We start from the raw sequence: 144179 nt of genomic DNA on the forward strand, positions 1-144179 counted from the left end.
TTTATCTTTATAATGTCCTGAACATTTTTCCTCATAATAATATTCTCAAATGTATCTTTTGTTTTCTGCAAAGTACAGAAGGCAAGTCTCCTGTTTAGACTTAAGTTTGCTGTTCTTCCCAATGCAGGACCTCCAATAGCAGTCAAACTCTGTCCTCATGCCACCCTATGGAGATGTGTGCCCCAGACGAATACTTCCAGGTACTGAACCATGCGGAGCAGACCTTTAAGAGGATGGAGAACTATCTGAGGCACAAGCAGCTGTGTGACGTGGTGCTAGGGGCAGGTGACCGCAAGATTCCAGCTCACAGGTGAAAAAAATAAAATAAAATTAATTTTAAAAAGGTTCATAAATATACTGCACAGAATCATGATAGTTCCCCCTTTTTTCTACTGTGCTGTCTAATACTGACCCTATAAAAACACTTATTTCATATTTTCATTGTACTCCTCAATTTCATATTGCATGTCGCCAAAAGGTATTACCCCAAAAAGTATTGCATCTTATCAAAATTCAACAAGACAAGTAAGACAAGACAAGCCAACACTGTGTCGCGTGGATCTTTTAATTTTACAGTTTTAGACTATAAATAACCCAGATTCAAGGCATTGGTGATGGCTGTATAACAAGGCTTGGACAGATATCAAAAGAATCACAATGCCTTGCAGGGATAAAAAAAAAAAAAAAAAAGTCATGGAACACTGGTCTATTTCTAGCTATAAAATTAGTTTATTCTGAGAGAAGCATATACTGGCAAAATAACTTTTCAGCAGTTGTCCATTTTTTGGCGTTTTCAAATTTTGCAAGGATGTTTAATTTATCCCATGGCCATGTCAAATCTCTAGAATGCTATTATCTTGAAATTTGGTACACATCTGTTTTTTTCTTTTTTTATTAATTTTTTATATCTCTCATCTTCTTTGACAATTGATATTGAGCAAAAGAATGCTGTGGCCTCAATTTGAAACACCATTAACAAGCACAATATTGTACACAGCATGTACAGCTTTACCTTTACAACCACTACTCATCTCTATTCATCATGTGTACAAACTATCCATCCGAGGTGGCATTCCCTTTCCACAATGCTAATGGGATGCTTTGTTCTTTTATAGTTAAAATGGCCATTCGACTGTGCTTGTGCTTTTGATTTTTACATGAAAGCACTCCACCCCACTGCCCCACAACCCTCTCCTCCTGGTTTATTTTCTCTTCTGGGGTTTCAAGCATGGTTGTGTTCTCTTGTTAACTACTTTATGTGAGGCAGGACTGAAATACCTCAAGCTGAGTTGAAAATAGATTCTGTCAGTCAGACGCCGACCTTTTACCCTTAGGTGTGAAAATAAATATTTTATTGTCATACCATTTCACTACAATATACAGCTTCAAATGTGAAAAATAGTCTCAAATTCTTGTTCATGAATGACATAGAGAAAATGTCTAGAAAAAAGAAAATCGAAATTGAGTTGTTTTGTAACACCCAAGGGAAAAGAGCTGTTTAGGTAGAAAACAAAGCAGATTGGAAATCAGTCTACTTATTATAACTCTTAGCACATGTACTGTACTGAAGGATTCATTTTGTGCCTTTCCCTGCTGAACCAGCATTTTCTATTGCATTCTGAAGCTGTGGAGTAGGGTCCTGGATGGTATGAAATGGAAATCTCTAGATGTTATATTGGGTGCCTATGAAAGTACTAGGGCATTGGAGTCAGTACAGTTGTTCTTTGAGTTCAGCGGGGCCTGTGGAACTAACACTACGTTGTCCCATGTTCATTTTTATGCTAAAATAAGATTGTTTGGTCAAAACATACCGTCCTCAAGATTATATTTTGAAAGCTACCCTTTACAGCAGCTCTGGATAAAGTACCAGATGCAATTCAAACAACAACTGTGAAAGATAACAGCTGTTATTGGGCATTTTAAACAGTGCTGTTAATATAATTGCGCACAGTTATATCCCTTACACACTTAAATAAACCTCACACACTCTTGCAGCAAAATGGAGGTTGATAAAGTATAAGTGTCATCTGTAAGCTCAGTTTGAGACAATTTTTTTTTTTTTTTTAAGCAGATCACCTTTTTTCAAGATCACACTATTTTATCTGCTCATAATATAACTCACTTGTACAGTATAATATGTAAAAAGTATTTCTAGATTGCATGCCAGCATGATACTCCTAGAATATGCCTAGATTTAAAGATCAATATAGCTAGTCTGATAAGCAGGGATCCAAGTTTTCCGCAAAAAAAAAAAAAAAATTAATTCTCTGAAAAAAAAAAACAAATCTGCATATGAGCATCTGATGAACTTTCATGTCAAACTTTTCATATCGGGATGATTTGGAATAAAAGATCCGTTTGGAATTCTTGCATGTTGGATTAAGATTTGGTGCACTTTGAAACATGTCAGACTGATTTTGAACAAATGTTCAGATTCCGTTCGGGATTTGTGCTTTCTGCACCGTGTTTTAATTCTTTAACGAATGGAATAAAGCAAAGGCAGAATACTCCATACATGAGAGGAACAGGTACATGTAATTCTACTTTTATTCACAATCTCATCTCATTCACTTACTCCAACAGTTTATCCTTCATTTTGATTGTCCTTTCACTACAACAGACCCCTCGATACAAAAGGCTTGGACCCCAACAGGTTCGTTATAGCGAGGGTCTACTCTGGGTGTGTGTGTGTGTGTGTGTGTGTGTGTGTGTGTGTGTGTGTGTATATATGTATAAAATGGGTTGTGAGATATCTGCGTCCTGATTGGCTGATAGGCATTCTAGTACAACCAACAAGTAAAAACAAACCAGCAACTAAGACTTTTTACAAACAAATACTATTGTGCCAAGCTTTTAAGAATGTTTAAAAAAATAATTTTGAATTGACTGCCGTTTTTTCTCCAAAAAAACAATAATAATACAATGTCAGACTATCTCCATGTAAATCTGTACTTGTTGACGCCAATGTCCACACATTCCTGGAGGATTAGACCACAACAGTTCGGTAACGGAACCGACAACAATAATTAAAAAAAAAGGTAATGAAAATAATGAACCCGTGAGCACTACAAGACACCTCTCTCTCAGTACTACTGAAATTAATACAACTGAAGCCAATAAAGAAGAGCGAAATACTAAAAAAGTAACCACTCGGGCTGTGTCAGTTTTTAAAGCACAAACTAAAAATAATATGGACTGGAAAGCTACATCTAAGACTAAAATAAACAGTTTTAAGAAGTTTCTTTACGGCCTCGTGCCTTACTACAACCCTGGGTGTGCAGTTATTCTGGCTCAACCAACACCCTATCGTGTCTTGTTGGTTACTTATAATCCAGAGCTGGCAATAGAATATGAAACTAGTCATGTGATTGGTCGAGCAAGGTTCCAGCTGTCTGTATATTGGATGGATACAGACATTGGAGCCTTGTCACATGTTTTAAATCACTGCGCTGCTTCACAGAATTTAATGTTTCGGTAGCCATCTTGCTTACAGTTATATATGTACACAGTAACTATGAAACTGATTGACCAATTACCTGTAAAAAATCCCAAAAGTAGTAAGTAGAGTGGTGATTTGGATGAAGAACGATTACATGAACTGAAAGATAGCAAAACAGAAAAAAAATACAAAAGAAAAAAAAATTGCTCTCTTTAACTTACTCACCCTGACTTTTGTCACTTAAATAATGTATTTTTAGCGGTTTGGAAACCCTAAAGAGAAACACAAAAAGACACTTAAGCACATTATCCACCCATCTCTGACACAGACCATGAACAAATTATTGAAATCCGAGACGTCGTTGAATTTATTTTTATTCCACACGCCTTTTCTGCTTTGTGTGTCTGCACTAAGTGACAGGCAAAAAAATAACTCAGCGCCATCTCAACTCTGCCCCCTGGTGTATCTTTTCAATGCCAATGTGTACAACATCAAAAATATAGATGTACTTTCTTTTGCATGTTTCAATTAAATTAATTCACTCAGCTTAATGTAGTGTGTAGTTCAAAGTTAATAATGGGACTACTTTATTGGCAAAAGGATATTTAATAAAAAAAAAAAAAGATAATAATAATTTTTGCCCTAAAAATGATTTCCCATTATTTTCTTTTCAGATCCACTGTTTTATAAATCCACCTGGATTATAAATGCAATAAGGCCCTTCAAGGTGTCCGTATACATCAACTATACAGACTTTTCGGGGGTTGGAGGCGTTTGTATATTCGATATATAGAGACACCCTGTTGGGCCTTATTGCATACATATGTTCATGTTAGTTCAACTCAGAGTTAGTATTCGTCCTGCGGGTGACACGCAGTTCTTTGGCAGTTGTAAGACACTGAAATGATCCAAACACTGTATACTAATACATACCATTGTAGAAGCGCTAAACATAAATTGTATGAAACGAAACATAAACAAGATGAGGCCGAAACAACAGAGCCATCAAAAACACTAAAAAAAAAACACTCTACAGCCTTGCTGCATGAAGTGAAAAACAACACATTACCATCGACGTGAAATTCGTCCTTGCCAAACTCATTGACCCGATCTTTAGGGGTGATTTTTATTATTTTCAGCATCTTTGAACAGCTCTGAATATTGAAGTAAACTGAACTTGAATACCGGAAGCAGTTTTATTAGACAGGTTTGTTTATGTAAATTTAAACCAAAGTTGCCTGTGCTAATGTTTATATGTGATGAGTGTATCGATTTGGTTATTATCAAACAAACAAAAAAAGCCTTGTCTGTTTTAGGCCCCTCCCCAAGTGTAAAACAACAAAAAAAAATCTGACATCATAGAAAATCTGCATTTTTTTTCTGTGCTATAATATAAATTCCACATTTTTCCATGTTACTCCGCAGCAAACTGATTCCTATAAGACACTATTGAAATGGAGATGTAAGGAAACAGCTTCCTGATATGAACTCGGATTTACAGTACACCATCTGCTGGACCACTTCATTGCAGAAGATACCATCTCTTGGTAATCAGCAGGAATTGAACATTACTCTGGATATCTAGCAAACCTAGACCAAGTGGGGTACATACCCATGTACCAGAGTGATGACGCAAACCATTTCATGTGCTGGATTTTTAAGGTTATGTTCTGCAGCAGACAGAGTAACAGTACGCCTCTAAACTAGCTTGTTCAATTTCTGTATGATCAATCAGTGTCTAAAATATGCAGAGATATTTCAGATTCCATTGGATTAAGGTTAAATCTCATCAACTCTATATAGTATACCTATATAACCTGAGCATTGCAAGTTAGCATTATAAAGATCATTTATATAACATAAACACAGAGCATCATGATCTGCATTTGGTGTGGTAATTATAAAATGCATTCAGAATTTTTACAATAGACTCCATAAGACTGCATTATGTTCCCTAATAAGGTCCAGTATTTCCCTTGCTCACTAAATGTGTACAGTTGACAATAGGATGGCAATAAAGGATGTCTTCAATTGAAATTCAGTAAAATGACAAATGTAATGACAAAGAATGACATTTGAGAACTATGGTAGTTAAAAAAAGGGAGCATAGGAAAGGCAGATTATGGCTGTTTACTCATTTCTGATAATTTAGATCGTGCTCATAAACTGAATTACATTGTGTCTGTTCATTGTTAACTTTAGTTAGGAAGTTTAAATAGCTGGTTGCCAAAATATCAAGTAAAACGAACTATCTACTGCTTATCCAATTTGCCAGTTCCCTGTATTACATCCGTCTGGTTGCCAGATGGGAAACTAACTAATAAGACATGTAATGAGAACTGAAACATTAGATAGCAGCGGTACTTGGCCAGTAGGATTCTGTTTGTTGAAGGGACTCCATGTGATTTGCAAAACACTGTTCTAACTAAAGCAGCAGAGAATATCTCTTATAGTAAAATACAGGACAAGAGTCAATAAAAGCATTATACAAGGCAGAGCAAAAGCTTAGTGACAAGTCACCAGGAATCAAACAGATAGCTCCTTGTTGGTACCTTCAAGATCCAAAAATGTTTACATTGGTAACTCGGTGAATCTACTGTGTAAGGCTTTAAAATGTCTAGCACCACTATCTGTGTAAATATTGAAATCCAGTCTTTAGCAGGTGATCAACTGGGGTCCAATCTGGTATACTTGAACTCTCCAATGCTGTTGAGACTTATTTCTTATAGACCTGTACTACTGGGAGCTTAACAATGACTGTATTCCATGCAATTCTGCAACATTACCTTAGTGTGCTACTGAACTGTCTATTTTTTAGATCTAACTTTGGCAAATCTAAACACAGCCTTTGTGTAAATCGTTATCACGGGGCCCTCTATGGCAGTTTATAGAAATGTAAACACAAAACACTAACAACACTGTCATGCACTATTCTGATTTTCAGAACCTTGATACAGTAAGGGCCCTATATTAATAATTTATACTGGCAATATTTTAATCTGCCAATGTGAAGATCATTTCACTATCTTGCACCTGCTGAAATCTTTATGGACACATGTTTTGTTTGTATTTGTTAGTTTGTATTACAGAATTGCAATTCAAGAACCTTAAAGGGGAAGTAGCGGAGTTTCGAAACATCCCCACTTCTTTGTGCAACTGTTTCAATAAAGTACCTGTAATTTTTTTCTTTTCATTGTTAACATCCTGACAACTTTTTTACACTTTATAACTTTAAAGTCTGTTTCAAATCTCTTTTCAGTCAATGACTGCTCTAGTGCACTATTAGTGTAAGGATTATTGCCCACATTGTCAAACTGGTAACACAGCAATAATGAAATAAAGAAAGCCAGAGCACTCTGAAGCCTGTGCCATTAGCCACCTGCTTTTTTACACACTGCAGACTCACCATGCAGCCACCTAGAGGTGCAGCACTGAGGACAACACAGCCCTGGGCAGCTTACAGGCAAGCCCCCAGGCCCCCAGAGACCATAGGGGTGCTGGTGTGTGGTGAACTGAGGACACCCTGGCTGACCTAAGCCCTCCCCCAAGTGGTGATTGGCAAATTGTGCGCCGCCCCCTGGGAACTCCCATCCACGGTCAGCAGCAGAATAGCCTGGACTTGAACCGGTGATGTCCATGCTATAGGGTGCATCCTGCATTCCAAGCAGAGTGCCTTTACTGGATGCACCACTCGGGAGCCCCTATGGTTTTTTTTTTTTTTTTTTTTTCGCTCTTCCTGTAGTGAGGACAGATCTCAAACCCCACTGAACTAGAGCGGCCAGAATGGTCTCTCTCTTTATTTGGAAAAGAAAACACAGAAAATATGTGTGCACTGAAAAATATATATTTTTACAGCTTTTGCACAATGGTAACATTGTATGGAAAAATATTCCCTACTTTAAAATCTCAGATCGGCAAAACGTACAGCTTTGAAAAGGATCCTTTCTGTAAAATAATTCTATTATTTACTATATGTGCAGGAGTGCTACTGGACCATTGAAATGGTTTCTCAAACAAAGAATGCTTTCTTCAATATACTGACACTTCAGGGGATAATAGGATGAAAAAAAAATACAAATTATTAGTGGAAAGTTGTTTCGTCTAGGCTCAGTAATTTATTTATTTATTTTTTTTTACCCCTTGTTATTTCCCAGGTTGGTTCTTTCCTCAGTTTCTGACTACTTTGCTGCCATGTTTACCAATGATGTGCAGGAGGCAAAACAAGAAGAAATTAAGATGGAAGGCGTGGATGCAAACACACTGTGGGCTCTGGTGCAGTATGCGTACACAGGTAATGAGATCCAGAAAGGTGCCGAGGGAGTGTTTTGTACCTGAGGCAACTCTGCAAGTGGCAGTGTCCCCATTGACTTCCTATAAGTGTCTGTGAGAAAACAGTAGCTCTCATTAAATCTACAAGATAGTCAACTCTAGAGTATTTAGTATCCTATCTTTACAAACAGGGTTAGCCTAAAGGCTTTCTGCAACGTGTTTTAGAGACTCATGGCCGAGTTAATGCTACTCTGCATTTGTACTCTAAATTTGTAATGATGGGTAAAAGTAACTTGTGGGTCCAGGCTGTTGATCCTTCCTTCCACATTTGTTTTTCAATTAGACTTATCCAGCTAAGTAAGACTTTTTTTGTTTGCTTGTTTATTATTACGCATTTGAAAACATCTTGGTATAATGGATGTTGATGTGTGTAATCATTAAATTATAAATGCTATTTCATAGATTTTGTATTCTGTTCTCCATCACAAGTTTTAGTGCACACATTTTCTGCATTTTCTTATCCCAGTAAAGAGAGGCAGAGGTAGAGATCGAGGAAAGCAAGAAATCGAGCTCATCAAGGAAGTGAGTAGGAGGCCCAGGGGGGCGATAGAGAACTGGGAGAAGCAGATGACAGGGAGAGTGAAATTCAGTGGCATGAAATTAAAAAGTAGTGACCGAGAGGGCAGAGGGAATTGAGAATGGTCTCTTTAGGATGGTCTATTACCAACCAAACAGCATTACCTATTATTAAGCATTTGAAAAAATCTTGGTACAATGGAAATTGCTGAATATATATATCTATATATATATATATATATATATATTATAATATATATATATATATATATATATATATATATATATATATATATATATATTTATAGTAATGACCTTATTTTGTATAATATATACAAATAATTCCAAGGAAAACAGTACTTAGAATGAAGCATCCTGGGGCGTAGCTTTATTTGAAAACAAAACAAATGCATCATTGGTGTAAACAAAAACAAAAGAAAAGCCTAAATCCTTTTTTCAGTCCAACTAGACAGTTAAGGTGTCCCTCATTAAACAAGGACAGGCTACTCTTGTTTACCCCGATTTACACACACACGTAACTTGTTTTTCCTTACTTTCGTTTCTTTGTGCACAACCAACTCCACTCAGGCTCTTAGCAACTCGCCCTCACATCCCCCCTCCCCCTACCTTCTCAACCTCACCACTCTTAACTCCCAGACAATTACATGATTAAACAATTAACCTACATTGGAGATAATCCTGACATCAATATCTTTCCCAGGGTCTTAATGCCTCCCCATACCCTTTCTGATATAATAACTTTTCCAACCAAACATAAAATTTATTCTTTTTAAACCCAAGTTTGAACCTTTTTTAATCAACCTGTGATAACCACTTTGCATTAATTTCTCTAATTTTATTTTTAAACATATTACATTATCCCCACATGTTGTTTACCATCCAGTTGGTTTATGTTGTCTTTTCACGCTTTATTAATTGTGTTTGTTTTATTTTAAACATCTCCTCCAAGATTCATACAATGGTTACCCAGATGGAGTGTGCATTCTTTACACCCACAGGCCCACAGCTGCCCAAGTTTGATCTGGAATGTACACTCCCTCACTATATATATATATATATATATATATATATATATATATATATATATATATATATATATATATATATATATATATATATATATATATACAAAAAAATATATATATATGCATGGCCCTGGGGGAGGATATGCAATTAGGGGACTCCTTCAACTTTCTCTCACGGTAGTCTGGAGCTTTTTCTTCAGCCTCTCAGGTTACGTCTGGAGCTTTAAAGACCATCCAAGCCCAGAACCCTCCAACTGCAGGGTGAGCAATCGTTCCTCCTGCACTGCCTTCTTCAGCTCTCCCAGGTTGTGGAGGCCTGCTGCCGGTTCCTGGCGAAGCAGCTCCACCCCTCCAACTGCTTGGGAATATGTTCCTTTGCTCATGCACAGGGCTGCACAGACCTGCACAAAGTGGCTCATAATTATACAATGGTAGGTGTCCATTAGAGGGGGGCGATTCACTCGCTATAATTGAAATCCAATTGAGTGATTGATGCAGTAAATAAGGAAAAGCCATTAAGCACATTTTTTTCTTAATGGATAGGAAAAGTATAGGATGCTGCAATCATCCTGTCCACAAATTATTCACTTATAATTTATAAGCTGTTAGAAAACTAATCAGTGAATGATCTGTGGTATACTGACCCCGTAATCATAATTGAAGATTTAAATACACATGCCTTTCCCTTGGTGAAGCTGCAAACTCACCAGCTTATCACCAGCAGGACAAATATCTATAGGAAGTCTCTTGTTGCTTGAACTCATGCATTGTTAGGTTTTTGTACCCTTTTCATACCCTTGGTACATACTGTAAGTCTCCTATTTTTGACATTATGAAGATCCACCAATTGAATCTTTTTAACTTGCCTTTTTGAGCATTTGGCAAATCACCTTCTATGAATACAATTCTGCATACAATATATGATGTATTATGTGTTCATATAAAAAAAAACTGTTTTATATTGCACAGATTTTCATGTAGTGAAGACAAATGTATGAGGCTAGAGACCTGTGGGTGACAAACACTGCATACTGAGTGCTGCAGTTAATGAGTTTAAAACAAGTCTAAACCCAGCGAGCTGCACTAAGGAGTTGTTCACAGGATAATCCTTAAATTGTAAATGCTATTTCATAAATGTTATTGTTTCGTAGTTGTGTTCTCCTTCAATATAATTTCAAATGCAGTTTCCACTATTAATTAGTCATACCATATGGAGAGCCATATTTTCAAAGCATTACCTCCAGTGTTTAGTTAACTTATATTTTTTGGACAGAGAAAAAATCATCTAAATGTTTGAAAATGAGAAACTAACACTGCTTAAGAAAACTTGAATTATATTACTTAGTGTTTAAGAGAACATGGATTATATTACTTAGTCAATTGGTTCTAGTTTTGTAAAATTAACAGACATTTGACCTCTTTCAAAAAATAAAGTTAATTAAGCACTGGAGGAAAAGGTTTGAAAATATGGCCTGGAGATTCCTAATTCTTTTCTTTTGTTTGATGTTGTTTGGTTCCAGTAGGGATTTAACATTCATTTGGACAATAATGGAGAATTCACAGAGGCATCCCCAGTATTCTCAGCAGGGCTTTCCGTAGAAAATACCTTGAAAAGACACTTTATTGTTATTATATGAAATTAAACTGTAATCCAGAAGTAATTAATGTTTGTTTTGGTGCCATAATATATAATAATAGCTCAATTGCAGCATATACATTTATAAATGCTATACTGATTACATTGATCATTAATTATATTAAATCATAATTCAAAAAGTCTTAAGGAATTCAATAGATCATTACAATTAACAAAGCTAAGAATACTGCCTATGCTAAGCTCAACTGAATAATCTTTTTAACCACATCACCCCAAGGAAACTTAGCTGTTAAATCTGTGTTCTCTAAGTGTCTTTGTTGCTTATGCAATTTTTTTTTTTTTTTTCATTTTGCTGCCCAATAGTATTGATACAACTGGGTTAAAGTACCGTGAAAGTCATTTTTTCTGTGTCAATGTACTGAAAAATATTTTGTGGTGTCCAATCCAAGTCTACACTGCTTGAGCAGCTAGTTTGCTGAATACAACAGATGTCCTGGACTTCATATTAATTACAGGTGTTTTAATAAGGCAGAGAAGAGTACTTATTTTTCACAGAGATTACGGCTACAACTAGAAGTTTCTATCAGGCAGACATTGTCCCTCAAGTTATAATTCTATCGCTGACTAATATCAGTAATCACAGTTCTAGTAATAGCTTTTATATGTCAGAACAAAGTCTATTAGAGAGATGTTTTGAAGCGCTTTGAATGGAATTAGTGGAGCTTGCTGTTTTTCATATCTGTAAATTGAGTATTATAGATACAACTAGTGTGCTTTATGTAAAAGATAAGAATCCAGCGGATCTAATAGAATAGTAGCATTTGATTGTTTTTTGTTTCTATAGCTGATATTTTGTGGTTTGCCACAGACAAAACAGCTTTATTGGTTTACGCAAATAGTTGAGATTGCGTCTGATTCACAGGATGCTAAAAGGATTATATGAGAAGGTTATTTTTTATTTACCAAATGAGGAAATTAAATGTAATGTGCTGTTGTTATGACAGTAGCTTGAGCTCACTTTTATGTGTATGTGTTGAATAATAAATGTACATCAAAGGGACTTTATTCAAGCAGCTACAATACATAGCCCATCAAATTTGAGCATGTCCAGAAAATCTTATTCACTGCACTGAGCTCATTCAGGTGTGTGCATCCGTCCTTGTGTCATACGGTTTAGAATTGTATTTCAGGGATCAATTATGATGTTTGAGTATTCATCAACATAACAACAACAAGTTATAGCCACACACATTCAGTGTTGATCCATTTTACTATCCCAGCAGGCATTCTACAATTATGTATGGAAAAATGACACAGCGTAATCAATCACAGGGACAATATGACCATTTACATGGTAACTGATCTATTTTGATCTAACGTCATGTACTCTAGCTAAGAATTCCAAGCCCAAAGCGTGTAGATGGGTTTATGTTGTCTATTAAGCATGCTAACCACTAACATTGTTTTGTAAAAGAAAACAAAAATGATTCTGAGGAATGTATGCATTATTGCAAGAATAGAAAGGCTCACTGCTTGAAAGAACTTACAGATCTAAAACTAAAAATATAGCCTCTTGGGAAACAAGTTGGCGTTGCAGAAAATGAGTTTTCCTCACAGCCGAAGTGAAAGTGGTCCCTCCAGGTGTTTAAGCAGCCAAGGTAATCTGGAGCTTGGGCTTGCCTGTGCTTCTCAATCTTCAATGCCATCAAAACAGTATTGCAGACTTTCAATTCCTTAATACTTTACTAAACAGAAAGACAAATGGCACTTGAAATCCAAATCAGCGTTATGCTGTGTGTACTTTTTTCAAGTTTTTTTTTTTTTTTTTACACACATCCATGTAAACCTAATGTTGACATTTACATTTTGGAATCAAATGTAAGATCAAGGAAGATTTCAGCTGTTTAAAAAAAGAGGTTTACTGTGGCAATATATGGGTTTGGTTGTTAGCTGTTCAAAAGTATTCTGAATTTGTAATATGTTGTCTTTCATAACAATGTAAGTTACATCTGTTGTTTTCATCACAGGCCTTACAGTAATTTTGAACAGCTTGAAAATCTAAAGAAGTTGAGTTGGGTGGTGTCAGACCACATCCTAGTAGACATGGAACACACACTAACTTCGTAAAAGGATAACTAACTGAGATAGACATGGCATGTAAAAATGTACATTACTACTGAGGATAAATAGAGGCTTTCTGTCTCTTGTGTTACCAAGACACATCTTTCACAAATAGAATTCACCACGTTAAAAAACTATAGGTCATGTGTAAATGACTACTGTGTATTATTCACATAATAAAAATAGCTTGAAGGCTTTTGTCAGTATCGTCACACAGTTATGATTATACAAATAAGACAAATGTTTTGATGTATTTTTTTGTTTTTGCAATTAGATATGAAGGCAAAATGAATACAGTTAACTCAAAACTGTACATGCTGAGAATGTCAACGTACAAACAGGTGGTCATTATAATAGATACATTATAAAGCACATGCAGTAATTAGATAGGTGGTGTCCTGCTTGCTTTATCTTAGATTCAACTTATTCATAAACTGTTTAAGTTTGTTATTCATGGACTGTTATAATTGTTTTTGGGTTCTTTATTAACACCCAAGAAATATTTTATGAATACTTAACTTTATTAATTTGGCAAAACATAAAATATACTGTCTTTGTGTACAGTACTTGTAATTATTAAAAAAATAATATAGAAAATAGTTTTAAAATAGTCTACCGTACACGGCTACAAAAACACCAAGTATTAGGAAAGGGGAGACTGCATTTTACAGTACTTGTTATTTTAATATGCCTCTGACTTTTCACTCTCGCTTTCCACAGGAGAATTTCTTGGAAGTGATAAAAAACCAGGAGTTCCTCTTGCTGCCGGCCAGTGAGATTCTGAAATTGCTGGGATCTGACGATATGAACATTCCCAGTGAAGAGACCATTGTGAATGCCCTGCTGAGCTGGGTGCGGCACGAAATTGGAAACAGGCAGGAAGAGCTCAGCAAACTCCTGCCTTTTATCAGACTACCCCTGTTGGCTCCACAGGTAAATTCAAATTGGAGATCTGCTTTTTAGTCCTCCTAAGAAGCAGTGAAGACTTAAATTGGTATTGGTTTCTTTTGACCTAGTGTGCAGTACTAATTCTGAAAGAATTAAGATTAAAACCAAATCATTTTTTTATTTTTCTTGAAGGGAACTATGCTAAATGTATGCTTTCAGAGATGCCTACTCTAAACATTTATCAGCAAGTAAAAGGTTTTTTTTTTTTTTGTTCTTTTTTTTTAATAAATCAGAGTCTGTGGATGGAAATAACTGTGGGTTAAAGAGCAGGGTAAACCATTTAGCTTGGGCGCAGATAAAGAAAACATTCAATCTCTGCACTCTACAAAGTAGTCTAGCGTTAAAGGAAGTTATCTAAATGTAAATTATTGTTTTCATTTACCACAATAACCCCTACACAGGCACATACTCGCTCATATGTCTCCATTTCATTTTGCAGCATAAGTTATGTGTAATGTGGTGTTCCTATAACTTAATAGATTTGTTATTGGATACAAGCATAGAGAGATGCAGTACTTCCAGAAATGAAAAGCATTTCTATGTGAAGCAGGCATTCTGATAAAGATCAGTAAGGAATAGAATTTGTGCATGGTCTTTAGATATTACCATGCATTGATTTTAACCTTTTTTAATTCTTGTTTTTGAGGTCTTTTCATCTCCCTGGGTGGATTTGACTCTTATTTTATGACAAAAACACACATACTGTAGGTGGAAATCATGAATAAGAGTTTGAAGAAGGGTTGGTCATTAACCGTTGTGGCTAGCAAATTGAGAAATGTCAAGAATATAAATGTTATATCTACATTCCAAACAGAGTAGCAACAGACTGACCCTGGTATCCAGTTGATTGTTGAGAATGTCAGTGACAAAGTAAAACAGTGTGATTGGATGAGAAGGACAGAGAAAATGTGTGAGAAGAAATAAGGCAAAGTTGCCAGGGTACTAAAATTTCCAATGGAGAATATCTAGAAAACCTTAAGAGCTCTGTGTTACACACAGAAGCGGGAATTGTACAGTATATTGGGTACTAAATTAAACCTGTATCAGAAGTTCAGTTCACAGAGAGGCAAAAGGGTGTCAAGGATAGGGGCAGTCCCCAAAGGAATAGTATTTTAGTATGAATTTTACATTGCTGTAGGACTCTGTAGCTTTAAATGGGTTTAAAACAGCATCTAAGTGAAGATACTGTGGTTTACAATCCTTTCAGAATCAGCCCTTTTTCTTTCACAATGATTATACTGAAGTTGAAAGAACAATCCTACAGAGCCACAAGGCATTGTTCAGACTTACAGGTCTTTTTTGAATAATCCTTTGTTTTGGATTAAAATTGTAAATTGGATTACCCTATGGTCTTGAGTAAGACACTGACTGTCACAGAGCAAATTGATTTACCGGCAGCCCTGAGAGACTGTGAACGTGTGGTTGGTAGTACACAGGTGTAGTTGGTGCAGTGCAGTAATAACACACACAGATAGTTAAAGTTCAATAAAACAGCTCCTTTGTTCGGCTGGGTTGCGTGTCAACAACACTTAACTAATAAGCACAGGCGCTACACAGCCATGTGTATCACTCCTTGCAAAACAAGGGTTTAACAGTCCCAAAAACAATAAGACACTCACACAACACAGACACGGTCACTTCTCCCGATAGTGAGTGCTCTTGTACAGGTGTGGAATAAGCGGTGCAGTGCAGGCCGGGTTTAGTGCTGGCTCATAGCGACAGCTCCCTGCTAATGTTTAGCTGCCTAACAAAGACAAATGACAAACAGTTAGCACATCAAACAAACTAAACAAGAAACACTCACGATGGTCAAATCTCGTAACCACTTCAAAGGAACAGATCGCAGGGGCCACTTCCCCTAAATACCCTCTGTCATGCCCTCTCTCGATGGCGCGGCCAATCACGTCTCCTCCAATCTGTGCCTAAGGCACTGACTTCTGGTATCGTGGCCCCACCCCCTTCCTGGATGGTCGGTTTCTGACTGACCCTGGAATGAACTGCCAAACCATCCATTATGGGGCACGCCGGTTATATAGAGTCCTCACAGGTCGGGAGGGAGTTTGTTGACTAGGATTCATTTGCTCTCTGTCACAGACACCATTGATTTTTTATTAAGGATGTGATCTCTTTCTGTGTGACCCAGAAAACATCCATGTTGCCTTCAGTCTCACAGTGGTTACATTCACTCACACATGCCCACACAAACACAAAGATTTTGTTAGATTTATATTAAGATAAGATGTAATGATAGGCAGACAGCCGAATATGTATTGTAAGTGTAATTTTTTATGATTTGTGTATTCTGAAATCCTAAATATTGTCCCCTAGAAGAAATACATGATGCCTTAAATTTTGGACTTTGTCTGCAATGTTATATGCTGCTTTATTTTTTTATATACTTATGACTCGCACTTTTTGTTTTGTATATATATATATATATTTTGTTTTGTTTTGTATATATATTATACACACACATACTGTTAAGTTTAATGGGAAATACAGTAATCATTTTAATTTGGATTATTTTATTGTCTTCATTTAAAGCTCTTCATTTGTCATACCTATTGTTTGATGATAAAGGATAGGAATGCATTTTTTCTGTTTTAGTTTCTGGCAGACATGGAGAACAACAGCCTATTCAGGGATGACATTGAGTGTCATAAACTCATCATGGAGGCCATGAAATATCATCTGCTACCGGAGCGCAGGCCCATGCTGCAGAGCCTCAGGACTAAGCCCAGGAAATCGACCGTGGGGGTGATGTTTGCAGTTGGAGGCATGGATGCAACTAAAGGTAGCTAATCATTTTATAAAACCAGCACAAAATGTTGCATGAATAAAAAGATTGCTTCTCATTGTATTTACTTTGCATATTATCATCATCATCATCATGTCATTTCTTCAAGGCAAATAAAATGAGGTGGAAATGTTATAGTTAAAGAGCCTTCCCTTTTCCATTATGAATAGTGTAAAAAAAAGTAAGATTTAATATTTTGAAGAGGGTTGATTTTATCTAATTAAAACCTTGAATAGTGCATAGCCTTGGGCTGTCCTCAGTTTTGTTTTGGAAGAGTTACTGTATTTTTTCTGCACACCTGAACTGACATTAAATGTTACAGTAACAGAATGAATGGTTGGATCAGAAATGAGGCAGGATTTTAATTTTGCTACTGAGTCGTTATGTGTTCCTGATACACTTGTAGGTGCTACAACGATTGAAAAGTATGACCTTCGCTCTAATACATGGACTCATGCGGCAAACATGAATGGGCGACGGCTGCAGTTTGGAGTGGCAGTGTTGGAAGAAAAGCTGTATGTTGTTGGTGGGCGAGATGGACTGAAAACACTCAACACAGTGGCGTGCTACAATCCGAAGACCAAAACCTGGAGTGTGATGCCACCTATGTCGACACACAGACATGGACTTGGTATGCGAGGTCTAAATTATTAAACAGTAAGATGACACAAGATATTGTTCCTAATCATGTTATGATATAGCAAATATGACTAATGGACTGATAAATTCCAGTGCAGTAATTTTCATTGAAGCCTAAAAAAACTGAATTGTAATGGTATAGCATAGATTATTTCTGCCTTTTATATCTGGAAATGTATGCTAGAGTTTGTACTAGTATTATTCAAGTGGGCTATATAGATGACATGTACATTAGACTTTAATTAAGGTTTGCATATCATTATGTTTATTTTTGTAGTTACTTTCAGTTGATATTTAGCTATTTTTATCACAAAAGACCAGCCCATTGGCCCATTAGGTGAGCAGTGTTTCATTTTCAGGTGTTGCTGTGTTGGGGGCTCCCATGTATGCTGTAGGAGGGCATGATGGCTGGAGTTACCTGAACACAGTGGAGAGGTGGGACCCACAGGCTTGCCAGTGGAGTTTTGTGGCCAGCATGTCTACACCAAGAAGTACTGTTGGGGTGGCCGTGCTTAATGCAAAGTAAGTTATAATGAAGAGGATGTGTTTACACCATGGTTCAGGTGAAAGACAAGGAGTTTCACACGCACAGCTATTTATTTGGCTGTCAAGGTTTTGATAGAAAAGAGATCTGTTGCATCTGAGAACATGTTTTTTTTTTAATTAAATTTATCATGTAGCAATTTCCTTTTTCTACCAAACAGTACAAACACCTTGACTCTAAAACCAATTCAATTGCTTTGCTTCTTCTTTTCAGAAAATTGAAACTGATCCCAAAGCAAATGAATTTCTTGGACCAATTTAATTTAGTAATTTTTTTTTTATTTCATTTTAGTGATCCCAAGAGTAAGGAAAACTATATCAGTGTATCTATATCAAGTAGAAATGTTAAAATCAGCTCATATAGAACTTCATTTTAATTCATGGAAAAGCATATGAGCTGTGAATGGCAAATCTTCAATTAAGATTCTCTTTTCATTTTAGGGTGTACGCTGTTGGTGGTCGCGATGGGAGCTCTTGTCTCAAGTCTGTGGAGTGTTTTGATCCCCACACAAACAAATGGACCCCCTGTGCACAGATGGTAAATAGGAGAGGGGGCGTGGGAGTAGCCACCTGGAATGGATTTCTTTATGCTATTGGTGGTCATGATGCACCAGCTTCCAGCTTGACATCAAGGGTTTCAGACTGTGTGGAGAGGTACGGTAGTATCTACAACCAGTCATACAGTAACTTGCACCTGATGAATTCAGACTCTAATTACTTGTTCTTACTGGTAAGGAATTTGAATCCGCTATTTAAAAATTGTATTCAATTGGACAAATCTGCTTTTAATTATGTAGAAGTGTTGTCATTTGTGCTTGAATAAATTTCTGTCCAAGAATTATCTGACCAAAAAGTGGCAAAGTAGAATAAAGGGATTAGCCATCTAACAATGTGATAGCTACAAAAAAATTACATTTTTTGAAAGTATGAAATGAGGAAATCATACCTACTTTGATTCTAATGTAAATTATCTGCTCAATGGTTAATCTTTTCCGTCTAATAATAATAATAATAATAATAATAATAATAATAATAATAATAATAATAATAATAAAGTAAACATTTATTTTGCTTTTATTCTTTTACAGATATGACCCCAAAACTGACACGTGGACAGCAGTAGCCCCTATGAGCATTGGCAGAGATGCAGTGGGAGTGTGCCTGTTGGGTGATCGACTGTACGCGGTTGGTGGATATGATGGACAAGTATATCTAAATGCTGTTGAAGCCTATGATCCTCAGACCAATGAGTGGACAAAGGTTGGACCCTAGCTTTTATTCTCAATTTCTTCTATGTCTTTTCAGTTTAAATGGACAGTACTGTATGTCCATGATGCTACTTCATTGCATTTAGCTGGAAATGCCATGGTAGTTAATTGAAGAGGTGGATGGAAAGTTTAAATTGTAATAATTCAGTGTATTGTGCATCAGTTATGGGTGTATAAACTATTGTACATTTTAGATGAATATACCAGTACTGCAAATAAAAAGGTGCTGCTGTCCTTATAGAAGTTTTCAAAAAAGTACAAAATAAATTATTAAAAATACATGCAGTTAAATTGTAAAACTGCATTAAATTGTAAAAACTAAAAGTTGTTTTATTTATCGGGTATTGTTTTTTGGTTTATTTCGTACTTTTAAAAGCCGCAAAAAGGAATATGACGCCATAATTTAAATTGAACTGACATAAACTGGCTTAATCTTAAACTGCGAAGTAGCGAAGTTCTAATGCTAGTGAAAATAAGGCAGATAAATATGCTATTGGTAAATCTCTTATTGAACATTTTTACATGCAACCTCTTAAATAAATAAACACTTTCTATTATAAATCAATGTTAATATACAGTAATACTTATCCCTGATATACCTGTGACAAGGTAGCCGAGGGTTGATGTCCCCAGACCAGATAGCTGACAGAAACAACACACAGGCAGGTACTCGGGTGAAAGGCTTGTTCTTACTCCGTTTTTATTAACAAAAATACAAAAAGTATTTTAAGAAAAAAAAACAACACTGATAGAGCAAAATAAAAGATCTAGCAAAAACAGATCTCGAACACAAAACACAAATCTGACACATAAGCCAATACTGTGCAGGTTAGCCCAGCACGAATAGCAATTGCTTACTGTTCTTTTTACTTTCGGTTTCATTTTTTATTTAGATTTTCTCTGCTCACTCCCGTTCTCTCCCCTTAAATACCCCCATGAACAGGAAAGCTGCTGTGTTTTATTCATGTGACCATATCCGGATTAACAGTAAATGAATCAGTCCGGAGATGGTCACGTTCTGCACGAGTTTAGAGGACGGGCGTTTAACTCTATCCAAGCTGCCACACAAAACCATATATTTTTAAATCATACTAATACATTGTGTTTTTAGCTAAACGCGGATAAATCAGAATACGTTCGCTCATTGTACAATAAACAAACAATACATTTCCTTTTAAATAATAAACCCAATACATTTTAGTTACACGCAGGCCTTTTCTACCCTGCCACGTTACCCTTTTGATTTAAAAGTTACCTTCACATTGGAGCTAATGATTACAGTCTAATTTTGGTTCAATAGAACAATGACTTAGCTGTACTATTCTCAAAGAATTTACTTAATTTATTTGTGCAATGGCATTGGGTTCAGCGGACCATAAGCAGGTTTTACTAATGAGAGTGAAATACTATTTAATGTTGTACAATATAGTAAGTGTCAATACAGTTTCATGTATTATATAAATGTGTTCTTTTGCAGGTTGCACCGTTGTGCCAGGGAAGGGCTGGCGCCTGTGTTGTTGCAGTAAAAAACTGTACAACATAGTTTTGTTATATAATGTCCTGTTGGCTACATTTAACTTCAGTGTAATTTATTTTTGTTTTTCCCCAAAAGAACTAAGACATTTTCAGAAAAAAAAAGATGTTAATAAGAACAACCAGTGTATTACCAAGGAATGCATTTTAAATCTGTTAAAATTTAAAACTATTGCACATAAATAATATGTAATTAGTGTACTGTATCTTATCCTATCATAAAAGTATCCTCATATACGTAGTGTATATGTATATAGTATATATATATATAATATATATATATATATATATATATTATATATGTGTGTGTGTGTTTGTTTGTGTGCGTGTGTGTGTGTGTCTTTATACAATATCGTAATTATTAAGTTAGGAATCCTATACAGCTGAAAAGCTCAGTATAGTTCATATTTATGGCATGTTTATTTTGTTTGTTGATGGACACAATGCAAGATACGGTTTACAAAGCTATAGAGTGATCAAAGCCGTTGGTGCACAGTAAATGTAGAATATGATGAGAGTTTTAATTTATTCGGGTTTTGAATACATTTTACCAGTTACTCTGCTGTTTCAAGTCGCCCATAAAGGAAGTAAGCTGTCATTGGCTGTTATTTTTTTTTTCAGCAATAGAAAAAAAAAAAAATCTATCAGTTATTTTTCTGTTGACAGGATACACATTACTGTTTGAAGTGGTTGAAACATTTACATTTTCATGAGGCTGACTTTAATATAAATGTGATAGATGTACAAAGGATTTCATTTTTAGCGGCACTGAAAGTGCTGTATCTTATTGATCTGAAGAGCACATCTAACTGCAATCAATACATGGATCAAGGCAAATAGAGGTCATGTTCTCGCTACACTTTCGAAGTAACATTCGTGGGAAGCCTTTTTTTCCTTTATTTGCACTTTTTGTTTAATTGCACAAAAATGTTGGTTGAACCAAAATATTGTTATAATTGTTATATTACTGTTAAAAGCTTTTCATAAAATACTTTATGATGTGTCTTAAATGAGGATTTACCAAACAGATGTGCAGTAGAGGGTCTAAAAAATATAGCAAATATAGTAGCTGTCTATATAGTTTATTTCGTTTTCCATTGTTCTTTTGTGTGTCTTTGACTGGTAACTTCAATGCTGAATTACATTATAATATTTAAACATTTAATTACAACACACATGTCATAGTTTCTTTAAAAGGGTATTATATTATATTTGACCAAGTGAATACATATTTTGTGAATGAAGATGTTCTGGTGACCTTATCTTACTCATAAGTAATGTTTATCCTTACTCAAAGTAAAGCATATGTAGTGATATATTATATAGTTAAGATTCCTTGTAAAAAAAAACAAAATAAACAGCAGTAACAAGAATACAATAAAATTGCACAGTACCATAGAGTATAAACTGAGCTTACTCTGAAATAGATAAATAAATATGCACTCAAAAGTAAAGGAAATTATATAGGTGTTATATCTGAAGTACTGTACACACTGTGTATTTCTGTCTTTAAAATATATTTTCTGTAACTTCAAAGATTGTGTCCTTTTGTATGGAGTCATATGTGCAACCTCGTGAAGAGGCATTTTACACTACATTTTAAATATTGCTTTGTGCCTTGATCTTTGTTTTGATGTTGATTTTAAAGGTACATGTATTCTGTTTTTTTTTTTTCCTCCTGTATTTGCATTTGTTTGTTTCCCAAAGACAATAGGATAAAATAATGTTTTTCATTCAATGTATTTACTCATGGAATGTTAATAACAATATCAAAATAAATCACACTCATGCAAGACAGGTCACTATATATTTTCTATTGGTTATTTTAGATGAGAGAGTAGACTATAACTGAGTGTAGTAAGTTAACATTACTAAGGAAAAGCACATTTGCAGAGGTGAAAACAGAATGATTTTATACCTGAATAATATGCATTTTTTCCCAAAGCTCAACTGTACACCTGTAAGGAGGTCTAGGAAAAATAATTCCACTAAACACAATTGACCACTTGACAAATATTTTTTGATATGAATTATTTCCTTATGTCACTGAAGCTATATAATTAGGTTCTAGCTGGTTTCTCTAAGTTAATCAGTGCAGTAAACAGAAAGATACATCAATGTTATTAATGTCTTATTTCCATGCCATATCCTGGGAGACGTGCCCATTGTAGCTTGAGGCAGCTTTCAAATAACGATCACATACGTACACCTGGATAATTCTCAAGTGGCTTTCCATATGAAGAAATACAACAAGAGAGTCAGAGAGACTCTGGGATTGTTAAAATGAACAAACAATAAAGATTTAAAGCTGCTGTCTCTGTAGACCTGCACTGAGTAGGACTTGGCGTTGTTTTGGTAGTCACTGCTGAAAACCCCCCTGGGTTAAAGTTACATCAAATAACATTATCTTTTTTTACCTTTTGTTAGCTAGAGATAGATGTCTACAGCGACACAGGCAACTAGAACTGAAAAGCAGCTCCTAGACTCAGGTTCATGAACCTTAACACAGATAATATAAAAAGAAGAAAAAAAACAGTAACCACTTAGAATGATAGTATAATTTTCATAAAGAAAATGTAAGGAGACGCTAAAAAGAAACTTCGAAAATGTAATTTAACTTGCTTTGGTTATTTGCCTATCTGACAAGGCCTCTTTGTTGTTGTCAGCTAAAACTTTAATGGTTCTGGATTTACAAACAGATTTTCAATTCAACAGCATAAAGGTTATTGTTTTTTGTTCTTTTTTTCTATTGGATTATGTTTATTTTTATAGAAAGCACCGTAAATGTCACACTTTTTTCTTTTTATCTTCAAATAGTCCATTTTGTTTTAGAGGTGATGGGGAGATTGACAGTACAATTGACTTGCCAAACTGAGACTTATCTCTCACTACTAACCAATAAGCAATGACACAATAACAGATTCAGGTAGTAAAGTATGAATATAAAGGGAATTGGTAACTGAATGTTCTTCGGTTGCCTTCCACTGAACTGTCAAACAAGATGTGAGGAGTAGGCTAGTCTACAATTTAAAAGGAGTTACAGAAACAAGTGTGTACTGCTGTTTCGTGTGAATTACTTAAAAACTGTCTTACACCTGTTTATACAGTAAGTTCTTGATTTTTTTTTGTGTCACATTAAAAAAAAAAACATTTGCACTGTCCATGTTTGTTGCATGTGTCTTATTTGTATTTATTTTTTTTTACCTTCATTGCATAATGTTCAAAACTTTATATTGTAATAAAATAAAATAAACTATTACAAAGGTGTGAATGATTATTTGGGGTTTTATTCAGAGGGTTTTAAATGAATACTGGTGTTTGACCTCTAATTAAGATCTGTAATCTGTACATGACAACAAACAAAAACTTTGAAAACAAATATATCCTATATTTTAGTCTAATTATAAGCATTTGCGGTGATGATCCTGCCCTAACAGTCCCCTTTTTTATTAAGTTGATATTTGCTAAATAATTTATTCAATGCAGTCCAAAGAACAAAAGTAGGAAGGCTGCAAATAGAATATCTCCCTTTGATGGCTTAAACATTGTTAATATAGTTTACTCTGTCTATTTGTTTTGTTTTGGAGCAGCTTATTGCACATTATTCATGCTATGGTCATTAAAGCCGCACACAGGCCTCTGTCTCAGGAACTAAAACAGAATGATATTTTTGGACAAGGTTAATCAAATGTATTTCAATGCTTTAAAAAAAAAAAAAAAAAACTTGACGTCAATCATATGAAATCCTCTTTAGGAAACTAGCTGCATTAAAATGCATCTTCTGTGTTCACATACTAGTGCAATTGTATAAATATATAATTTGTTACCACTCATGTGGGTATAATTGTTGTGTTACAAAAATTTTGACTAGATTTTTTTTTAATTATTTATTGTGATATACTGTGTATCATTTAAAAACCACACTGTTTACAAAATGCTAATCACAAATATTTAAATATTTTAAGATGGAAGTTAACTTTGATCATTTCTTTTCCTTAGACATAGACCAGGTTGTAGGTTTCTAAGCTCTGTATGGTTATTCTCTTGTTAGAGCCATTGCACGCGGGGTGTGTGTTTTTTTTTTTTTTTTAATGTGACACAAAAAAAATCAAGAACTTACTGTATAAGCAGGTGTAAAACAGTTTTTTAAGTAATTCACATGAAACAGCAGTACAAATGTCACACTTGTTTCTGTAACTCCTTTTAAATTGTAGACTAGCCTACTCCTCACAGTTCAGTGGAAGTCAACTGAAGAAAATGATGTACTGGGTTGTCACTACAGAACATTCAGTTACCAATTCCTTTTATTTTCATACTTTACTACCGTGGGATTAGGCAGCTGAATCTGTTATTGTGACGTTGCTGTATTGGTTAATAGTGAGAGGTAAGTCTCAGTTTGGCAAATAACTTGTACTGTCAGTCTCCTCATCACTTCTAAACCAAAATGGGCTCTTTGAAGATAAAAAGAAAGAAAGTGTGATGACAGAGTCCAGAGGCTGCCTGCTTAGAGCTGATCCAGCCCAACATGGCACCAAAGGTTGTCACCTTCTAGAAACTAATGGGCCTGATGGCAGCAGCTTCCCAAATCCTTCCCCTGGAGCTTCTCCACATGCAACCTCTCCAGGCCTTCAGGCCTTGTTCAATTGCAAGATTTTTCAACCTGAAGTGGAATAACACAGCCTGCTTACTGTGTCTCATCACTGTATGAAAACTATCTCATGGTGGAAACACCCAGCTTATCTGCGCTGCACCATGAGGAGACAGGTCATTACTAAAGACGCATCCATCCTGGGCTTGGGCGCTGTATGGAACAGCCGTGGAGTGTGGGGAGTATGGAAACCTCCATTGGAGGGTCTCCACATCAATCCTTTGAAACTGTGGGCAGTTCACCCGGCCCTGCAGAATTTTTCTGGGTGGCTACAAAGGAGACAACATTGCATAGTGTTGCCCACGAGCTTGGTGTCCACAAAAACCAAAACCACAAAAATGAACTGATGAGAGCCTGATTCTCAGCATTGGTCCAGTTCCTGGACAGCCAGCCTTGGGAGCTGCCCGTCTGTTGCAACCTGCATGGGCACCGTGTGGCATTCTGACCCAGCGAGCCTGCAGCTGTGGGTCTGGCCACTGAGTGCCTGCAACTAAGCCAGCTCGGTCTGTCGGATGAGGTTATTGCAACCCTCCAGAATATCCCATCACTTGCTCCATGGCAGCCATGCTGCATTTTTGCAGGACCTTTTTAACAAGGGGAAATCTCCCTCTACTCTTAAAGTCTTCACACAGCGGATGCAATGCGATTTGTCCTGCGGTAAAATGGTACTTTCGCTGCGACACTACTTTTCACACCAGTGGTGACAGGCGCATGATGTGAGAGGTGTGATAGGCAACTCTCCTCTGGTTGTATCATCTGCTGGAAAAAATCACACATGTATTGTGAGGGTCTGGAGGCTGGACCCCAGACCTTCAATAGTGTTTGGATCCTTTTCAGAAATGAGCCACATGAAATCCGGTGTAAAACAAATATATCCAGACGGAAGACCTTTCTAACTGTTCACAACAGAATAATCTGAGCACAATAATAATAATAATAATAATAATAATAATAATAATAATAATAATAATAATCCCTATGACTTGTACAGTAGATAAACAGGGAGTTCAGTAGTTGTAAACTACACGTGTGCACTCAGTCTTACACTCTCTCTTTCTGTGTACTCGCTCTAGCACACATACATATATGTGGAGTTTATGTTGACTTAGAAATATCTTCCTCTAGACAATGTGGGAAAGCTATAAAAAAGGCCAACAAGATGCTCAGATATATTGTGAAAAGTGTTGAATTTAAATCAATGGAAGTAATGTTAAAACTGTATAATGCATTAGTAAGACCTCATCTAGAATATTGTGTTCAGTTCTGGTCACCTCGCTACAAAAAGGATATTGCTGTTCTAGAAAGAGTGCAAAGAAGAGCAACCAGAATTATTCTGGGTTTAAAAGGCATATCATATGCAGACAGGCTAAAATAATTGACTCTATTTAGCCTTGAACAAAGAAGTCTACGCAGCGACCTAATTCAAGCATTCAAAATTCTAAAAGGTATTGACGATGTCGACCCAAAGGACTTTTTCGACCTGAAAATAGAAACAAGGACCAGGGTTCACAAATGGAGATTAGACAAAGGGGCATTCAGAACAGAAAATAGCAGGCACTTTTTTACACAGAGAATTGTAAGGGTCTGGAACCAACTCCCCAGTAATGTTGTTGAAGCTGACACCCTGAGATCCTTCAGTAAGCTGCTTGATGAGATTCTGGGATCAATAAGCTATTAACAACCAAACAAGCAAGATGAGCTGAATGGCCTCCTCTCGTTTATAAACTTTCTTATGTTCTTATGGGCAGAGACAGCACCACCTATCCTTAAAGGTACAGGAACTATTACAGTATGATGGTCCTGTTATACAGCTAAACGAATCACACACACCAGCTATAACCATTTCCCTGGAAATGGACTGCTAAATGTTCATGCTATATAAGTAATACATTACTGTAACTATATTACTTTTGTTAATAATGAGGTAATAGAATGGGAGTAATAATATAATAACACCACTGAGTTTGCCTCCTTACCTTTTTAACTCTGACATGCTAGACTGCTCTAATTTCGGTGCCTGAGCACTGATGATACAATCTCTCTTCTGGGATGTCTCACGACAATAATAAGCCATGGGGCAATTAAATCAGTCTTTCTGAGCCTTGTCCTTCAATAAGGCAAGGCACTAGGAACAAAAAATGAGTATCCGTACATGCCAATTTTGCTTGCTTACAGTGGTGGCCACATTTATTGCATTACCCCATTATTTCTGTTTATTGCTTTATTTATCAACATATAGACTTTTTGTTTTGTTTTGTTATTGTTGATGTGATATTCATGGTTAGATTAAATTGTAACACTTGTATATAGATATGATTTTCATAATGCAAAATGATTGAGTCAGGCAATATACAGTACAGTAAGTTTATGTTAAACACATTTATACTACAAACATTTTAAAAACCTAATTGATTACCAGACATATAATTAAAAAGTAAACAATAGTCACAACAACTGTTTCGCAGGATAAGATAAGAGAAGAAATACATAACGAGTTATATGTAATGATTACAGCACTATAACACGCTACTTTGTATTAAGTAATACAGTATATATTTATATACACAGGCCATTATATTACTTTTTTTTGAGGAAACATGTAATGAATAAAACTTTTTTTTCAGTAACGTGTCCGGCTCTGGCTATTTGAGTTGCCATGTTAAAACAGACTCTCTGCCCAGAGTTCACTTCTTGGCAGGACAGTTTTTGAAGGGAGCTTGGAGTTTGTGTTTTCCTAGGAAGGACCTTGTCCCTCGTTGGCGGTTGAATGTGATGCTTGTACTAACGAAACCACCATTCGAACCCCTGCATTCAGCAGAGCTGAAATATTTAACTTTCAAGAAGGATTTTCAACTGGCAATCACCGCCACAAAGCATGTAGATGAAATGCAAGTATTTTCCATTGTTAAAATATGCCTAGTCTTCATGGAGAGCTTGCTATATATATATATATATATATATATATATATATATATATATATATATATATATATATATATATATATATACACAGTACTGTGCAAAAGTTTTAGGCAGGTGTGAAAAAATGCTGTAAAGTAAGAATGCTTTAAAAAATAGACATGTTAATAGTTTATATTTATCAATTAACAAAATGCAAAGTGAGTGAACAGAAGAAAAATCTACATCAAATTAATATGTGGTGTGACCACCCTTTGCCTTCAAAACAGCATCAATTCTTCTAGGTACACTTGCACACAGTTTTTGAAGGAACTCAGCATGTAGGTTGGCCAAAACATCTTGGAGAACTAACCACAGTTCTCTGTGGATTTAGGCAGCCTCAGTTGCTTCTCTCTCTTCATGTAATCCCAGACAGACTCGATGATGTTGAGATCAGGGCTCTGTGGGGGCCATACCATCACTTCCAGGACTCCTTGTTCTTCTTTAAGCTGAAGATAGTTCTTAATGACTTTCCGTGTATGTTTGGGGTTGTTGTCATGCTGCAGAATAAATTTGGGGCCAATCAGATGCCTCCCTGATGATATTGCATGATGGATAAGTATCTGCCTGTACTTCTCAGCATTGAGGAGACCATTAATTCTGACCAAATCCCCAACTCCATTTGCAGAAATGCAGCCCCAAACTTGCAAGGAACCTCCACCATGCTTCATTGTTGCCTGCAGACACTCATTTGTGTACCGTTCTCCAGCCCTTCAAACAAACTGCCTTCTGCTACAGCCAAATATTTCTAATTTTGACACTTATCAGTCCAGACCACCTGCTGCCATTTTTCTGCACCTCAGTTCCTGTGTTTTCGTGCATAGTTGAGTCGCTTGGCCTTGTTTCCATGTCGGATTGGTCATCGTATGGCTTTTTGGCCGCAAGTCTGCCATGAAGGCCACTTCTGACCAGACTTCTCCGGACAGTAGATGGGTGTACCAGTGTCCCATTGTTTTCTGCCAATTCTGAGCTGATGGTATTGCTGGACATCTTCCGATTGCGAAGGGAAGTAAGCATGATGTGTCTTTCATCTGCTGCAATAAGTTTCCTTGGCCAACCACTGCGTCTACGATCCTTTGTGCTTCTTCAAAAGAGCTTGGACAGCACATCTGGAAACCCCTGTCTGCCTTGAATTTTCTACCTGAGTTTGGCTGTTCCTCATCCAGTTTTATTGCTCCTACACAGCTGTTTCTGTTTCAGTTAATGATTGTGTTTCAACCTACATATTGAATTGATGATCATTAGCACCTGTTTGGTATAATTGTTTAATACACCTGACTATATGTCTACAAAATCCCTGACTTTGTGCAAGTGTACCTAGAAGAATTGATGCTGTTTTGAAGGCAAAGTGGTCACACCAAATATGGATTTGATGTAGATTTTTCTTCTGTTAACTCACTTTGCATTTTGTTAATTGATAAATATAATCTATTAACATGTCTATTTTTTAAAGCATTCTTACTTTACAGCATTTTTTCACACCTGCCTAAAACTTTTGCACACTACTGTATATATATATATATATATATATACACACACACACACACACACACACATATATATATATATATACACAGTGTCGAGAAAAAGTTTGTGAACCCCAATGATAATTATGGAAAATCTATAGTTTTGCTGTGATAGCCTTCTTGAATCAAAGCCAGTCTTTTCTTAAATATCCAATATGGTTTATATTAACCAGTTTCATGTCTTTTGAAACAAAATGCTGTGTAAATTAGACAAACATTGAGTAATTAAGATTCAGGGTATGTGAAAACATAAGTGAACCCTTGGTTTTATCAGCTCTATTAAGGGGATAATTACAATCAGGTGTTTAAATAATTAGGTAGATCTTCAGGGGTGAGTTTGGGAGGCCCCACCCTATATAAAGATTAGAAACTTTGTGAGTTTGGTCTTCACCATACAGGTGTATGGAAACAGTCATGCAACGATCAAAAGAAATCTCTGAGGACCTCAGAAAAACGTTATTGATGCTCCTCAGTCTAGAAAGGGTTACAAAACCATTTCTAAGGATTTGGAGCATTGCCAATCCACTGTCAGAAAGTTCAAGACCACAGTCACTCTACCCAAGAGTGGTCACCCTACCAAAATCTCTCCAAGAACAAATCAGAAAATCATCAATGAAGTCACAAAGAGTAACACTCAGACTAACATTCAAAGATCTGCAGGCCACTCTCGCCTTGGTAATGTGAGTGTTCATGACTCAACTATCAGAAAAAGACTGAACAAGAATGGTGTTCATGGAAGGATAGCTAGGAGGAAACCACTGCTCTCTAAAAAGAATATTGCTGCCCTTCTGAAATTCGCCAAAGAGCACATAGATGATCCATAAGACTTCTGGAACAATGTTCTCTGGACAGACGAGTCAAAGCTAGAACTTTTTGGCCTCAATGAGAAAAGTTATGTTTGGTGAAAACCAAACTCTGCGTTCGAACAGAAGAACCTCATCCCAACCGTCAAGCATGGTGGTGGGAGTGTGATGGTTTGGGGCTGCTTTGCTACCTCAGGACCTGGACGGCTTACCATCATTGACACAACCATGACTTCTGCATTGTATCAGAAAATTCTAGAGGAGAACGTCAGGCCATCCGTCCATGAGCTGAAGCTGAACTGAAAGTGGGTCATGCAGCAAGACAATGATCCTAAACATACAAGCAGATCTGTAAAAGAATGTCTGCAGAAGAAATTATGTGTTTTAGAATGGCCTAGTCAGTCTGGACCTAAACCCCATCGAAATGTTGTGGCAGGACCTGAAGAGAGCTGTCCATGCAAGGAAGCCCTCAAATGTCATTGAGCTGAAGTAGTTCTGTAAGGAGGAATGGGCCAGAATTCCTCAAAACCAATGTGAGAGACTGATTAACAGTTACAGGAAACGCTTAGTTGAAGTAATTGCTGCTCAAGGGGGTGCCACCAGTTACTGAATCTAAAGATTCACATACTTTTCCACACATGGATATTGAATGTTGAATCATCTGTGGATAAATAAATGTTGAAAAAGTATCATGTTTCTGTGTCATTTGTTTAATCATGTTATCTTTATCTATTATTAGGACTTAGATTAAGATCTAATAACATTTTAGGTTTGAAATATGTGAAATATGTGAAAACCCTAAGAGGGTCACAAACTCGGCCTTTATATATATATATATATATATATATATATATATATATATATATATATATATATATATATATTAGCTCAAAGAGTCAGCTGCCAAACGTTTCAATATGTTGTAAATATCTTTCTCAAGGGAGCTTGTGTTTGAATTAAACCATTGGAGGTATTTATAGAATTTTGAAGGCATTACAACTACTTGTTATTGTTTATATTCAAATCCATGATTTATTCTTACATGATGTAATGGTGTTCTATATATTGTGACTTTAAATCTGTATTAATTCTAATTAACATTATTTTATATAAACTTCTATTTATATTCTCATGCAATGCCAGCTCTGAGGATCAGCCTTGATTTAACCTCCCCAGTGCCTCAGCATGCACAACTTTTAAATTAATTTTGTTTATTTATTTATTTTAAATGTTATATATTTACTGGAGTTAATTAGGTCATTCTTTTCTGTTGAGTCCCGCTGGCATAATCTTGTTCAGTCTATTTATCCATTTACTTTCTTTTAATCTTCTATTGTCTAATTTTAACTGTTCTAATACTACAAGTTTTACATTATTTATGTCGTGTCCTGGACTGGTGAAGTGCTGTACTAATGGTTCATTCATTATTTTTTTATTTATTTTTAATTTATGAAAGGTGGTTCTGAATTATTTTATATAAAGTTGTTCCAGTCTATCAAACATATTTAATTTTATTTCATCATATTTTTCACAGGCTATTCCACAAACAACATTGCTATTTTTACAGTAGGTATTAGTTTTTATTGGATATGTGGTGTTCTTGTGTTTAATTATATTTTTTACTTTTGTCCATGTATTTACACACTTTTCATCTACTAGTGCAAGTATTTGTAGAACCTGTTCTGTCAATTATTCTTTTATGTTTACGGTGAACTAAAATTTTACCTTTCCTGTTTTTTATTAGTAATTGTTCTTCCCATTTCCCCATGTATGTACTGACAAAATTCATTCCTAATTTAGATCATATTGCTGTACCATCGTTTTGCTTGTAATTCTTATCAACAAATGTAAAATAACTGTTTTCTAAAACTACGTTGATCATGTTCAGCACCTCTGCTATTGGTATTGATTTATCTAGTCTATTATTTCGTGCTTTTTGACAAGCTTCTAAAGTTTCTTTATGAGGGATTTTACATCCCTGCAAAACAAAATTGTATTTTCTGGAAGGTTGTGCTTTAGTGATTCAAGTCTTTTTATATTAGCTATATAGATTTAAAAAAAAAAAAAAAAAAAAAACACCTAAAGACCCTTTTTGGATTCCTAGGAAACATCACCAACATCTAACTGCAGTAGTTTATTTTGTGCTTGCTTAATTAGTACTATAAAACTACAATTCCCAGAATGCAAAGACGACTACATTTTGACGATTGCCTTCTGTTAGCCGAGTTGATTGGATGCTTCAGCAAGGTCGCTATGGGTGACGCGGACGCTGTGAAGCGATGCATATTGGGATTTAAACAATCCCTTGGCTGAAGCTGATGTGCGTCTTTTAAAATAAACAGCAGCAAATCGTAATTATGAAGGTAAGAAAATATTGTATATATACGTTACATTTTTCCTGTAACATTTAGAAATTTATATCGCGATTGTTGTCTCTTCCTCATAAATATATGACACAGTTGTTGGTTCTACCTTTGTCACCGATCGAATTTATTTTACAGTAATGTTTTATTGTGTATTTCTCAATTATTTATTGTATGTAATTAAAACATAAGAAATATTGTAATGTGGGATATCTCCTTACACACTTACATACATTGCGTTTACAGCTTCAGTAAACTGTTCTGTTTGCATTACGTTGCTGTAAATCTGTCGGTTCACACCATGACAACACAGATCAAGTAAACTACAGTACCGTGCAGATACAAAACAAGCTAAGAGTATAGACAAATTAAATTGTGTTGTGTTGTAAAATATCCTTTTTTAGTTTATTTGCTAGGAAATGTAAGTAAATAGGGCTGGTTCTGAGTTTAGTTTTTAGACGAATTGTAAAAGATACGGTCATGTATTCTAGATCTAAATCAGCTAAAAGGACCACGGACAATGTAAAGAAGAAAATAAGTAAACCACAAAGAAAATGTTATGTTTTTTTTATTATTATTTATGTCCAAAAGGCAAGTGACCGTCACCACAGTGACCATGTATATCGAGTTTATTATTTATTTACCCCCCACAGCGAGTGTTCACTCTCACAGAAAAGGCTTGGCAAGGGTCTACCTTGCAGTACCGATGGCAAAAAACTTTGGGAAATTATCTTGCTGTCACCGGGTAAGCTAAATGTGGAACTTTCCACCTCGCAGTTCCTTGATATAACTTGCTGTAGTATACAGTGGCTTGCGAAAGTATTGACCCCCTTGGCATTTTTCCTATTTTGTTGCCTTACAACCTGGAATTAAAATTGATTTTTATTTGGATTTCATGTAATGGACATACACAAAATAGTCCAAATTAATTGGTGAAGTGAAATGAAAAAAATAACTTGTTTCAAAAAATTCTAAAAAATAAATAATGGAAAAGTGGTGCGTGCATATGTATTCACCCCCTTTGCTATTAAGCCTCTAAATGCAACCAATTACCCTCAGAAGTCACATAATTAGTTAAATAAAGTCCACCTGTGTTCAATCTAAGTGTCACATGATCTCAGTATATATACACCTGTTCTGAAAGGCCCCAGAGTCTGCAACACCACTAAGCAAGGGGCACCACCAAGACCAAGGAGTCAACAGGTCAGGGGCAAAGTTGTGGAGAAGTACAGATTAGGGTTGGGTTATAAAAAAAATATCAGAGTCTTTGAACATCCCACGGAGCACCATTAAAGCCATTATTAAAAAATGGAAAGAATATGGCACCACAACAAACCTGGCAAGAGAGGGCCGCCCACCAAAACTCACGGACCAGGCAAGGAGGGCATTAATCAGAGAGGCAACAAAGAGACCAAAGATAACCCTGAAGGAGCTGCAGAGCTCCACAGCGGAGATTGTAGTATCTGTCCATAGGACCACTTTAAGCCGTACACTCCACAGAGCTGGGCTTTACGGAAGAGTGGCCAGAAAAAAGCCATTGCTTAAAGAAAAAAATAAGCAAACACGTTTGGTGTTCGCCAAAAGGCATGTGGGAGACTCCCCAAACATATGGAAGAAGGTACTCTGGTCAGATGAGACTAAAATTGAGCTTTTTGGCCACCACAGAAAACGCTATGTGTGGCGCAAACCCAACACCTCTCATCACCCCGAGAACACCATCCTCACAGTGAAGCATGGTGGTGGCAGCATCATGCTGTGGGGATGTTTTTCTCAGCAGGGACTGGGAAACTGGTCAGAATTGAAGGAATGATGGATGGTGCTAAATACAGGGAAATTCTTGAGGGAAACCTGTTTCAGTCTTCCAGAGATTTGAGACTGGGACGGAGGTTCACCTTCCAGCAGGACAATGACCCTAAGCATACTGCTAAAGCAACGCTCGTGTGGTTTAAGGGGAAACATTTAAATGTCTTGGAACGGCCTAGTCAAAGCCCAGACCTCAATCCAATTGAGAATCTGTGCTATGACTTAAAGATTGCTGTACACCAGCGGAACCCATCCAACTTGAAGGAGCTGGAGCAGTTTTGCCTTGAAGAATGGGCAAAAATCCCAGTGGCTAGATGTGCCAAGCTTATAGATACATACCCCAAGGAACTTGCAGCTGTAATTGCTGCAAAAGGTGGCTCTACAAAGTATTGACTTTGGGGGTGTGAATACTTATGCACGCTCAAGTTTTCTGTTTTTTTTTTGTCTTATTTCTTGTTTGTTTCACAATAAAAAATATTTTGCATCTTCAAAGTGGTAGGCATGTTGTGTAAATCAAATGATACAAACCCCCAAAAAATCCATTTTAATTCCAGGTTGCAAGGTAACAAAATAGGAAAAATGCCAAGGGGGGGGTCAATACTTTCGCAAGCCACTGTAGTCATGTGTATTGTGATTATTTTTACACGATTTAAAATAATGCGGATGTAGTGCCTTTTTTGTCATTCCAATCGCAAAGCTGAAAGATAAATTCAATTGCTTTATAGTATATACAAATCACAGCTGCTCCCAACAGAGCACCACATGCTTACTCTATGCAGACTTTCTTGATAAAATGTTATATAAAAATGATACCACAATAATACTAAGAATGGATACATCAGTTTACATTAAAACATGTACATAAATAGATCCTGGTCTTTCAAAGATACCAAGCATTGGATGGTCAAAAAGATTGAACTAAGCTCTTAGAAAATGTATGACAGCTGTTTGTTTTTGACAGACCTGACTGTACAGTAAAGATATTTGATCGTCATGGGCAAAAGAAAGATGAAATTAACCTGCCTGGGTAAGTAAGCTGTACATCTAGACATTCCAGTAAATTTAAATGGTAATACAATAAGAAAAAAAAATATCTTAACATTGTCTGTAACCAAATGTATAATGTACCGTGTTCTGGTAGCAGATCTACAAATATAGTGATTGGCCATATTTTAGTATGTTCTGTTCAATAGGTGCTTTTCTGTTCAATTTGCAAAATGATCTAATTTTGTATTCTAAAGCAACCGGTGTTGTTTTCATATTGCTTTAAAACTGATTCTAAAGTATACACTATGTTTTTGTAACACTTTTTGATAAAATAAAATGTACTTGTAATGCTTTAGTAACTGTGTTGCAATGGACTGGGATAAAGACGGAGATACACTGGCAGTGATAGCTGACAAATCAAGTTCCATCTATTTGTGGGATGCCAACACACACAAACCCAGTCAGCTGGACAGTGGAATGAGGTAAGACATGGGGCATTCTGAAATGGCTTGAGTGTTATGAGTGGAATAAACCTTTACTATGGATATAACCTTTTCTTGCAGGGATCAGATGTCCTTTCTCCTGTGGTCAAAAGTTGGATCTCTGCTGGCAGTAGGCACCGCTAAAGGGAATCTTCTTATATATAACCAGCAGACTTCACGCAAGATTCCAATTCTTGGTAAAAAAAAAAAAAAAAAAAAAAGGAAATCTTATTTTCAGTCATATTCCTCAATGCCCAGATAATAGTCACATGTTATTTTTTAAGTACCAAGTGGAATGTTATATATTTTACACATAGCGGCAAGACTACATTTGTAAACACAATGACTAAGGGGGCATGTCTATTGGTGTGTCTGTAATATGCTTCAATATGTTTTTAGCTACCTTAAGAAAATGGCTTTATATTTGAATCTAACTCAAACTCTACTAGTTGTGTAAATGTTAGCATGTCAAACTAGTTGATGCCTGTAAGATATCTGAGCTACTTAAAAAGTCTATAAATACTATGGCAATAAACTCTTTGAAATTCAGTAAATCATCTATATACTGTACTATTCATGAACTTCATTCTTGGAATTTAATTGACATACTTTGTGTAAATGTATGTATTCATTGTTCAGCAAATTAACCATTAATGTGTCTAAGCAGGGTGAATTAGGGCTGTTCAATGAGCAAAATAACCATGTAATTGATTTGTTTTATTATTACATTTTTCTACAGTGGTTTTCATTGTGCTGTTCAGGGTTTCAAATCTAATGATGGACATCCACAACTGTAACGTGCAGACTGCCTCAACCATGTGCTTTTCAAGCCCTGCTTACAGGCTTTTTCTTTTGTAGGAAAGCACACAAAGAGGATTACCTGTGGCTGCTGGAGCACTCAAAACCTGCTGGCTCTTGGGAGTGAAGATAAGATGGTCACTGTTAGCAACCATGAAGGGGACACCATGAGACAGGTGAATAAACCGGGGCAGAACTGAACAAGAAAAATGGGATATGTGTTAAAAAATGAAGTTGGTAACAATTCTTTTTAATCCATATTTAAAAAAATGCTAATAATCTGAATAGTACCCTGACTTTTATTTTAAGAACAAATATTTTCCAGTTATCAATTAATTTATGAAGCTCTATTTTTAAACTGTATCACTGCCATTTATACTCCACTGCTATGTTTAACTTATAGACAACAGTCCGTGCTGAGCCCAGTGAGATCCAGTTCTCAGTAATGAAGACAGATGAGAGAGCGGCCTCGGGAGAAAGCACAGTGAGTTTCAGTGAATCCTTATCAATATAACATGATGTTAGAAATACGCTGCGCTCTCAAATATTAACTTATCAGTGAAGTTGATCTACATGTTTTGAAACAGGTACACAGTATATCTCAAATAGCTGAACTTCAGATATAACAGTTAAGCAACTTTGAACACTTGCTTTGCAGGTCAGTGTGGTGGTTGGAAAGAAGACCTTGTTTCTGTTTAACCTTAATGACCCAGATAACCCAATTGAGCTGGCCTTCCAGCAGCGCTATGGCAACATTATAGCCTACAGATGGTAAGACCCCCACAAATATATTCTGTATTCTACATACAAATGCAGGTGTAGCAAACAAAAGTAATATAGTTTAACATGAGGTGTTGTAGTAGCTAATCCTTCACATTTACCTAGTGGTTCTCAATATTCCCCCCGACGAGAAGCCCCCCCCCCCCCCCCCCCCCCCCCAGAAAAAAAAAAAGTATTTAAAATATATATGTGACATGTCGTTTTGTAGATGACCCCCCCCCATTCTATGGTAGCATAACCCCCCCCCCCCCCCCCCCAAAAAAACAACATGTTTAGAGTCTGAAAAACACTGGTACAAGCAAAACATCATACTCTATACCTAACTGTGCAAAAATATCTCCGACTTTTGAAAAACCAGTGCCTGTGTGGCTGAATGAAAAAACTGCTGAACATGATTCTGTTACTTAACAGAAGTGAATTACAAAACATACTGCCAAAGAACACCCTTCTCCAAGCACAACTAATGGAAAAATGGCTGACTGAAAAAACTGCTGAACATGATTCTGTTACTTAACAGAAGTGAATTACAAAACATACTGCCAAAGAACGATTCTCCAAGCACGAAAATGGTGATTAAAGCGTCACTGTCACTGCTTTCTCACTTTCTGAAATTCAAACAAATTTAGCTCGACAATCTAAACAAATATGACGACGGGGATCTAAACTGTATTAAGCAGCAGTCAGCAAGACTTTGATAACTATGTGGTATGAACTTCAAAAACATATTCTGTTGTTTATTTATTTACTTATGCTGTATCAGTTATATTTAAACAAAATACTATCCAACCTTGCCTCACCTTTTTCCAACCAACCTTTTTCTTGACTGATTCATATATTAAATATGTACTGCAGACTCAGCCATAGTGATAAATTAAATGCCCCTCAGGAAGACTGTTGTTACCTCCAGGGTGCAATGCCCTCAGCCTGCGGTTCAGGCATTGTAGCCCCCTGTCAGTAACAGTATTCGGGGCAATCATTTTCTACTATAGCCCTCCTCACCTGTCAATAATACATATATTGTTGGTTTGATTTGCTGTATTGCTTTTTATTTAACAGGTATGGGGATGGCTACATTATGATTGGGTTCTCCCAGGGCTACTTTGTAGTCATTTCAACACATATCCGTGAGATTGGTCAAGAGCTCTTCCAGGCCCATAATCATAAAGACAGTCTGACCAGCATCGCCATTTCACAGTCCCTCAACAAAGCTGCGTCTTGTGGTGATAACTGGTAAAAGCAACTAATATAAGATGGTGGTTAACAGAGAAATAAATCTTTATGGGAATTCACTGTAAAAGGCACTCCTTGTCCACTGTAGTAATGAAGGACAGTGCTGTGAGCTTACCCAGTGCAAGAAAATGTCTTCCATGGAAACATTTAAAATAGCATTTTTACTTGCAGATTTTAGTATATATTTATGTGTGTTTATTTGTGTCCAAAACATGGGTTTTGAAAAAAAGGAAATTGTTGAAAAAAAAAAAGTTTTTTTTTGAGACAAGAGAATCAATTGTAGATGTGTATTTTGAAAAAGATTATTATTTATTCCTATTATTTCTCTTAATCTGTTCTGCATGAAGATATGAGACTAGGTTTTTCCTTCCATGTTTGTGATACAGATAAAACAAGCATTTGCTCCTTCTTGTAGACCCTGCCTTTAGTTTCCCTTTTAATTTATTGAAATTTCTGCTTTTAAAATCATTTCCCTGCTTGAAATGTTAATATCTTCTAGCATCAAAATCCACGATCTATCAGAGCTGAAGGAAATGTATGCTATAATTAACCTGGATGATGAAACCAAGGGTAGGTAACCTTTATGTTTACTTTTTAAATTAACCTCACAGTCCCAGTTTGTTCAACCATTTCTCCAATAGAATGCATTTCAAGAGTATATATAATTTATTGTGGTGAAACCTATATATATATTGGCAGGTCTAGACCACCTTTCCTGGACAGATGATGGACAGTTGCTTGCTATTTCGTCACAGAGGGGGACACTTCACGTTTTCTTGACAAAACTTCCCATTCTTGGAGACACTTGCGGGACACGGCTTGCTGTTCTTACCTCTTTACTGGAAGTCACTGTAGCCAACCATGTGGAAGGGGTAGGAGATGTATTGATTCCTGTTACATGTGTAACGACTTACCTTTTTGTGTCATAGACCCTCTTCATCAATACCTCTCGACAGACAGGTTAGTCTACAGTTTGTCCACAGATTGCAATTGCCCACAGGTAATTAGATATCCATGATTTCATGTTACCAGTTTGTGACACTGAACTTTAATAATATGCTGCATTATAAGCACCATGCCTAGTCAGTGTGGAAGAAGTTTTAATAACAGCGCAGCACAAACTCAACAGTATTTAATTTTAATCAGGAATCTATTTCAGGCCACTCTTTTGGTAATTTGAATGTGCCCAGTACATTAAACAGTCAGATCTTCCACTGCTGTTTGTTTGATTACACCACACATTTACAGCACTTTTTCTGTTTGAGTGAAGGCACATGGAAACAATTTTTTTTTTTCTCTCTAACACTGGATTAGGGAAACAAATGTGCAGTGCATTCACAAATTATGATATTATGTATAGAGGTGTACACTATATATCAAATGTGATGGGAAACCAATTCATGATACGTTTGTGAATGTTTCACATTGTCGTCTCTGTCTCTCAATAGGAACGTCCCATCACAGTTTCAGTTGAGGTGGAACCTAATTTTATTGCAGTGGGTCCCTACCATATCACTGTGGGGATGAACAACAGGGCATGGTTTTATGCTCTTGGTGAAAATGGTATGTACAAATTAAAGCTGATAAAAGTTTCTTATTTTAATTCATCAACAATTTACTCAAAGCCTCCACTAGTGTTTTCTATTATTGTAACAACCTTGACTTGCATAAAGAAGGAAAAACGTTGAGTGAAATAGCTCGCATCATTCAATTTTCAAGGTGTGGTATCCGAAGCATAATCAACAAATACAGAGAAACATCATCTGTAATTGACAAACCCAGGACTGGAAGACCCAAAAAGCTGTCTAACAAGGATGAGCAATACGTGAAGATAATATCCTTAAGGAATAGAAAGAAGACAAGCGTTGCATTGACACAGAACTGGCAGAAGGCACAGGTGTCCTTATCCTTCAAATCAACAGTACGACGGTCACTCTTGAAATCAGGGATTAAAGGATGTGTTGCAGTAAGAATACCATGTTAAGAAAGGGGAACAAGACTAAAAGGCTAAAATATGCACAAAAACACAGAAATTGGACTATGGGACAGTAGTCAAAGGTGCTTTGGACTGCTGATGGATGGACAATGATAGAAGAAAAATGTATATATTTTTTAATTTTGCCGAATTAGCTGGCATGCTGATTCCTTACCAGCAGACAACTAAATACTAAAATGTGTTCCATCTGCAGGTGTGGAAAAACTTAAAGATATGGAATACCTTGGGACAGTAGCCAGCATGCATATCAATTCAGATTACGCTGCTGCACTCTTCGAGGGAAAAGTGCAACTGCATATGGTGAGAATATACAGTATTGCATTTTGTCAAATCAGCCTTGTAAACACACATATATAACATATCGGGGACTATTGTAATTATTTAAACAGATGCATAATGCTGCCTACATTTACTAAAATGTACAGGGACATTTTGCTCTTTGAATGGTGGCTGTTATCCAGTAGCCGTGCCAGCTCATATATAGCTAAATAACTTCTAGTTTTTCGAAAATTGTCTGTTTTATTTCCCTTCTATTCATGTTTATACTAAATGACTAATTTGTACTAATCACACGTATCATTTTTGGGAACACAGTGCATTCAAATGCACAATAGCTTGGTGGTCTGATGGTGCTTTAAAAAAAATGTACATCTATGTGTAAAATAAAATATAATAATTTTAGTTAGCTTCTAGTTTTCGGTTTTTATTTTCCATCTCTCTCCCTTCCTTTAAACCTTAATTAAAAGTTGTTAAGCCTTAACTGAATACCAGATAGTTTCTAGTGCGTCGCTAATTTAAACAAACACAGTGGAAATTAATAAGCAGAATTTGGCGTTTAGAGCCAAAACAAAATGCAGGTTCAAATAGAATTAGGTGAGATCAATGCACGTCATTTGTTAAATGAGGGTAAAAAGAAACAACCTCCTTTTGTAATTAGTGTTTGATTAAGAAAGTGAATCAGCTCAAGATATGTTTAAAGGGACATCACATGATCAAAAATAAAGCCCGAAAACTAGAAGCCCTAATTATAGTATATTACAAACCAGTCTCCTTCATCGTGAAGCGTTATTGGTTTAGGGCTGGCCATTGTTAACTAGTGTTTCTCAGGTCAGACAATGACTGTGAGTGTGTTTCAGATTGAGAGTGAACATCTGGAGGCACAGGAGGAGCGGGAGACACGCCTCTTCCCGGGGCGAGATGACAAGTGTCGCATCCTCTGCCACGCGTTGACCGCTGACTTCCTTATTTACGGGACAGATGTAAGGGCTTCGTTTTTCTTAATTGTTCATTGTAAATATGTATTATGTCCCTCCTATGTTAAGATTTTTTCATTGTATGGCCATGTGTGGATGCTTTTTGATTTAGAGAACGATGTCAAAACACAATAAAAAGTAAATAAATAATTTGTGTTCTTCCATAGACTGGTTTAATTCACTGTTTTTACATCGAGGACTGGCAGTATATCAATGAATATCGACACACAGTGAGTGTCAGAAAGATCTTTCCAGACCCCAATGGAACCAGACTGGTATTCATTGATGACAAGAGTGATGGCTTTGTGTATTGCCCAGTAAGTAGGATATCAGTATTCTGTGTTTTTATATTAATTATATAATGTATCCAAGATTTAACTTCTACTGTAGCTATCTAGAGTGGCCCTACATTGACAGTGTTACTGTGAATGTTTTATTTTTTTTGTTTTGTTTTTTGGTCCAAGGTATAAATACAGTATATTTTGGTAAGTAAAAATATCTGCTTTATTTGATTTACTGATCAAGTAATTTCATTTCTCAATCATGGCTATCTTATTTTCCTAGGTAAATGATTCCCTGTATGAAGTCCCCAACTTTTCACCTACTATCAAAGGCATTCTGTGGGAAAACTGGCCCATGGACAAGGGTGTATTTATTGCCTATGATGACGATAAAGTTTACACATATGTCTTTCACAAAGACACAATTCAAGGTAGTTAAAATGGTTTTCTTATGTTGTAGATAAGGGTATAAAGTCATGGATTTAAGAAATTAGACATTGTAAATCAATTTTGCTTTACAATAATTTACACTAATGATACTGCAATAGCAAGTGAAGCTTTTATATAGTTTTAGATTTGTACTTACCTTTTTAAAGCTTAGTGAAGTGGACTGGTCTTTTTGGACTTGTAGTCATCAAGCTTTTGGTACTTTTTATTTAGAGGCTAAGTGTCATAACTAGAAGGGAATCCCTTCACTACATTTAAGGAAAATAAGAAACTGTTCAACTTCTATCACATTGAATTCTTTAAATTACAGGTTCCAAAGTGATCCTCGCTGGAGGCACCAAGCTGCCTTACTCCCATAAGCCACTGCTGCTGTTTAATGGAGAGCTGACCTGCCAGACTCTGAGTGGCAAAACCAACAACATCATTCTCAGCACTCACTCCTTCATGAACAGCATGAAAGACAACGTTAGCACTGACAAGACCCTTATGCTGACACAAACACTGATGCTTAAAAGGTAACTCTGCTTAGAGTGCATGTAACTGGATGGCATGTGTGGGTGACGTGGAACAGGAACCAACACAGAATAAACAAAGAGGTGGAGTTTGGTGAAGCTGAGCGATTGGTTTCGCTCAGCATTTAATAATGAAACAGACAGAAAATAAAAGGTTGTAAAGACAAACAAGACACAGGACACGGCACTGGCAGCCAAAACAAAGAGACAAACAAAACGAACTATACAGACAAACACGGTGAGCTACTATCATAATTGCTATTACCTCCGTCTTCAACCCCGTTCTCCACTCACCGAACACACAACCCCGAGTGAGTGAAAACATGCTACTTTTATGCAGCTGTACCAAGAGTAGATTGCTAATCAATCATTCAGTTGGAGTCGCGGTACAACTGCACGTGAATTAATAAAGTGCAATTCCCAATGCTCACATATTACATTTTACCTGCACGTGAAGTGCTGTGCAATCCTTGTGCCTAAATACAAATATACATTTTAAACAACTTGTGTTCCACAGACCCATTTATATCCTGTGTACCAATGACTATACACCAACATTAACACACAACACGCAACATATAACGCTGAAATACATACAGAGGCGGGCAACATTGCAACAGTGCACTACACAGTAGTTAACATGGGAGCTTTACCCAAATATGCATTACTCTGAAAGTTAAAATTCAGTGTTGCTAGGGGTTGGCCCTCTTGGTAAAAGCACTGCCAGCAGGAATGCAAGGTAAATTATGCAATTGTAGTACAAATCTTATTCACAATGAGTTGGCAGTCTTGGCTGGGAATCCACAGGGAGCATTTTCTTGATAGTTGATGAAAATCATTAGGGGTCTAGTTTTCCTCACTGTGCACCAGGAGCCTGATGAAGCCAGGCAGAGACTAGCCAGACCTCCCCTTCAGGGTTCAGGATCTTGGCAACATGTGTTGCTTATGTCCGGTGGGGGTAAAGAATCGATTGGCTAGATCAGTGGTACTCAACTCTGGCCCTCGAGATCCAGTCCAGTCCAAGTTTTTACTCCAAGTAGGTTCTAGTCTAGTTCATTGAAGCTTCTAAGAGGCAATTAACTAATTTAGGACCTGCTTGGAATAAAGACCATGACTGGAATGGATCTCGAGGGCGAGAGTTGAGTAGCACTGGGCTAGATGATCATCAGTTATCCTTATCATTAAGTGTGTTCAGTGGTGAGGGAACATTCAGACTAAGCATTTAAAGTTTGGTTTAAAAGGGGAGTATAATGTAATTTTATTAAAAATGAATAGAAAATAATAATAATTCAGATTTACTTTTTATCGCAACATCTGCTGAAATTGTACTTTTTTTTTTTTTTCTGCAGGTTCACTGAAGCCTGGGAGCTGTGCAAAGTTCTGAATGACAATTCAGCCTGGACTGAATTGGGCAGAGCCTGTCTCCATCACATGGAAGTGGAGTTTGCCATCAGAGTGTACCGCATGGTTGGAAATGTGGGGATGGTCATGTCATTGGAGCAAATTAAAGTACAGTAAAAACTAATTTTCTACATAGAAATAGGTTGTCATTGTACTAGCCATTGCATGAAAAAACAAGTATGTAATAAGTATATTCTCCACTACAACTGTGTATAACTAGATGTGCAGTCATATGCTGCCACTATATCCTGGATAATAAAAGATATAACAGCCATGTGCATTCATAAAGTCTTCCAAATAATCTGTGTGATGCTGCTGGGTTAAATAATGAACAGACTAAACAGTAAATGGCAGTGTTTCCCATGTGTTGCAATATATGCTGCTTACTACCAAGCTGGAGTAAATTTCTCTTTGGAAAGAGTTCAAATTACTTTCTTAAAACAAGCAAAATTATTCATAACATTATCTTCTCATGTATTCAAAGTCCTGATGATTCTACTAGATGTCAGGTTTAACCCTTCTGGCATTTTATCACTTTTTCCAACAACTGTTTTCTTTTCAGGGAATCGAAGATCAGAACCTTCTGGCAGGACATCTCGCCATGTTCACAAATGATTTTAATCAGGCCCAGGACCTGTACCTGTCATCTAGCTGCCCCATAGCTGCACTGGAGGTACTATTTATTTCTATCTACAGAAACAAAGAGCAACACATACAGATACATGGTCTCTTGTGAAGCCCTGTAATACATTATATGCAGTGCAAAGTGCACAATAAAACTTTATGGTACAGTGCACGGGTTGATTTGGACTAATGGCTAACTGTGTAAATAACCAGACTTCCACTGTCACTTTGATTAATAATATTGCTTTACCTGAATAAGCCTTGTTACCTTGCTGAGTCAGAAGCAAAAATCATATCAAATGGCATCTCTCTTTACTACGTTCCTGACCTATATTACCTACCTAACAATTAAAAGCATTAGGGAACGCCCCTTGACTCTCTCTTGTCATATGTATTATGTATTGCTGCAAATTAGTTTAAAAATATCCATTCCATCATTCTTCAGCTTTGGGGCTACTACACAAGTCATTTCATAAATCTGTCTTCTTAATGATGGATTTAAGTGTGTACATGTTTATAAAAGTCCCCTCTCAACCACATCATGTTTTGAAAAATACATTTTCAACAATACTGTATGTAGTACACATGGGTAGCAGCGTAAACTGTGTTTTTATTTTATTTATTTAACTGTACCTTTGTGGTGATGCTAGCACTCTAATTGGTTATGTTGTTGCAGATGAGGAGAGACTTGCAGCATTGGGACAGTGCACTACAGCTGGCTAAACGACTGGCTCCCAAACAGATCCCATTCATATCCAAGGAGTACGCTGTTCAGCTGGAATTCACGTATGTAGATAGTCTCTGTAGCATTTAAAGAACCATCTATTATATCAAGCACATTTCAGTTTGATGAGATATAACTTACCGTATTTGGGATTGTAAGCTACGTCACTCAGATTGACTAGTGTACAAATAACATTGATAAATAGTGTAGCAAAGTTTGCAATAGTATAGCTCATGCAATAACTCATTGCTAAATAATGTATTTTCAGTGGGGACTATGTAAATGCCTTGGCTCACTATGAAAAAGGAATGACTAGTGACAATAAGGTAAGGCGTGTGTGTGTCTGTGTGTGTGTGTGTGTGTGTACACTTATTCCTTTTATCTACCAGTTGATGGTCATGCCAGTGCCCAAGCTTGTGATATACAGTTCTAATTTCCCATACCTGTATATTACAAATACAGTGCCTGTAGTAAGTATTCATCCTCCTTGGACATTTTTATAGTTTGTTGTGTTACAACCTGAAATCTTAATGCATTTAAATGAGATTTTTTTCCCTTTGATTTACACAAGCTACTCAACAGTTTGAAGAGGCAAAATAATTTTTATTGTGAAACAACAGTTAATAAAAAATAAAAAAACTGAAATGTCTTGGTTAGATAAGTATTCACCTCCCTGAGTCAATACCTTTGGCAGCAATTACAGCTCTGAGTCTTTTGGGGTAAGTGTCTACCAGGTTTGCACATCTAGATCATGCAATATTCGCCCAGTCTTCTTGGCAAAATTGTTCAAGCTCTGTCAAGTTGGATGGGGATCGTTGGTGGACAGCAGTCTTCAAGTCTTGCCACAGATTCTCAATCGGATTCAAGTCTGGGCTTTGACTGGGCCACTCTAGGACATTCACTTTCTTGTTTTTAAGCCACTCCAGTGTCGCTTTGGTTGTGTGCTTGGGGTCATTGTCCTGCTGAAAGGTGAATCTCCTTCCTAGTCTTAGGTCTTTTGCAGTCTGAAGCAGGTTTTCCTCAAGGATCTGCCTTTATTTAGCTCCATCCATTTTGCCCTCTATCGGAAAAGCTTCCCAGTCCCTGCCCGATGAAAAGCATCCCCATAGCATGACGCTGCCACCACCATGCTTCACAGTAGGGATGGTGTTACCTGGATGATGTGCTATGTTGGGTTTGCACCAGACATAAAGCTTTGCATTTAGGCCAAATAGTTCAAATTTTGTTTCATCGGACCACAGAATCTTTTGCCACGTCTTTTCAGAGTCTCCCACATGCCTTTTTGCAAATTCCAAGTGGGATTTTACATGGGCTTTTTTCAGAAATGGCTTCCTTCTTGCCACTGTTCCATACAGGCCAGATTTAGAAGTACCTCAGCTATTGTTGACACATGGACAGTTTCTCCCATCTCAGCTATGGAATGCTGTAGGTCTTTTAGAGTTGTCATTGGCCTCTTGGTGGCTTCTCTGACCAATGCCCTTCTTACCCTGCTGCTCAGTTTGGGAGGACGACCTGCTCTAAGCAGATTCTGGGTGGTGCTGTATACCTTCCACTTCTTGATGATCGACTTGACTCTGTGGATATTTAAGGCCTTTGAAATCTTTTTGTACCTCTACCCTGATCTGTGCCTTTCCACAACTTTATCCCGGAGTTGTTTTGAAAACTCCTTGGTCTTCATGGTAGTATCTTTGCTTTGAATGCACTTCCCTACTGTGGGGCCTTACAGAAACAGGTGTATTTAATTTGAAATCATGTGAACCACTTTTATTGCACACAGATGGACTCCATTGAACTTATTGTGTGAATTCTGAAGGCAATTGGTTGTACCTGAGCTTATTTAGGAGTGTCATAGCAAAGGGGGTGAATACTTATCGAATAAGTATTCACCCCCCACCCCCCTCATTTTTTCACACATTGAAAGTGTTGAGTAGTTTGTGTGAATCAAAGGGGGAAAAAAATCCCATTTAAATGCATCAAGATTTCAGATTGTAACACAACAAACTGTGAAAACGTCCAAGGGGGGTAAATTCTTCCTATAGGTACTAATATATATATATATATATATGCACTAGCGCTATACATGTTTGCATGTTCATTGTTCATAAAAGGGTATTAAGGTATGTAATTGGGGTTTGCTTTCTCTTAGTACCAGGAACACGATGAAGCATGTTTAGCTGGAGTGGCTCGGATGTCAATCAGAATGGGAGATATTCGCAGAGGGGTTAATCAGGCCATCAAACACCCCAGCAGACTGCTGAAGAAAGACTGTGGTGCTATTCTGGAGGGCATGAAGGTAACTAAGACACAATGCAAAATAATCACATATTTTGTCAATGGATGTTCTATGCATTTCACGTTTTAGTTTTTCAGGTCAGTACTGATGACACTATTGAAAAACATATGTTAGTCCTGAAGTTAGGAATGTATTATTGTGGATTCATTGTACCTACTGTATAACTGTATTTTTTGCTTTTGTAGCAATTTTCAGAGGCTGCTCAGCTGTATGAGAAGGGGCAGTATTACGACAAAGCTGCATCTGTTTACATCCGCTGTAAAAACTGGTACGATCTTAAACACATGTGCAAAAGACACCTTCTGTTACTGTGAAATAATGAACTATTAATAATAGTTACATTTGGTTAAAAAGTTAATAATGACTAAGGCTTAATAAAACACAACCTATCATTCACACAACATCATTCTCACAAGTCAACAACACATTAAACATCAAAATACCACCATTACAACAGTCACTGAAAGTGTATCTGTTAACAGGTTTATGTGGGATATTGCTGAGTGCAAAATGTATATTTTTCCATAAGTGTTACAGAGTTATATGTTTTTAGTCTCATTGAATGTAGGGGAATGGCAATTAAAGCATTGCGTGGGCTGGTGATGTGATGGTAATGATTTCATGTTTGTTACCTGTTTTTTGTCAGGGCAAAGGTTGGAGAACTTCTCCCTCATGTGACTTCTCCCAAGATTCACCTGCAGTATGCGAAGGCTAAGGAGGCAGATGGAAGGTACTACAGAAGCTGTCATGGTCACTTTTGTATAACAAATAACAGTGCAGCTTAAAAGAACACTGCCTGTAGATCATATGCCATTGGAATAACATAACAATGGTGTGAATTCTCGAATTCTTTTGATAACTTAAAATTGATCATTAGTTCCATGGAATAACATGTTGAATTTCGTATGAGTCACAAGTTGATTAAAAACAGAAAAAAAGTCTGGTGCTCACCAATAAATGTGTTTAAAATATATACCAATGTGTTGAAGCTAAACTCTCACAATTTCTCTTCCCAAACACAGTAGATAAATGGCACTTTCTTTTTAGAAAAAAAAAATGATTTAAGTATCTCAGGACAGTCAGTGACCCATCCCAAATGTTGACAATAAAGGGCAGTCTTCAGTTTGAAAGCAATCTCAGCTTTTTCTTTCAATGCATCATTTTCTGTTTCCACTAGGTGTTTGTGTGCGGTCACACAGAGTTAGTTAACAATTACATGAAGGTTTACAATGGGTGAAAGTCTGACCTTTGTACCCCAGGGCATTTGGTGTCGACATCATCAATGATAAGATGCACTTCTAGTATTTGGCTCCTGATGCTGACAAATACTTTTGCACTTACATTTCTGACATTGTAAATGATCTTTCTAAAGGGAAAGCTAGTACAATAGAACACTTTAGAGAAAGGCCTTTTGATATGTGTAATTCACGTTAAAGCAAAACAGCTTATGCTTCAATTTAGACAATTCTGTTTTCATTTTGTTCTTTTTATTGTTAAATAACAGTGTTTGTATATTGTTCCATTATAAGACAATCTCAGATGCATTTTGTGGATTCAACAGAATATCATTTACCCATCTCTAAAGCAGTAAGCTACTGATAAAAGTTTACAACCTCATAATAATGTACTCTTATATCCCATGGTGAAAGTATCGACAACGGAAGTAAAACTCAATAAAAAAAGTGTAGTGAAATCAGGGTAAGTCAGTGACTTGGTGAATCACAGATAATCATGTTTAATATGATCGTATATGAATTACTTTTTCATATATACTGTATATACATATATTACTATCCCCTTAACCTTTTACAATGTTTGAAATTGTGCTGCATGGTTCTTGTTGCACATGCTGATTAGCTGTGTTTTTAATTTATTGGTAAGTCTGTTAATGTGCTTTTGCTTAAGTTCAGAAGCTCTTCAGTTCTAATAGCCAATCATAATCATACAGTATATAACCTAGGCTATACCAACAAGAGTTCCCCCTGCTCCAATACCACAACAATATAAGAGTCCCATTGTGTATTGCTGGCAATACTGAGTAGGTCTGCACAACTGGCAACTAGAACCAAAGAGCAACTTTTGAAATAAGGTCCTTGAATGCATATCAACCTTTGAGTAATTGCAATCATCATACAAATGTAAAAAAAAAAAAAAAAACATAAAAATGTCATTTAAACCCATTATCTCTTTAATCATGATTTAAAAACAAAAAAAACATAGCGCTAACTTTGTTAATGTTAACATTTTCTATTTATGCCTTACATTTGTATTGATTTAAAAACATTTATTTTTTTACAAAACCTGTAAATGTTTTGGTCAGATACAAAGACGCTGCCATGGCCTATGAGAATGCAAAGGACTGGGACAACGTCATTCGAATTCATCTGGATCATCTGAATAATCCTGAGGAGGCTGTCCGCATTGTTAGGGAAACACAGTCTATTAATGGGGCTAAAATGGTGGCAAGGTAACACCTGAGCAGCTTACAGCTGTCTACCTTTGTAATACAAGTACAGTGCCATATGTAGCATGATAAACTGGATATTTGTAAAGTGTCTGCTAACTTGCCTCGTTATGTGTGTAAAACCCCCAAGTCGATTTAGCTAGACAGTAATAATCATGATAAAGCTTTGCCTAGGATCGACCCCTTGCTTACACAATAGGGGGATGTATTTCAACGGTGACCAGATTAGATAAAATTTGGTAACAGTATCAGACTCCTGGTGGTAAGAAAGATGCATTTGAAGGTTGAGGTTTAATGAGTAATATAAAAACAATCATGATTCTAATTAATGCAAATATGATTTTGGATACCAAATAGTTCACTGTCCTTATAAAATATGTCTCCTTTTGAAATATAGCTCTGAAAATAAAAAATGTAAAATTTTCTTTAGGTTTTTCCTGAACTTAAACGACTATGGCTCAGCAATCCAGTTTTTGGTCATGTCTAAATGTAACGATGAAGGGTTTCAGCTCGCTCAGCAGCACAGCCAGATGGAGGTGTATGCAGACATTATTGGTAAGCCTATTGTGTTTTAATCCTGACTAAAATATAACATATACAGTTCCCTACTGTTACTCCAAGTAGACATGACTTGGCTCAGGCCACTATTTTCTGTAGTTCTGGAATGGCCATCTCTGATACAGTGTGTTGTGCTGCAGGGTTTGACGCCACTGTGGAAGATTACCAGAGTATTGCCTTGTACTTCGAAGGAGAAAAGAAACACCTGCAAGCTGGAAAATTTTTCCTGCTTTGTGGTCAGCATGGACGGGTGAGTAATGAGAAATATTTATTCACGATTTAACTGTCAACATGACAGCTTATCAGGTTACTAGCACTATTTTCACCAGGGTTTGTGTATCACATTAACACTTTGTTTTTTCTTTTATCAGGCATTGAAACACTTTTTGAAATGTCCAAATACAGAAGATAGCCTAGCTATTGAAATGGCTATTGAAACAGTAAGGAGCTTTTATTTTATATCTGTGTATTTCTTAGTGTATTAGATACTAATGATATTGTAATATCTATTGCACACAGAGTTTGAGTTTTTATTGTTTCATAAAATTATCTGATGTATGTGTCCTTTTTATCGATCTGGTCAGTGGTGGATCAAAATACAGCCGCTGTTTCAATAATTCAGATTGGGCCATTGTTATGTTAATCAAGCATCTGTCAATTTTCTAAATTCTGTCTGTAAAAATATAAAACAAAAATCATCTGGAAAGGTTCTAGTTTAATGATTGAAACCAATGCAGTAGTTAGATCCACCATCATTGAATGAAATGTATTTGACCCCCATGAAATGATTATTTACCAGCGATAATATAATAAATATATCGAGAATATATATATATATATATATATATAGATAGATAGATATAGATAGATAGATAGATAGATAGATAGATAGATAGATAGATAGATAATTTTTTTTAAATAAAACAATACATGCAAAACCAATTTCCAAGTATAACAAATTGTTTACTTGGTGTGAATAAATGAAGAATCCTCATCATTATATGTAGTCAAATAAAATAAATAAATCTACATGCTGTTTTATTTTACAGGTTGGGCAAGCCAAGGATGAAGCTCTGACTAATCAGTTGATCGATTACTTGATGGGAGAGAGTGATGGAATGCCTAAGGTATAGTCCAGACCTTTACTTTAATGTGAACGCTAATGAGAACACTCAAGCTTGCTTGTGAAATGTATCAAAATGTGACACTTCTTAAAGTAATTGCAGTTTCCCCAAGAAATTTGTAGCAAGAACAATTCAGTTTTCTTAATACCAGTGAATGAGGTATATGTCATATTTCTATAGGGTTTATAGACAGTTCATCCATATGTTTAAACATTCATCCATAAGATATAAAGTACAAAACAGAAACATAAAATTAGACAACACAGTTGACAGGAATGAAGAAAAGACAAGCAGGCAGATACAAATGCATGTTATGGTAATACTAGTTTTTGCCTGTAGCCAGTTATGCCGTTTGGAATATTATGCAGTCTGAAACATTGAATAGTGAATATAACTGTTTAATTATGCTGTACTACTTTTATAATTCGTTTACTCCCATGTAAATATAAAGTATTAGGGGTGTGCATATTATGTTATTTGAGACCCCCTTTAAGACCCTGGCCATATAGAGACAACATTTAGCTACTTGGTGGCTTTGTATGCCCTTCAAAATCCCAATATCCCAGCCATAGTACTTACTTTTTCTGCATACCCCTAAAAATCACTGCCTGTATTTCTCAGATCTGTATTTAACATACTTGAATGTAGATTTGTCTTTAACCCATGATTTTTCTTTCCATCTTTCCGTAAACGTGATTCTGTTTTGTTTGTTCCTCTTGATGCTTATCATCTACATTTCACTCTGATGTACCCATAGTGTCTCTCTGTGAGTAGCTATACCATATCAATATATGCATTTCTTTCTGTGGCTTTGCATTCTTTTGACAGCATCTGTGTTACTGTAGCAATAATGAGAAGTTATTGCTAAAAGATTTACTGACAGCATTGCCGTTGGCATTTTGATTAGTAAATAAGGATTACAGATCTTCAAGCCCTATAGAACATTTCGTTTTATATTGTAGGCATTTCTTCCCTTGCGTGGCTTGCTTTTTGAGAAAAAATTCCCTTGAAACAGCAGTATTTTTTTTTTCACGGTAAAAAATTGCCGGTCTGAAAATAGGTTGTCAAATTCGATATGTATCATTTTCTCTAGCGTTATTATTATACAACAAATGTTCCACAATGTAAAAAATGCTTTCTTGAAGATATGTAGGCCTATAGTTACACAATTCTTTCAGAATTTAGAATTTTTATGTGGAACTAGAGAATATATTACACAGCAATGGGTACATTTCACGGAAATCGTGAAATCTATGATAACCGTGAAAAAATTATAGCCTGAATGCTAATACAGGTCACACCAAGGTATATTTTAGTCTCTGGAGTAGTTATCACAGTTAAAAAATAATTAAAAAAAAAAAAAAAAAATACTTTAATTTCTGGGACAATTAACAAAGCCAGCTTTTTCTAGCTTATCAGTTCATCAGTTTTCCTTGCATAGGCTGATATAATGGTTCTGTTTATACTGCATACATGTTTTAGCTATGATTTTACAACTAGATTATTACTAGTATGTTCATTTCTTAAATTTATTATTGTATGTTGCTAAAATAAGTGTTTTTTAATCCATTGCTGTCTTTAGGATGCTAAGTATCTGTTCCGGTTGTACATGGCACTGAAGCAGTACAGAGAAGCAGCTAGAACAGCCATCATAATCGCTAGAGAGGAACAGTCTGCAGGTATGCTGGTTAGCAGAGGACTAGGGCTGAGAAAGCCAATACTGTCTGCCTTTGGATGCATAAGTATAGTTAACAAAAAAATAAAGAAAATAGGCCAGCATGGTTAAATGTTACACATTGGCCCGTATACACCTGATTAACATCTTTACAAACAGAGTAGATTAATAAAGTAGATTTTGCTTCTGTATAGATAGATAGATAGATAGATAGATAGATAGATAGATAGATAGATAGATAGATGCACATTGTCAGCTTTAACATACACTTTAGCCTAAAGTGCTGTATTTCAACTTTTTGAATCTCCATTATGATACAACATTTTTTTTTTTCTTTTTTTCTAGGCAACTATCGTAATGCCCATGATGTGTTGTTCAGCATGTATACTGAACTGAAAATGCAGAAGATCAAAATTCCATCTGAGATGGCAACAAACCTAATGATCCTGCACAGCTATATACTGGTCAAGGTAAAATCTTTTAAATTGGATAGTGATTGGCTAGCTTACTGTTTTTTTAATTGCAGTACTGTTTTACAGTGTCTGGTTATTATGCAAATGTTTTGCAGTCCAAATCAAAGGTCACAAGAATATTTAAATTGTGATCAGGTGATTTATAATGAATATTGGATCATTCAATTTAATAAAGTGAAGAAAAAAGTACTCATGCAATACTTTTATTAATGTGTTAATCGTTTTGTTTTCTTAGATCCATGTAAAGCGAGGTGACCATTTGAAAGGGGCACGAATGCTAATTCGAGTTTCCAACAACATTAGCAAGTTCCCTTCTCGTAAGTGTCAGAGCCCTAGAACATTCCACTGCTTCTCTTTGTGATCTTATTGATTTTTCATAAGCAAGATACACATTGGAATGAGCAGCAGTAAGATTATCTGAAACAGTCTCACAAAAGTGATTTTCATGAAACCACAAACCTTTTCAGTTATGAGGAAAACATTCTATACTGGCCAATCTGCAGAGTTGTAGGACCCGAGTCACGTTTTTCGTGACTCGGACTCAGAATCGAGTCACAGCCACAAGACTCGCACAGACTCGAACGAGATATTAACGACGAGTCCTCATACTTTTAACTAGTATTAGGGTTACTAGGAAACTGTGCACAATAAAAACCCACCCAGCAAAACATTATCCAATCACTCGTTAGCCCTGTTGTCTTTGCAGCCAATCATAGTAAGAATAATAAATTGGAAGCGAGTTAGGTTGTAGCGTAAACACACACCCCCACAAATCCAACTGCAACCGTCACAGACCAATTTTTTTTCCTCTTTTGCTCTTTTTGCAAGTTTTATAAGTAATAAATAATGTCAGAACGGAAAAAAGTCTTTATTTGGCTTTTAACGAGCCTTTCTCTTTACTACTTTAAACCATGTTCTAAGTTTTTGACGCACTGTAGAAAAACATTTCTAAAACTACATTCTTAAAAAAATTGTAGTTTGATTTTACTGAGCTCCCTGAATCTCTGGAATATAATTTATTATACAATAGAACATTAGTCACCTTAAAATTTTGAGTGTACTGAAAACAAAAATGAATGAAAAAATAATAATGATATAAGTTATAATCATACTTTTAGAGCTTCTTAATTCATATCAGAAAGTCGCTGTGTGATTAAATATTCTGTGTTTTGCTTCTATATCTCCAGTTCCCAGCACATGCCATCACTGCAACGTCAATGAATTCACCTGGCAAATTCAGTGTAAAACTAGGCACTAAAGTCTCAAATTGAAAACTGCCCACCGTCAAACAGGCAGATATATCAGACTGATATGACAGAAGGACTGATTGATAGCAAAAAGAACGACAGAATAAGTTAATACCACTTCATTTACCAAGTACAGATTATATCATGATCTGCTTTATATCATGATTGCCGTGCAGGCATAATTATTGATATAAAGCGGGTCGTAATATAAACTGGGATCTCTCATTACAAGTGCGAGTAAAAAAGAAAGGAAACTAGCAGTGAATTAAAGAGCAGTGGTTTAATACTGTACATTTAGGCGTTCTTTACATTTAAACAAATGCATATAGTTTACTACAGGACTGTCACAAAGACGGCCTGAGTGGGTGACATCAGACCAGAAACAGGAAATAAACAAAGAGAGAGGTGGAGTTTGGTGGTCTCGCTAAGCATTTAATAAATAAGCAGAACAGAAAATAAAAAGGTTGTTCAAAATACACAGGACACGGCACATTCACCAAAACAAAAGAGACAAACAAAACGGACTATACAGACAAACACGGTGAGCTGATTTAACTATTATTATTATTATTATTATTATTATTATTATTATTATTATTATTATTATTATTTATTATTATTATTATTATTATTATTACCTCCGTCTCCAATCCCGTTCTCCACTCACCGAACACACAACACAAAATACACACGGGCGGGCACTTTGCCACATATACCCCCCCTTGTGCAAAGCACACATGGCCTCAATGGCCACCTCCTCCCTTAAAATCCCCAAAGTCTCGCTCAGAGTCCTGGGCCATAACAGGAACTTTAAGGGGTTGATGGGTGGCAATGTTGCCAGTAGCCAGGCTGCTATTAGGCCATGCTGTCAGCAGACATGCTGACAGTGGGGTGAATCTCTCCTCTCACTGTACCACTGGCAGCGGAAATGCTGCCAATGGTGCGGTTGTCAGCAGACATGCTGACAGCTCCCAGACTGACTCCTTCAGCCGGGGCAAGTCCAGCAGCGGTAAAGCTGCTGGGGTTGGTGGTCTCCAGACCTCTATAAAGGAAACCACCTGCTGCGGGGGAAGTTGGTCTCCTTTATAGCCAGTAACTCCCTCTGGGAGGACTCCAGCCCCCAGAACTCCTGCAGCGAAATTGCTGCGGGGAAGGGTGGTCCCCTGACCTCTCCCCCCTTTTTCGTAGCTGGGAGCTCCCTCTGGTGGGGCTCCGGCCACACTGACCCCTGCAGCCAAGCAGTTCCAGTGACCCCAGTCGATGCGGAGAGGCAGGCATGCTTGGGCGAAGTGAGGCAGGCATGCTTGGGCGAAGCGAGGCAGGGTGTCAGGACAAGCTGGGGTGCGGGCGTTGGCCCTCTTCTTGGCCACTGCGGCCGGGCGGTTCTTCCCCGTGCTTCCCTCAGCAGCCTATGCAAGGGCTGCTGAAGACCGCCAGCATCTGTTCCTGGTCTTTCTGGTGCAGGTTGAGGCAGCTCCTGCTCCTCTCCCCCTGATGGTGATGGAGGCAGAGGCAGCTCCAGCTCCTCTCCTCGTGATGGTGGGGGAAGTGATACCAGCAGGCATTCATCCTCTGCTGGTGGGGGAAGTGATACCAGCAGGCATTTATCCTCTGCTGGTGGGGGAAGTGATACCAGCAGGCATTCATCCTCTGCTGGTGGAAAGGGGCCTAGCAGGCATTCACCCTCTACTGGTGGATGGGGACCCAGCAGGCATTCACCCTCTGCTGGTGGACGTGGCGTAGGCAGAGGCAGCTCCTGCTGCTCTTCTCCTGCCGGTGGAGGTGGCGGAGGCAGAGGCAGCTCCTGCTGCTCTTCTCCTGCCGGTGGAGGTGGCGGAGGCATGTAGTCTCCTGCCGGTGAAGGTGGCGGAGGCAGAGGCAGCGTGTAGCCTCCTGGCGACGGAGGTGGGAGCGGCATGTAGTCTCCTGGCGACGGAGGTGGGAGCGGCGTGTAGCCTACCCTTGTTTCAGGGGACTGGTCGGCTCTCCCTCTCTTGCAGGGGACTGGTGCGGCTCTCACTCTCTTGCAGGGGACTGGTGCGGTTCTCCCTCTCGGGGTGAAACCAGCAGGCATTCTTCCTCTGCTGGTGGTCGTGGAAACAGCAGTCCCTCGGGCTTTGGACTCCCGCAGTCCCCCCGTCTGGGTGCTGGATGCTCACAGTCCCCCCGTCTGGGCACTGGACGCTCACGGTCCCCCCCGTCTGGACGCTGGACACTCACGGTCCCCCCGTTCTTCACCTCTATCCTCCTTCCATCCCATATTTATTTATTTATTTATTTATTTGTAATCCTTTTTTTTTTTTTTTTTTTTTTCCCCTCAAAAACTGCGGTTTCTGCTCTGGTCCACATCTAGGCGGCGCTGGTAATCCCATTTCTGACACCATGTGTCACAAAGACGGCTTGAGTGGGTGACTTCAGACCATAAACAGGAAATAAACAAAGAGAGAGGTGGAGTTTGGTGGAGCTGAGCGATTGGTCTCACTCAGCATTTAATAAATAAACAGAACAGAAAATAAAAAGGTTGTAACAAACAAAAAACACAGGACACGGCACATTCACCAAAACAAGAGAGACAAACAAAATGGACTATACAGACAAACACTGTGAGCTGATTTAACAATTATTCTTATTCTTATTATTACCTCCATCTCCAATCCTGTTCTCCACTCACCGAACACACAACACAAAATACACACAGGGGCGAGCACTTTGCCACAAGGACAAATACATTTTGTATCATTAACTGGAACAAAACAGTTTGTGTCATTATCTAAAAAAGGCATGAAGTGTTGACTGATCAATTAGGCATTGCACTTGGTAGTTGTTTTTCTTTTTTTTCCAAAAAGGGGAAATACGTTAATATAATATGTTTTTGTGTAAAAAAGAAAAGATAAAAAATACATTATCTGAAATCAAATGACCTGAAACACAATCTTGTAAATGCATCATTGTATTAGAGACAATAAAAGTGCATATGCAATGACAGTAAAACACAACGTGTCTGTTTTGCAAAACAAAATAATACTAAATGTACTATTTAAGAACACATTACATAGAGTATATATACAGTTCCTGCAATGTCTAAATGAAATGGCATATTTTACCCAAATTGAAGTCACAGTAGATGCTATAGTCAGAGGTTAAAGTAACTTTAATATCTTACCAGTGTAGTGTTATTTTCAGGTGCACGTTAAAAATGGTGCTCGCGCATACCTAAACAACTTCCACTAAGAAAACAGGGAAGCGCCCATTCAAGTCTGGTACATTATGCTGTTTTCGGTCTTTTACATCTTTTTAAATTTAATTTATCATATTGTTCAGTATTTTACATCTTTTTTTCATGCAATTTATTATATTTTTTCACCATTAAGAAAATAGTATGCAAATATTTATCATATGCAATACATTGGATCTTGTACATTTTTTTTTTTTACTTGTTCAACTTTGCGGTGTACTTCTCGTAAATTGTTTTTGGCACCCATCAGATCGCAATTGATTGCACGTGTACCAAAATCTGACAGTGTTACACTTTTCTGGCACTACACAGTCAAGTTTTGGTACGCGTACCACTTTATAACACTATACCAGCTCTATAGTCCAGAGTCATCAAAGTGAAAAACAACGTCCACAAATTTAAAATTGAACTTGAAGCTTATCTATAAACTTGAGGTACATTCAAACAGTATTCCAATTGCAATTCCAAAAGAAAAGAAGGTGATGACAGACAAGTTGGAAAAGGCATGCAAATAGAATAATCTAGCTAAAAATAAATAAATCAAAATCTTTTTTGTTTTTGTATTTTTATATATTTATTTGTGCTTTTTTCCTGTGGGATGTCAGACAGCGTCCGTTAGGTAAACTGTTCCCCCATTACTACCACTAGTTTAATGAAAATTGATTTCAGTTTGTTTCAGGGACTTGTGACTCGGACTTGGACTCAAATGATAGTAACTCGGACTCAACTACAACTGTGCCATTCTATAACTAGTCTGAAAAGAAACCATTGTAGTCTCAGTACTTAAAGGAATGAGCTATACGTATTAAGAGGAGACAGACCAAAGACAGAGAATAGGAGACATGTCTTTATACATAGAGTGGTTAGTTACGGAATGGGTTACCTAGCCATTAAATTGTATGCTGAATAATGGGATCCTTTTAAGATCTGCCTTTTTGAGATCAACTATCTGCTAGGAAGCACAAGCACTGATGAGCCAAATATTGTTCCTGTTGTTCATAAATATTCATATGTTCTTATTTCTCTTTCCAGATATTGTTCCCATCCTGACTTCCTCAGTTATTGAGTGTCACAGAGCAGGTCTCAAAAACTCTGCATTCAGCTTTGCAGCTATGCTTATGAGGCCTGAATACAGAAATAAAATAGACTTGAAGTACAAAAAAAAGATTGAAGCCATGGTTAGGTGAGAAGAATGAAGCACTTTGACATTTTAAGCCCTGATTTGTTCAAATTGCAGTAAACTAACAATTCATTAACAATTTGTGGTTATTTTGTATTATACAATGCCCTAGTTACTTCTTTCTATAAGGAAGACAGTCAACAGTATCCTCTGATATTCTCTTGATTTCTATGTACATGTATTTTTTCCTTTTGCAGACGTCCCGACACCTCAGAACTGGAGGAAGAAACAAAGCCATGTCCTTATTGTGCCTTTCAGCTGCCAGAGTGTGAGCTGCTCTGTCCAGGCTGCAAGAACAATCTCCCACACTGCATTGCAACTGTGAGTATACTGAAGCGCTGAAACCTTTACAATGGCTCCACTTTTCTATTCCAATTAAGTTTCAGACAGGAGAGTTTTTGAAACACGAGATTTATAACAAAAAAAAAAACCTTATTCACTAAAACATCTTAAAGAGTGATCCTGGGTGACATTTTCTTTTTAAATCTCTGTCCATCCCCTTTATATTTTGTGTTACTGTCACCATTCATGATTAACTACAATGTTTTTGCCCAGCAGGTCGTCTTGACGCTTCCATTAGGGTGTTAGGTCACTGCTTATCAGTATGGTATCTCTCAGTTCTTAAACACAGTAACAGAATTGCTATGGAGCACATTGCTGTTGTAGTAAACTTTATATTCCTCAGGGTCGTCACATGGTTAAAGAGGACTGGACAGTTTGCCCACATTGTGACTTTCCTGCGCTCTACTCAGAATTCAAAATGTGAGTATAGTGCTGATTTTAAATATTTTAAGTGCTTGTACACCTGATTTGTCAGAGGGGACACTAAATAAAAACACAGTAGGGAGTCTGGTTACTCAGACATACAGTACAGACAGAACAGTATCTGAAGCTGGATATCACCTAAGGAGTCTATTGTTTGGTTACACAGACCCTGATTAGCACTAATCTTAGACTGCCTGGTGTTTTATTGGGTAAGGTAGTCTGTAAAACGACCCCTTTATATCGAACCGTAACCGTAAATCCTGCAGTGTTATTTAAAAAAGAATACAGTTGTAAACTGAAGACATCAAAAATAATTACACCTTTGCCATATTCTAATCCATTTGTATTTTTCTACCCAGTTTACTGGAGACTGAGACAGTGTGCCCCATGTGCTCAGAGAGCCTCAGTGCAAATCAGCTGAAGAAAATCACAGATTGTACACCGTATCTGAAACCAGACGAAGTGGATCAGTAATGGGTATTTCCTGTGCATTGTGTGTGAATAGCTGACAGGATATTCTTTTATTATATGTATGGAAGGGTTTGGTAAGGATTTTTTAACTGATGTTTGAATAGGGCTTCTGAGATATTTCATTATTTTCCTAATATTAAAAGAAAACAGATAATCACATTACAGGGTGTACAAAATATATGCCATTTGTTTTAGAGACAAAAAGATTGCTATCTTGTTATTCAATAACTTTTACGTTTTAATTTTTTCACAGGAACTGAAAGTGAATTTGAGGTTAATCTGCTCAAAGGAAGGCTGGAGTCTCTTCTATGACAATCAAAACATTCCATTATTGTAGTCAGGCTACTATTATCTGTAAATAGTATTTCATAATAAAGCATTTTTTTTAGTAGTAAAATATATACTGAATTCTTATTGCTTTTAAAATTAAATGGATCATTCCATGGTAATTTAATGTATGTTCTTATCCTCACTTCTTTTTATAAAAAAAAAAAAAACCCAACGGCTATAAAAGTAACTGCAACATAGAACATCTCCTAAAGGAACACCCTTGTGCTGAAACAGATTTTTTTTTTCCCATTGTAAATTCTGATACAGTACTGTTTTAACCTGATAACTCATTATCAAACTTAAATTCAAATCGTTTATTCAATCTTTTCAAATGTGACTTGAGGCACACTGGTTGGTTTATGCAATCTTTCCAGAACCACCGTCATTTAATATTGCCTCATTTTGTATTCTGATTTCCACGAGTGGACCTCAACACTATAAAATGGCATGGTGTTTCTCTTGCTAAAAAAGGTTGGACATTGTTTGAGCTCTTGAAATAAACCTGTATCAGACACAAGTCACCAAGCAATTTGGTGTGTTCCGTTCTGGTGAGTTGCATCACCATTCTGTTAAATAATTTTGTGCATGTATTCATAATTAATCTAGAGCTGCTGCTGCATTTTTTTAAGATATGTAGGGATGTTGTGTTAATTTAGCTTGACAGTTACTTTATTAACGTTAGTTTGTTACTTTATTATTATAGTTTATTAACATACACTTGCCTATTGCTTTTCCCTTATTCTGTCCATTTCATATGTTGATGCACGTGCATCATGACAAGTAATAAATAAGTATTTATTGATTGATTCATATTGTCCTGTGGTCAACTAGTCTTGGAGAACACGTCGCTTGCTTTGCAAGGGGTGTTCTCTTAGCCGTAGACTGCTGTACTGTTCTGTGGAATATGGACGCTAAGAATGTCAAGTTCTAGTATTGTAGCAGTTTAACATAATATGGAAATCAAGTGCAGTGTTTTTGGGAAGATTTCAAATACAGTAAAATATTAAATAAATTGAAGTCTCGGTTATTAGCCTTTTGGAATTAGGAATGATTTGCTATGAATTGGAATAAATATTTTAATTCCTGCTGGTGTAAGATTATAGGAGAAAATGTGCACTGCTTAGCATTCAGTTGGCCCTTCATCATTGTCCTTTATTTCCTAAAAAGAATGCGCATGTGTCAGGTGGTGAGAGGTGTGAGCGACAGAAGGAAAGTCCGGACAGTATTTTGTTTGCAAAACTGTTTATTTCAAATATAACTCCATCATAAGCTGCATCCACTTTTTACTGCCAAAGTCCTCCCTGTGATCACTGTCTGCCCCACAGCGGATTGGATTTGTTTAGCAAACTCGCAGTTACACGCTTCCTCCAAAATGGCCGACTTCCGGTTGCCACGTACCAGAGTCCCATCTATGTGAAGGCGTACCACCAACCTTACACAGCTTCCTTTCTCATTGGGTGGGAGATTTGCAGCTCAGATTCCTTTTCTCTTGTCATAGCATGGAGTCAATGATTGTCTCTATCACACATTTGTGTACAATGTGAAGGTGTTTTTGGAACAGACACCACATACAGAAATAGCAATCCCTGCACATGCCAAGTCACATGTGCTGCCTGCTAAGCCATACATCACTAGTCAACCAACAATATGCATCAGATCACACAAATGCACAAGCTATGTTTTTACTATGAATTGGTAACTTTGGATTTATTTTTACTAATTATTTAAAAGACAACTGTGATTGCAGAGGCACAATAAATCAGTAACAGTGTACTTGCCTTAAATTACAATTTGTATGCATCTTCCACGTCATAAGTATTTACACAAAACCCCATGTTTTTATATGAAATGTATTTTATTGCAATTCTTTACATATTACTACATTTGTATTAATGTACAAACCGCAGAATATCACAAGTTTGTTTTTTTATATATGTATAGTACAATTCTCCTTCCACCATACCAGCAGAAGAGAATAGTTCAAATAAGCACTCAAATGGCACTGCAGCCAGATAAAAATCCAGGGAATGAAGCACCCTTCTGCAATCTCTGCTCTGTCCCAAGCCCCAGACAGCACAGCTACAAAAAGCATGCTACAGAAAAAAAAAACACAGTCTTCTCATTTTGTTTTCTTTGCTTTCCCCTTCCCTTTTCCAGAATCAGTGGTTTTCTGATCTTTTGTTGACTTGAAAGATTTTGCTTTCTTTTGCTGTCAAGAAACAAGTACATCGGTTTCAAAAGGTTAGTTAAGAGGACCTTTAGATCTACACAGGTTCCACAACAGTAATCATTTTTTATAGTGTTAAGACCTCTTTATAAATCCCTGACACAAGTCCATTAGGATTCCACAGCAACATACAGTTCCTAAAGTAGTTTCGAAAGTAAGGTCCCTAAACGAAAATGTTACTGACACTGTTCGTGGTCAGAGCCTACCAGTAAAACAAAATTAGCAAGAGCAAAACCCTCACCAGAATACCTTTCTTTGACAAAAATAAAGAGGATCTGATAACTACCACTACATACTGCAAAAAACACAAATTCCATACTTTCATTAAAACAATTTGTCACCTTAATCATGGCATCTGTTTCAATGGTGTCTTCAGACTCCTTGTCCTCTGGTTGGGTGTCCTCTGTGCCAAATTCATCTCCGAAGTCCACGGTCGAGCCTGCTCCACGTTTTGCCTTCTTTACAGCCTGCAGCGAGTAGGGGGTTAAGTGTGTCTCCTTGTTGTAGGTACGGGTGAAGGCAGACTTAACCTGGAAAAGGAACACAAGATTCTGTGTTACACAACCAAAGAACCAATAACCTCTAAAACCATTACAAATTCTCAGTTCATACCAGTTTTTGTGCTGGTTACCTTTGGGTCTAGCTTGGAGAAGGAGTCTGGGCGCCCCCCCCAGGTGCTGATCTCCATGATGTTGTCCACGTCCTCCTTCATGAGACAATAGTCGTCCATGAGCTGCACAGCCTCGGGGACCCCCTCCACCCCGTGCTCTGCCATTGGCCTCACCAGAGAGTCCCTCAAGAATGGAAGACACTCCATGTTCACCGCCCTCTTACTAACATGTGTCCTGCAGGGGAGAGAAGGTGACTTAAGTCATGTCCTCCAATATAGAACCTAACAGCTTGATAATCCAGGTCTGCCATTCAAGAAACCTGAATTTACTGGGCACCTAGTTTTCAAAACAGTGAGGAGTCTTTAGCTGCATTAAGCAAGGGTATTAATACTCCTGTCAAGAGCAACCACGATTTAGTTATTGTAAGGAAAGACTTGATAGTACTGTAAAAAATGTTGACTAAGTCGATTTTCTAGGCATTTTTGTGGGGCCCTTAAAAGGGGGAGTGACTAATACACCAGTGCGACATATGCACCGGAGTGTTGAATATTAAACTACTGTACCAGTGCCACAGTGGGAATACTACAACCACTGCTATGGCTCACACAAACTTAACTGTCAGCAAACCAATTTATTTTTTCAGGCTCTACGGCATTCAGGTCATTTGCTGGGTAGAAACACAAAACCACTGTTCTAATTAAAAGTTTTAAGTTCTTATTCTCAATACCCTTTGTCATTTTGAATATTAAATGCATTCAGACTCTTGACTGACCTCCTCTCAAAAACATCATAGCTATACTGCTTCACTTAGTGTTAACACAATAGCTGTCAGTCTCTATGAATTTCCTTATTCCTACCCTCCCAAGCCACTGATTTGTCAACATTCAAACTGAACCAGCCCCTGGGATCCGTACCAAACAGCTATTGGTTAGAAAGCCAAGTAGTAAACTTTGTCTTCTGTTCATTGTAACTCCAATTCTATAATAATGCAGGTGACTGAGACTAGATAAAGTAGGACAGTAAGAAAAAAAAGAAAATGCTACTCAACAGGTTTGAAATAGCGCGTTGTTGAATTTGCTGAAATACAAAAAACAGTACATGACTGGAAACGAAAACAAAGACAAACGTAAAATGGCCAAAGCAAAACGAGCGGATAGAGGAGGAAAGTGTTTATGACTGATGCAGAAAACATTTTGCTTGAATGGAGTACTTCGAATGACTTTAATACATGATGTAACTTGTTCTACGTCAGTGCAACGCAGTGAAAATGATTGTATTTGTACAGCTGGAATGTAATGTAATTGTACTGCACCATATGCAACACTAAAATGTTTTGTTTACTAGTTATTAAATGGTGCACTGTTTAGTTTTTGGTTTTTTTTTTTTGCTTTTTTGACTGATGCAAGCAGCACTGTTTTATACTTTTATTTTAAATTTGAATTAATACAACAAATTTGTAAAAGCCACTGCAGCTGGAACTATTGTCTAAGTGTGGTTTTGGAAAGAAATGTTCAGTAAAGCAAAGATAATATGTTCTTGAACTTGTTTGAGTACTTGATAAGATCAAATAAAATACTGGTAGTTAATACAGTTGCGATGTGGGATGTATAACTTGATTGTATGCTCTGTTAATTATTACTTTTTAAATTTAGGAAAAATTAAATAGGTTTCTAGCAGTTTAACTAAAAACAGAAAAACAACACTGTAAAATTATTAATGAAATAAAATATTACAAACAAGGGTTATTTCAAAATGAACCTGTGTATCTTTATTTATTTATCGTGTTGAGCATGTAGAAAAAAAAAACATTTTAAAAGTATTTTAAACACAAAAAAGGTATTTTCCAAAAATTGAAGTCTCGAAAAGGGGGGAGCGACATTTACGCCAGTGCGACCGATAAAATGATTTTTACAGGACTTATATCATAAACACAGATTACAGACATACATGACATAAGGACAATGTAGGTGGATTTCATTATCTGAAGAACTGCTCACCTCAGACACATGTGCATTGAAAGTTCTTGAATGATGCGGTCATGTTTGCCCGTTGATGAAAACTTTCCTAACCAGCTGGGGAAGGAAGGGAACTGTGCCATGTGTCCTCTCATTAGCTCTCCAGGGAGGACGCAGGCGTAAATTGCCTAAAAACACATTCCATTGACCACCATTGAAGTAGACCTTTTGGAAAACATTCTCAAAATGCAAAGCAGACATGCTAGTTTCTATTAGTAAATGTCATTGTTTTATCATTTAAGTGAACGTAATACCTTATTGGCCTGTGTTTAATAGCACAATGAAAACACTAAAAAATGGTAGCATGGCAGATTCTGGAACAGACTGAGGCTTGTATGTTAATACATTCTGAAAGTTTTATCTGTTGCAAAAGCGAACCTATGCCAAGGGTAAAAGTGTACAGCTTGAAGTGCTGCTGTTACAATTGTGAAGTGACAGCATTCAGCCTATCACTTCTAAACAAGGCTTCATTTCTTACCTGTGTAGGTAACAATGACCACATCTGTTTAGAGCGAATCTGTCTGTCCACTAGATCTCCATCACAAATACTGTCAGCAGTTCTACTCAAGAGCATCAGGTGTTTTTTTACATTGCTGCTAACATAAGAAAAGAAAAAGAAAAAGAACCAATCAAAACCAGGCAGCTTTGAAATACAAAACTGGCAGAATTCCTGACCTTACACTGCCATTTTCCAATTTCTTTTTTATTCTAAATCTAATAATATTTGTAGGACAAACTTGTACAGAGGTGTTACTTAAAAACGCAGCACCTACATAATTGCTATCTCCCTTTCCTTGTGTACCAGTTTATCCTTCCAGGAAATGGCCTTTCTGTTTCAGGATTAACACTCACCCTGCCGCAGCTGGTCTCACATGGATATAGTTTTCTTGGACAAAGAGAGGTGCCAGAGAGCAGTCATGAAAAAAGAGATCTGATTTGTCTATCAGGGACATGTGAGCAGTTTCATCACCAGCAGCAAATACCTTTCGGCACACGTCAAAGGGGCCCTGAAAGACAGATTATAAATAAGTAAAAATGATATCTACTCAACTACAGATTTAATACATGAAAAAAAAAGTTAACTTATCTATGCACCACCTCTAAAATTAATATTTAACAGCTGAGTCATGATTAATTATCAGCTGCAGTAAGAAGCACATTTCCAGTAGTAAAGAGATCTAAAAGTTGTCACTCAATGTCAACATCTTACTGCTGCTAAACGCAATGACCACTTTAGACAGCAAATTCAGACATTAGAGTAGGCCTTTTTTTAAGCCATAACACATTAAAGGTTGAGCATGCTAAAAGATCCCCTTCAAAAGTGCTTACCATCTTAATATCCTTTCTGGCCTTACTGGCATCGCTTTTGGCCTGGTCATAAGAAAGCACTTTATCCCGGGCAGACCACATACTGAGATTGTGAAGCACCTGGAAAACATTTTAAAATATATATATTGTTTAAGAAGTAGGTGTTTATAGAAACAACCAATAAATAAGCCAATGTACTAGCTACAAGGAATGAACCTCACATTGCATACAGTGCTTATCAATGCCCGGGGACAGGTCATGTTGATTTAAGGGTATTTGAGACATTGTTGGTAACACAATTTGAACCTCCTGATAACGTGGACAGTCAGCTGTAAAACTTGTGACACAAAAGCTACCATAAACAAACAAAGAAACTGCAAAACATCAAAACTCCCCATTCACCAGGCTGGCTATGGTTTGGTGTGGAATGTGCACTGAACCTTTCCTTTAGAGGTGTCTCATGTTCAGGGCACTATTGCAGAGGGTACAGTGGGGAATGACATGCATACATAAGCATGTGCCATTATGTAATAGTAACAGGAAGTTAACCACGTCAACAGCACTAACACCTGTTTTCATTCAGAGATGTAAAAAAAAGCTGAAAAGTGGCAGGAATCTGGAATCCACTGCCGTGTTGGATTTTTTGCTTGGGAACCCAAACTGAATGAAGTTAAGATTCAGATTACACGTGAAATTAGAATGTACACCAAATAATAAGTGAACTTTAACTGCTGGTTTCACAAACCCTGAGATGCCAATACTTGAGAGTGAACAAAACAGCACCTGCCAAGCAGAACTAGGTAAATGTTTTGTTTTGGTTTTTTTGACAAGTCAGGATGGTAAAATAGGGTCTGTGAAACACAGTGCCTATAGAGAGTCTACACCCCCTTTCAAAATTTTCACCTTTTGTTGCCTTGTAGCCTGGAATTAAAAAGTTTTTTGTTGTTTTTTTCATTTATCTACACATCCTACCCCACAACTTCCAAGTAAAAAAAATATTCTAGAAATTTGCAGAAAATGAATAAAAAATAAAAACGTAAGGTTGCGGATGCAACCCCGGTTCTCTGAAAGAGAAAATAGCCATCAACTAATGGGTACCGCTGTCAGGTGATAGGATTATGCTGAGCTTAATATAAAAGCTGTCTTTAGGCATCCCTAGCTCTGACGTCAGCGCCCCGCCCCTCGGGTGCTGAATGACTATGCAGAGCGTAGGAATCTCAGCCTCTTTTGCTTCAGACCGCAAGGGCTACTGAAGCGACCTCGCTGCTTGATGGCTATTTTCTCTTTAAGAGAACCGGGGTTGCATCCGCAAACTTACGTTCTCTTTCCATTCGAAAATAGCCATCAACTAATGCTAACTGTGTACCAAGGCAGTTGCGAGGGAGACCATGCGGCAGTAGGACAGGATCGGTCTACATCGTTCGAAAGACATATGTCCTAACACTGTTCTATGAACAGAGGGTCTTTAACAGTTTGATATCGTACCTGGATACTCTTACCACATGGGTAATGGTGGAGAGTGTACTCAAAGAGTACAGCAGTCTAATCCAGACTAACACTAAGTGGTCTCTTCCACTGGTGTAATAGAGTCCAAGACCGAAGCTCCAAAAAGTGGAGCAGAGGAATCCAGCACATTCAGTTTGTAGAACCTCATGAAAGTGTGTGGCGTAGCCCAGCTAGCCGCAGCACATATTTCAGACACTGGGACACCTTGAAAGAGGACCCAGGACGTCGCCTTACCCCTGGTAGAATGCGCCTTCAACTGCCCCAGAGGGGAAAGGCCAGCAGATTCATAAGCCAGAGCAATGGCGTCCACTATCAAATGGGACAGGCTCTGTTTAGACAATGCCTGACCCAGAGTCCTAGAACCATAGCACACAAACAACTGTTTAGTGTGTCTGACACCCCTTGTACGGTCAATATAGCATCTCAATGCCCACACTGGGCAGAGCATGTGCAACCGTTGGTTCTCCACAGAAGAGAAGGGAGGAAGATGGAATGCCATCAACTCCACAGATTGGTTCATGTGGAACGGGGATATTACTTTCAGCAAAAATGCCGAGTTTGGTTGCTTGGAGGCTCTAGACCCCTCTCCAGTGAAGCAAGTGCAAGAAAGGTGCACTGAAAGTGCATGCAGCTCCCTCACCCGTTTTGCTGAAGCAATAGCCAGCAAAAACGCAGTCATTAAGGACATGAGCTTCAGATCCAAAGTGTGGAGTGGCTCAAATGGGGCTTTTGTAAGGGCTTCCAGCACCACATCAAGGTGCCACGAGGAGAGGCTAGATGTCCTGGTGGAATGCAGCCTCCTCACACCCTTAAGAAATTGGGACGCCACAAAATGTTTTTCAGGCGATAACCCATCTATGCGCGTGTGACAAGCAGATATGGCTGCCAGGTACACCTTCAATGTGGAAGGGTATCTACCATCATCTAATAGTCTCTGGAGAAACTGTAAAATAACTGCCATGGGGTAAGTAACTGGGTCCTGGCCCTGGGCCAGAAACCAGTCCTGAAATAACTGCTACTTATATGCATATTGCAACCTGGTAGAGGGAGATCTCGCACTCTGAATAGTGGCAATAACTGCCGATGGCAGCCCTAGAGCTAACAGGCATTCCCGTTTAGGGGCCAGACCCATAGCTGCATCAGCTGGGGGTTTGGGTGCCACAGATCGCTCTTGGCCTGAGAGGAGATCCGCCTACAGGGGGATCTGCCTCGGCTGGTCGTGCTGGAGTTGCACCAGGGTCCTTCGGGGCCACCGATGAGCTACCAGAAGCAATGTAGCTTTCACTACCCTGACCTTCTCTAGGAAGGCAAGGAGCAGTGTTATCGGTGGGAAGGCAAATAGGCATATTCCACCTCCCTGGGGTGGAGACACCATTCTGAGGCCAGGGGACCTCCTCTAGAGAGGAGATCCACGGCGTGGTTGAGTCGGCCCGGTAAGTGGACTACTCGAAGAGAAGCCAGCTGGGGCTGCGACCACAGTAACAGCCGAATCGCCATGCTGTGAAGGCTCAGAGATCTCAGGCCGCCCTGGCGGTTGATATATGCCACGACCATGGTGTTGTCTGACCGCACCAGCACGTGTTTGTTCTGGACCACCGGAAGAAAGTGCTGTAGGGCGAGATCTACTGACCTGAGTTCCAGGACATTGATGTGGGCTGAGGCCCAAGGCCCCGTCCACACTCCACGAGTCCCCACACCATTCCAGAAGGCGCCCCAGCCGTGGCTGGAGTTGTCTGTGGTGATTACTTCCCTCCAGAAGATGGGACCCATGGTTGTCCCCTGACTAAGGCTGGAGGGGATCCTCCACCAGCGCAGGGTTCTCCAGCAGGACTGGGATATCACCAGCCTGTGATGTCTGTCTCGTTGCGGGTGAAGCGCAAACAAGTTGAACCAGGCCTGGAAAGGCCTTTGGTGGAGACGGCCCAAAGGAAGGGCCTGCGAGGCAGCAGCCATCAACCCCAGCATGCGCTGACACAGCAACATGCTTACTGTTTACTCTTACTCTCAACCTGATAAGGGAGAGGCAAGACTCTACTGCGGTAACTGAGTTGTTAATGTGGCCTTCATAGACACCGAGTCTAGCTTGGCGTGAGGCGACACTTTTGCAGGTTCATCCTGAGACCGAGCCTCTGGAGGTGGTCTGTGACCAATGCTGTATATGCCAGACGAGCGCAGACGAGCTAGTCGTCTAGATAATTCATCAGTCGAACGCCCTGAACCCGCAGGGGGGCCAGAATGGCATCCATGCACTTGGAAAAGGTGCAAGGAGCAAGGAACAGGCCGAAGGGAAACCTGCCCTGAAACACAAAGCAAAGGTATTTCCAGTGCCCGGGCCTGATGGGTATGTGAAAGTACGCATCCTTCAGGTCCACGGTGGTAAACCAATCGCCTGGCCAAATGGCCTGGACGACATGGCAGTACGCGAGCATCGTGAAACGTAACACCCGAAGGTGTTTGTTCAGAAGTCTCAGATCCAAGATCCGGAACCCGCCGTCCTTCTTGGGCACTAGGAAGTACTTTGAATAGAACCCCTCTCTGCAAGAGGAGGGATCTACTTTGCAAATGGCACGCTTCAAGAGAAGCGCCAGGATTTCTGTGTTGAGAGCCACATGTTCTAGCTGGTCCTTCACTGCAGATACGATCACCCCCCAAAAGGGGGGTGGTTTTAACTGGAACTAAAGCCTGTAACCAGCCCACATAGTCTTGAGCACCCAACTGTCGTTGCCTAGTCAGGTGTTGAAGGCTGCTGAGGCCCTTCATGGATGCTGAGCCTTAGGCCGCGTGGGGGGCACAGTCGTGGGACCCTTGGGTTGCTAGCGATTGCCACCCCCCCCAGGGCACCAGTTGTTCCCCTTTGCAGGCCGACCGCGCTGCAGGGCAGGTGCTGCCGGGCGTGCCATAGGAGCATGAGCAGGCCTGGGCGTAGGCTGTCGCCCCCACAGGGGGGAAGCCCTAGCAGGCAAGGCAGGCTTCAGTGGAAGCAGCTGGGCATACTGACTTGATGCCTCCCAGGTCTTCAGTCCTCTGAAGCATCTCCTCCACTGTGGGGCCAAATGTATGGCCAGGAGTGATAAGGGCATCCAGGAGAGAGGACATGTCCTGCTCCTGAACTCAAGCCTGGGAAAGCCAGAGTTGCCATCTGGTGACCACCAGCGCCGCAAGGCATCGGCCCTCCGCTCTGGCCGTGAGTTGGGCCAGTCTGGTGACTGCCTCAGAGACCTGGTTCAGCTCTTGTCTGTGAGCCACGGTGACCATATCAGGGAGCTCCTTAATAAGGATGGCCTGATAGACAGAGAGTATGCTCGACACATTGGAAAGCCGGGCAGCTTGGGAGCAAGCGACATACGCCTTCTTGAGGTGCATCTCTGTTGTCCGACACTGTCTGTTAGGACATTGCAGGTCCTTGGCCAGTCCAATGCCCAGTGCCTGTACAAGGGCCGCAATGGCGGAGTCCACCGTGGGGAAGGCTGCCAAGCCGGCACCCTCCACTCCTTGCATGGAAGAAAAAACCTGAGCTCCAGCCACTGTGCTAGGTGCTGACGCTGGGTTGGACCAGGAAGACTGGATCTCCCTGACAAAGTCAGGGAAAGGGGGCAGTGTCCTGTCCTGTCCTGTCCTGTACTGGCTTAACCGAGGAGAACCAGGAGGCCTGGGGCTCCTTGTCTCTGGGCCATTCCACCTGTAGACGTTGAGCCGCTCGCTCAACCAAAGCCTCAAACATTGGCCCTGGAGATACCTCCGGTTCCGAGTTGCAAGAAGGTCACTCCTGCACAAGCTCGTCGTCACCAGACGCCTGCAGAGAGATGATGTCCTCTTCATAGTCTGAGATGGCCTCAGACTCAAGCTCAGGCTCATGCTCAGGCTCAAAAGTCGGCCGGGGAAACTGCGCAGCCGTGGTGCCAGGAGCCGACAACATACTTATCATGAGTGACTGTTGTCCCATCACGACCTCCGTAAAACGATCAATCTGGTCCGTGAGGGCCGAGATCCCGCTAGGCTTTTTGTCCCTAGGGGACCTGGGGCGGGCACGCTTCCACGCAAGAGGTGAACACTCCTTAGGAGGGGAGCACCGAAGCTGCCCCACGCTCCTGGTAGGTGAGCGAGAGCGTCACCCAAGAGACGGGGAGGGTGACCTGGATAGTTGCAGGCGGGCAGGAGATGATGCTGTACCACCTGAAGGGGGAACAGACTCACATTGAGATCCCCTGCTAGAAAGAGATCCCAGCCCCACTGCCCTGTTGGCTCTAGCCTTTAGGACCCGCCTCTGGAACTTCCCGCATCTAGCACAGAATGCTGTGTCGCACAGAGCCAAAGCAGCATGTTCTGGACCCAGGCGTGAAACACAGAATTCATGCGGGTCCTCTGGATGCGAAGGTGTAGTGAGACACACTTGGGGAATAATCCCTCAGAAAACCCTGTGTGCAGCTAGTGTCTGGAGCAGGCTATGGTTTAATAAAGACCGCTGCTGTAGTGTTCCTTCTGGCACACGGCCAACACACATACACCTTGTGTTTTCGTGAAAGATAAACAAATGTTAGTACAAGCAATAAAATATACAGGTAATAACAATAAGCTCTCAAAGTAATAAATAATAATAGTAAGCGAGACAGACTCAGAGTCAGCAAGCTGAAAAGAGTGAGAACGCTCGAATAAGCAACTCAGCCGAGTGCTTAAGGGGCAGTGCCAGCTGGCACACCGAATATGAGAGCTAAAGACGGGAGAAAATTCAACTGAGCCCGGTGAATTGCGGCCTGCGCTCAACAAACATAACTTGGTTTTCAGTGATATAAACCCGGGGAAGGGGCAGCCGCCAGCTTCCCATGCACAATTGAGGCAATGGAGGGTACAAACACTGAATTTTATTTTTTAATAATCAGAGTGTTGCAGAACAACAAATAGATTACGCTCAATCCTGACCAGCAGCTAAAAGAAAAAGAGGCTGGGCTTCCTACGCTCTGCATAGTCATTCAGCACCCAAGGGGCGGGGCGCTGACATCAGAGCTAAGCAGGCCTAAAGGCAGATTTTATATTAAGCTCAGCATAATCCTATCACCTGACGGCGATACCGATTAGTTGATGGCTATTTTCGAATTGAAAAGAGAACTGAAATAGCTTAGTTGGATAAGTGTCCACCCCCCTTGTAACAGCAATCTTAAATGAGCTCATGTGTAACCAATCGCCTTCAAAATCATTCACCAATTAAGTGGCCTCCACCTGTGTTAAATTGTAGTGATTCACATGACTGCAGGATAAATTCAGCAGGTCCTGTAGGTTCCCTCTGCTGGTAGTGCATTTCAAAGCAAAGACTCAACCATGAGCACCAAGGTGCTTTCAAAAGAATTCTGGGAAAAAGTTGTTGAAAGGCACAGATCAGGGGATGGGCATAAATAAAAAAATATATCAAAAGGCCTTGAATATACTCCCTTGGAGCACGGTCAAGATGATTATAAAGAAGTGAAAGGTGTATGGCACCACCAAGACCCTACCTAGATCAGGCCGTTCCTCCAAACTGGATGACCAAGCAAGAAGGAGACTGATCAGAGAGGCTACCAAGAGGGCAATGGCAACTTTGCAACAGCTACAGGCTTTTAATGCCAAGACTGTTCAACGTGTGCATGTGACAACAATATCGCAAGCACTCCACGAATCTGGCCTGTGTGGTAGGGTGCCATGAAGGAAGCCATTACTCAAGAAAGCCCATCTTGAATCCTGTTTGAAGTATGCAAAAAAAAAAAAACACTTGGGAGATTCTGTAGCCATGTGGCAAAATGTTTTGTGGTCTGACAAAACTAAAATGCAACTTTTTGGCCTAAATGCAAAGCGTTCTGTTCAGCGCAAACCCAACATAGCGCATCACCCAAAGAACACCATCCCTATTGTGAAGCATGGTGGTGGCAGCATCATGTTATGGAGATGTTTCTCATCAGCAGGGACTGGGGCACTTGTCAGGATAGCAGGGAAAATGAATGGAGCAAAGTACAGAGAAGTCCTTGAGGAAAACCTGTTGCCCTCTGCTAGAAAGCTGAAACTGGAACGGAAGTTCACCTTTCAGCATGACAACGACCCAAAGCACACAGCCAAATCTACACTGGAGTGGCTAAGGAACAAAAGATAAATGTCCTTGAGTGGCCAGTCAGAGCCCTGACCTAAATCGAATTGAAAATTTGTGGCATGACTTGAAGATTGCTGTCCATCAATGCTCCCCAAGGAACTTGACACAGCTTGAACAATTTTGTAAAAAATATTGGTCAAATATTGCAAAATCTAGGTGTGCAAAGTTGGTAGAGACCTATCCCAACAGATTCACAGCTGTAATTGCTGCCAAAGGAGCTTCCACCAAGTATTAACTCGGGGGGGTGGAGACTTATCCAATTATGATCTTTCAGTTTTGTATTTTTAATATAAAAAACTTTTTTACCTTTAACAGTATGGAGTATGGCAGTGACACAACAAAATGTGAAAAAAAGTTCAAGGGGGTATAGACTTTCTATAGGCACAGTATTTAGTTTTGTTTAAATAAATGCTGTACAGCATGTCTTTTAATGTAATGTTCTTGTTCCTTTGGATCTCAAATGCAACTTGTTTACATCAGAAAGTCACTCCCTTTTAATTGTTAAAGGTCAAATTAGAACTATGTACATTTTCAACTGTTCTTGTTAATTTTTATTTTTGTGGCACCTTCCTTTCCCTCTGTTGTTTGAGCTTTAATAATAATAATAATAATAATAATAAATAATAATAATAATAATAACAAGTTATTATTATTATTATTATTATTATTATTATTATTATTATTATTATTAATAAACATTGAACCTACAAAAGAAGACACACAATGCTTTCAGTGCGGGCACACAAAAGGCAAGAGCTCTTGAACTTGTGTTAATCACTCACTCGTTTGGACCTATTTCCAATGCTAAGCATTTAATATTGTAAGTGATTATTTTAAGCACAAGGTTGACATTTTCTGCTTCATTTTATGTTATCATGTAAGAAAATATAGTGCTATTGTTTATGCTGTGTAAGTGTAATAATAAAAAAAAAAGTTTAAACTTATTAATAATCTGTGTACAGCTTAAAACAAATCTTAACGTTCTGTTAATATAAAAGTTAAAAATGACCTCTTGACTTCTCTTCTATGGGAATCAAATGTCTGGCAACTTCAAAAGATGCTTGTTTAAACATGGGGTATATTTAGGGCTTGTTTTTCAGGTTTTATAATTGTATTTTTCTGTGGTTATTTTTAGCTATTTTTGAGTTTTATGTAAATAATTTTTCAGGGCTTTTGTTTTTGATATACTGTATGAAATTAGTGTTTTCGGTTACTTTCAAAAAAGGTTGAGCATTTTTGGGGTTTTTTTGTGTCAAAATATGTATAGTAACTTGACAGTACACTTAAGTTGTACCGTCTTTCCTTTGCTGTCTTCTACACCGAAATCCCTATGGTCGCGGGCACATTCTTCTGGGGTTTTTGTTACGAGGATTTTTTGTACATTTTGCCAAAATTCTGTTTTAAATCCTCTGTATCTTAACTGTAATACAACTTTAAATCATGCTAACAAGCCTCCATCCTGATTGTAATCTCATTTTAAATCTTGCAAGCGGAGTCACCAGTAGAAATGTAGGAATGTGCTGTCACTCCAGTAGTTGGGGCGGGTTTAAAGTATTTAGAACGAATTAATAATGCATTATTGTTTTTGTAGTAGGTTTTATTTTTTTCCCCCAGAGTTTTTCCAGTGCATTCTGGTGTTTATTGGCTATCCACCGATTATTTTATTTTTTTTGTTGTATTGGGGGTGTTTTATCGGCTTTTATTGGTTAAAAGCAAAAATCAGAAGCCCTAGGTATATTTTATAATTTTCTGGATTACCATTCCATCAACATCAGGTCACAAAGAAAAAGCTGCAGTTACTGCGATGAGTATTTACAATGTCTGCATGTTTTTTGCAGAGAATTTCGCTTTCCAACGTCTTGTATCCTTTCATAACCAGCGGCTCACATAACTGGTACGCATGCGAACCGATAAAAAAATGCAGACTTGGTTATTGTTGTATGAGACGTGAGCATACTGTCAGTACATTTTTAACAGAAAAGCATGGATAATAAAGGCAGACAGTCCTCTCGGCTTGCAGGTGAGCTATACATGCCTAATGTATTGAGTATTCCAGGAGAGTGTCCGTGATCAACCCCGCCCACCCCGCTCGCTCACTCGCTCGCTCCACAAGTGAAACAGAAAAGAAATATACACGTATCTTCATTTATTCACCAGCACTTTCCTCCCATTCCATTATTTTCACCATTTTCTGCAATGTGAACTACAGAACTGCATCATAACCGTTTAATTCACAGTACTGTACTTGTTTTTGGACCAATGAAATAGCAACTCGCCACGACAGCCATCTGCAAGCACCAGTGAGATCGATTTATACAATAATTTAGCGGTGTTATGCTGCTAAAACCCTTTACATCAACTGTCATAAATGTGTTAATAGCTTTAAAAAAAAAAAAAAAAAAAAAAAATCTGAATTTTCTTTTCCCGGATCTGTATTGATCACATCAGTAGCCCCTGAGTAAAAGCGGAAAACCGCCAATTACCAGAGATTTTTCATCTGTTTCATTACAGCACTGTACAGTATTGAATGCCCACTGGAAGGCATTATAAATCACATAGTACAAATCAACCAATCACAGTGCAGTATTTGCCAACATTCTACTGCACAGCAGTTTCACCCATTCCAGTTATTAATACGAGCTTCATTAGCCGTAGTGTATAGGTAAAAAAGCTCAGGTATGTTTTATTAAGCTCATAGTAAAACCAGGAGTGGATCAAACTCTTTTGCAACGGGAGTCTTATTTTATCCCTGCAGTAACTGACCTGTCTGATGTCCTGGTTAGCAGCCAATATGATTTCATTTAGAGCCGGGGGTGGGACCTTCAAACCTTCTTTGAAAGCGACCGACATCATGGCACCCTGGAAAACAGCAGTCACGGCTACAGATACAAAAAGGCACCAAAACTATGCATATGTTAAAATGTATTTGAACACAATCTGTAATCCAAAAGTTGCTTTTTTTTTCTATGCTATGAAGTAAGCCCCACCCACCCGTTGTTCCCTACCTTAATCTGCTCCACTCGTGGCCTCTGGAAACGCAGATCAAAGCAGTAGTTGACCAAGGATCTGATCTTTTGGTGATTCCGATCATTACACATGCAGATAATAGGGATCTTTGTGTTTTTAATAAGACCGATCAGTTCCTAAAAATAGTAGAAAATAAAAGCAGTTAAGCCCCAAAACAAAGTAAATACATCGATTCTTTGTGCTATACAAGGTGAAAAGTTTTAGATCAGATAAGGCTGATGATAAAATACTAACAAAGTGTCGTCAATATCAGCTTACAGCTCCCTGAAAGTCAGTGATGTGTAAACCCAGGAAACAGTTTTCAATTAATAAACCATTCTGTTAAGTCTCATTCGATCTGGAGATCTTCCATTAAGACCATTTTAGTAGGGGGCTTTTGTAGTTTATATAGATTGCGTCTTTCAACCTGACAGTTTTTTGTTTTTGTTTTTTTTGGCCAAATAAGCTGGACTCTCAGTATATATCTCAGTATCATGCATGCATGTGCACAGTTGTTTGGTAGTCATACTGCTACTGAACTATCCTTAAGGTTTATTCACATTGTGACAGTATTTTCAAAAGTTTGTTACCTGAATTCCACCTCTGTCTTCATTGCCTGCCATTCCATCCACCTCATCCATGATCAGCACATGTTTACTACTCACTGTGTGAGAGGTGCCTGGAATGGAAAGCACAGAAATTCAGCTTTGAAACACTGAAGAAGTGAAGATTATCCAATAATAGTCGGAAGTCTTTCTCAAGAAAGGCCCACAATATCAGATTAAAGATGTTATGTTAATGTTTGCTGTACTTCCCAAGTTAATTATTGCTCACTTGTATTTCCCAGACTGTAAAGTACCTGAATAGAAGTTCTTGATGCTGGCGTTATTTAGTGACTCAGCAATCACCTCCTTCAGGCTGTTCTTACTGCGGGTGCAGCTGGCGTTTTGCTCCACATAGCTGAATCCCAGCTCCTAAATCAAAGAGAGACAGAAATTAACCAAACATCTAAATAACCAGTCAAGACTATTTTAAAATGGATTCATTCACTACTGATTTAGAAGCACCACATATCTGTTTTTGGTAACTTAGCGGACAAAAACTGTTTAAAAAAAATATACTGAATCGAATGCAAACAATCATGTTAAGATGACTATCTTTGTTTAATCAGAAACATGAGTGTCAGTTGGAAAAAATTTAGAAGACTTATTACTATTGACTATTATTCCACTCACCTCACAGACCAGCACTGCAGTGGTCGTTTTACCCACACCAGGAGGACCCAACAACAAGGCCGCCTTGAAGGTGGAGCCATCTTCTTTTCCAGCAAATTTACTGAATTTTGCTGTTTTACACAAAAAGAAGAATTAACTGAGGTGTATTAATAAGTGACAGGTTTATTTTATAAATGCAAGCTTATTGCAAATCTTATATTAGGAACTGAATCAAAGAGTATCCACTGTAGTGCTATGGCTGCCATCTTTGGTCCCAAAATAATATTATGGTGGAAATTTGGCCACACATTGTAGGCCAAGACCATCAGAAGTAATTTCAACCAGTATAAATCCATAGTAATCCTGATGTGTATATTTGTTCTATCTAGTGTTGGGGTCAATACCATTTTTTCAATTACTTTTTAAAAACAACTCCCAATTCCAATTCCTTCGAAAGGAATTGTAAGTTATATTTTAGAGACATAGTAATTGTTGTGATTGTTCAACTGCTTTCATTTAAAGCCAATGTAACTGACTATCAGTAACTCATTTACTTGTTTTAACAGAATACTGCTAATTGCAATGTTGCTCAGTGATGTGTTGGTATTGATTAAAAGGGAATGGTAACTGGAATTGGAATTGAAAAACAGGAAATGACCTCAACCCTGGTTCTATCTTTGTTGAGGTGGTTCGGTGTACGGTACCTGCAGGCTTCTTGTCACCGGCAGTGTTGTGGTGCCAGTTGCGGAGCCAGCGTAGGAGCTTGTTGGCACAGCTCTGGTCTCCCTGCTGTCCGATGATGTTCTTCAAGGAGATGGGCTTGTACTTGTCCACCCAGAGCAGGCTCTCCTCTTTGTTTTCACTTGGGGCAGGAGGCTCCACCTTCTCGAGTGAATTCTGCTGGAAGGACAGGCCTTTCTTCGGAGGGGTGGGAGTCTTTCTGTTTGCAGACTCTGCTTGCTTTGGAGGGGTGGTCTTTGCAGGCTTTTCTGGTGTTTTCAACATGGACTTCTTATTCTATTTTCATAAAGAGTATAATATTTAATGACATCGAGAAGAGGACTCTGTGATTTTAGTATTTTCAACTTTTTATTTTTTACTGAATTATCAACATGGACAAATTGGCAGCTAGAAAACAACAAGAAAAACTAACTCACTGGTCCCCACTGGGTTTCGATAATTAGAACATCGCTGAAACATATCTGAGTTCTCAACCAGCACAAATTAGAGTGCTCCCATTGCTGCACCCATTGGGGTAGCGATGGGTAGTGACTGACATTCTGCCCCCTCTGTACTCCCCAAAAGAGAATTCCTGGTCCTTCATGTGCTTCCTGGATGCAGACAGCACACACTGACAATTTTTTTATAAATGAATGTAATGAGTGGCTGCTACAGCATTTAGTGCACAATATGTCCAGGAGAAAGAAGATGTTGTGAATATTTCATGACCAGCACTAATCAATATCATGAGTAGAACAAAAAATACATGGAATCAGATAGTGATAATACCTACAAATGTTCATGTCTTTAATATCTTTTATACACATTTATAATAATAAAACTAGAATAGATCTTACTGCCAGACATGGTGTAGCATCAATAAAGACATTAGTGGCTGGTAGAACAATGCTTGTTTAATTCAGCACCATTAAAAGTTGTCTGCTGAGTTCTGGAGCAGAGGGATCAGAAAGTGATCTTACACATCAGAATGAGAAAAAAATACCATATATAAAATTGCTGGACAATCCATCCATAGGTTTCTAGTATTTGAGTAAGTCAAGTTCATGACTGTGTCCTGTTTATTAAAGAACACCAATTTAGGCCGATAAAAGTATAAAATGTAAAACTAAGATATTTACAACCTGTGTTGTAACTTCGCATACTCCCAATCGACGGGATATTCTTGAATTGATAAAGAACACTGCTTACTTTGGGTACTTCTTTTGATCCAAGTGCTCTTGGACCATCTCTGTTCGAGTAGCTGCGATAAGCCTGTAAGTTCTACCCCTTTTTTTTCGGAGTCTTCTGGACTTTTAGACTAGAAAAAATCAAAACCAGACAAGCGGTTCCCAGGTTATAGAGTTGAATACTTTTGCTTGTTTAAATACCCTCATGTTTTCTACAGTCTTTCATGCTAGTTATCAATAGTATTTGATTGGACTGCAGAAAATATATTTTACCTCTGATTTTTTGGGAGAACTTTTCTCTGTTTTGAGGATGACCACCTCTTCTTTTTTGGGTGAAATGGTCTTCTCTTTCACTGACGTTTCTTTTACCGCTTCCTTTTTCAATGTGCCTTTTTTCTGTTTCATAAGCGCCAGCTTGGAGCTGGCTTTGATGGGTGAGGGTTTCTTGGGAGGGGAGTCCTTTGAACCGACACCTGACAAACAAAATAAAACCAATGTACAAAAAAGATACATTTAATATATTTTCATAAAAAAAAATATTTGCTATACTCTCAGAATGAAGTTGGTACCTTCTTGTTTGACAGTGGCTCTGTCTGGTTTGACTGGACTGTTAACGGGCAGAGATGCAGATGGCTGCTGATCCTCAGAGTCCTTTCTTGCCTGTGTGAGGATAAAATGAGCCCATTACATGTGGCACATGACAGGAGTTGAAGCAGATTGTTATAACATCACCTTATCTTTGTGCAAACTCTGAATACCCTTTGTTGCAGTAGTTCAGCTTTCCAGGCAGTCACCATACTGTACCTTTTTGGATTGTGGGGGCTCATCTAGAATCGCCAGGGTCCTTGCAAACTCTTCATCTTCATGAAGCTGTCTCTCCAGCTAGCATGACAAAACCAAAATAAAAATGCTCAATTCACTTTTTTTAGGTCAAGTTAATAGTCATTATCTAACTGTCTAGACTTTCCAAGATAAAACCTTGGCTCAAAAAACATCCATAAAAAATGTAATCAAATTTGGCTATTGTAAAGGTATAGCTTTCATTGGCACAGGCAGGAACCCATGAAAAAGTTGGTAATCACATTCAATAAGCTGTTTGTAATGCGTCAACATAAAGCCATAATTTAACTGCTCTTATACTGTTTGTTTTATTAATCTGGTTTTTGCAGCAAAGGTAATAAGCTGTCCAGTCGATTTCTGTGACATATTGTTTTCTACACTTACAGTATTACATTTAAAGCCTTTTATCCACATAAAAAAACGGGCTCCAGCTAACCTAAAGCAAAATAAAACAAAATAAAATAAAACCTTTTTTATGTTGCTCAGATAGCCTAGTTACCACAAATATTATTAACATGCGGACTCAGAGCAGCGCTGCGTGGGCCCTTCCTGGTTTAACTGTGTAGCCGGTTTACTGTTGTCAATGCTGACTACAGTGACATCACTCAGTTCACCCATAAAAACACGTTTCAGTTACTACAAGTGAGTAAAATAGGTAAGATTAATAACAATGGTGGTAAATGTCACTTCAAAGAGGTAAGTATTAGACATTATTCACACTTGCGATTGAATGTGGCCCATGGCCGGCCGAGGTTTAGGCCACCGTTTCGATGCACTGCAGGACTAGGGCTGGCCTTTGCTTATATATGATCTAGGGTCGCCTTTTTGTGTCACATGACCAAGTTGGTTATGGAGCTCAGTAGACACTCCCATGCACACGAAAGGTAAATAGAGCCACCCCCATACTCTTGCGCAAAAATATAAAAAGTGACTTCATAATTAACTTTCACCCTCACAATTACCTTTTCTTCCTGTTATTTAGTAACTAAGCGATAAACAGAAAAAACACAGTTTTTATGATCAGTAATGCTGGTGACTTGGCATATTCAGCCACCAATGTTTATTTTGCATGCAACGATATACAGAAGTGTGCGTCTTTACATTAAAATGCTGATCATTTCTTTTAGCTGTTTCTTTTTAAACACTGTGGCAGGGTGCCCCGCCCCTGTGCTGATTTTGTGTTTTATGTTGTATGTGGTGTGTTACTGCTGGTCTATATACATTGTGCATGGGATATAATGTTGGATATGCAGCACGTGTGATGTAAACTGTGTATTTGTATTTAGGCACAGGGAATGCACAATCACTTCACGTGCAGATTAAAATATGTAGTAGTATGTGAGCATGGGGATTGCATAAATTAGTTCACATGCTCGGATTCAAGTGAATGATTAATTAGCAATTGAATCCGACACAGCTGTACCTATAGATACACAAATCACTCACTCGGAGTTGGTGTGTTCGCAGTGGAGAATGGGAGAGCGAGAGAGGAGAAATAAAAATGAAGAGAAATGAAAATAACTATTGCTACTCATGCTGGAAGAACCAGCATGATACTTGTTTGGGGTTCGTCCACTGTCCGTTTGTCTGTCTATTTATTTTGGCCAACATGCCATTTGTTTTGTTCAGTGTTTTGTGTTGTTTTTGGTTTTTTTTTAAACATTTAATAAACCGACGCAAGCAGCATATTCACTGCACACCTGTGTCACTCAGTGCATGGTCTGACATCACCACACGAGCACCCGTGACACACACACATAAAATACTGCTCTCATCCACTAGTATTAAAGATTGTTGATACACCATAAGAAAATAGTTAATGACATTGTTTTACTACATACCATACAATTGCTACTGTGCTGCATTGAAAAAAATAATATTAATAAGAAATATCTGCTACAAATCAAATCCTTCTCAAGAAGTAATTTGACATACTTTAGGCCTGCTTTTCAGTCACATATGTGAACGCGCAAAGGCGCCTTAAACCACAAACGTGAACGGGGTTGCAGACCGAAATATGCACCGGCCCTGATGGTGTCCAAGGCAGCCCAGTAGTGTGAACGAGTTCTATGTCAGAGATACAGATTTCTGTTATGACCTTTTTTATTTTCAGTTTGGTGCTTACCTCTGCATCCTCATCCATCTGAAGCTGGTGGGCAATAGCCTCATCTTCATCAGTGGAGTCATCAGTGCATCCTGTGGGCTACCAGAATACAGCATTTCAGCAGCGTGCTTCTAATGTTGAACAAATAGAACAAATTCTACAAGGGGTCTGCAGAGGAGCCGTTACTCCTACCTGTAATCTGAACAGTGATAGTTTTGAAAGGCCATGTATTTATGACACTCAAAAAGTGACCAGATAGTGTTATAACATGAAGTTGGCAATGATTTTGACCGTTCTAAAGTCCTAATGTGTATTTTTGCCACTGGAAAGTGAGTACGAGTAGTGAATTTTCTACTCATGTATTATTCACTGTGGATTCGTGTTTATACTTACTTTGCACAGCTTCACATCACCTCAAATAAAACAACGAATCACATTGTCTATCAGAATTGTACGGTCCATGCATGCAACTTGGTATTGTGTTTACAATAGAATGTACTTGTCTTTGTTTCTGACTCTGTGTTCCCTTGTCAAGATCCCCTTGTAAATGAGGCATATGTCTCAATGTGTCTGATAAACAATCTTTAAATGTTTAAATGTTAACAGAACCAAAAACCAGACCAGTACAGGCCACATAAAATATGCAGGACACCCCCTTTTCCTTAGAATTTGAGCTTGTAACCACTACCCCCAAACATTCTTTGCTGTTTACAAGGGGGTCCTTGGGGCCAGCATGCTTCATATACAGTGTCTATACGATGCCCTTCATATGGCAAAAACCTCCAAGATTATGGACATTAAAAGTAGGACTTCATGTTCTCATTATTTCAGCATGGATCTACTTACAGCTCTTCTCTTTGTCGTAGCCACTAGCTTTTTATGTGACCTCTGCACACTGCTGCCTCCAAAGTAATCAAACACTGACGTAGGAGTGCATTTCGCTGGAGTCACTGCTTTAGGAGGAGCTGGTTTAGCGGGGGGTTTCACTTCAGCTGCTCTTCCACTGCTGCCTGAACGATTGGAAGCAGACAGGCCATTCGCTTTGCTTTTCTGAGGCTGTTTTAAGGATTCAAAGTTATCTTCTTCATCTAAATAGAAGAAAAACAAACACACGTTTGTCTTGCACCTCAGTTGTTTTAAACAAACAACCTTTCTAGATGATACAAAGAAGGCCACCAGGTTAGTCCCATTGATTACATCATCTGCTAAAAAACAGAGAATGACCTTAACAGCCCCCAATGCATCTCCTAGTGCATTGTTCGAATGGAAACATGGGGCTTCGCAATGTTGAAGGTACCTGTGATTAGGCCACTGTAGTTTAACAGTTGTGTGTCACAATACTGTACTTAACACACGTCTGTGGGCTCCATCTGTCACTATCCACAGACGATCACTGCTTTCTGGTGATGGTTTTCTGCAAACACTGCCATTCCAGGAACACCCAGTACACACACTGGTCAGTGAGGCCACTCCTACCATGCCCCTTGTGAAGTCACAGATGTCCTACTGATTTTCCCTCATTGTTGCCAGGATTGTTTCAGGTAACACATCACATAAATGCGCACACTCTGGGGTTAAGGGGTTTTTCTAATTTTACTTACCTGCTCTATTTTTGACTAGTCAGTGTAGTTAAATACAATTTTAAAGAAATGCATTACATTGTTCCAAGCTGGATCAATACTGGTATCAAGAATAACCATCAGGCTGGTTTCCAGACAGTAATTTTAAACAGGAGGTCAAAGTCAAGTTCCCTTCACAACCTCATTGGTGGTAGCACAGCAACATTACCTGTGTAGTACAATTACCTGCAGATACTACACTAGTACTAAACAGGAACCAAATCTAATCTTAAATGAACTTTGGTCCACGATAAAGTTCATAAATCTTTCAAGTGTTAGATATGACAGTTGAGCTGTCCTCTGAACTTTACTTAGTATATGTATGCGTTGCTTATAGTGATCTATAATGGGGAGCTGCAAAGCTTATATCCGGATTTTAGATAAACACAAGGTAAAGTTGTCATTTTGTGTAGTCACTGAAAATGTATGTTCTGATGTCCGAATGTGTATTCTTGCCAATGGGCAGGGCTAAAATAAGAAGTGCCCTGAAAAGCAAGTATGAGCAGTAAGGTCTGTGCAGGGCACTGTAGGCTACAGTATGTGTGTGACCATGTGCGTCATAAATATAACCATTAATCATTGCCATTTGTTCCAACAGTTTCTGTCCAATAACCTGCTTATTTGTGACATAGTGAACAAATGTTGCACTAGAAGGGTATCCAGGTTACTTTAATGAAAGTCATTAGCCTACCTACATATGGTGTTTGTTGCAGCAGAAACATTTCAGAAAACCATACTCCGATATTTCACGTTTATATAACACCACTCAGGGGTGCAAATCATTTAGAAAATTGGTGCTAAACCGTTTTGAAAGTTTGGCACCATAAAGAGTATCTAAATTATTAAACAGTGTACTAATCAAGCCTTCCCGTGTTGTTTGATAGCACATTCTTCAACCAAGCCACCAGGAGACATGCAAAACATAAACAAAACCATTCGAAAGAGATGTTAAAAGAATGAGTGTTGCTCGCAGTTAAAATCACACTGAATCTGCTCTCTGTTATGTTGTTTTATTTATGACATTAACAGCAGTAATTTAGGTTTACGGCCTTGTACCTTGGGCTTTGCATTACCCTTGATGAGAACAGAAACTTCTTTGTCAACAAGGCAGTGTCTACTGTTAACATAAATGCTTTTGAGCGGGAGATTTTACAGGAATGACAGAAAGAACCTAGGACCTATTTGAAAGTTACAATATATACATATTTTATTCTCTTTTTCCCCTGACAAATGCACACAGCTGAAATTATGGCGCTCATCAAGGGGAAATACTAAGTCTCCTTCTATTCAGGAAATAGTGAGTGCCACAGTTTGTGGACACCATTGAAGTTTAGTTGCATGTTTTTGGCAGCTTCCTAGATGGAATGTTGTCAGGTTGGAAAACAAAAGATTGAGTTAGTCTTATACTGTTTCCACCGTAAGTTTACATTCATTTTAAAATTGCAGTGGAGTCAATATAACCTTCATTATTTAACTTTCACTCCAACAACAGAGTAAGCACAGTTGGCCTGAGCTCAAGCAGGTGTAATAAGTATTACTATCTAGGGGCAGTTTGCTCGCGACTAGATACAAAAATTATCACTGAAAAAAAACATTGTGTTCATGAAATTATCATACTTTTTTTCTTTTACTATCAACACTATTAGTCGAATAGGAAATAAAATAGATTTTATGGACTTCAGTGGTTACTTAGACACTAAGTAAAGGTAAGAGCAAAGCACATGAGCTATTCAGAGCTCTTATTTTAACTCCACATGGCTGTGAAAGTTGTTAAGAAAATAAGTGCTAGTATTCGTGCCTCACATTTATTTTGGGTAATATTACAGTAACTACCAAAAAAAAGTAGGGTAATATTAGTATTTCACGTGTTCTCACTTTAAAAGGTTGGCAGAATTACAAATGAGCTGAGCTTGTCACTCTGTTGGTATGCCCTAGGACTAAGCTGGTACTTTTACTTAGACATGTCAAAAAGACAAACTTTTTGATTAATGCCTGCTTTTGTGTAATCAGACTGTGTTTTTTTTGTTTGTTTTGTTTTGTTTTTTTTAATAAAGTTTGACCTTAATTCTGATTGAGCGTTTTGAACTTAAGGATATTTTTTAGCACTACCACCACCTATTAATATTCAATAGAAAAAAAAGAAAGTCAAGTCATTTTTGAGCCATGCACCACTGCTTGAAACAAAACACACAAACTCAGACTTTCACTAAGACCTGCTTCACCCACCCCCACTTCTTGCACGTAGCTCAAATGTGGAGCCGCAAACTCTGAGAGTAGACAGGCCCCTTCTGCTATGGTTAGTGCAGCAGAGGGAGCCTCTTGTAGTTGTTCTGCTCTTTTACTCAACTGGGAAAGCAAACCAAACAGCTAGAAGCCTTCACAAATGTATAATCTATGGGGATTGTCCCACCTGTTTCTGATACATCCACCACAGGGTATTTTTTTGCTGGGTGTGCAGGTTTGGATGAAGACTTGGATTCCTTGGGGGATTCCTTGGGGGATTCCTTGGAGGGTTTCCTGTGCTTCTTTACTGGCACCTCTTCTTCAGAAACTGCAATGACCAAGTACATGAACAAATTAACCACTAAAGCTGGGTGCTGGTGGCTTAATTGAAACATAGACATTTTTAAGATAAATCCAACCACTCAATCTCCAGCCCAATGGCACTGACACGGCAGCATAGTCAAAAAGGATATGGTGCTCTGTGGAACTTGAAGAGATAGGCCCTCAATTCTTTTTAGTAAAATTTACCCCTTAAGACTTCCACAGATTCATTCACAGTATATCTTTTCAAAAACATTTAGTTTGCAACATATTTTGTCTCATAACTTTTGAATGGTGCATGATTGAGAAATTATCTGATATTTGGTGTTCACAAAACACAGAAAAGCAGATGACTGTCTACCTACTATGCTATGATCCATCCAATCTGCTCTTGTAACTTGCACTGACTTTGGGATCAGAAGAAAACATTTTTGATAGAACAATGTTTTTTAAACAAAACCTGGGCTTACAATGTGTCTTCATTTCCCTAAGTAAATGGAAACAGCAATGCAATAAAATAAATGGAGGAAGGAAATCTAATTCAGTTATTAAGTCTATAACCATGACTCTTTGTTGTCCAACACTTGACATAAATCCCTTTATGACAGAAATCCCAGAACACTTAACTCAGTTAGATAAACACAATAGTCACATGTGCCCTGAAGGTCTAAACTTTGGTCGACCCCATTAAGAAGAATGAAGGTATAGTAAAAGATGTCTAATCCAGCCCCTCTACAAACCAGCATTCTGTATAATTCAGCATGATCTCTGGGTCCTGACCAAATCCCTATTGAAATGAATGGTGTGATACCCTCTACAATCTGGAACCTGTCTATTCTGCAATCCAGCATGATTTTTATCCAGCAACGGGTCATGTGATTATTCTTTTCTAAGTTTAAAAAACAAAAGCAAGACACACTCACATGACCTAATGGTGGCATTCTGAATTGTGCAGCTATTGAACAGCAAATAAAGTTTACCAAAACCAACAAGAGCCAAGTGAAAAATTCAAAATCACAGGGCAAACCATTTCAGATATTCTCAAAAGATAAGATGCCTACTTAAACAACAGAGAAATCCTGAATGCCCACCTAAATACCACATGCAGGTACAGTACGAACAATAACGGTCTAATAAAAGAGAAGATTTTGTTGAAGCATTATTGTGTTGATTATACTGTGTATGTAGAGTAATACATTTGTTTTTTAAAGTTTTGTCATTTTGCCTTTTTCGGTACAGTAGATTTTGTACAGTAACTCTGTAATCCAGCACTGTCTAATCCGGCACAACTTTCCGGTCCCAAGCAACACCAGATTGTACAGGTTTTACTGTACTTTAAAAATTGTGTAGTACCTTGCTGTTAAACAACGTGGTTTCCCTTCTGTTTTGCAGACGCAGGCCGATCATGGGCGCCTTGTAGCTGTAGCATACCTGAGTCAATGATAATGCGTTGCTTTTTGTTTGCTTGTTGCTTCCTTTTTTTTGCAGAATCATCACCTCTGTTCAGACTCTTCACCTGAAATCCACAACACAGAGCGGTTTACTTTACCAAACGACCATCAAATTCCACAGACATGACAGTCACATCTTAAAGCAGGCCTAATAGGAAATTCTCAACCTACAGCTTCATAATGCATCCTTACATACAGTATTGGATATTACAATAGTTTTTGTTTGCTTTCTTTTTATTGTTTTCCCCTTAATTTAAAACAACAAGGGGTTGTTTTTAACCAGTTTTGAGTTTTCTTGGGACTACACTATGTTAAAGAAACACAGGTCCCTAAATTGATGACATCCTTTATAAAATGTATTAAATCACTGCAGCCACTATTGTACTGTAGTTCAATTCGGATTGCCTTTTTGGTTCAGTTTTTACATTTCATTTTGTTATTAAACTACACAGAACCTATAAAATATATCTTTAGGTAAAAACACTAAAACTAACCTTGGACAACTCAGATTTCTTGCCATCATATTTACTGTTGGCTTTACCATTCTTTGTTGGCTCGCTTGCACGTTTTTTTTGCTGCTGAACCACAAAGAATTTCCGAATGTCCTGGTGGAAAAAAAAAGTGTTAATACAGCAGAATTTTACATTTTTTGCCACAAAACAGGCTTACGCTATTTAGGATGGCCTTCCAAGGGGCCACAATGAGAATCTTGTACTTTTCCACCTATTCACAGGGGTTCTGAAATAATAAAAGTTGAAGCTTGTGGATATACCTAGCCAGGGATGTAAATATGACTACTATTACATAGCAGTTTCACCCATTCTAGGTTTTAATAGAAGCTTGATGAGCAACAGCCTGTAGGGTAAGTAACAAGCTCAGATGTGTTTTTATTAAACTCACAGTACAACCAGGAATGGATCTGTATGCTATGAAACCACTGGAATTCTTATGCATTTCGGTCCCTAATGCTTTTATATATGACAGTGTGTGCCTCCTCTCCATCCTTATCATCTTATAACTCTAAATGAACACCTAAGTGCATTAGGATGACATGAACGTTTAGGTATAAGTTACAACCTTACCCATGTAGTCGCCAATACTTTATGAACTTTAACCAATCTTGCTGAAACTGTACAGACTTGCACTGAATTAATTCCTGCAGAAAATGTTTTCACTAAATGCTAGCTGTTAAACACGTGCACAGTCAGAACAGAACTGCCCCGCTCTGCTTATCTTTCCTTACCCCAGCTTACACTAAATATCTTTAGGTGTTTCCATAACCTGTGCAATATGGGCCTTTTCGTTTGTATTTTACTTATTCTGACTGTATCTACCCTAAAGAATTAGCTATAACTTTGTATCACATTGACCAAATATTATAATGTTACATTATAATTACAAAATTACTTATCAGCAATTGGTTGTTAAAATTATGGTACACACTGTGTAATTATAACTGATATGTGAAACGGATAATACAACTCCTGTACCCCTTCTCAGTTCCACTGAGCATCATGGCAGGCAGTGGCACCAGCTCGTGTCTACGCAGCTGTAAACAAATCGCTTTACTTCATCGATTGTTTGTAAAAGTTACGAAAGATCACAGATCACTGTCATTTTTTCCCCCACATAACCGTGCATTTGTTAGGAAAATAGGCTCACTGGATTAACATTCTTTGCGCTACAAACTGCGGTTGCTATCCAGTCACTTCAAAGCCATAAGATTGTCATTGCTCATTTGAAAGTGAGGGTCGTACCGGGGTTTGCACGTTGCTATTTTGTTGTTGTTACTCACCATAGTTTGTAAAAATGTATGTTTTGTTATTTTTCGCTGCCAGATTCCATCTACCTACTCTCTCCCCTTCAGTTTGGCGCCAAGTATTTAAGGGCGCTGCAAAATGACGAAACTATATTATTTTGTTGCTGCACATGACCTGTTGTTCAGTTCAGAGTTATTGACTGTCTTGCAAGAGCCGTGTATTAAATACCCTTTTTGTCGAAAACACACACACAACCCCTGCTACTGTACTGTACATTGGTGGGGCAGCCATTGGTAAAATAAAACCACAGTGGTATATTTTATATATTTTGACATACACTATGATATTAAAATCAATTGAGCGAAACTGTGAATCACAGCATACAGGTGGGAACACTGCAGTGTTATGTTGTATTAAGAAAAAAAAAAACGTACCATTGCTGCTAATTATGTGTTAATTGGCAATGTTGCTTTTCTGTAAAGGTGGTAGCTTTTCGTGTAAATTAATAATCATACAGGTCCCTATTATCTGTGTATCCTGCTTACCCTGACATCATAGTGTAGATCCACAAGCTCCTACATACCATAAATCAAAGTGGCAGCTGCTGCTAAATTGAATTTTTGTAAGTCAACGCTAACAACATCTAGCTACATTGCACACATTTCTTATTGGATTATCTGAGGACCAAGGCATATATAATAATATATATATATATATATATATATATATATATATATATATATATATATATATATATATATATATATATATACTACAATTTCTAAGACGAGTCGACGAATGAGATACTATTGTGAGGCTAACTAAACGAACCTTGATCTACGTAAAGGAGTTTCTTCCAAAAAAAACCAGTATTTTGTCATAAATTTATATAATTGTATAAAGAAACTTATTTTCTTTTGCACAGCTTTTTTGCAAACAAGTTAAGTATCAGCAAATATGTAAATAGCTTAAACATATAAATAATTTATTTATACCACACTAAGAAGGGGTCCCTCCCTTACAGACGCAAAATACATTAAAATATTATCCAATGTACCATGTATTTATATAGTGCCCCATATATGGCACCCTATAATTTAACTACAAATACCACAATATCAATCAAATCATTCAAATGAATTTGTATAGTGTCTTTCATGTCAAGACACCCTAAAGCACTTCACATGACAAATAAATATACTATACAATAATCTAATCTAATCTAATCTAATCAAATATAATATCAAAAAACATCTAAAAACAAATGGGAAAAAGAAAAAACAATTCATTCACTCATTCATTAAAAAATAAATAAATAAATAAATAAATAAGTAAAATACCTATTAACAAAATTCTAAAATAGGCCATCCCAATCAATATTAGTCTGTGATTCATGTGATATGACTTCTTATAAGATAGACCTGTTTATAAAACTAGCAATGAAATAAAAATACTGATATTAAAAAAAAAAAAAAAAATGAAAAAAAAAACACTATACTGTAATATTTTGTGTGGCAATATATTATTTTGTTTCCATAAAGTATTTCTGTTAACTTAATGCCTACTATTCTGAAAGATCCACCGCTAGACTAGTTTTCATGTCACTACAATTCCAATGCTAATGTTCAAGCACAATGTCCTTACTGTATCACAGTAATATTCTGTATATAGCTAGACTTGCGTCATTTTTGTACTGTGCTGGAAAATGATGTAATTCATTATTATCCTTATGTTATATGTATCATCATGTTATATTCTATGTTATATTTTATCCTTCTTCATCAACAGAGGATATAATCAACAGAAAAAAAATAGTATGATATATAGTATAGATGTTTATGACACCTTTAACCCCCATTTTTAAATGAAGCGTTGTTTGTTTTTTTAAATATAACTCTTGTTTTTATTATTATGACTATTTTATATCTAACAGTAACTGTCAGCTCACATTTACCAAAGCCATAAAATAAAATGTTATGAAACATTAAATGTACATAGCTAATGTATGCCTTTATAACAACAGGCTGAGAATATAATGAAGATATCCCAGTACATTATATATGTGTTTTCTTACTTGTAAATGTAATGTGTGCTAACTGCTTGGTTTTGGTAACCATTACCTGAATCAGATTATCTTTTTTTTTTTTTTTCATCAACACAGACACTGAAGCAGGCCCGTCCACAGTTTATTTACACTAAAGTGTATGAATGTTTACTTACAAAATGTACCTGAATTAAACTGTATTGATGTGCAGTGGGTAATCACATTGTTCCATTGTTATGGCTGTGTTTGAACAGCCCACAGTAGTGAAGTGTCCCAGTAGCTACAAGGACACCTCCCTAAAGCAGAGTTCCCCCTTGTGACCCATCCTTCGGCTCACAGTTCAAGCTAATCATTGACAGAGCATAAAGCTTTTTTTCACTACTGCAGTGACAAGGCAGACCAGCAGTTCATTCTACAGATGGAGAGAAACTGCACGGATGGGTCACAGCCTATTTGTCTACCTTTCATTTACTTGTTAACATGTTTTTTACTCCACTTATTTGAAGTGCATTTTGATTCACCATGTACAGCCAAGGTTTGTTAAGACATCTAGTTTTCTCATTGCTTTGCATGGGAATGGTTGCTTGTGAGCCTGGGGATGGAAGATCTGTGTGGAGAAGACTATCAAGCTTGAACCTTCTGAATGAAACCCAGCTCTTTCTATATGACACATTCCCTCAGGATTTCCTCTGGGGGGCTGGGACTGCAGCATTTCAGACTGAGGGAGCTTGGGACCAGGATGGCAAAGGTCCCTCCATCTGGGACCACTTCACTCACTCCCAATACATCAGGTTTGGCAATACCACAGCAGACAGCTCCAGTGACAGCTACAGACTGTGGCAAAAGGATCTGGCAGCTCTTCAGCACCTAGGAGTACAGACTTATGGGTTCTCTATTTCCTGGCCACGGCTTTTTCCAAACGGAACATTGGAGAATGCCAACAAGAAAGGTCTGGAGTTCTATAACCAGCTTATTGATTCCTTAAAAAAGGTTAATATTGAGCCTATAGTTACTCTCTACCACTGGGACCTGCCCCTAGCGCTTCAACTAAAGTATGGAGGATGGAAGAGTAATAGCTTGGTGGATATCTTTAATGACTATGCAGCCTTTTGTTTTGAGACCTTTGGGGACCGTGTCAAGTACTGGGTTACTATCCACAATCCTTATCTGGTTGCTTGGTATGGGTACGGGACAGGTATGCATGCTCCCGGAGAAGCAGGGAATTCTGCAGCTGTCTTTGCAGTGGTACACAATCTAATCAAGGTAAACTAATGTTCTGATAGTGGACTTTGTCTGTGCTTAATCCTCCAATAACTCAATAACATTACAGCTCATGAGTAATCTTTATGGTATTTGTTTTATTGGTCCATCTTCTAATTAGGAAATAATCCTTAAATATAGAACCCAGGACCACTCAAAATAATTGCAAGCAACGCACAACAGTAAGCAAAATGTAAAAATGACAACTTCCATTTTTAAGTTGCAGTTTCCCAATTTACAAGACATTTGTTTTATCGCACTTTTAATAAAAGCCCTTTACAATATTGCAGTTATTAAATGTTAGATTAAATTAAAATATAATGATAATGGAATACAAGTCTTATTAATTGGGATGTTTTGTGCTTGCTGATGCATTAAGAAAAACACAGCGTGTTTGTTTACATTGATGTTACTTGTTACTATTTGATTTTGTGGCTTGTGTTTGTCCCTTCAATGCATACAAAATCAAACAACCAGTCAATAATGAGCTACAGTGAGTCAGGATGACACTTCTATGTTATAAGCTGTATTATTGCTGTATTAGTTAGTAAGTAAAACATGAAATCAATCATTGTTAAAGTCGTTTTAACACCAGTATCAATACATTGTTCCGATCACTTGTAATTCTTAGCCATTAGGCTCTTTTTGGGCTTGAATACATAACCATTGTTAAATGACGCATATCCCCATGCTGTGTCGTATTGAGAGAAAAAAAGCCATTCTGATCCAGTACCTGTCTGCCTCTTTGTCAGCGTCCGGGTCTTGTCTGGGTACATTACAGCCGTCCTGTTACACATGGTGATATACTTTGTAAATGTATCTTATAGCTATAATTTGAAATTTACATCCAGAGAATTAATGTTACAGACATGCTTGTTTTGTGTCATATTAATGAGTGACTAAATCAAAGTTGAAAAAACTTGGTCAGAATGCTAATTAATCTTGCCAGAACCCTTGCAAGATTAATTTTATTATTATTATTATTATTATTATTATTATTATTATTATTATTATTATTATTATTATTATTATTATAATTGTTTGTTTGTTTATTTATTAGCAGACACCCTTATCCAGGGTGACTTACATTTGTTGCAAAAAATCACAGTACAAAGTATCACATTATAAAATATCACATTACAAGTTATCACATTACAGAATATCATAATATAGACAAGAGTAGTTATGAAAGTACAGTAAGTTCAAATTCAAGTAAGAGCAAAATAAAGAATACAGTAAATTATAAGTAAGAGTGAGTTTAACTAAGAGCAGCCAAAACTTATAGTAAATATTTACTTATATGAGCAATTATAAAAATGTGAGTATGGTTACCTATACAAGATATAGTACGTGCAGCAGGGTAAGCAGCAGTTCAGTGCAAATACAAGCTGATACAAGTACTGGTACAATTAGGTGCTGTATAGTCCAATATGGTCGAGAGTTGTGATGTTACAGATGCTATTGAACAGGTGTGTCTTGAGGAGGTGTCAGAAGGTGGTCAGGGACTGAGCAGTCCTGAAATCCATGGGTAGGTCGTTCCACCACTGTGGGGCAAGAGTGGAGAAATAGCGGGACAGGGGGTGAGAGGGGGTGTAGGGAGAAATGATCTGGAGAAGTCTGGAGATAAGAGGGAGCAGAAAGCTTAAGATAGCGATAGGTGAGTACAAGAGTTTTGAATTGGATGTGAACATCGATATGGAGCAGGTGCAGAGAGCGGAGCAGTGATGTAGCGTGGGAGAAACAAGGAAGGGAAAAGTCAAGGCACGCAGCAGAGTTTTAGATGGGTAGCAGAGACAGGAAGGCCGTCCAGGAGGGAGTTGCAGTAGTCAAGGCGGGACAATATGAGGTTCTGAACTAGGAGCTGCATGGAGTAGTTAGTGAGGAAGAGGCGAATTTTGCACGTTGCTGAGGAAGACGTGACAGGAGCGTGTCAGAGTAGAGATGTGCTGAGAGCAGGAGAGAGAGTGAATGAGGAAGGAGAGAGGGTGGTGGATTCAAGCGGAATAGAGATAGAGAGATCAGCGGTGGTGGAGGAAGAGGGGGAAGAAAAGGAGGTCTAATGAATTATACAGATCCTACGGACTACATAAAAGAAAGTGTGTATTTAGTGCACAGCTAAAGCCATCCAACGTTGAGTCAGAAACATACCTCCTGGACATTATTGCTTTACAATGTCATGTAATTGTTACTTCCAGCCAATAAGAATCCAAGCTAGCCTTGTTTTTAATTTCTCAGAGACCTTGTTTTGGAGTGTAAACAGATTAGTCCAAGCCCACAGGTGGTTTGTAATACAATTTACAGTAAAATGCAAGAAGCCTTTTACAGGATTTGCAAACAAAACAAGACATTCTACTAATCTTTTCTGTTTTGTTTTTTTTTATACATATTTTTATTACATTTGAAATAACATAATGCAGTCTTATAATGCACACATATTCTCAAATATATAACTTCAACATTCATACATGTATAAATGTAAACCCACAACCCATACCCATGCTTTCAGTGACAATTATTACATAATAGGAATAGTATAACAAATGTTTTCACTATAGTAAGCGGACATGAATAAAAAAAAAATTTCTGTTTTTCTAGGCCCACGCAAACGTATGGCACACATATGACAAACATTTTCGCAAACTCCAGGGTGGGTTTGTATCAATAGCTTTGGGGTCCCACTGGATTGTGCCTGGGAAAGGGAACATGAATCCTGTCAATGTTGAAAGGTGCCAACAGTCTATGGAGGCTGTGCTGGGCTGGTTTGCGGCACCCATATTTGGAAATGGTGACTACCCTGCTGTATTGAAAAACAAAAGCCAAGGCCTTATCCCTTCTTTCACGGAAGACGAGAAAAAACACATCAGTGGAACGGCTGACTTCTTTGCGTTTTCCTTTGGACCCAACAACTTACGCTCAGCTCTTGCAAAGTCAGGCCAACAAGTTTCGCTCAACATGAGGCAGGCTCTGAACTGGATACAACTGGAATATAACAATCCCAGGATTCTCATTGTGGAGAGTGGATGGTTCACAGATCACAAGGTTACAACTGAAGACACCACTGCTATTTATCTGATGAAGAAGTTTATCAATGAGGTATTGCAAGGTGGGTAGAAGGCTTTGGCAGCAGTATTATTTGTCAACAGTAAACGTCATCCTTCTATACATTAAATGAGGGGCATTTTTTTGAATTTTAAACATTCTTACTATTTTTATTTTTGATTCAAAGAACAATTTGTTAGGGGTCTGAAATGTCACGTTATTGTTTTGTATATTTTTTTCTGTTTCATCATATCCTGGTGTTTAAAGCTTCAAAGTGACTCTCAGTCAGCAGGTACACCACAGTGTAACCTGTCCCCTTACAACACTCTGCTCCTACTAGATTTAAGAAATACATCAGTAAGAAATACCACATACAACAAATGTTGAAGTTGTTACATGCACAGAGGGCAGTTTTGCTGGGGGACAGGTAATAGCTACACAATGGTGTACCAGATGAACTTAGAACTAGAACTAAGAGAGAAGACTCTTGGAGGCCACAGGGGTGCTTTACTTCTGAGTTTTACAAATGTACCAGGATGCAATGACTGAAACAGAAAAAGATATTCGGGCACTCTCAACCAGAAGAATACATTAGTTGTGGAAATCCATTCCGGTTGACATCAGGCATTTTGAAACATTGGGTTCTTTTAAGTCTAGAATTTTTTTTTTTTTTTTTTTTTAAATGTGCTTTTATATAATTGGTTGTATCTAGAGTGTATTGTACATGAGGTGTTTTGTTTTGTTTTTAATTTTGTACAGCACTCTGGGATGCCATGGCATAAAGTGTGCTATATAAAAATACAAATATATTGTATTGTATTGTATTGCATCAGTTGAGATAACTGTGATTCATTGTCTCATACTCATGGCGAGTTGCTTTAAAAGATGTACAGGTTTTTTAAATAAATGTTGTTTTTTTTCTCCTTTCAGCTATTAGACATGACAGTGTGGACGTCTTTGGCTACACAGCATGGTCGTTGGTTGATGGCTTTGAGTGGCAATATGCATACAATAGCCGAAGGGGGCTGTTTTACGTGGATATCAATAGTAAAGAAAAAACGAGAATTCCCAAAACTTCTGCTCTTTTCTACAAACAGATTATCAAACAGCATGGCTTTCCAGGGAGTGAGATAAACCAACCCATTCGGGGTCAATTTCCTTGTGACTTTCAGTGGGGGGTCTCAGACTCAACCCTTCAGGCAAGTCAAAACTGCATGTGTATCTACTGTATACTGTGTACTGCAGGGTTCTTTAGTTAGCCCTCAGTGCTTGGAATTATATTGATATCATTTATATGGATAATGCAACAGCTGCCGATGACAGAAAACCAGTAAAGATCATAACAAATGTCAGGACGTGTTTAATGCAGTAATTTAGTTTCAGGAATTGTTTCTTGTTCTTATCTCAGAGCCCCTTGATAGTATAACAGTATTACAATGCACTGCCTGTCACTCCCTTTTAATCTCTAAATATTATTATTCTAGACAATTACCAGGTGGTTTCAGCTTAGATAAATGTATGGTAATATATTTATCACAATTTTGTAACATCTTTGAATAAGTGTAGATTTAAAACCACTGAGACATTATCATATTATTACATTACCCAGCAACACCTGCCTTAACTGTAAACAAGGGTCCATAAAAATAATTCCAGACATATTTATTGCAGGATGTGTTTAACCTTTTTACACTTTCCCACAGTCCTAGAAAAGACAATGGTCAACTTTGACTGTGCCAAAAACTGATACCCCTGCCCTTTGTCAACTCTCAGAAGCCCTACTCAACTTCCCCAGTTTAATTTCACTCTTTTATCCTAAACCACAGGTGCATCTCACACCCTACTCTCCTCAATTCACTGATCCTAACCTGTACCTCTGGAACATCACTGGAGACGGGGGTCTTCACAAAATCAGTGGTGTCAAGCTGAAGACACGGTCTGCCCAATGCACAGCCTTCAGTGCCATCAGAAATCATCTCCATTTAGTTAGGAAGCTGAAGGTCGATCACTACAGGTTCGCCCTCAACTGGTCCCTAATTCTACCCAATGGTGGCCTGTCGGTCATCAACTTGGAAGCCCTTAGATACTACCGGTGTGTGATTACAGAGCTGCTGAAGCATAACATCAAGCCCATGGTGACTTTGTACCATCCAACCCACCACCAACACCTTGGCTTGCCTTTGTCTTTGCATAGCGCTGGGGGGTGGCTCAACAGGTCCACTGCTCATGCCTTCAGGGACTACGCTGACCTGTGTTTTAAAGAGTTAGGGGAATGGGTTGGGCTGTGGATCACTGTGAATGAACCCAATAGCCTAAGTCATGCTTATAATGTAAGTAGCAGTGATACATACACAGCTGCCCACAACTTGATAATGGCGCACGCAATGGTCTGGCAGTTGTATGACAAGCACTACAGAGTCCAGCAACATGGAATGGTATCGCTCTCCTTGCACGCTGACTGGGCCGAACCCGCCAATCCATATCTGCCATCTCATGCTGCTGCTGTACAGAGGTACTTGCAGTTTGAGCTGTCTTGGTTCATGGAGCCTATTTTCAGGACTGGCGATTACCCTACCGCAATGCGCCATTACCTGCAGGAGAAGAACATAGAGGGGCTGTCCCGGTCCACACTCCCGTATTTCACTGAAAAGGAAAAGAAAACAGTCAGGGGTGCAGCTGACTTTGTGGCCCTGAACCACTTCACCACGCGGCTGGTGAAATACCAGCGGCAGAACGGCAGCCGGTACGAACACGACCGTGACAGCAACCTCATGTCAGACATCACCTGGCCCAGCTCCCCCCTGGGCTTATCTGTGGTACCCTGGGGGATTCGCAGAGTTCTAAATTGGGTTAAGGCCAGCTATGGAAATGTAGGCCTTTACATTACAGCCAACGGGGTAGATGACACATCTTATACAGATGAGCTCAGAACATTTTATATAAGGCATTACATTGAAGAGGTGTTAAAAGGTGAGTTTAATTATGTATACTGACTAATCTGATTGAGGGTTAATTTAACTGCTATACAGTGCGTTAGAATTTTTAATTAAACAATGAGTTCAGCAGAAAGCTACATAAAATAAGAGGAATCCATTACGACAGGGATGTCAGAAGTTGGCCTTCCCAGTTCTGGTCTTTGTTGCAATCCTGTTCCAAATAATTTAATTAAACTAATTAATCCTCCACCCAGGCTCTGATTATATAATTGTATCTGTTAAACCTGGAGTAGACTGGGATTGGACACTCCTGCATTACAGTAAAATAAAACAAACAAAAAACATTTTCAATAACACTTTATACAACCTTGAATTATAACACTTGATTGTAACTAGGAACAGTTGCAAATTAAGGGAATTCATTCTTTCACACCTATTTCTAGTTCAAAACACACATAACACTAAAGGTGATACCCTTGTGTATACGGTGTAATTTTGAAGTGCAAATGCAAGTAAGCATAACAATGGCCTGACAAAAAAATGCCACAAAAGTAATGGTAACTGCATGTACTGTATTTGGGTGGATGCCAACGGATCAAATCCTCCCTTCCCCATAGCAGGGAGCAGCTGTAGTACTGTCATCAATAAAAGTAATCTGATGCTTTTAAAATTGACTGTTGATGATTGTTTCCCCATTTCTCAACAGCACATCAAGAAGATCATATCAACATCAAAGGATACTACAGCTGGAAGTTACAGGATAAGCATATGCCACAGTTTGGATTGTTCAACTCACACTACTACAAATCAAGCTCCAAGGCCTCAGTGCATTTCTACAGCCAACTGGTCACTAACAATGGCTTTCTTTCAGAAAAACAAGTCCAATCTTGTAAGGAAAAGGACACGCAGAAAAATTGTTTACTGTGTGCCTTGATACTGGAGAGAAAGCCCTTGTTTTTCTTTGGGGTCTGTCTTCTCATCACTGTTGCACTGTGTGTTTCAGTGCTCTTCATTCACAAAAAGAAACGAAAGAAGCCATACTGAAATCCAACACTCCCTCCCTTATGGGGCCTGTTGCACACAGGTTTTATATAAGAGACATCGTTGTTTTCTAGTCACTCCTGCCTTGGTAGTGCATTTAAAAGGATGAATTGAATGGAAGAAAGTAAATTAAGTGCTCTGCAGTAATTCGAGTTAAAGGCTTTGTTTATTTTGTTTGTTTTCTTTTTTGCTTGAGAGAAAAGTGAGTCAAACGCATCTTAAATGGAGTTCTGTGAAGACAAGCTTCAGTACTGAATTGGTTGTGTGGCACATAATTTAAACCATTTATAGCTTTGTATTTCTACATCCTACATACAGTAATGTGGGACTGCCTATGAATTTCAGTATTATGTTTTTTCTTATTATAAAAATAGTTTCTTTCAAAATTATGAAAAATAAGTAAGAAAAATCCAAAATACTAATATTCATAGGCGCTTTCAACTTTTGCACACAGCTGTGTGTGCATATAGTTTTTTGCTAGCTTCCAATTGTTTTATAATGTTTAATAATTGACATGATATTTTTTTAATTATTATTAAGCAGGATTCTCCTAAATTGTACTGCATTTTAGTGTATCCAGCACGTATGAATCTGATGTGTTCAATACAAAATAATATATTTAATTAAAAGAATACAATCTAAATTATATTTGAATCAAACTCTAGTTTGCTAAGGCTTCTTTAAAAAACACTGATTTTAAAATTAATGCAAAAAAAAAACACCAAAAAACTCTTATTGCCACAATGTTAGTTGTTATTTTTGTATGTAATTAGTATGTAAGTATGTGTCTGTCTGTATTTAGTGCAACTGTTATACACAAGTCTGTTCAACAAATTGAGCCAAATAAGGTTCAATTTAATTTCACCCAAGCAGAAAGCTACCTGGGGTCAAGCAATGCCAGTTTTTAGGGTTTAAAAAACAAAACAACAACAAAAAAAAAAAAGGTATTTATGTGCTGATCGTGTCTGTCCATCTGTCACATTATACAGAACACATGATATATATATATAGATTTTGCACCAATCTTGCACCATTTGAATTTGGCTATAATCTGATAAACACATAAACATGCACTGGTTTTAGCACATCATACATCTGTATTTAGATTTCTGCTATAAAGTGAATGCACCAAAACCTGTACACTTAAAGAGTAATTGCACAAGCTGTCTGGTCCTTTTTTGTAAACTACATGTTCGCTAGCCCTCCCACTGCTGTCAATGTCTTCATTAACACCATCTCAAGTGACACTGTCACATGACCAGGTCGAGTGCCCTGGTTGGCAGTTTCCCAGGTACTGTAAAACAAATGCAATTACCCATCTCTCACAATAAACCTGGAGCTCACCATGACTGAAGGCATATTTTTTGCTGCAGCCATTTGTAAATATGAGGAGGGGTTTAAAACCTTTTAATCATAATCTAGTTTTAAGTTTTAAACTGCAAAAGACATCAAGTTTAACAGTTTTTGCAGTTGTGTCTGCATTTTGTTTGCTAGATTCTTAAGCTTTTTTTGTTGTTGTTGTTCTGAATAGCCTACTTTTAATTCATGTCTAAAACCATTGTTTAGAATGACACTGTTCACCCTGACTGGAATTTCTGTTTTTTTTTTTTTTTTACCTTTTGTACATTTTTAAAATGTATTTGCTGCTGTTATAGTTCCTTCCATTTTATGCTGTACAGTACTTTCAGATTACTTTTATGTGTTTGCTATATAGCCATAAAAATAATTAAGCTTGTACATCATTTACAAATATTTATTTCTTTTTTGTATATACTATATATTTATTTTTTATATTCTTTTGCCTGCATCTTCAAACACTCACACATTATATATCTATCTATATCTATCTACACACTGCTGGGCAAAACTCCTAGACAAGTTGCAAATTTCAATCCAATGCATTATGAGCATCAACACTTTACTGTTATCGCACTGCAAAAATACCCGGAGGTACCGCACCGCTCGTCTGTCCCGGCCTTTAACCCTTCCAGTCAAGCACAGCCGCATTTAATTTCATGCAATGCTTTAATGGATTTAGAAAAGGGGCACCTCCTAGTGGCAAAACATTTCTGGAAACAGGTGCTTACTACATACAAGAGGTATGTTCTGAGGAAACAATTGTTTTTGGGAAGGTTTATTTTATGCTGGGTTTAAGATTAATAGGTTGGAAATTTATTACATGGGTAAATCTGCTGGCAAGTAATCAAGTTATTTCTATATTTGAAATGGGACACCCATTGTTACCCCCTGTATGACTGCCTGCAGTAGCAGGTCACTAAAAGATACACCTCCTCAGAGCTCATTTGATTAATGCAAAAGAAAAGAAATTTGTTTTTCCAAGGCAAATTTATTTAGTCCTGAATGAAAGCCATTTTTAATCAGAAGTCATCTCAAGCACAGTGGTCTTCTCGCTCACGTAAATCCCATCCAAGAATTTACGGATATCCTTCTTCTTGACCGTTGTTGCTTGTTGGATCAAGGCAGCTGCAAAGAAACACCACACAAAAAGAGTCAGAACCACACACTGTTGAAAAGTAACCTACTCAAAGTTTTTTTAATGTCTTAACTCTAGGTTTCACCTCAGAATTTACAATAGACTTTATATTAAGCTAAGGAAAATTAAGTTCCAAGTTACTGCTGCACTGTCAAATGGTCCCAGACCACACCAATTTAACACAGATTTACTAAAATACCCCCCTTCAAAACAGAGACCACCAAGTTTTCCTGATCTAATTGAAGATTGACAACAAAGCCCCATCAAAGCAGTAAAATAACAAATTTGTGCCAGGTCTGTAACATGAAAAAGCAGACCACCGTAACCTACATCCATCACATGGACATTCTTGTACTCTCATCTTGCTAAAAGAACGTTTTAACCAAATACCGCTATTGAATAAATTCTCCTCAACATATTGGCAAAACTGTGATCCAGCCACTATATACACTGACAATGAAAACTAGGGGGTAACCCACTGTGTTGAAAGAAACTACCAATGTGTTGACACTGTTAATGACCTTAAACTGCGAGGTGCCAGCAAGAACATTTGTGCTTACAAAACAATTAGTATAGGTGTCAGTACCATGACAACAGCATGTAAAAATAAAAAAAAATATGTATTACACAAATACACATACGTAACCAGTCAAACGTTTGAGTACATCTGCTTGAAACCAGGTTTTTCATGATTATCTAAGCGTTAAACTGTAAACTTGTCTATAAACACTTTAATTATGATACGTGTACTTATAAGCTGATAGTCATAAGTGAAATGCATTCAAAAATTCAATTTAAGAAAATGTAAATCTTGTCAATTTCAATGAAATGGTTACCCAAAGCAAGAGGATTTCAGTCTGAAGCCCAAATCAGATAAAAGTCTGAAATGTGTATAAAGCAGTGTCAGAACACTGGCCTAAGTGTCTTTTAAATGGTCAAGTTAACTAGCATATTACCTAATTAACCTTTTGTCACCAATTATTGTTAACAGGCGAGGGTCCATGATTACTATAAATATAAGTTAGCATAGGCACAAGTTTGTCATTCCTGAATGTAAGGGAGCAAATGAAAATGGCAACATACACTCAGTTAAGCAAAAAAAAAAAAAAAAAAAGATGGTCGATCTTTAAGACAATTTGCAAGAACTTTGCAAGTGTAACTAACTGCTGTGGTCAAGACCAAACTATCTGAAGAAACTGGCACTCGTGGACCGAACAAGGTCAGTCAGGCCAAGGATGACCTCAGAATCGGAGAACAAGTTTGAGTCATTCGAGCCACAAGTCAGCGAAACCGGCAATTAACGCCCCTGAAATACAAGCTCAGCTAAATGCTACTAGAAGTACAGATGTTTCATCAACTGTTCAAAAGGAGAGTGCATGAAGCTGGCCTAACAAAGAATTGCTGCAACGAAACCATTGTTAAGGAATACAGAATAAGAGGAAGAGACTTGCCTGGGCCAAAAACACAGAAACTGGACATTTGAGGAGTGGAAGACGGTCTTATGGACCGATTAATCAAAATTTGAAATATTTGGGTCCAACCGCCACGTATTTGAAAGACGCAGAGATGGTGAGCGCATGAGTTCTGCATGTGTGGTTCTCACTGTCAAGCATGGAGGAGGCAGTGTCATGGTCTGGGGTTGCTTTGCTGGTGACATGCCATTCCATCAGGATTATGGCTAGTTGGGCAGTCCTTCATTCTTGAGCAAGATAATGACCCAAAACACACCTCAAAGTTGTGCAAGAACTATCTGGCGAAGAAGGAAAGTGAAGGACAACTCAATCTAATGACCTAGCCTGCCCAGTCTCCAGACCTCAATCCCACAGAACTTGTATGGGACGAACTGGACAGAAGAGTCAAAGCAAAGCTACCCACAAGTGCCCTACATCTCTGGGAATTGCTGCAGAGGAGCTGGGAAGACATGTCTGGTGATTTCTTCCTGAAACTTGTTAACCAAATGCCTTGTGTCTATTAAGGCAAAGGGTTGCTATTTTGAGGAATCCAAGATTTAGAGACAATTTTCAATTTTCTTCATTTTTGCTGCTCAACACACTCAGCATCTGAACAGCAAAACAAGTCTTCTTCATTAGAATACTGTCTGATTACACTATGTAACAATTTTTGTTCCTAGGTAGTAAGTGTTATTTCCTAATTGCTTATGCCTCAAAAGTGTAGAAAATGGCTATTATTCCCCACAAACTTCGCTTTTGTGACCAGGACAATGATATTTCAAAATATCACTATTTCCAATGGGAGAACGGGCAAATGTGTGTCTTTTCGTTCACAAAGTCAGAAAAAAAACATATGAATCCAAATTAACATGTATTTATACTATAGTAATACAAAGACTACACGACTTAGAAGCGAGTAGTTTTTTGAGATTTACGATTATACTGTGTTATACTGTATTTACATAAATGTAATTCAAAACATGCTGACGAGTTTTTGTACGTCTGGATGTATACATAAGGGGAAACAGTATAAATACATGTTAATTTGGATTCATATGTTTTTTTTCTGACTTTGTGAACGAAAAGACACACATTTTGTCGTTCTACCATTGGAAATAGTGATAGTTTTGAAATATCTGAAATATCATTGTCCTGGTCACAAAAGCGAAGTTTGTGGGGAATAGCAGCCATTTTCTACACTTTTGAGGCATAAGCAATTAGGAAATAACACTTACTACCCAGGAACAAAAAAAAAAAAAAAAAACTTTGTTACACAGTGTTATTATACTGTTCCATGTACTTCAAAATGGGCATTCAATTTGTTTATCTTGCTTAATCTGGTTGTGGGTGTAATCGGCATTTAACCATAAACGGATTAATGTGCCGTCATTCATTATGTAACAAATTCAAGTTTGACTGAATTTTGTAACCAGAAACAATTTATGGCATCTTTTTTTGACTAACAACTTAGTTACTCTGCATTTAAGTAGTGTATGCTTAAAAGAATTTAACAAACATTGTTGTAGTTGACATTGCACAGGTTAAATTTCTCTACTGTACAGTACAGGTAGACTAATGCACAATGTTGGATAGAAAGTGGCTATAAAAGTTAGTCACATTACGTATTACAGAAGTGTTTTTACTAGTACAAATGCAAAATGCTAGTTTTGTGCAACTATTGTAAAAGCAAATGTATCAACTACTTTCAAGCACACAATATAATACTTATTTGTTGCATTTACTTTAGAAAATGAATACAATACCTGTTCATTTAAAATCTATAAAATTATAAAACAGTTTAAAATATAGGCCCTACGCCTAGTTTACAATAGCTTAAATGCACCATTATTGGTATTGGCCAATATGGGTAGAAATCCTTTGGCCAAGAAAATGTTTATCGGTGCACCCCTAGTAGAAAGTAAAAGGCTGGCAATTTGGCACTTCATCCAAAGTGAAAAGTGATGTGTTGCAGTCTGAAGCAAATTAAACCAACCAAACCAAGTGGCCATCTCTTTCATAAATTAAGTTTACAGAACTTTGAACACAAACCTGAGTTGGACACCAGCTCAATGTCGTTGCCTTCAAGAACCAGCTCGTCTTTCAGTGCCTGGGAAACATTACAGGTCACACCTGTGTAACATGTAAAAGGGTTAGACAACAGTAGACAAATTGTGAACCAAACTAAGCAGTAACTACTTGGACCACGTTGAACTTGTTACAGATTAGCCTGACAAACTTGTGTGTCAGCATTTATCCTTTCAAAGGGCTAGCTATTGTAGAATTTGACCGATGGGTATTGTGTTTTAAAGTGTTGACAATTGGCACTTTAATATAGAGCAGGTAAAAGAGTTTAAAAAAGTTTAATGTTAAGATTCTATGGACAGGCAGAATAAATGTGTAAAGGTTATACTACCGCAAAAACCTTCATACATCTTTACCAAAGCTCCTGTTACAATCCTTGAAATGCAGTCTAAAACAAACTTGGTGTCCTCATTTTAGAAGACTTTACAGTAAAAGTAATAGATCAGTTTTTTTCTGATAAAATCAACACACTAGGCCAGAAAGCAAAATAATGTAGAACATTTTGTAAGAAACTGAATTTGACTAATGACAAGCCAAAGGGTAAATGCTATAATCTCATATGCACAGATCGTGAAGCCACAGTAAATACCTACCCGGCCTCATGCGTACTCTGCGGATGTACTTTTCTCCCAAGAAATTCCTGATTTCCACCAGAGACCCAGTTTCCTGGACGACCACATTGATGGGGAAATGAGCATACACAGACCTCATCTTGTAACGGAAGCCCTATAAAAAGACATTCAGGGCTCCGATTAGTGCTCAAACAACTCCCTTACAGGGATTTATGACATTTGTAATAACTGCAGCATAAGCATTTGCAGTCAGCTGAATAGTAAACAGTTTCATGCGACAGCACTCACAAACGTGACTCCCTTGATCATGTTCTGAACATGACTGCAGATGGTCCGAACTGTAGCAAGCTCCTTTCTGTTACCCCACCATTTGTCAACACGAAGCTGAGAAGAAAAAATAAAATTGCATTAATTGTAAAGCATATATGAGCAAGTTAAATGTACTGTGCAAACGCTGCTTCACCCATTATCAGCTTGTTAAATTGTCTAACTATGTAGTGCTCCCCTTTATAAGGCTGACTTTTTACTGAAGAATAAGTTGCGGCATGGTTGTAGCTCTCATTTGCCTCATAAGCCATTCAACTTGCACTTTCATGTGTATCACAAGGCAGAACACCAATAGCACAACTGTAATTATAGCTCAGATTAGTATTAAAAATATATATTCATTCTCCAATACATTTCAATGCATTACTCCACCAGGAAATTGACAGAACAGCTTTTCTGGCCACACGGATGTGATAAGTATTCCTTAATTCTGTGACATGTTGCCTTGCAAAAGGCACAAAAGCAATACTCAGTTTTGAGGCATTCCAGAGGTTTGTGCCAGTACTGAAATGGCTCTCAGTGTAGACCACAATGCCGCCACTGACACTGCATTTTACATTCAAGGTGGATTTTATTTTTCCAAGTAAACGCAATTTCCTGTTCTGCCACGTGTTGACTGAAGAAAGAAATCCAACAAGATGGCAAGTGACCCAGGAAGCAATTGGTCCGAAAGTAGCAAGTGAGCTTTTGACCATCTGGGCAAAAGAGATAAACGCATAACCCGATGGGCACTGTGCAAGATGCTAATGTGTATTCCACAACAGTAGAAAAGTTAATGATGCGCGGTGTTGTGCATAATAAAAAGCAAGTGATGGCTAAATTAAAAATCACTGAAAAGGCAAATACCACAAGATAAGATCACAACACCACTGACTGAGCCCCCAAAGGCTGGATTCATTATGATTTGTTACAGTCTATTGTGATATTCAGAAAGTAGTGAAAAACAACACAGCAGGTACTAAAGCATCATTGTTTTGATCACGGTACTGAACACTAGCAAATTGTTAACATGAGAATAAACGCCTTCTGTATAAATGGGATTAAACTGGCAATATTGTTGTGTGTAAATGGTGAATTTAATTAACGAAACAAGGCACTAGTGCAGGCACTGATCCTGCATTTCCTGCACAGCTTTGAGACTCATCACTACTAACACTTTGGGCTTGACATGGGTGGAATTGCAATGCCATCTTATATTAAAAATGTTTACCTTTTTCAAGGAAGAGCTGGGAACTATATTAATACCACAACAGTATTTTGAATCTGGTTTCATAATAAAGTACTTACAGCTACCTTGCAAGATGAGACGCATGAACATTGGTTGCCGGGTACCTAAACATTTAGCATATTTATGCAAATAGTCAATCAGACACAGCAAGAACAGAAAGGGGTACCTGTAACACTTTCCTATTTCTAACCATGCCTTACTCCCAAAAAATGTTATCCAATGTGTACCAAGAACCACTATGCAGAAAAATTCAGCATCTGGGCTAGTAAGCTGGTTAAATATTTACTGGCCTCTTGCTGGGCACCCAGCATGTATGGCTACAACATCCCAGACACGGTTTCAAGCAAACAGATTCACTTGAGAGAACAAACAGTTGATTTTAGAACTTTATAGTAAAGGTTTTGGTTTCAGTGGTGTCCTTCCACTGTACACATGTTATCTGTTATACAATGCAAATGACAAGCACTGTGCCGACTCTCTTACCCTCTTTTGCTTCTTGCCGAGGAGGCTCAACTCAAGGTTGATGTGGTTGAATTCTCTGCGCAGAGTTCCGCGGGGTCCCTTCACGACCACTGTGCGCCCTTTCAGGGACACCTCGACTGCAAATACAAACGCACAAAACACGTAAGGCCTTCGGAAGTTGCATTTTCGACAGTACATTAAGAGGAGTAAAAAACATTTTCTACGGCAAACCGAGCTTACCGTTGTCTGGAATGTCGACGGTCTGGTTGCTGAGAATGGTCTTCATTCTGAGAGGGAAAAAAAGCGTTCAGCTTTACTTCTAAACACTGCTCTAAAAATTCTGACCTGCTATAAAACATTATCGTGCTTTTCTACACGGCGCTCCCATTACAAAACTTACCATCTGAAAAATTGAAACACAGGCATACAGAACTTTCGACTGCTCTGTTGCAAGTTTATCTTGGTATGAAATGCAACTAACATTGCGACTACTGCAGCACTTTCATTTCAACACGGAGCGCGAACTAATGGAAATCTGGTTGAGACCGTATGTGCAATACTTGCTATTTACATGATGTGTATTAATTCAATTATAGTTTCATCTTGGATTTTCTTTAATGCTGTTTAAGGCTTGTATAAAATAACGTGGCTTGTTTCAATGTATACGCAATATACTATACGTCGCATACAATTCAGAACTGGAATGACAGGCTATTGAAACCATGGGATATAGGCCTGACTGCTAAAATGAGAGCGTCTGACGAGTATTTTGCTTTTTGGGGTCCATCGTTCCTTAAACTCCTAAATACATAAGCCATCGTTATTGGCACAATGTGTCTTTTCTTATTACGTTTATCATATTCACATCACACAGACAATCTCTATAGATTACGTTGGATTTTCCTACACCACTATTACACTCTTCTATTCTTACCTCGCTGACGATGGAGGAAAGGAAGAAAGACCGACGCCTGCACGCAATTGTACCTTCCCGACGTTCTACGTCATCACGTTTTTGGTGCACATTTTAGACACGATCGAACGATCGCAGAGCCCAGAATAAAACCCTTTTAACTGATTTGTGACAGTTCTTAAATTTAAGTCTCACACACCGTGAACTCTACCTTAATTATTCCCCCCCTGTCTAGAATACACATATCTTTATTGGTCTATACGTTTTCTGTAGTTGCCATAAAATATTTAGCAGTCAGGCTTAATCGAATTCAGATTTACTGTTGTGCTATCCAGTTGACTTTCAGGGTCTGCTGCTGAAATAGCTTTCCTAGGCTTTATAGTCATCGTTAGAAATGGCTTTATTTAAACACGCACAGTTTGTCAATCGACATCCAGGCATTAGGCTGTGGTGGAAATCAAAGGAACTTGATTTTGTGATAGGACCGGTAAGTGTATAGTGCAACGGAGGGTTTTTTTTTTGTGCAATTCTTAAATTGTTTCACTTAACTTGGTGGACCGAGGATTTACTTGTGTTTATTTCAGTTTTCCTTAGGTGAGGAGCACTTCGTATTCGTGTCAGGTTTCGAAGTGTTTTGTGTAAAATAGTAGTATCAGTGTTACAGATACACTACTATTTATGAAATTGTAAAAATGTAATCTTTCTTAATGTGTTTATATATGGTGTTTTGCTTTCCTGAGCACACATTTCGCTCGTATGTGACACATATTAATCTGCCGCAGCTGAAGATAGTAACACTTCGGGGGGAGTTACCAAGTGTTGGCAGCTGAAACAACTTTAGTAAACAAGACATCGAGCAACAAGGTGTGGTATCTTGGACACGATGGGGCCTTGCAATAAAAAATCAAAGCGCAACGCAATTTTAACAAATGTTTACGACCTATTGGAGTCTAATAGTTCTTACAAAAACTGAATACAGTAGATGGTTTGCTTGGATTTTACATATATATGTATATATGTATGTGTGTGTGTGTGTGTATATATATATATATATATATATATATATATATATATATATAATACATACATACATAAACATTTTTTGTTCTATATTTTATGTCGTTTGTAATATAAATTGAATTTGTTGCATTCTGGTAACTTGCAAAGTCACCTGCTTGTGTTGATCCCATTGTAGTGTGAATACTGGAATGAGTTCAAAGTGCAATACATGTAATCGTCAGGTAGCAGCTTTAATTTTTCATATACGGTATAAAATGTAAGCCGAGGACCAAGATATCTTCAACCGAAGAAGTGAAGGATCAGTGATAATATTGCTAGTCCTAATATTGAACATGCATTTTAAAACCTTGATCAGCACTCCTTTAATACACAGTTCCCAGTTACGATTTGTTTTACTTTAGTGACTTTATTGTATTTTACAGCTAATGACAGTCAACAGTGGTCACATCCACTCATCGTTGTGTTTTTGTTAATATGGTGTTGCAGAAACAGAATTGTTTTGAATTTGCTCTTTAGACGTCGTATATTGATGGAATTATGCCACAACCTTGTTCTGATCGTAGGTCTGTACAAGCCCTTTTACCATAGTCAGGGCTTCCAGTTCATTGCCAGACAAGAAGGAGCTGCTGGACGGAGGACCCGATCTCCAGGATTTTATATCGGGCGATCTGTCTGATAAAAACAGATGGGAAGAGTACAAGGGGAACCTCAAACGACAGAAAGGAGAGAGGTAAATGAGATTTAGGACAGGCTCATCCTAAATGTTTTTTAAGAACAAGGAGGTAGCTCACTATTAAGAATTTACAAACCTTAATATAGTGGAATCTCTGTTACTGCCACTAAAGGGATTGACACTTTTTTCTTTTCCTACTTTAAAAGCATGACCGTTTTTCTTTCGCTAAAAAAATAATAAATACAGATGGCTTATATTACCAGGGAGGGGTCATGAATGTGTTTCTCCCATAGGTTAAGACTCCCTCCTTGGCTGAAGACTGCGATTCCAATAGGGAAAAATTACAATAAACTGAAGAACACATTGCGGAATTTAAACCTGCACACAGTAAGCAAATTATACTACCAAATAATTCTTTAAGATGCTACTGCTTCCTGGTGCCTGATCAGTCACTTCCTGTGCTGTACGTCAAACACATTGGAGAGATATAGGTGAAATTAGATCATGTGACCTGCAGCACAGGTACGAGGAAGCAGTAGTTGATTTAGTTTTTTTTTTTTTTTTTTTTATTTTATGAATAGGGAGTCGCATGGCTTTTCATTGTAGCGTGCAGTATTTCTGTTACGCTGTGAGAGGGCTATGAGCTGAATTCCTATTTACAATTGGTAATGTAGTTTTTGTCCATAGGTATGTGAAGAGGCAAGGTGCCCAAACATTGGAGAGTGTTGGGGAGGGGGAGAATATGCCACAGCTACAGCAACTATCATGGTAAGTTTTTAGTTGGTGATGGTGTGGACCTCTTGCCAGGTGGTCATTGTAAATGATAATTTGTTCTCAATTGGTTCATTTGGATAAAGGATTTCATTGACTGATTCATTTTAATCAAGGTATTGTGGGAGACATAGTTTTAAATAAGATTATAAGTGCTATTTAAAATCTGTTTGTATTTCACTGCATTTTAATACATTTTAGTTTCTGGCATATTTTTACAGGTTACTATTTATCAGCTCTGTCTAATCCACAACCTACATTTTTCAGTACAACCTGCAATCATATCGGGCATTATTTTCAGTAGGAGTCATGTAAATGTAACTTTAATGTGTATTGACATGGTATAATCATTTCCTTTTTGGAATAAGTATGTTTCCATTAAAAAAAAATCATATCTCTGTTGTTCTGAAACAGTGGAAAAACAGTTACCACATTGTTCACTGTTTTCAGGGATTGAGAGAACACCTCTTTGAATGTAGAAGGAGCTATGTCTAAGAACAATGTTTGCTAAAGAGTTGTGTTGTTTCCCCAGTTGATGGGAGACACCTGCACAAGAGGCTGCAGATTTTGCTCTGTGAAAACCGCGAGAAACCCTCCCCCACTGGACCCCAACGAGCCACACAACACAGCGAAGGCCATCACTGAGTGGGGCCTGGACTATGTGGTGCTGACCTCCGTGGACAGAGACGGTGAGTTGAGGGGAATGCTGCATCCAGTTGTAACCATCACCAATACCAGACACTAAATATATTGCATATTTAGTTTTTTTCTGATATAGCTAATGATACGGTACTTGTAGACACAATTGTTTAGTTATCCACATAAGTGTGGTTATGATATTTGACAATGTGTTTTTTTTTTTTTTTACAGATATTTCTGATGGAGGTGCAGAACATATTGCAAAGACAGTAACTTATCTAAAAGAAATGTAAGACAATTTAGTTAAGTTTAATTCGGTCTTTCTAACTTTTTGGATCAGAAATTGAGTTACATTTTTTTGCTCCATTTGTAAGTTCTGCTCTTCCTAAATGTTTGATTGTTCTGAAAAGAATTATGCATAACTTTGTCAACTTGTCTTCAGGGCTCAAATGTTATTCTTCAGACCTCTGAAAAAAGTCAATGGCATGTGATTTAATATTTGTGCAATGCCTGAAATGAAATGTTTGTGCAATGAAATCTTATCTTACGCTTGTATCATCCTTGCAACTATTGCATGCTAAAATAACTAAAGTGTTCTTATCAGTATGGGTTTTGTAGCCCAATGGACCACTCACCATCTTACATATGTGAGGAGGAACAATCAAAGAATGACACGTTAATTAGGTTAAACCACCCCTTTGTCGTGTCTTTATGAAGCTACCACACAGTTCCTGCCATTCTTGTGTGGAACTGGGAATGCTAGTTGCAAGGTTAATATATTAGAGTTCAATGTTTTAATAGGAGTCAAAAAATCCTGGTGGAGTGCCTAACCCCTGATTTCAGAGGTGACCTAAACGCTGTGGAGAGAATTGCTTTGTCTGGATTAGATGTTTATGCCCACAATGTAGAGACTGTCAGAGAGTTGCAGAGGTAAGAGGGCCCAGTTAACTGAGTAGTGTGTTTTTAATTTAGTTTGATGAATTATTTTGAATGTGTTAGTTATTTTGTATAGTGCATTTTCTGTTGTGTTATTATTTGTCATCAAGTCTTTCTACTATTCATATTTACTAAATACCTCAGTGACTTAAAATGCTTATGTGCACGCTACTGATGTCTGTAGGAGTTCAAGTTACCCCACTTGTTTTGATCCCTCAGATTTCCAATCTGTTTTGTCCTCCAAGGTCCTTCAGTTGCTGCCAGGTCCTCTATGGCAGGAAAGCTAAGCAACCCTCTTATAAGGCGATTTCAAAGCCTGCACCAGTTATTGTTATATGAACAGATGTCAGAAATTAGGTCACAAAAAACAAAATGTTTTTGTTAAATGTGTGTATTGTGGTGTGCTGCTACTAGAGGGCGCCAGTGGCACAGGAGATCAAAATAAGAACAGGAAATGAAACTTCCAGAACTAGAAGTGCCTTTGTTTCAGTCTGCAGAAACAGTTTCACACAGCAGATGGCAGCCTTTCTCCAAGGCTTAAACAAACATTCCCGACCAGATTTCTGGAGTTTTATTGTAGTGTGTTTTATTGGGTAACCTATTCAGCCCATTTATTTACTGCTAGTGGATGGAATGAGCAATAATGTTTTAAACAGACTAAGCTGTCTTATCCTGTCAAGACACAATACCGTGCAATAGAAAGCTTCCAGCGAAGAAAGGCAGCTTCAGTGTTTTTTTTTTTAAGGTATCTCGTTATGCAAGAAGTACACTTGCTTATTTATCTGTCTGGGGTGGACATTCCCCATGTAGTGCAGCTGGGTGACACTGAGACACAAGGAGGATAGTGGTTTGTATATAGTCACAAAGTCAAATAGTGGATGACCTGGAATTTACCTGTTTCACCTCATGGTTTGACCATCAGACCTTCTAAGACTTATCTAAGAGAGATGTACAGTCAACACATGTTGATGGACATTATCACCATATTTACTTTTCAGATTGTGCTAGTAAACACCAGTGTACCCAAAGTCTGTATTGAATTCACTCAGTGTGTCTTACTTTCTTTGTCTGATGACTGATCTCCACACATTTTGTTTTTAGGCATGTCCGTGACCCGCGAGCAAATTTTGACCAATCTCTTAGTGTCCTGAAGCATGCCAAGAAAATAAAGCCTTCTCTTCTATCCAAAACATCCATAATGCTGGGTCTTGGAGAGACAGACGCACAGGTGTATGCAACAATGAAAGGTAAAATTGTGTTACATGTTTGGTTTCTTTCTTTGTTGGGTCAAATTTAGAGAATTATATTTTCCCATACTGGTCCTCGTGAAAAAATGTATGTGTTCTATAGAATAAGAAAATTGTATTGTAATATGATGTGTAACAATTATCAAAGAGCAATGGGGGTTTTTTGCACTAAGTTTGGATAGACTCACCTTAATGTACATTGTAAGGTGGCAATATTGTGGAAACAACATGGCTTGTCAGTTGATCAGGATTACACTTGGCAAATTATAGCATTTATATGAATCATATTAGCAGAAGATGAAAAGGATCAATTAAGAGTATTACTGGGATGTGCCAATCAGTCATAGTGACCTTTGCACCGTAAACTGAAAATGAGCCAATCTCAAAATTAAATGCTGACATTCTAGTTTTACAGTGTGAACTTTTCTTTATGTTTTCATACAGAAGTGAGAGAGGCTGGCGTTGATTGCCTGACTTTAGGACAGTACATGCAGCCTACAAAACGACATCTAAAGGTTTGGTGTGATTTTTCTTGTCCTTAACAAAATTACAGACGTAATCCCAATCATCCGAGTTAAGGCTGCCATACATCAGACGTGATGCGATTTTTAAAAATTGGGAGATAAAAACTTTTGCAGCAACATGACCGTACACACCAGAAGCGACACAGAGGTGGTGCAACAGGTTTGAAAACTGCCAGATCTATACAACTGTTAATTGCTATTGACAAAACTGATCAAGACTGGTACATATTCGTCAACATGATGTGGAAATTGTGTGTGGCTTCTCTGGCGGTATTTCAATGTATATGGCAATAAATCATACATACCTGGAATACCCAGTTCCTTCGAAATGGACTCCAATAATCTTTCATCTCTGTCTTTGTAATTGTGATGATCGTTGTCATAAAGCTCTGTGTATTTCTCCACAGCAAGTATGATTTTTTTTTTTCCTGTCGTCATTTTGGAATTTGCTTCACTGACCTGCTGGACAACGTGCATTGAAGCTGTTCTCTGATTGCTCAATACCCTAGTTGACGCACGACAAATTGGAAAAAATAGAATTCAATCCTATTTATTATGCGTTGCTCCAGTGCTGCTCCTGCGTCACCTGTGGTGTGAAAGATACGTCGGTCAGGGTGTCCTCGGCTCACCGCGCACCAGCGACGCCTGTAGACTGGCCGGGCGACTGCGGGCTTGCCTGTAAGCTGCCCAGAGCTGTGTTGTCCTTTGACGCTGTAGCGCTGGGTTTGCTGCATAGTGGGCCTGCAGAGTGAAAAGAAGCAGTCGGCTGACAGCACAAGCTTCAGAGGACAGCGCAGGGGTGGTAGCGGTGAGCTGAGCCTAAAAATACAACTGGACACTTCAAATTACTAAATTAAAAAAAAAAAAAAGGAAATTGGAAAGTTATTAAATTTTTACAAATAATAAAAAAATGGTGTAATGGTTTTGAAAGTGAATATTCAAATGTTAGTGCTTCCTGTATTATAAAAGAGCACTATAAAACATGTAACTGATGATGCTATGAGCTCTTTATTACTTTTGATTGTCTTCATAGCCATAAAAGGAACAGCGTGGACAAAAAAGTGTTTCTTTGTGTTGTAAAGGTGGATGAGTACGTTAGCCCTGAAAAGTTTCAGCACTGGGAGAATGTTGGAAAAGAGCTGGGATTTCTGTACACTGCAAGCGGACCACTAGTGCGCTCTTCATACAAAGCAGGTATATTCATCACCGCAGGCTACTAGCGGATATGAATCACACGTAGTATGAAAACAGGTCATTGATAGTTCATTTTGGTTGTAATTCTTGTGTTTTCTATGTCACCCAGAATGTTCACATATTTAGTAAGGTGTTCTTGGCGTGACCAGGGATTGTACCTGACTTGTTTGAAAGGTAACAGATCCATCTGGAGCTTGCAGATCAGTTTAGAAAAGTAATTACATTTTTGTGAGCCCTTGACTGGCACACACACTTTTCAGTGCAGATAGGCATTTAGATCTTAAAGACTTCTGAACGATTTGCAGTTTTGGTGAGCTTAAAATCAACTGGGTCTTTCTTTTCAAAGAGAAAAATAAAAACAAGTAGATTTCCAAAGATCACTACAAAGATCTGAAGCAGTTATGTCACTATTATCATAAATATCTAAAGTTGTCAGTGAAGGTATCTTGCATGACTCAAGCATTCTAGGTCACCAGGAAGGCTGTTCTTAACCTACTGGAAATGGGAATAATTGACTTACAAGGTACAGTAAAAGTAAACAGTAACAGACTCCTTGTTATACTGCCCTATTGATAACTTCATTAATGAGAATTTCCTGTATTTTGCCAGGTGAATTCTTCTTGAAGAACCTCATTGAGAAAAGAAAAATAGAAACCCACTAAGAAGACTCCTGACAAATGACACATGGGTTGGACTATAATAATAATAATAATAATAATAATAATAATAATAATAATAATAATAATAATAATATACTTGATAGAGTGAAGAGGAATGTAGGTGTGTCCCACTTCAGAGTTTAATATATGTATCTGAGAACACTTATGCAATTGTGATGAAACTCGATTAGGACATGCTTCAGGTTATTTAGAATATCAGAATGAAGGCTAGTCTTCTATCTTTATGTAGTACATGTGTCTCTAATTACATATATCTAGATACTAGAGAACTGCTTATCAAACTTTGATAACTTTTCAAACAGAAGTTCAGTGTATGAGGATGTGTACATATGTAGGTCTGTAATCATCTGCTTTTTCATAATGTGTGTTTATGCAAGCTGTACTGTGCTGCTATTGCATGGTAACAGTTTGGAACCTCAGTGAATGGCAGAGAAATTCCACTTGCCTTTAATTGAAGATAAAGGAGTTGTATTGCAATTTACATATTAATGTCATTAATAATTGAAGTTTCAATGTAAGACAATATAGTGTTAATTGCTGACCTGTGAACATTATTACCAATGAATAAAATGAACTGTTGCACAGCTCACTATCTTACAAAATCTATAATTTGTGGGACAAAGTAGGGCCTGATTTTAATGATTTGCCTTAAATTGTAGCACGTTAACCACTTTTAAAAAATGAGCCATCATTCAGTCTTCTTAGTTGAAAAGAAATATGTCATAATTAGGGCTTCTGGTTTCCAGTTTTAACTGATAAAAAAAGATAAAACACCTGATACAAAAAAAAATCTATATGAAATCAGTGTATAGCCAAAAAACACCGGAAAAACAGTGGAAATGGTTACTGAGTGCACGTTGACCACCCTTTCCCATTAAAAAAAAAAAAAAAAAAAAAAAAAACACTTTCCCAGTGCAGCTGGACAATGTCCCTCCTTCCTGACTTGTAGCTATCACTGATTTGTTCTAAATGCTTTAAACCCGTCCCAAATACTGATTGGCAGCACATTCCTACATTTCCATTGGAGATTTAAATTTGTATTACAGTTGAGATGCAGAGGATTTAAAACAGAATTACAAATTGTGACAAAATAAAAAAGTGTACACACAAAAACCCTAGAAGAATGTGCCTGTGACCATAAGGATTTAGTTGTGGAAGACAGCAAAGGAAAGAAGTTACAACTTAAGTGTGCAAGTGCTGTTGAGTTACTACTATACGTATTTTGACAGAAAAAAAATGCCCAAGTATTTTAGAAAGTAACCAAAAACACTAATTCCATATAGTATATAAGAAGCAAAAGCCCTGGGGGGGGGAATGATTTACATAAAACTCGAAAATAACTAAAAATTAGCACAACAAAACATTGGACACAAAATGTAATTAAAGGAGAGGCGTAAATAAATACAGCCTCATGTAGATTTAAGGCTGGAAATTCAGAATTTCTACACAGATATTTTGTAGGCATTACTGTATTTGGTAAGAAGAAACTTTATTGCTGGTGAGTGAACCTTATGACTTGTGTACAAGAGTTCATAGCGTTAATTTCCTGTGTGCCATCTTCATTGGTGGGCTATGAAAACTTATTTTGAGGATTTCAGATGTGGGAGTAAAGGGTATTCTCAGTTGGTTACCTTATTTCCTATACTTTCAATCTGGGGGAACGAAAAAAAATGTACATGCATATAAATAATACTGGCAACAATAAATAGGTATTTACCTTAAGTTTCAACATCTTTAGTTTAAACTGCCTTATCTCATGATGTAGCTTTATGCATTGCAGTGTTGGTACCTCTGAATAAGACACACTTAAAACTTGTCTAGACAGATGTAGGATGCAACCATGCAAACACAAAGCAGTTTTTGTTTTACATTTAAACTTTTACATTGCATTATCTATCTAAAAAAAAGTGTTTAAAAATAAAACTCCTTACCTGAAATCCAAAATTTTGAAGCCTGAAATGAAGATCGTCCAGAACATATCTCCCATCAAATACGAAAGCTGGTTTTAGCATTTTTTTGTAGATTCTCTCAAAATCCTATAGAAAGCAGAAGTTACTTAAAAGCATCCAATTTTGTGAACAGGGCCCTCTGTCTCCACCCAGAACACAGTGAAAAAAGCAAGGAAATGTTTTGGGAAACTTTGTATTGAGCACATTATTATAGATTTTTTTCTGCATTAAATAATTATCAGTAAACATTAGTTCACATCATACACTGTTGGTTTAAGATTCTACAGTGCCTTATTTCTTTGTACAGTAGGTTTTCTGCCCCAGACAGTGCACCCTTATCAAAAAGATTCAACTATATTTGGCACAGTAAAATGATAATACTTACTTTGAAGATATCCCACTCTGTGCAGATAACAAGTGCAGGGCTCCGTCACAAGCATCATACGGGTCATTTGTTATAGTGACTAGCTGAGACACTGATTAGGAAACAGAATGTGCAACTTTACATATTACACAACACAATGTTAATACAAAGCATAATACTCCATGTGTATTTTTAAAAACAAGGGAATTATTTATAAAGTTCATACATTGTCCTTTAATCAAACTATAAACATACTCTTAAGTACAGACATGTAATTAACTACATTTCCCATCATCCTCCTGCTCACTGGTAAATCCATCTTAGTTACATATGTGAGCAGGAGGATGATGGGAAATGTAGTTCTGAGAGGTCCATGTGGGTACAAGCCATACTGAGGCAGGGAATGCAATTTAAAAGTTAAAAAAAAGTGGTCAAAATGTAAAAATAAATAAAAATAAAACAATACACATACCTTACATAAACAGTTGTAGCAACACATGGGAACATGTAACACAATAGAATAAAAAGATCCTTAGGTACCCTTTAACCTATAGCCTAGATTGCAAAAAGAAACGGCAACCGATACATTTTAACAAACATAGGGTAAGAGGGGCCAAGATCATCTTGGATTGACTTTTAGCACCAATTACATAGCAGATGTAAGTGAATAATTAACAAGCTACTTGAAATCAAAATAAAGTATACTGTATTAGAGATATTTTTGAATTACTGTGTGTCTCCAATGTCTTTTTTGAAAGCAAATCGCAGGAGAGCAATCCTCTTTCCAGTCACAGTATTAAAAAGGCAATTATACGACAAGCAAACCAGTGTCTTTGGTATTCATTCATATCTATCACCTTAAAGAAATGGGGTATTTTAATTCAATAGTCCTTCATTTCAAAACAATCCATTTCCAAAAAAAGAAAAAGGTTGGACAGATGCTGGGATCAGCATATAAACAATACCTGTTGCCAGTACTTTGCCACTTATGGGAGGTTGAGAGCCTCACACAGATATACAGATTGCAGACATCCTTCTTAAAACAGCTACCACCAAAACCTAAAAATATATTCTAGTTCCAATACAATTAATCATGGAAACTGTAATTAACCATTGTTGCAGGTTTCACCCAATTCATTCCAAAAACATTGACCTGCAAATCAAGAGAATGATCATGTCTCATCTGCTGTGTTACCAGTTACAATTTTAGAATTCTTCTGGTTATGTGTTGTACATGTCTGCCTACTGGCACTGTCGCAGTCCTGAAATTGAGCTTCACTTATCGACACTGGCTTTTAGGAATGTATTTCCAATTCTCTGGTCCATCCCAATGGCTTTTGCCACCTCTTCTACATCGGCCCCCATCGACTCACACAAAGCACTGATAGAATTAATACTGCTGATTCTCTGGGCAAGGAAAGCATTAGTAGCCTGCAGGAAAATATACAATAATGACAGGCTAAATACTGTACATATAGCATATTACCTGCAGCAGTAAGCAGCAATCACAAAGGTTTTCTGCAGTGCTAGCTGTCAGATCACATTTGTCCTCTGATGTATGAACCAGTTTGGAGAGCTCAGAGGGCCAGATGTTGGTGGTGATGATCTTGTTCTTGGGGACCCAGTTTTCATAGACTGTGCACAGGGCACAGATGGCCCTCTGTCCCTTTGGGGTTTCATCTCCACTGATCAACACGCGGTCCAGATTCTTCAGCGCTTTGATGGCACCTGCATTGGGGAAAGCGAAGAGCGAGACCCATTTATGATTTTGAAAACACTTTTTATAAAGAACTTTCTGATGTTACCACTTAACCATTTTACAAAAGCACACTGGAAATGTAGATACCTGTAATTGTTTGGTATTGTTTTGCATCTGAAGATCAAAAGTTAAATATGTTTTTACATGTACTGCATAGAGCAAAATTTAATTTGAAAAAGTTTACGATATCGGCAACTGTATTACAGAATTAGGGATGTCATTTACAGAACAAATAAATCAGTCATGTAGAGCCAAGAATAGCAAAAGAACATGCTACAAATAGCAAAGAACATGCTACATATTGTTAGTGTGCCACTTAAATGATTCAAGTGAAAGATACCACAAGTCGCAATAATTAATATTATGAAATAAAAGTCAGAGCTTTGATCCACATGAATAAACAGATTATTCACCTATTAAGAAAGATAATACCTGTGCAGTTTTGGCAGTGCTTTAAACAGAATTTCTGGATTTGAATACAGGTGCTTTGATTTGAAAGCTCACCTGCAGGTTAAGGTTTGGTTTTATGTTTGCATCGAATATTCTGTGAATGCTCTCAGCAGCCCTCACTGGCACAATGCTCTTCTCAGTGACCAGCTCATAGCCATCAGAGACCTCCACAATCCACCGAGCAGAGGACTCAATGTACTTCAGGTCTGCTGCTCTTCCTTTCCCCATCCCATAGGTCTTTCCTTGGTGTTTACCTGGAAGCAACTTCTATTCTATCACAAAATGCCTAAATAAATTGTCATGCGGAACACAAGTTTAGAAAAGTATTGCATAGTTCGGCGAGATGTATATAATATGCATGGATCTGTCTACTGAACCCTTCAAGTGATTTAAGTTACCCAAATAAAACATAGTACTGCATATTGATTCAAATTTCTATTTGCAATGCTTTAAAAAAAAGTTTATATACAGTAACATAATCAGCAGGACAATATTTTTTCTAACTTTTACTCAAATTCATAATTGGGATATTTGTAATGTTTTAAAGCCATATATTCTTGTTTTTATTTTTATACGTTAAAAAAAAAAAACGATTTTATTTAAATTATGCAAGACATTGCCCTGTATTTGTCAGAAAGTTTCCTCAGTTTGCCAAATGAAGGCTTTTTTGTAACAAAGCTTCACTGTAAATAAGGATTTTCCCTTCAAAATGCTTTTACCTACTTTTAACAAATGCATTGTTCTCATCAACACAGTGAAGGGCGCATCAGAGCTTTTAGTAAATGGGAGACTTACAGAAATGAAAACAATATCTGCCTATCTAATGGCAGAGTATCTCAATGGATAAGAAGAGATTTTTCCCTCTTCAGGACTCCACTATTGCCTTAAGACTAGGCTGGGGAACAAAAACACCATTTGGAATAATACAAAAAAATAACATATCCTGTACATGTTAAATTTCATAAAAACATCTAATAAATACATTCAGGGTTCTGGGCTGACTTTGCATGGCTTCCATCCTATACAGGGGTTACAGTTTTGTTCAATGGCTTTCAGCACCCCCACTTTAAAATTGTTCCAGTGCCACTGAATACATTACATTCTTTAACAATTAATGCTTAATGAACTGTAGCAATCTAACATAAGAAGGGCCTCTTAGAGTATTCTTACTAATATGTTTCTTCTAAATACAGCAACTACATAAAAAAGCATTTCCGCTGTCTTGCCTCATAGATGGGTAGTGTGTTGAATTCCAGGCTTATATTCTCGATTCATTAAAGTCCACAACGCTGACTTTGATTTCTGGACACATGTGCGCAATAACACTGCAAGTGGGCACACCAACATAGCCAGCACCAATGCAGCAGATCTTTTTAATCTGAAACATTGTCACTGAAAAGGCTTCAAATCTTCTGCAGCAATCTGGCATAGCTTTATGAGCATTCTTGTACAATTGATACAATATAATCCATTCCAGATTTGTCCTCATACTGCCTAGATAGATCATTTGCATTTCCATTTGCATTGCCTGGACGATACTTAATCTCAAAATCAAAAGCAGCAAATTGGGCTGCCCCAGGTACCTCACCTTCTTCTGAAAGAAACAGCATTTGGATAATTTTACCCCCAATCCTTGAGTTTGCACCCGCTCAAAAACCAGTTCTAAGTGCTGGCTCTCTGTGAAAGAGAAAACAACTACATCATAAAGATAGAGTAATAAGGATTGAAAGTGCTGGTCACCAAAAATTTGTTTCATTAAACGCTGAAAGGTACCTGGGGCATTACAAAGCCCAAAAGGCATTCTATTGAATTTGAAGAGACCAAAAGGAGTATAGAATGCAGTCTTTGCACAATCTTTTACTGCTACTGGGACTAGGACTTGGTTGTACCCACTGACCAGAGCTAAGGTTGAGAACCACTGGGCCCCAAAGAGGGCATCCAACAATTGCTCAGTTCAGGGCAGGAGTTAGGCATCTTTGCGAATTTTTGCATTAAGCAGTCGATAATCCACACACATCTGTAGGCTCCCATCTTTCTTGTGAACCAGGACAATTGAATTGGCGAGGAATACGGACTACTGCTCTCCCCAATAAATTGGCTATCCAGCAGCTGTTTAACATGGGATTGGAATTGCATAAGGCTCGCTTCCAAGCCACTCCTGTTTGTTGTACAAGAGAGTTTTCAAGTAATACAGAACCATGCTGATCAAACAATTCTCTGTAGCATTCACTGATAATATTCATCCCTAGCAGCCCTGGCGTAATTTATTTGTCTTTTAACATTAACACCAGGAGGATCTTTAACAATCAGCACCCCAGTCTTAGAACTACACATGTACCTCAAGCTCCATGTACCCAACGTAAAGTATCTCCAAGCCGTTAGCCGCGCTGAGACGCATCCATCCACAGTTTATGAGCTCCCCTACTGACTTCAAAAATCTGGTAAAAAAAAAAAGCGTTCAGTTACTGTGTTAACCATGGAACTGGTAACCAGTAGACAGGGGACCTCAACCCTGCCCATAACGACAGTGCCCACTGGACACCGGCCCACTAACCGCCGGAGGACCATGGGGAACACAAGTGTTTTGCTGCCTGAACCTGAGGGATCCCCTCCAAGCGTGTGGCTATGACACCTGCTGGTGTGAGTTTTCCACCTGCTGGATATGAGGGCTTAGTTCTTATCTTAATAGCGGTGTTGGTGGTGCATTACTTATTTGGGGTTCTGTCCATGTCTGCAATTTCATGTTATATGGGCTAGGCAGTTACAATTTAAACAAAGAGATTTACCCTCGGGGTCAAAATGATACTGATTGCTCCTGGGTTGCCCTACCTTACTGTTCCACATGGGTCCTGCTCTGCCCATATTTGCAATAATTCTGCCAGCTCAGTCTTTTCTCTAGTGGCAGCTCCTATAGCCTCAACACTTAATTCAGTTTCTGTCATACAGACACAGGGGGCAGTTCATCATATATTGAAAAATAATGTTTACATGAATGGAATGCTATTGTGTAGCATCAGAAGTACAATTATATACACAGCTAAATAACACCACTCGCTCCTATATAGTTTCATGCCCCACCAGCTGCCTCCAGTCGCCTAAAGGCTTCACAGAGCATCAACAGGAACCAGCGCCCGGGAAGACACGTCCACAGACAACCAGAGGCGCATGGTACTAATATTTGAACAACCAGGTTGTTTTAGCTGTGTTTGTTGTTATTATTATTATTAGCTATTAGAAACAGAGACAAAGCAAGTACGTGTCACTTTATTTAATAGCAAACTAGCAACCAAACAAAGAACATCAACTTTCTTTGTTCCTACTTCCTGCTCTACTCTGCACAGTAACCTGTACGTCTACAGCACCAATTATAAATGAAATAACAATACCACGTTAGCCTACCCCTTTTAACTTTAGGATAATGTTTCCATAATGCAATGGGTAAACCTTGTAAATGTGTATTTCTGTACCAATGGCACGACGTTATAGCCCACTTTGGGTGCTTTATATTTGCAACACTATACACAATGTACAAGTGTAAAGAGAAAAAAAACTTTATCGCATTATAATATAATAACGTTCAATAAAATGAAATAGAATTATTCGCTAAAATGTAAGAAAATATATATTTTAACCTAAACCCTAGATTCAACATTCCCAAATGAACAGCAATTCTGGCTGCTGACAGATACGCATACGCACTTACAGCACTAGCAGTGGCAGATGGTGTTCTGGTCTTGGAAGAGCGTTTTTTTTGTTTTGTTTTGTTTTTTACAAAGGGAGGCAAGCCTCCCTTCTCCCATTAAACAGTATCAGAAGTGGAAGATCACGTGATCTGAGCACAGGCTTTAATTGGAGACCAGAGGTTTTGTTTTTTGTTTTTTTTTTAACCAGAAGAGGCTTTGCCTCTGATGACTAACTCCTGTCTATCTGAAACTAGTAGATCAGGTGATCTGATCAGATTTTAATTGGAGGAGCGATCCACACCCTCCCACCCTCTTCTGAAGCACTGCTGTATTGCAGTTGTATGTGCAGTTAATGAGAATCGAAATTGCTTCGTTTTGCAGCTCATCAATGATAAGAAACAATATATGTTGTTATTGTTTTATTTTGGTGCTTGTTTTGTGAAGGGGTCAAATGTGAAATGCAGGACAACACAGTTGATCGGCTGATTAAGACTCCTTTTGTCACAATAGATTATACTCAAAAACCCAAGATAAAATCTGAAGGGAAGCCATAAATTATGGTGATCAAAAATTGAAATTGCTAATAAGAACAGGTTATTTCATCTGGCAGTAGGGCATTACGTTTGAGGTTACATATTTTAAGGGAAATGTGAAACTTTAATTGTGACGCATACTAGAATACAGAGCTTAGTTTAGGGAGTTTAAGCTAAATAAAAAATGATGTTGCTGGTTGTTGCTATGGCAAGATGAGAATCTGTAAAACAGTCCATAGCATTTTCTACACACATTAATGCCAAGCTGTTCAAAGAGGTATACTGCGGGGGTACAGTCAGATTGTTCGTAGCTCTCCTGAAGTGATCTGTAAATGCTATTTTGCTAAGGAGATCTGTCTTATTTAATTAATCTAGCAGGTACTTCTAATTCTTCTGGCATGTAAATTATATTTGTCACAGTTCATGCAACAATTGTCCTTCCTAGATCGCGTCACTAGTCTGTAGAAGGTATGTATAGTATCGAAAGACAAATCACCATCCACTACGCCACACTGAAAATGGAAGGGTCCTGTGATGTACAGGACAAAATTCCTGAACCCGAGGTCAGTCTGTCTGAGGGCTGGGCAAATGAAGCAGGCGAGTTCGCAAGACATACAGAAGTAATAACACTTTAGCTTTTGTCTTTAAAAGGTCTCGTACAAGTAACCCACACCCGTCAGATAATTACTTTCAGTTAATACCTAATATAACCTTAAATATTTTTAATACCTCTAGATAAATGAGTACAGGCACTCATCTTAACAGTAAAACCACCATATGCCTTCTCATTTTAATTGGAACCCTCAAAAAGTGTACATTTGTATGTTTGTGTAGCTTTTTGTAGTAAGAAACGTATCACATCATGGTTGCAATTATTTTTTGTTTCTGTACAGCTCCGTCAATAAATCACATAAAACTGTTTATGTATAATATTTGAGACTCTCGTAACCAGATGATTCTATTGTAACTAGCAGTCAAACTAAACTTAAATCAGTATTGCCTTTTAATACAATAAATCAAAAAAGAAAGTGCACCATTTTTTCACTGATGTATTTATTGTTTAGTTAATAAGAAAGTGCATAGTATAAGCCCTTTATAGTATAGATAAAGCCCTAAATGGCACTCTTTTTAGAAATTCTAAAGAAACTATACAAACCCACATTAAATTTGGCATAGTACACCTGACACCCATCTCTATCAAAGTAAGAACAATGAGAACAAATTGTCAGAATTTTTACATATTCTCATATGTTGTGCCACCTACAACTGTGGAAATATCTGAAGGGATTACGGAATTATCTGCTTACAATACAGCATTGTCACCAGCAGGCATAACACCATTCTGGCAGCTGGTGTACCTACGATTTTAACACTGAAGCATAAGCAAAGCATTTCTGTCCAGGTTAAAAAAAAATAAAAAAATCATCATCATCATCATCAAGCAACATGTAACCTGTAACTGATCTATATCCATTCTTTTTCCATCAAACGTGAAGGCTAATTCACACATTTCATTACAAAGATGCAGCTGCATTTTATTTAGGATGTGCGAATGATGTCAGAAAGAAGAGAAAGGTTGATTATAAGGAAAGTCATGGGCTTACCCAAAAAACACCTGTGATGGACCCTGCCCACAAAAAGACTTTACAAACTACATTTCTTGGATCTTAAGCAAAAGACGTGTGTATCTGAAGAATGATTGACTAAATGCATAAAGCAACAGCAGATGTGCACAATAAGCAGAAAAATGAGCTCAATGCAGTCCTATAAAGTTTGGCATTTGTAAAAGGTACAACAAGGAAGTAATTCTCATACTAGTAAATTCTGTTTACCTTGAAACAAGCTGGCCAGTGTAAAACAAAAGGAATCTTTAGAAAATCAATAAACTAAACTATATTTTTAGAATCCAATTTTGTAACAAATTCCTGAATTGACAGCAACTATTTCAGTACCGACAAGATTTACAGAATGATACATTAAAAATAATGAATTAAACAGTTGGTGTCTTATACAGAAAAATAAATAAAGAAATACACGACACAGGTCACACTACAGGCACATACAGAGTAATCGTGTTTCACCAGGCATTTGACGAAATTACTTTATAATTTGTAGTTTCAAAACCTACATTTTGATCACACACTTTAAATCAAACAGTTTAGTTTTTTTTTTTTTAAGTTTATTTTGCACTGCTTATTTAAATTAAAATCAAATTGTTAATGTTCAGAAAATACTAACAAAAAACCAAGGCTAATATTTTAGTTCCTGTATTAACCTTGCTTGTTACTAGTTTTATACCATTAATAGTATGTTTTTTCCTTTTACAAAATGCAATTTGGAGAAAATACCTTGTTGAATTTGTCCCTTTATGTTGGGTATAATTAATGATAACTGACCTCTCAAAGTTTATAATTGATCTGTAGCAAATCCAAATTTTGCATGTCTATAGAAACAAGCACATAGAATGACAGGAAGACTATTTTTTGTATGTTTTGTAAATGTTTGATATGTTTTTTTTCTTTTTTGATGATCCAGTTTTTTGTGTTATATTAACATATACATAATAATATGCAAATAAAATGATTGGGTTCAAGCATTCTAAATATTTGACCTGGAATTTTGAACAAATCACATCAAAACACCCCTTTCACCTGTAATTGTTAATAAACTGTTCAGAATCTGTAGATATAAAGATGAAATTCAGCTACAAAAAAAACAACATCTGTAGCAAGTAAAATATTGGCTTAACAGAGACAAGTAAACATCTCTAAGGTGTATCTGGGCCACAATAATTCATTTGGTCATAATGTGAATCCTTGGCTGTTGTCAGTCAACGGTTTGGTTTAATCCACTGGGGGTGCAGGGGGTTCATGTCCATGATTCTGAGGAAACAAAATAGTTCATTGTTTACTTTTTACCCTTATTAAGAATTGCAATTACCAAGGTAGCTCCTTTCCCTAGGACTGCTGATCTACCTCCTAAACTAAATGGTCTCCTTGTTGCTGTATTGCAGTGTTTCTCAACCTTTTTCGTAACAACACCCCCTAAGGATCAGCTGAGCTTAGTCATCCCCCCCTTGCCACAGAAAAAAAAAGAAAAATAATTATTGCCGATTAACAATGCCATTTAATTAACATAAATTACTAGTTACATTTAATTCCACTAGTTCCAAGAATTAGAGAAATAATTAAAACCCCAGTCACTGGTACAATCAACATGTAGATACATACATAAAATGCTTTCTATTATGGAATATTGCCAACATATCTTCTTTGCTTGCACCATGCTGTGGATAGCAACAGAGATATGCAAACCAGTTCCTTTGAAACCGGGTACCCGATTCCTGCTTTGGAACCGACGAACTGGACACAAATATCAGGGATCCAGTTGCAGTGAGCACTACTATGTTTTTAGTAAAACTGATTATTAAAACATTAATTTCTGTCAAAAATACATTTGAGAACTAGAACTGACACTCACAAAAAAAGGTCTGCAAAATATTATTAATAGCAATAACAGGGGTTTTAATTTTATTTATTTTTTTTAATTATATGTATTTCCCTGGAGAATTCAGTCTTACTTTTACATGAAGTAATGAAAACACTTTGGGTAAAGTGAATCTTCTGTACCTCGAGGGGATCATATGCAAGACAACCCCAAGCTGAACACGACAAGCTTTCTAAAAAAGTAATTTAACAACAAGCCAATGGGATCGTATTCTGGCTTGGGATCCTAACATACACTGACCTGTTTGAACATACCATGTGGTTAAAGATTTTTTTTTAATTCTTAATTTAATTAAAATTTGCAATTAACAAGGTCACTACATAACGATAAACTGCAAAATTCAGCCGTGTAACGTAACATGCAACAGGCATAAATAGAATGGCTGCTTTGTTCTAATTGGACCATATTACATTTGCATGACAAACCAGAACACCCCTTGTGGGGGCACCCCCGTTGAGAAACACTGCTCTATTGTGTTGTACCATCCAAGACTGAAGAAAATATGTTACAAATCAAAAATTCACCCAGTGATGGAGAAGCAATTGAAAAAGTACTGAAGCTATGAAAATAGATTTTTCAACCATACAGAGGCAACACAAACTCTCTTATATATATATATATATATATATATATATATATATATATATATATATATATACATGCAATACAGAAAAAACATCACTGGTACTTGCATTATGTGGGCTTGTTGGCTTTCCTGCTGTACTGGGTCCCCTCATCCTGGCAGGTCTAAGAAGAAAAAGAACCAGGCCAATAACCATCCATGCCATCATTATCATTGGCATAGTAAAGTTGCCATCATTGGAAGGGTTTGGTCCTGGCACTGCAAAACACAAAAACAAAAAATAATGATCATTCATGTATGTATTGTTTTACTTTTATAGTTTACTATCTGTTTCTCCAAGAAGCCAATATGAGCTCAAGACATACAAGAAGAGTACTTTTGAGTTTTCCTCTAATAAATCACATAGCACTGTATGGAGTCTTTGGGTTCTAGTTTCGAAGAACTGCGTGGTTATGTACAGCATCATGGCAAGTGTCAAAAATAGTACTCAAGTTCATTAAGTGTTTTAAGATATGGATATACAGGTATTTCATTTGGCACATTATGAGAGATCTTTAAGGCCTACCTTTACGGACAAATGATCTCCTATGAACACATTAATATTCCCTCTACCGATTCCCAATCCAAATCTTGTTTGGAGGAGCCTTTATCCTTAGAGGAAATAACTAGCATGATTGGTTCAATGCAGTGTGGTAAAGCTCCAGGCCTTGATGGGTTCATGTCAGAATTTTTTTAAACATTTACTGACCAGCTCTCCTCACTCCTGAATTCTGTGTTCTTGGAATCATTTAATTCTCAGTCTCTCCCCCCAACGCTATACCAGGAAGCAATTTCTTTACTATTAAAAAAAGATAAAACCACCTTTTGTTGTTCCTCATATCACCCTCTCTCTCTTTTAAATGTGGATATGAAGATATTCACCAAAACCCTAGCACCTCGCTTAGAATCGTTCCTTACTTCTATAATATCTCCGGATCAAACAGGTTTCATTCAAGGCAGGCATTTGTTTTCCAATTTACGGCGGCTTTTGAATAACACATACACACCTCATGCATCCCCTGTGCCAGAGGTTCTGGTTTCTCTAGATGCTGAAAAGGCCTTCGACCATGTGGAATGGGATCTCTTTAAAACCTGTCAAAGATTTGGCTTTGGACCCTATTTTACTTCCTGGATAAAAATATTATATCTTGCCTCAGTCATCTGTCGTTACTAACACCACATGTACTGAATATTTCTTACTTTACCATGGCACAAGACGGGGATGTCCTGTCTCCCTTCTCTTTGCTACTGCTGTTGAACCCTTTGCCATCTCTCTATGCAGTAATCAGCTTATTGAAGGAGTAGTTCGTGGGGGGCAGGAACATAAAGTATCTCTATATGCAGATAACCTCCTTTTTTATATTACTGACCCCGACAGTTCCCTGCCCTAACTGATGTCCATTCTAGAGCAATTTACCAAATTTTCTGGTTTCAAACTGAATCTGCACAATAGTTAATTGTTCCCGTTCAATTCAGACCTTTCCAAATTCTCCGTTCATAATTTCCCTTTCAAAGTTGTGACCAAACTTTAATATTTGGGTGTTCTAATTACTCGCTCTACTGACATCGTATTTAAAGTTAATCCGTCACCATTGCTGGAACACACGAGGAAGGACTTTTCGCGATGGTATAATTTGCAATTGACTCTTGCCAGTTGGATAAACTGAATATCTTCCTAAATTTTTATATCTCGTTCTATAACCAAATCTTTCTTCAGCACCTTAGATAGACCTTCCTTTATCTGGAACGGCAATACACCTCGCATTCACAAAGATTTCCTTGAAAGGCTTAAATCACTGGGAGGTATAACCTTGTCCAATTTTCGTCTGTATTACTATCTACGGTTTTTCTGACTGCACTTTCACCTTCAAAAAGATCTCCCAGCTTGGTTACATATTGAAACATCTTCCTATGCATCACACTCACTTCCTGCACTTCTTTACTCCTCCCTTCCTCTCTCCATCCCTTGCTTTACTAACCCAGTGTCACAAAGACAGCCGAAGTGGGCGGCGTCAGAACCAGGAAGGAATGAAATACACAAACACAGGACGGGTGAATTGAAATGATGGGGATGCTTGCTTGCGCCGGTTTATTGTAAATAAAAGGTTTAAACAAACAGAAAAGAGGACATGGCACTGGTAGCCAAAATAAACAGACAAATACTAACTAAACAAAAACGGACTAATACTAAACAAAAATACGGTAAGCAGATCGACAAACAAACACGGTGAGTAGATAAATAAACAAGTATCGTGCTGGTCCCACCAGCACGCAATAGCAATTGTAAATAATTTCTCCTCTCTCTCCCGTTCTCCACTCACCGAACACCCAACCGCGAGTATGTGAAAACGTGCATCTATATATACTGTTGTGCTGGGATTCAATTATTAATAAATTATTCACTTGAATCCCAGCACGTGAATTAATTATGTGCAACCTCGTGCTCACATATTAACTACTTTAAATGTACGTAAAGTGATGTACAATCCCGTGCCTAAATACAAATATACATTTTAAATACTCGTGTTACAGACCCGTTTATATCCCGTGCACCAGTGACTATACACCAACATTTAACAAACCACACGCAACAACAGATAATATACACAGGGGTGGGCACTTTGTCACACCCAGTCATTCCACATTCTCTATGGATTTGGTCTCAGTTGTCTTCAATCCTAGCTCCTGTTGATGTTAACCATGTATTCCCACCTTCATTATTGGACACGGCATTTCTGACTTGGCACCGTAATGGTATTAACATTTTGAGTGATTTATATATTCAGGGAATCTTTGCCTCCTTTGAACAGCTCTTCCAAAAATGTGGTCTGCTGAGAAAATACTTTTTTTCGATACCTTCAAGTGCAACACTTTGTTTATAAAATGACAGTTAAATTTCCTCACAATCGCTCCTAAATTCCCTCTCTGTCAAGCCCTAATTCTAAAGGAAGCATTTCTCGGATTCATGCTAATATTTGCACATTGAACTCTGCCTCTCTATCTAAATTTAGGACACTGTGGGAGGAAGACATTGGACTGGTCTTTTATTAATTCACGTGCAGTTGTACCGAGACTCCAACTGAATGCTTGATTAGCAATCGAGTCTTGGTGCAGCTGCATAAAAGCAGCATGTTTTCACTCACTCGGGGTTGTGTGTTCGGGAAGTGGAGAACAGGTGAGAGAAGAGAGGTAGTTTAAAAATATAAGCAATTGCTACTGCGTGCTGGCTAAAAACCAGCACAGCACTTGTTTGTCTGATCGTCCACTGTCTTGTTTAGTGTTGTCCGTTTTGTTTACCTTTTTATTTTGGCCGCAAGTGCCGAGGCCTGCTTTGGTGTGATGTTTTTGTTTAAATCTTTTATTTATTATTATTATTTAATAAAACACTGAGCGCAGTCATTGCAGCTCAGTTTCCATCCGCCAGGCCTGGTTGTGGAGTGTGTTTCTGGTCTGACGTCACCCCTGCAAAGCCATCCTGTTCACAGCTTCATATGTCCTAAATGAAATTGGCTAAAATCTACCCTAAGATAGATCCAATTTGTGATCGATGCCACCAAGCTCCGGCCTCCCTGGTCCACATGTTTTGGACATGTCCAAGATTACATACTTTCTGGAGTTCTACTTTTCAAACCTTTACTGATGTCCTACAACAAACCTTAAAACTTTCTCCTGAGATCGCTCTCTTTGGTATTTTACCTCAAGATGTGACCATGTCCAAACTTCAATCTGATACTCTAACTTTTAGCACCCTGTTAGCCAGGCGACTTATTTTGTTTAACTGGAAGCAGTCTGTCCTGCCCAGCCATGCTCGCTGGATCAGGGATGTGACGCAATATTTAAAACTGGAGAGAATCAAGTGTACTGTTTGTGGCTGTACAGACAATTTTCATGCTGCTTGAGATCTCTTTCTATCATACTTCAAAAATCTGAAATCGCAACTTAGCTGGACTGCTGTGTACTATCTAGGCATGGTTGTACTGCACTACCTTTTTTTTTATTTATATATACTATTTTTTTTTTTATCTGTCTTATTGTTTATTTAAGTTGCATTTAATTGAATTTTGATTGGTGGGTGGCGGGTTACCAATTCTCCTGTTATCTGTATATTGTCTTACCGATTGCTTAATTTTGCTCTTTTCAAAACCCAACAAACAGGGTTAAAAAAAAAAAAGATATGGCTCTACAGTGTGGCTCTACAACACTCCCTAATTTTAGCAATTTTCCAGATCCCACATGTGTAATTTTAAAACATAATGTATACTGAGCATCAAAAGAAACTCATCACTTATATTTGAGCATCAAATAAACGTATCACTCATATTTGGACATTTTACTGCCTGAAGTTGTAGGGGGATGGGGGATACTGTGAAAGTCACAGGCTACTAGTGTGTGTGGCCAACGTTGGAAGCAATACAAGCAGTACATCTGCGACACATGCTTTGCACCAGGTTTTGGATGTTGTCTTGTGGAATCCTGGCCCATTCCTCTTGTAGTGCCTGGATAAGCACCTGCCTGTCCAGTGGTCTTCGAGTCCTAGTAGCCACACATCGCCCAAGTTCATCCCACAAATGTTCAACTGGGCTCACGTCCAGAGAATAAGGCACCCATGGCATGACTCTCACGTTCACATTCTGCCAGAAAGCTGTCATGACACGAGCAACAAGTGGACATGCGTTGTCTTGCTGGAACGTTGTCACATTAGGATAGGCTTGCAAGAAGGGCACCAAGTGAAGCCTTATGACTTGGTTAACATACCACTGTGCAGTCATTTTGCCACCAATCACTATCAGTGGACTTCTGTAGCGACTAGACATTCCTGCCCAGACCATCACACTTGGACCTCCCCACTGATTTGTCTCTCATGCACAACAATTAGCATATCATTCATCACATCCTCACCATATTTGCCGATGTCCATCAGGGCAGTCTATGCATTACCTCAATTCGTCACTGAAGAGGACCTAGCTCCACTGAAGGCAAGTCCATCTAAGATATTGTTTGCACCACCTCATCCTGTTGCGACGGTGCACACTGCTGAGCACCATACCCCTGTAAGGTCGTCTGGGCTGTGAGGATGACTGTGTAACCGCCTTGTTACAGCTGAACTGCTGATGCGTGGACTGTTACTACCTGCACTATCAGATTATGTTTGACTAGCAGTGCGAAAACGATCACAAAGATTCTGCTTAATGATCTGTCAATCTTGGGCAGGTGTTGGGACTCGTGGTCTCCCAGTTCATAGCTTGTCATTGACAGAGTGTGTCTGGTTATACCGTCTCACCAGGTTTGAAATTGCTGGCTGTGAGCACCCAAGACACTGAGTCACAGTACACTGCCCTAGTCCAACCTCCAACATGCCTGTTGCACGAAGAAGTTGCTCTCTTGACAGACGAGGCATAATGTTTTTTTTTTTCTGTGATTTTTTTTATTGCTTTTATTCAAGCTTGCAATTCAAAAGCGGAAATCACTCCGACCAATGTCCAATCAACTGTCTCATTAGTTAGGTGATTAAGTGCATATGCTTCAGTCATAGTCACTCAAGCGTGTCATGGTCAAGGATGAATGATGGAGTGATTAAAAAGAAACCAAAAACATTTTGTCAATGTCCATCATTTATATACCTTATTTTTTTCAGAAAATAAAATGTCATAATAGCGATAAGTTTCTTTTGATGCTCAGTATATAACCTATTACAAAAAGATGCTACATGCTGGTAAACCAAAGTCTGATATTTGAGAGACTGTCCATAGCATGTTTTATGACAAATAACCCAGTTCTCTAGATATTAAAAAATTTAAGCATGACACACAGGCGGATTCTGGTACTACGAATGTCTTGTGTTAGAGAATGCCCTTAGCAAGTTTCATCACAACAATTGTTTGATGCGAGTTGTTATATTACATCTGCATTACAATGCCAGACAAGCTGGTTATACAGCACTCTTAAATGTTCGTAAAGATGATGGATAAGATTCAAGACAATGTATAAGCAGATAGAAAATTAAAAATACCACTATCAAATCAATACCGTAGATTACATTCTGATTTTTAAAACTGGAATAGAAAATAATTTTCTAAGTCAAAAGTGCAAGTGACACAGAGGTTTAACTTGGATCATAGGGAACTGGTTTCCTTGACATGTTAACTAATGGACAAGATTTTGTTCAGATGGTTGAATTCTTTCATTTTCTATTGTCATACTCCAACCCAGGGGTGAAATTCTCCACAAACAAAGCGCAGGTACTCACATGCACAGCTGGATGTAAACATTAAAAGAAATGTAGACTACGTGAGTGAATACTTTTAAAATGTATACATATCGATACACGGTACATTTATGAATACAAAATAAGCCTTAAAAAAATAGCTGATAAAACAGACGCAGTTTACCATAAACAATGAAGCTGAAATGCTTGAAAAGTAAGTATTATTATTTTCACGTCACACTGCTAAAGTTTTCTCTGGTTGATCAACCAATGAGCACTGACAAAAAGCAAAATGGGCGGAGATTTGTGACATATGCCAAATTAAATCTGATCAGAATGAAAGCTTGGCCAATTAATGTTGGCCAATAGCAGCTAACAGAAACAGAAGCAAAACGAGGAATCAGAATGCAAGCCGCATGGACTGTGCTGAATGAAAGCTGGATAGCTGTGCTGATTACGATAAAGGCGCTCAATTAAGAGATGAGTTACTGGGGGGCTACTGGGGCCTGCTTTGGCCGCATGAGAAACGTTGTGCTATTGGACTGTGTAAGAGTGAACGGAATGCATGCGCGTTGGATGAAACGCAAATCAAATAAGTTCCAGAACCCAGTACCGGCATTAAAATAAGGCCCGGTACAGAGTACTGATGAGTAATGGCAGAATGTCACCCCTGCTTCACGCTTTGTCTTTGATCAGCATTCCTTAGGCAACACCCCAAAGAATGGAAAAGTACGGTCACAACAATTAGCATAAAAGATAAAAACTATTGTATTATTCTGGTACGTGACTTCTTTTAAAATGTTATTTCAGTGGAATTGGGTCAGCCTTTCAATATTTCATGTCAAAACACCACAACATATTTAGAACATAGAACTAAACAACAGTCACTTGTGCATCTTTAAAACCTGGTTAGAAACGCAATAACATATTAAACCAATACTATATTGTACTCACACTCCTGAAGACACTCTGTGTCTGTGCAGTACGACTGGGACTGTCTCAGCTGAAAGAAAAAGAAAACAAATAATTCAACTATTCAGACATGCTAGTACAATTACAGGATTAGCAGGAATCTTATGTTCTATGTTGTAAAGTCAATCAATCAATCAATACTTTATTTATATAGCATCTTTCATACAAAAAGTAAATAAAAGTGCTGTACAGGACAAAATAGAACAAAATACAGTGTTTAAAATTCAGTTTAAAAAAAGCGAATATAAAAAACAGGAAAAAAAATCTTAATACATTTGTATAGAGATTAAAGAGAAGCACAGTTTAAAATACAGTTTAATGGGGCTCCCGAGTGGCGCACCCAGTAAAGGTGCTCCGCGTGGATTGTCCATATTGTCCATGGTTCACCGTGCACCAGTGACCCCTGTGGTCTGGCTGGGAGCCTGCAGGCTTGCCTGTAAGCTGCCCAGAGCTGCATTGTCCTCCGACGCTGTAGCTCTAAGGTGACTGCATGGTGGGCCTGCAGTGTGAAAAAGACGCAGCCGGCTGATGGCACATGCTTCAGAGGCAAAGACAATGCTCCCGAATCAGTGAAAAAAATACAGTTTAAAAAAGCTAATCTATAAAAGTAAATTTTCAATTTTGACTTAGTCATCAACTGATGTAGCACTTCCAACATGGCAGTGCATTCCAATATCTGGGAGCACAGTGACTAAAAGCGCTCTCTCCCTTCCATTTTGTGTACACTTGTGGGAGGCACAGAAGGCATCAGCTGATCTTAAATCACAAGAAGGCATATCTGTGACTAGAAGCACCTTTATATAAATCGGTGCCATATCTTTAAGTGCTCTATAAGTCAGAAGTAACATTTTTAAATCAACTCTAAGCTTCACTGGGAGCCAGTACAGTGAAGCCAGCACAGGTGTTATATGGTCTCTCTTTCATTCTGCTGAGAAGCCTTGCAGCTGCATTCTGTATAAGCTGCAGTTCATTTATGTATTTTTATTTATTAGTTTCTCAGCATCAGTCAATGAGAGAAATGACCTAATTTTAGTGATGTTTCGAAAATGGCAAAAGGAGACTTTGATTCATCTTTGAGTCGCATATTCGCAATGTCACCAGTCTCAAATAAGATCCCTAGATTCTTCACTTCCGTTTTTATGTTTGTGGTCAAATTGCCCAGATCTATTTGTAGAGATTTTGTGGCTTATACTTGCTGCTGAGACCCTAACAACAGAACCTCTGTCTTATCAGAGTTTAACTGTAAAAAAAAACAAAAAAAAAAAAAAAAAAAAACATGAAAAACATCCACCTCATCACATCAGTAAAACATTCAGCAAAGGCTGGCACAGCCAGAGTATCATCAGGTTTTACAGAGATGTAGATCTGTGTGTCATCACTGGCATAGCAGTGACAGTTGACACCATGCTTACAGATTATCTCACCCAGCGGTAACATCTACAAAGAGAAAAGAACAGGTCCCAGTATAGAGCCTTGGGGAATGCCACAGGCAACCCAGGAAAATCCAGACAGAGTCTCCTAATGAAACAAACTGCTGTCTGTTTGTGAGATATGACTTGAACCATTTTAAGACAATAACGGACAATCCAACCCAACTTCTGAAACGACCAATTAAAGCGGTGTGATCTACTGTATCAAATGCAGCATTTAAATCTAAAAGAACAAGAACAGATGCACAGCATGTTTGCACTTAACAGTAGGTCATTCACCACTCTAATGAGCCCAGTCAGTACTGTGAACAGAACGGAAACCCGACTGAAACTTTAAGTGCTTTGTTACCCTCAAGAAATGAATTCAGCTGGTTTGCTACTAGCTTTTCTAGAACCTCAGGTAGAAATGGCAGATCTGAAATAGGTCTATACTTGTTTAAAGCAGTCAGTCTAGATTTGGTTTCTTAAGCAGAGGCTTAACCACAGCCGTTTTTAAGGCAGAGGGAACTACTCCTGATGACAGTGATCCATGTATTATGTCCAAGATAATTTCACTCAAATCACTGAAAAGTGCTTTTAGAATTTTGGTTGGAATTGAATCCAACAAGCAAGTGGATTTCATAGTGAACATGCAATTTGGTATTTCATAGTGAACAGATAACTTTATTTATCCACCTGTGTACCAGTTTACGACCTTCTCTTTTCATTGGCATAAATCTGGATTTACCCAAGGAGATTTTTCCACATTTAACTGGGGCCACTTTGTCAAAGACCCTTGATAGAAGGTTAATATAAGTGTCTACTACCTCATCAGTTGACTGAGAGTTTGTAGCAGTAGGCGGTATTAATCTTAGCATATGAGACAGCTCTGGTGCAGTTGAAAAATGTATTACGTGCTTAACAGTACACAGCAGAGCAGTTTGAGTGGGGAGAGGTAGATTGGTCACAAAAAGGATAGCAAGATGATCAGAGATGGTTAGATCTAACACTGACAGGTTGTGACCGCCTAAGCCATGAGGGGTGACCAGGTCTAAAGTATGGCCACAATTGTGAGTAGGTCCTTTAACATGCTGAACATAATCTGGGGGATCTAGGAGCCTTAAGAAATCCACTGACTTTGGATCAGTAAATACATTGTAAAGATAGGAGGAATTTGAGAAGGACATTAATCTTTACAGTAAAGAAAGTTACGGGACCTGCAAGCAAAATAAACAAGAGTGGACCAATGAGTTAGAGAAATCACAGGGGTAAAGTTAAATCGAAGGAGAGGGTGGCAGTGGTGATTTGTTATTCTACTTAGAAGAGACACACACAGACAAAATATCTATGGGTCACTTCACATCAAATGGACCAATGGTTACCACCTCAGTGTCTCAGATTGTTTTGATATCACATATGGCTTGACATCCACTTTGGGTGCTCAGAACTCAGTAACGAATTACCCTGTGACTCTGACATTGCATATACTGTGTACTACAGTGTCTTGCTGACATCAAAAGCTGGATGTCTAAAAATGCTTTGCAATTAAACTCAAATAAGACAGATGTTTTGCTGTTAGGTTCTCGGCAACAACTAGAGCATGCAAACTCCCTAAAAAATGATTTGGGCAACTTGACGTCTAATGTAAAACCTGAGAAACTTGGGGGGGTTATATTTAGGGCTTCTAGTTTTGGGGGTTTATTTTTGATCACGTGATGTCCCTTTAAAAACATATTTTGAGCCGACTCGCTTTCTTAAATCAAACACTAATTACCAAGGGAAGTTGTTTCTTTTTACCCTCATATCTCGATTGAGTTGACAAACGACGTGCATTGATCTCACCTGATTCTATTTGAACTGCATTTTGTTCTGTCTCTGATCGCCAAATTCAGCTTATTAATTTCCACTGCTTTAGTTTCTAGTAATGCATTGCTAATTTAAACAATCTGGTATTCAGTTAAGGCTTAACAACTATTAATTAAAGTTTAAAGGAAGGGAGAGAAGGAAAATAAAAAACAAAAACTAAAAGCCCTAGTTATATTTGATTCGGATTTGAGTTTTGAAACACATATTCGAAAAAGTGTCTTTTTTATCATCTATGAAACACTGCTATAAATCAGGTCTTTTCTTTCTCTGGCTGAGGCAGCAAAACTAATGCGTTCATTTCATCTAGACTTGATTATTGCAAGGCTTTATTTGATGGGCTTCCTCAACAAAAAAAACAGGATCACATAACTCCTGTGTTGGCCTCAATGCACTGGTTTCCAGTGCATTTTATAATTGATTTTAAAAACTTACTTTTAACATATAAAGCATTAAATCGCTTACATAATAGAGATCCCCATATAAACCTCTGTGCACATTAAAGTCGGCTAACGCTGGACTTTTGTACCTCCCAAATTTAAAATTGAAAAGGAGAGAAGAAAGTGTGTTCACCTTTAATGTACCCAGACTGTGGAACTCTTAGCCTCCCTCTATTAGAGGCCAAGCTACCCAATAGGAAGGCTTGCAAACAGGGATTTCCTTATGGTAACAGGTGCTTGATCCAAAACTGTCTACAGTGACAAAGTGGGCAACAGGAAATGTTATGTAATTATTTAGTTAGCCAAAACCGTAACACTAGATATAAAAAAGTGGCTCATTCCTGATGTTGTCATTTCAAAAAGCTCAAAAGGTTTCAGGGACTACAGAAACTCCCTTGAACACAAGTGGAGAATATTTAAGCGATAATTTGTTTTTAAGTGTAGTGTGCAAGGAGGTAA

At 37.9% G+C, this 144179-nt stretch overlaps 7 protein-coding genes, 1 long non-coding RNA gene and 1 pseudogene across 9 annotated transcripts in view; 4 read left to right on the forward strand and 5 right to left on the reverse strand.

Annotated features, from left to right (window-relative positions):
• LOC121323926 (kelch-like protein 5) overlaps nt 1-17958 on the forward strand; it is a 24571-nt gene extending 6613 nt beyond the window's left edge. Inside the window, exons 2-8 of the mRNA XM_041265265.1 lie at nt 128-310; nt 7594-7759; nt 9591-9761; nt 13769-13981; nt 16604-16790; nt 17200-17424; nt 17792-17958. Coding sequence (XP_041121199.1) covers nt 128-310; nt 7594-7759; nt 9591-9761; nt 13769-13981; nt 16604-16790; nt 17200-17424; nt 17792-17958 — 1312 coding nt within the window. The remainder of the gene's footprint in view (nt 1-127; nt 311-7593; nt 7760-9590; nt 9762-13768; nt 13982-16603; nt 16791-17199; nt 17425-17791) is intronic.
• Nucleotides 17959-32988: 15030 nt separating this feature from the next.
• wdr19 (WD repeat domain 19) lies at nt 32989-62758 on the forward strand. Its single transcript, XM_041265274.1, has 37 exons — nt 32989-33074; nt 33728-33819; nt 35839-35904; nt 36221-36346; nt 36428-36543; nt 37205-37320; nt 37548-37628; nt 37803-37915; nt 38981-39154; nt 39654-39724; nt 39854-40026; nt 40603-40717; nt 41344-41450; nt 42287-42409; nt 42571-42720; nt 42968-43115; nt 43442-43646; nt 44993-45152; nt 45607-45717; nt 46345-46454; nt 46661-46718; nt 48539-48685; nt 48871-48953; nt 49332-49415; nt 51006-51152; nt 51580-51704; nt 51848-51957; nt 52079-52147; nt 52757-52834; nt 54414-54510; nt 54852-54976; nt 55215-55296; nt 60494-60644; nt 60839-60962; nt 61327-61403; nt 61766-61883; nt 62131-62758. Exons 1-36 carry the CDS (start codon nt 33069-33071, stop codon nt 61878-61880), a joined length of 4035 nt encoding a protein of 1344 aa, XP_041121208.1. The 5' UTR covers nt 32989-33068; the 3' UTR covers nt 61881-61883; nt 62131-62758.
• Nucleotides 62759-62950: 192 nt separating this feature from the next.
• Nucleotides 62951-86536, reverse strand: LOC121326398 (replication factor C subunit 1-like). The gene is given in 21 exon segments (XM_041269686.1): nt 62951-64416; nt 64776-64964; nt 65066-65279; nt 67043-67188; nt 67539-67656; nt 67913-68067; nt 68390-68488; nt 78750-78845; nt 78992-79129; nt 79583-79671; nt 79852-79966; nt 80228-80337; nt 80911-81223; nt 82136-82207; nt 82209-82244; nt 82387-82586; nt 82683-82773; nt 82918-82995; nt 85079-85156; nt 85904-86262; nt 86413-86536. Coding segments are annotated over 21 exon segments (2910 nt in total). The 3' UTR covers nt 62951-64326.
• Nucleotides 86537-89099: 2563 nt separating this feature from the next.
• Nucleotides 89100-91236, reverse strand: LOC121300686. Its single transcript, XR_005947558.1, has 3 exons — nt 91166-91236; nt 90574-90736; nt 89100-89227 (listed from the first exon to the last, which is right to left on the reverse strand). It is a non-coding gene; the product is annotated as an uncharacterized LOC121300686 (long non-coding RNA).
• A 3815-nt stretch (nt 91237-95051) lies between these two features.
• LOC121326482 (beta-klotho-like) lies at nt 95052-103366 on the forward strand. Its single transcript, XM_041269807.1, has 5 exons — nt 95052-95738; nt 98331-98838; nt 99705-99973; nt 100601-101744; nt 102417-103366. Exons 1-5 carry the CDS (start codon nt 95052-95054, stop codon nt 102752-102754), a joined length of 2946 nt encoding a protein of 981 aa, XP_041125741.1. The 3' UTR covers nt 102755-103366.
• Nucleotides 103367-105078: 1712 nt separating this feature from the next.
• LOC121323957 (60S ribosomal protein L9) lies at nt 105079-112326 on the reverse strand. The gene is made up of 7 exons (XM_041265307.1): nt 112302-112326; nt 111608-111654; nt 111389-111504; nt 109639-109734; nt 109372-109504; nt 108746-108826; nt 105079-105235 (listed from the first exon to the last, which is right to left on the reverse strand). The coding sequence occupies exons 2-7, from the start codon at nt 111651-111653 to the stop codon at nt 105126-105128; spliced, it is 582 nt and encodes a 193-aa protein (XP_041121241.1). The 5' UTR covers nt 111654; nt 112302-112326; the 3' UTR covers nt 105079-105125.
• Nucleotides 112327-112514: 188 nt separating this feature from the next.
• Nucleotides 112515-120551, forward strand: lias (lipoic acid synthetase). 2 transcript variants are annotated; one of them, XM_041265287.1, is made up of 11 exons: nt 112519-112767; nt 113864-114030; nt 114267-114360; nt 114661-114741; nt 115277-115433; nt 115615-115672; nt 116185-116313; nt 117421-117566; nt 118011-118081; nt 119173-119284; nt 119894-120551. In XM_041265287.1, exons 1-11 carry the CDS (start codon nt 112675-112677, stop codon nt 119944-119946), a joined length of 1161 nt encoding a protein of 386 aa, XP_041121221.1. In that variant the 5' UTR covers nt 112519-112674; the 3' UTR covers nt 119947-120551. The 2 variants fall into 2 exon arrangements, with proteins under 2 accessions (XP_041121229.1, XP_041121221.1); XM_041265295.1 differs by lacking the exon at nt 116185-116313 and having other exon boundaries at nt 112515-112767.
• Nucleotides 120552-121167: 616 nt separating this feature from the next.
• On the reverse strand, nt 121168-125873 carry LOC121326554 (annotated as a pseudogene).
• Nucleotides 125874-129742: 3869 nt separating this feature from the next.
• Nucleotides 129743-144179, reverse strand: part of LOC121323965 (small integral membrane protein 14-like) — a 25986-nt gene continuing 11549 nt past the window's right edge. The window contains exons 3-5 of the mRNA XM_041265320.1: nt 139991-140039; nt 132902-133050; nt 129743-131584 (exon numbers count right to left, since the gene is read on the reverse strand). Coding sequence (XP_041121254.1) covers nt 131546-131584; nt 132902-133050; nt 139991-140039 — 237 coding nt within the window. The 3' untranslated portion in view covers nt 129743-131545. The remainder of the gene's footprint in view (nt 131585-132901; nt 133051-139990; nt 140040-144179) is intronic.

The sequence above is a fragment of the Polyodon spathula genome, chromosome 1 (genome assembly GCF_017654505.1).
Source record: "Polyodon spathula isolate WHYD16114869_AA chromosome 1, ASM1765450v1, whole genome shotgun sequence".
Lineage (NCBI taxonomy): Eukaryota > Metazoa > Chordata > Actinopteri > Acipenseriformes > Polyodontidae > Polyodon > Polyodon spathula.

Coding starts and splice junctions, on each gene's coding strand:
- lias (XM_041265287.1), top strand. CDS start 112,675: ATGGCTTTATTTAAACACGCACAGTTTGTCAATCGACATCCAGGCATT. Junction 114,361..114,660: donor GGAATTTAAACCTGCACACA/GTAAGCAAATTA, acceptor TTTTGTCCATAG/GTATGTGAAGAGGCAAGGTG. Junction 118,082..119,172: donor CTACAAAACGACATCTAAAG/GTTTGGTGTGAT, acceptor TGTGTTGTAAAG/GTGGATGAGTACGTTAGCCC.
- LOC121326482 (XM_041269807.1), top strand. CDS start 95,052: ATGGTTGCTTGTGAGCCTGGGGATGGAAGATCTGTGTGGAGAAGACTA. Junction 95,739..98,330: donor TGGTACACAATCTAATCAAG/GTAAACTAATGT, acceptor CTGTTTTTCTAG/GCCCACGCAAACGTATGGCA. Junction 101,745..102,416: donor CATTGAAGAGGTGTTAAAAG/GTGAGTTTAATT, acceptor ATTTCTCAACAG/CACATCAAGAAGATCATATC.
- LOC121323957 (XM_041265307.1), bottom strand. CDS start 111,653: ATGAAGACCATTCTCAGCAACCAGACCGTCGACATTCCAGACAACG. Junction 109,505..109,638: donor TGATCAAGGGAGTCACGTTT/GTGAGTGCTGTC, acceptor GTCTTTTTATAG/GGCTTCCGTTACAAGATGAG. Junction 105,236..108,745: donor TGAGCTGGTGTCCAACTCAG/GTTTGTGTTCAA, acceptor GTTTCTTTGCAG/CTGCCTTGATCCAACAAGCA.
- wdr19 (XM_041265274.1), top strand. Junction 40,718..41,343: donor TTATGCTCTTGGTGAAAATG/GTATGTACAAAT, acceptor TTCCATCTGCAG/GTGTGGAAAAACTTAAAGAT. Junction 48,954..49,331: donor TACATCCGCTGTAAAAACTG/GTACGATCTTAA, acceptor GTTTTTTGTCAG/GGCAAAGGTTGGAGAACTTC.